The following is a 114307-nucleotide window of genomic DNA, read 5'->3' on the forward strand; positions in this document are numbered from 1 at the left end:
AATCTCGATTAGGATTACTGTTATAGGCTGTTATAGTTTTATCAGTTTCCCATAAGCAGTCCTTGAAGAACAGTGCAAACAGTACAAACAGATTTTTTCTTAAACCTCAATATCCATCAGCATCAATATACCGCAGCATGTAAAGTGGAATTTATAAATCCATATATTTAGAACAAATTAGCACTGTGTATAAAGCTGAGTGCTGTAGACCACATAAAAGGATCAGTCAAAAAAAAAACTTTTATTTTGTCTGAATACAACAGAAAAACTTAAAAATACAAATGCAACGATGCTTCAAAACATACTGGAAGTGAAATTAATATCTTAAGCAAGTAAGTAAGTAAAATGTACTTCAATAGTACCGTTCAAGATAAAAATTGCAGAGTATTTCCCAACAAAACATTAGAGCACAAAAAAACAAAAAAGCTCAAATGCATCTTTTTTCAAAGTTTAAAAAACTAATATTAAAAATATTATAATTTTAATTAATTATATTCAATGAGTGTATTTTATTGATTCACAGAATCTGCTCCTGCTGGTCCTGTTCTACTCCACAGCAATAAAAATATTTATGCACTGAGTGGCAAAGATTTGATATTTAAAAATCCATCTGGTAAAAATTTATCAAATCACACATCGGTCATGGAAATCTTCTATAATCACACTGATAAAACAAATGAATATGAAAATATACATTTTCTCTGATGCACTAAGTAATATCTGGAATAAATGTTTTTTATAGTTGGCTATATACAATGATTTTTATAGATATCATATCATCTCTGTAACACATCATAGTACTTCCTTGAGTTATTCAGAATATTTAAATTTCCCGAATTTCCCTAGTTAGTGTCTGTATCCTGCAAATGTTCTTTTATGTAGTTTTAATCATTTTATTCTATTTTATTGCTGAATAATCTCTTAGTTGAGTTGTGTTGGTATTTTCTTTTACATATTTTCACTGTGCTGCGGCTAATTAGTGCTCTCCACCTGTTGGTGTATTTATTCCCTGTTAATGTGTCTTTCTCTAAATTATTGTATTACTGTAAAGCACTTTGGTGTACCGCTGGTTTTAAATGTGCCATACAAATAAAGTAGTATTGTACTGTATTGTGTAAATCAGAATCAGAAATAAAAAGCCTCCAAATCTGTAGCCGAGCTTCTAGGACTTTCTGTCTGAACTGTTCAGGGAGGGGTACATGTCATATGTCTCATAGGAAGGTGGTAAGCCATCAACTCCAGGGGCAGCTGGATTTTGTAGAAAGCTTGCCCCTTCTGGAAAGTCAGAGTTTGAAGATGCTTCAAATCCACTGGCTGAATAGTCAGATGACTGCTGCTTATCAGACCCCTCTAAAGCAGGCAGGATGACTATGGGGAACTTGATCTCTGGGTTTGAAGCATACTTCACATCCAGATGGACCTAGAAAGAGTCAGTGCTTATTAGACTCGTAATGCACACTTGATTAAATAAAGATGTTAACAAGGCTTGGGAAATACTTTCAGGAAGATAAAATAGGCCTACTCACCCGGAGTCTGTACTCTACTTTGATGATGTTGCAGTTTAGGACTGAGGCAGTCTCGGTGGAAGGGACGGTGATGATCTTGGTGACTGTCTGACCTGCAGATTGTGGGATGGCTTCACCCTCCTCTTTCAGGATGTCTTTTGTTTCAAGTTTCCTTTTCTTACTTGCAAAGTAGCTGTACTTTCTGTACAGACAGTACTTGAGTTTAATGTCACGAGAGGATTTGTTCTGAACTGAAGCCACGACCTTTATGTCTTCTCCTGGAAAAACAACAACATCAGGTTAAAGTTCTGTCCTACAACACAATTACATTGATGTTATGCTGCATACAAAGCTGTGGATTTCAGTATTGCAAACGTTTAGGAGTTTAAGTTATGTCATCATCTGTTTGATCTTTGCAGGAATGAGTTCGCAAAAGTTTTAAGATTTTCTATATTTCTGCAAAAATATAACACATTTCACCAACATGTGCACTACATGCCTTATCTGTCATTATAGTTTATCTTCAGTCATAAAAAAATCCATTAGCAGGTTTTTTTGTTCTGTTTTGTTTGTTTTTCCAGGCAGTGAATGTATATTTCAGTAACGTAAGATTGCACACAATTCATAATTACCTTGGAGGAAGGCTGTTTTTGGAATGCTTACATCCATGGCCACTGATCCTGATGTGAAGAGGTTCATCTTCTTATCAGTCATATCTTGCTGTGGAGTCTGAGAAGAAAATCACAATTTAGGTACATGCAGTGTTAATTCTTGCGGGAGTGTAAAATATGGCAGTTTGTAAGGGTACCATAAGCTCTCGATCAAGGTTTTCTTTGTGGATGAGAGTGAACTCTGCCTTTGCTTTGCTGTCTTTTCTCATTGAGCGGCTCAGATTTGCCTCCAATCTGTACACAATCTTTCCACATGAGCCCCTGAAGGAGGACGGCAGCTCTCTGTAAGACAGGACAATACTATTAACAAATGGGTGAGTGCCAGGATATCATTTAAGGAAAAATTGAAAACACTCGAGTGCTTATCCTCATAATGATAGTTTTTTAAGAACTAACTTAGAGAAAACTCACTGTGCTGGGATCTGAAAGGTGAATGGGTAGACATGGCAGCCTGGGGGAATTACAGTATTACCTGTGAAGTAATAAAACAGTCACTTAATGTAGCTTTCATTTCCGATTTAGGACACTCTTGGACTAGCCTTTTCGGTTTTCTTATTTAAACACTTAGTTTGTTACTTTCAAGGATTAGGGGGAAGGTAGTGCAGGAGAAAATGATCTGGCATTATTTGTGTGCCTGAATAAGTTTAGAGACAGATGCCAATTGAAATTTTGACACTTCAGATTCACTTATTATTGTTCATTACTAACAGACAAAAATCCTCTCGTGTAATGGAAAGAAAAAAAAAGGAAGAAAAACAAAAGCCACAGTACTACATGGTTTAAAAAAATAATTGGGAGTTGACTTGCACAGTAATTAAAGTTGCAAGAAAAAAAATATGATTACAGGTGATTAATCCATTGAAAGACATAAGCGTACTTACCCTGAGATTCCTGAATGACAAACTGCTTGATGGTGAAGTATTTGTCTTTGCTGTGATAGGTTATGACGGTTTTTCCATCGTATTCTCTCCATAAGACTTCCGCCTTTCCCTTCAGCTTTACAAAGAGTGACTGTATTTTGCATTCCTGTGACAACTCCAGTGTAATTTGTCCTGTAATATAATCGCCACTAACAAAAGTATTGCTTTTGTTAATGGGATCATATCCCACTAAAAAGCTCTTAATAATATTTGGCATAATGCTGTCAAACGCTGCACAGTGCTACGAAAACAGCAAGTGCCAGCTAAGTGTGAGCAGCGAGGTTTTATATCTCATGACGAGAGTCATCTTACAAAGAGCTTTGGTAATAATTAAACCACAGGGACCTAAATAAGTGCTAGCACGTGGTTCTCCCGGACCACCTGTTGTGGGATTGTTGTAAAACTTTGAGCAATATATATGATCATGTGATTGAACTGGGGAAATATTAAATATTTACTTAAAGGAAAGTGCATCTAAATGTAAGGCTATTAAAAATAAATAAATATAAAATCCTCATTAATTAGTCTGTGGTCAAGCCCATTGGACAAATCTGGCCACACTCATGTTCTCATGTTCACCTGTTTGTTTCTATTCATCAGCCACTCCAGCTACACAGATGGTCTTCTTTGGGAAAGCCTGCCCAGCCCTCTACTCTTGAACTATGTCTGTTTGCTTGTTTGTTTATTTTTTACATGAACTGTAATCTGTCTAGTCTGAGCTGTATGAAGTATCTCACCTAACACATTCAAACTTGGCCTGGAGTTAATCTCAACTAAAAACCTGAAAAGTTGTGTGAGTGGATCTGGCAAAAACGCTCTTCTACCAGGCTGACAAAATCTGTCCGGAGACAGGCATATGAAGACCTTCCGAAGGCCGCTATAGAAATGTTTTTGGAAAGAAATATGGTGTAAATAATATATAGGAGCATGCTGCTTCTGTAAGTGAATGAATGATGAAATTGAAATAATGCAGTTTCCTAAATGAGCTCACTGTTACCATGTGTACACATAAACAGCATTACTCACACAGCACGTGGTAGCGCGTGATACTCCTAAATCACCTGTTGTGGGTGTGTCAAACCTTTGAGTATCAAGCAGGGATCATGTGACTAAACACAGTGGAAATATTCCAGGGAAATATATCCATATTCATGTAAAGCATTTAAATGTAGTGTTACAGAGTGTAGCCAAAATAAAATCATTATTCTTCGTATTTGAGATTTTTTTAAGGTCTTGTCTTTTTACAAAAGACATGATAAATACATTTGAACTGTGTTTTCTTCTAATGCTTCCTGGACTAAAATCAACCTATCGTAGCACATGACAGTTGAGTCTACTACTTATTATATTGCATGCAATTTCATTGCACATATCACACACCTAATTTGATGCAAACATCATTGAACTTTCACATCAATATAACTATATTATTTTAAATTATTGTGGTGTGCCTTGATGATGTGGTTTGTCCTCTGACAGTTTGAATGTAGTATGAGGATGTCAGCAGGTTGTGAATATTAATATTAATCCTGTATTAAACTTGTAAAGAGACTAATATTGATCCTGTATATTTGATTTCAGCAAGTAATTGCAGACTACAGGATGCTGAGAAACATGAGGGAATTTTAAAACCACACCAACATACCAATATATATTTTTCATTACATGTAATACAGGAGATGGCATTTCTGTCTACCCTAATGACCACTGCAGATTGTTGCACACTTTTCATCTTAATTATTTGTTATGTTAGTTGTTAGTTATGGATCATGAAAGGAAATTGGCACACAGAGATTGCTCATGTACAGGGCCCAGAGTTCTATGTCTCTGGGTAAGAGGTAAACTGCTAAATTGTACCTCTTCACCCTTTAAACCTGCACACTGCTGCCCTCTATGGGAAATAAGATGGGCTGCAGCATATTTACAACTAGGGCACAGTAGCACAACAGCAAGCTCAACTAGTCTGATAACACACACGGGCATCAAATTTTAGTTGAAGCTTGTGTGTGTTATTTAATTTATGCAAATACTACATTCGATCACCCTAATGCTAGCACTAATTCAAATGGTTCTAAAAGTCTGCATATGATGGACCCTAAGGGGGTGACATCATTGAGATAATAATAAAAGAATGTTTCTGTTAATTGGTTGAGACAAGCTCTCCATAAATAATGTTAATAGCAACTGAGCATTAACCATTTTTATCTGGAACAAAAAGAAGCAACCTACCTACCTAGGAGCAAATCCCAAATCCCCACCAGCCTCTAACGTTGGCTTGGAGAAAATGTTGACCAGAAATTTTTCTTTATGTTTCTTTAGGTTGACTCAGTATCAACATTTGACCTCATTTTTTCTTAAATTAGTTTTTTTTTTTAAATATGTATATATATATATATATATATATATATATATATATATATATATATATATATATATATATATATATATATATATATACATATATATTTATATATATATATATATATGATGCAAAATTCTTTATTTGTTCGAGTGAGAGCAGCACTCTGGCGCTGCTCGTGAGCTTAATTCACCATGGCAGCTAGTCCCAGATAACGTGGAAGTTGTTGAACTACAGACCACTTAGAGAAGTTTCCTTCCAGTGAAGTCATTTATTTGACATAAATTGTAATTAGTATACTGCACTGAAGGAAGTTCAAACCACTGACCTCCCATTAGCGAACAATTTGAGCTACAATCATTCCAGCTACATATCTCCAGGACCACATACACATAAACATAAACAGACACTCAAAGCCTGAAAATAATGCAGGTCATGCTGTTTCAAAACATAATTCTTTTGTTTACTATTTACAATGTAGTCTATTGGTATCACAATCTTTAGACAATCTCTGAAAGATTCTCTGAAAGAGTGTACTGAGATTAGGTATTTTCTATTTTAACATGAGTTTAAACAGAAAAAAAGGACAGCCTTGATCATTTTTTAAAAGTGAAATTTAACTATGGCCAATTTGATCTCTGGCCCTGAGGCATAATTCACATACAGATGGACCTGTGGTGGAAAAAGATTAGATGTGAGTCTTACTCTTCTTTAAATCAGAGAGAACAGGAAACTAAAACTATAATTTGCATGGGCTCAGTAAAATTGGACAATAGAAGATTCTCTGTCGTTGCTTCTTTTTCCTCTCAGGTTTGGAGTGAGCTGGCTCCTCGGCTTTTTCCTGGGATCATGCTTGCCATCAGCTCATTTAATCTGCAGTATTTAAAGAACCTGCACTCTCTGCCAGATCATTGCCTGCTCAGTGGTGGTGCTGCAACACAGGGCTACCAATTTTTTCTCTCTCCTCTTGCCTTTGTTGTGTTTTCCCTACTCGTCGTTTGGTGTTATAGTCGCCGGAAATACTCAAGCTGACTCCTACAAATCGAGTTATCAACGTTTAGTTAAGTCTGCCTTTGTTCAAGCAGAGAAACATGTCATTTACTATTTCTCTGGTTATTAACAGATTTTTTTAAAAGGCACATGTCCCACAGTAAGCAGGTAATGAGTGAATCGTTTACTAAGCTGAGACTTTTGGCTGTAATCTTTGTTGCTGCAGGATACTGCTGTTGTGTTTACTCGCATATGTGGGATCAGATTCAGGCTCAAACATGTAGGAAGGGATTTGTAAAGTTACCTGTTGTGATGCCATAGCTCTGCAATAGAAAAGCCTCACTTCTGGAACAAGCGATAAGCATTTTAAATGTTTTCTTTAATAATTCATACAATATAATAAGTACATTATCAAGTTACGTTTGCTGTTAGCAAAATTTAAGTTACTTGTGTTCCTAGTGGGTTTGCCAGTGATAATTTTCAAATGCACTAGCTAACTTCTCGGCTAATGCTAAATGAAAGGTCAGACAACATCATTGGCCATTTGCAATGTTGATGATGATGCAGGAACAACACCAACACGGAGATAACAGATTGTGCGTGGACAACATGCAACATCCATGGCCACTGATCCTGATGTGAAGAGCTTCATCTTCATATCTTCCTCAGTCATCTTTCTCACTCCCAGTGTGTCTATACACCTCTCTGCATTTAATCATTACTTATTATTAATCTCTGACTCTTTTCCACAGCATGTCTTTTGTGCAGTCTTCCTCCAATCACCTCAATCAGTCGCGCCCCCAATGGCTGTCCCTCCCTGAGCCTGGTTCTGCTCGAGGGTTCTTCCTGTTAAAAGGGAGTTTTTCCTTCCCACTGTCACCAAAGCGCTTGCTCAGGGGGTCATACAATTGTTGGGGTTTTCTGTGTTTTCCTTGTATGTTTTTATCTCTTTTGATTTTCTTAAATGTACAGCACCAGTTTTTGTTTTAAATGTGCTATATAAACAAATTCGACCTTGTATTATTGTAGGGTCTTCACATTACAATATAAAGCACCTTGAGGCAACTGTTATTGTGATTTAAATTCAGTTCAGTTTTATTTATAGAGTGCCAAATCTTCTTAACTTGGCTGTGGAGTCTTATAGGAAAATCACAAATTGGTTACATGCAGTATTAATATTCCTTACAGCAAACTCAGTGGGGGTGTATTGTCTGGCAGTTTGTAAGGGTACCAAGGATGAGAGTGAACTGCCTTTGCTTTGCTGTCTTTTCTCATCAAGCAGCTCAGATTTGCCTCCACTTCATACAAAGCCTTTCCCCCTGAAGGAGGATGTCAGCTCTTTGTGAGATGCGACCACACAACGTACAAATCAAACTGGGTGAGTGACAGGACATCTTTCAGAAAAGAGAGAACACACTTGAAAGTGTTAATCCTTAAAGTCTGTGGTAATAATAGTTTTTCCAGATACATTTCAGAGAAAACTCGCTGTGAAGGGACTTGAAAGGTGAATGGGCAGACATGGCAGCCTGACTGGGAACTAGTAACACAGTCATTTAAAGAGCTTTTCATTTCTCATTAAAGAAAGGCTTATAAATCAGACTCTTGGATTGCTCTTGTCACTGTGGTTTGCTAATTTTACTGAAGGACCGTTTCCACCATGAGGACGACAAACTAGGAAACAAATTCAGGAAGTCTTCCTTGTATTTGTGCTACTAGTTTGAATAGGACAGGATTACATGTACATCTTGGAAAAAAAAGATCATCTTACAACAGTCAGGGTCTGATTTTGTAAACTGTAAGAATATGTTTAGCGTGTAGACTAGTTTTGTCAAAATACCAGAAAGGCCAAAGAAAAAGAAAAATGATTTTGTAATACAAATTAAAAAAATGAAAGACATAGAAAAGACAAAGAAAGACCAAAAAAGGATCTATAACACCTTATAAAAGCATTACGTTATTTTCATTTCACCTACTTTATTATTATTATGCCATCACACTGCCTTGCAATCATTTAGCAAAAGACTTAACTGTTACAGTACAATAGTTTGAGAAGTTTGATAGCATATGAAGATGGATACACCACAATGCATAGAAAAAGCAAGGGTTCAAAAAGGTAGGTACAGTTACTTTTGAAAATGAAAAACAATGTACCACCCCTATTTTTTTTTATTTCTCAATATGAATAAGTACATCAGTTTTCTAGCTGCACAAAGCACAGATGTTGGTCCTATACCATGGCCCTGTACTAGTTAATGAACCATGCAAGAAAAACACAAATAAAATCCAAAGAAACCCCAACTTATTTACCCTGACCTTCCTCAGTGATAAACAGTTTGTCTTGAGTGTATTTCGCAGTCTTGTGACAGCACATTTGTAATATGTCCTGTAAGAAAATCACCACTGTTGAAAGAATTGCTTTTATTTCTGTGGGTTATATCCTGCTGAGGAGGTCTTAATATTATTTGGCATAATATCCTGCTCAGTACTACCGGTACAATGAAGTGATGCGTGAGACGGAGAGGATGGAGGTTTTATGAGCAGGTGATGAGGAAGGAATTTGCTGATAGATACTTGGGTTTAATTAATAATTAAACAAAATGACCGTGATAAATCATGCTTCCCTAAAAATGTACTGATTTATGCATAGTTTTTGTTGTTGTTGTTAATTTCACTGGTGCTGATATGCAAATTCACTAAGAGCTAAATACTACATTTAAAAGCAGTGTGGCCTGTCAGCTCTTTACCTAAAACCTAAGAAAGGCAAAATAAAAGCTACATGATACTAATAATAGTAGTAGTTGTGAACCATGCAGGCTAGTTCTTTTTAACTTGGACATTTTGTTTCATGTACATCTTTTTCCTGAGACAAACTTGTTTTTGTTTTGTTGGACTTGAATTCCCACGATTTAAATTGAGTGGCTTCATGATTGTTTTTGTTTACTGTTGTTGTTCTAGTCACGATAAATGAAAATGTTGCTCAAAGAAAAAGGAGTGAAATCAGACAGAATAAAATAAAAAGAAGTATATTATGTTGATTTGCAGGTACAATAAACCTTCTAAGCATATATTTGACATACAGTTGCTCGTTCAAATCAAATCCATCCAGACTTTATCCTGACTCTTAAGCCACTTTTTGTAGTTTCCCGTCCATCTTTGTTTAACATCAACCATGAGCTGGACCTATTATGCTCATTCCAAGCTTCTTTTTCTAACTTTGTACTGGAGTTCCTTTGCTTAATTCAGAGTTAAATAATAATCTTTATAAGCAGTAAAATCTATTTTTTCTACTGTGTAGGCAACCCTCCCTTTAAGCAGGCTTTCTTCTGATTGGCTGTCTCCTGAGATGACCACATTATGAGTATCCCTTCTTGCCAGCATCACAAAGACCCAAGAAGCAAAAACGTTCTAAAACAGTGTGTCTAAAGCAGTCTGAATTTTTCCTGAGTTAGAAATACAACGCACACACACACACACACACACACACACACACACACACACATATATATGTATTCTACTAATTGTTTTTATTTTTATAAACAGTCGAAATGCATATGATGACAATATAACATGCAGCATGCCAGAATATTTTGTGTATATGTACATTTATAAATTTGATAATTTGTCCAAAACTGGACTAAGACACTGTTACACAAGTCTCCTTTTTCTTCAGTCACTATGATGAAAAACTTCGCCACAGACTATTCACATCATGTAGATAGAAAGAAAGATTTCCAGTTCTAAGACTTTCCAGTTTTAACATCCTTTACCTGGCTATTCTCCTCCAGTCTTGCAGTTTATACTGGCTCTCTCCATGAAAATTTAGTGTTAGAAACTCCGTAGTATGATTTATTAAACTTCTGACAGCCATCACATATTTTCTCCGAGATGGAAAGGTCAAGGATTTTATTAAACTTACGCCAACACTTATTGACCTTCACCCGAATGCAGTGATATTCGCTGTAACTCATGACATCACGTCTAGCCAAGGCGCACCATGGCAGCTTTGCAGTACAGCACATCTTACACAAATACATTCACAATAACATGTGAAAATTGGTAACAGACGGCTGTAGGCATGATTAAAAAAAAGTGGAATTTGAGATAATAAAGCATAAACCTGATGTACATCAAACATAACACTCAAAACACATAACACACATGTAATAAACTGTACAAGAAGCATCAGTAAACACACATACACACACATAAAAGCATACAAATATACACAGTCTTCTGACACAGGTGTGGGAATATATTTGAAGTTCTGTAAGAGCGAGTAGGACCACAGTTACTGAAGCCACCTGCACCCGATTTGGATCTTATTCTGAGTGTTGTTACAAGACCTCTGCCTGATGACCTTAGAGGCCTTAGTGGGATTTAATAAATGAGTAAGTCATCGCCGGACTAAGAGGACAAGCATAAAGGCGCTCTATTGACTATTAAAAGGATTTTGAGTGTATTACTGCAATCTACTGGATGCCATTGTAGTCACCAGATATTCAAATGTCCAGATTTCTGTGTTTGTGCAAACTCGGGCTCTGATAATAATATAAAGTCACTGTACTGGTTTTTAATATCCAAACTGAGATGAATGCATCAACCACTTCCTGAGACTCTGTATAAGATATAAATTCCCCATTTTGGATGCATGTCAGGGGTCTTGAACCTACAGCTAAGCAGCCTATTATTATTTATGCCTACTAAAAATGGTGATAGGCTGTATCATCTTCATTAACCATTCATCAAACATCATCAGCACACGATAAGATCTAGGCAGAGCTGATTTTTCTGTCTGTGTTCAGACAGCAGTAGCTTGTGAATGCTTTGTGCTTCAACGATACACCAGATATCCCACTTTACAGGGATATCTGGTGTATCATTAACAATACACCAGATATCAGTAAACTGTGAAGCAGACTAAAAGAAACTGTAAACTGTTCACAATTTGTCTCTAGCACAAACAGTATCTAAGTTAGAGTCATTTAAAGTAAAAAGGTAAACAGGTAAAAAACAAAAGGGTTAAGATAAAATGAAAGATGCATTGAGGTCATCAGAGGAAATTAACATGTACAACTGCACGTCATCAACATATGAATGGCATATGAACAGTAACACATGTAGGAAGAGCAGTGGCTCCATATGGATCCCCAAAAACACCTTGTGTTGCTGCACAAAGGAAAAATGAAAGGCTGATGAAAATGTCATGCTCTCTGTAAGTCAATGCTGAGGTAAAAGTCATAGATTTTTCTCATGGTATATGTGCTATATGTTATGAAATAAAATACATTCACTAATTTCTTTAAAAAAAAATCTATTCAAAAAATTTTGTCTATAAAGAGTAGATTAAAATTTGGTTCGTAATTAATTCCAGAGGAGTTTATTTACAGTTAGGTTGAGAAAAAACAACTCACAGTTTGTAGGGATTGAATCAAACCATTATGTTACTATTCTAACTATTTAACTAGCTCCCTCTTGTGTCTTAATTTTTGCGCTTTGTTATTTTGTTTATTGAACTTTTTACCAATTCAAATAAATGGCTCACCTTTTTCTATGAAGCTCTACCATCTGTCTCTGAAACTATGGGTCCTTATCTCTCTCTAATCGACACACAGCATACCGTGACAACACTGAAGAGTAAATGTGTAAATGCTCCGCACAGCCTCAGTGAATTCTGTCAGATTAACCCCTGAGTACTGTGAACACGGATTTTCTTTTCATGACAATGCATAATTCTTCTTTCCCGAGTTATTGTTATTGCCTTATTCGTCAGGACTGTGGTGCACAGACGATGTTTTGCATTTTGACCAAAAGGGAGACATTTTAATACAATATTAAATCGACATTAAGCTGTGAACATTTAAAACTCACAAGTGGAAAAAAAGCCACCCACAATGCAATATCATGCCATTCTGCATCATGTAGTATTACCTTGTAATAGTAGAAACACATTTTACTTACAATCATACTGGGGGATAAGTTTGCACAGGGGTATCACACAGGATGATTGGAAACAGCACAACGACCTCATCCAATGCTCCAACGTGGAGTTTAACCTGCAGGAAACAAGAAACAGAAGCTCATTAGATTTTAATGAATAAAAAAGAAATGGATCCAAACAGGCTTTTGCACCTGTCTGAACAGCTGAGGGAAACTGGATTATCAATACATCCATGACTTCACAACCCATCACAGGTACTAACCTCAATAATGTAATCAACAACCAGGATGCTGCAATCTGAGATGGTTAAAGATGCAGACGAGGGAATAGCGAGCATGATCTCAGTGCGTACATAAGTAGCCTGAGCACCAACAGGTTCTCCTGTCACATACGCCAAATTTTTTGATAACCATCTTCCTGTTGTGCTTACTGTGGGTGTAGAAAGTCTGTTTCTGTTGCAGCTTCACCTTCGGAGTAGCTGTTTTAGATGAAGGGTTATTAAATTCACAAAATATTTTCACTGTTTCACCTAGTGGAAGAAAAGACAAAGTGGCAAGTTACTTCAATGAAATTGTTCAAACTTAACAATTATTATTGATTTTACATATAAAATGATTATCTGATGGATGGAAACCTTACCAGGGGTGAAAGCTTTCTTCGCTACACTGACTGTCATAGTGACGGGACTAGAGTTACATCACAAGCTACACGGTGTCACGCTGTTTGAACCTGAGAGTGGCGCCTGCAGAAAAACAACACACTGATAAAAAAAAAGAAAAGCATAATATACCAATACTACACTGTTTTGCTTTTGGGATTACAAGAAATCAACACCTATTTATTACTCTTATGCATAAAAAGTTGCACAAAATGAGCATCAGCAGACCAAATCAATCAAAAAATGGCTTTAGATTAATATGAAGAAATGGAGCTATCGCATCATTCTCTGTTTCACTGCATATTTGCAGTAGCAGCTCAGGTTCCTTTGGCATTGCATGGTGGAACAGTATAAAACTCCAAACAAATCCAACATTTGCTATAGTTACAGTAGCCCAAAAAATCTTAAATTCATTACTTTTGCCCCCACAGTTACTCAGAGCCTCTGTGGGATTCATTTATTAGAAGTGAGAGCTTGTGCGCAGTCTGGTTTGTGTTAATTTATTTGAAAAATACGTCTGAGAACATGAACAACTGAAGCACAAAACAAGGTTAAATATAATAGTAGTCATTCAGTCTGTGTTGGTTACGACTGGAACACAATCAGATTTTAAAGATGTAAATTGTCTCTAAATGCAGTTAGACAACTCTGAATCATTCTTGTACAATAATTGCCCCCATAGGGTTGAATGAAAATACAACAAAGCAAACCTGGGGTTGCAGAGCTTTTTCAAAGTCAGCATATTGAGTTGTGAATGCAGGAAAAACATAGGTGTGGTAAGTAATTTCAAATTTTGGTTCATTTAAAAGGATTCCTGGGACAATTAGTCGAACAAGGTGTACTTAAGGAGTCCTGTGAGAAATATCAGTTTGATTACAGCGAAACTGCAGACACTGCAACAAAAACAAGGACTCCTCAATGAAAATGCACCACTTACATTCAACCCTGGCTGGTTGGTGTCAATGTGGTTTACAAAGTTAAGCTCTGTCACAAAGTCCTTGGACATATGCCACGGTCTATTAATGCCCACTGTCAAGGTATATGCTATTTTTCCGTGAACCCCATGAAAGGACGATGGGAAGTTTCTGTGATGCAAAATAATAGAAAAGATAGAAAAAAAGTGATTCAGGCGCATACAGATTCAACAGTTTTACAATAAACAATAAAAGCAAGCATTATGTTAATGAATCAAAAGGTTGAAGTACAACACAAGTTGTAGGTTTTGGTTTTTAAAAACCAAGGGCCCATTCTTTACTTACATCTACCAAAATTCCTTCATTTTTAACAGTGGCTCTTTACTTAAGTCAAATCTGAAGTTCCTGATTTCTTAGCTTTTTGCATATTTGTCACACTTGCATTTTTCAAATCCGGAATCAAATGTAATAGCAGACAAATATAACTCAAGTAAATACAAAATGCAGTTTTAATGAAGATCTAAGGGGGGAAAAAAGCTATTCAAACCTACCTGGCCCTATGTGAAAAAGTCACTTAAACCTTAATAACCAGTTGTGCCACCCTTAGCAACAAGAACTGCAATCAAGCTTTTTGCAATAACTGGCAATGAGTTTTTCACACTGCGGTAGAGGAATTTTGTCCCAACTTTCTTTGCAGAATTATTTTTATTCAGCCACACTGGAGGGTTTTCAAGCATGAGCAGCCTGATTAAGGTCATGCCAAAGCATCTCAATCAAATTTGGGTCAGGACTCCTTCATTTTGTGTGGTTTTTTTTATTTGGTTTGGGGTTCTTTGAATCATTCAGAGATGAACTGGCTGGTGTGTTTTGGATCACTTTTCTTTAGGATTTCATGGTAGAGAGCAGCATTCAGCATTCATGCGTCCCCATGAGGGCATGGCTCTGATACAGGGGTGTCAAAATCCAGGCCTCGAGGGTCGGTGTCCTGCAGGTTTTTGATATCACTCTGGGTCAACACACCTGAATCAAATGATTAGTTCATTACCACGCCTCTGGAGAACTTCAAGACATGTTGAGGAGGTCATTTAGCCATTTAAATCAGCTGTGATGGATCAAGGACACATCTAAAACCTGCAGGACACCGGCTCTCGAGGCCTGGAGTTCGACACCTGTGCTTTTCATTTGCAGATGAAGGATGTGAATGACTTAGTTTTTAAATCTTTTAGCCTGCTTCACTTTGTCAGACAGGTTCTGTTTAAGTGATTTCTTGATTCAGCACATCTGGGAGTAATCAGGCCTGAGTGCTTATCGTGAATTTAAACTCAGCTTGCCAAAATAACATGGCTATTCACCGTTCATTCATGATTTAACAAATAGAAATGCATTTAGCATTTTTTTAAAGGTTATCATTGTCTATTAAAATTTGTTTGATGAAAAAACTAACTAAGAAATCAGGAAGGGGGTACAGACTTTTGTCAGCATGCCTCCCTGAGTAAAAAACGCTTCACACGCTAGTGGGTGTTTCACGGTTAAATGGTCATACATAGTGGGAGCTGACATGTGAACGGATACACATGTGTCCCGAGTTGAAGTTTTGTCCCACGAGTAGCTATAAGAAAAGGACAAAGACAGTGACTGTTTGTTTGCCATGTATCACTGCGTCCAAACAGCACCAGTAACAGCATACCCCCGTCTTCTTGCAAAATAACTCCTTTTAAGTCGAAGAAGTCCAGCCTTGCAGAGTAACGTTTCCTCGTTTCCCTCCACCTCCTCCGGCGGTCCGGTGCACATTCGCGTTTCCCTTCAGCCTCATTGTTATTGAAGTGATCTTTGTTTCCTTTGTCAGATCGAAAGACATGTGTCCTATGATTTGGTCGCCACTGGAAAAACTATTTCGTCCATCGTGCCTGATGAAATTGATTTTGAAATTTCGGATCGTCTGCTCGAACATCGCAGAGCAACAAAACTAAAGACAAGTCTTACAAGAAAGAAAAAGTTTAATACGTCCGATAAATGCAATCGGACAGAAAATGTGAATGGCCGAATGGAAAAAAAATTCTAATCAACAAAAACAAAACTGCGTAGGCACACACGTTACTCCGGGGGGATCGCCCTGACATTGGGCGGAGTCACATGTCGAATATTCCGTGACCTCCGTGGATCCGTGGAAATTAAAAGAAAGCATTTTAAAGTTGTGGCTTTTCATTCTCCATTCAAGCAGCTCCCGTTACTTTTACATTTGAGATATTCGCAACCACCTTTTTATGTTGTTGTTGTTTTGTTGTTGTTTTTTACATGAAAGTAACTAATCTACTTTTAGTAAATATGAGTTGATCCTGTTATTTTGATAAATATTCATATTTATGAAGCTGTAACACCCCTGATGTGTTGCTGCAATATATTAACTTATGTATCATTAACTTTTTTTAATGGAAATATCACTGATTGTAATTTACGATTATTTAATTTATTATTATTTAATTTATTTATTTACTTTTATTTGATGGATCTTTCCTTACATTAGATAGTTTATTTCTTATGTAGAAATTTAAAAAAAAAACATTTAATTAGATTGGTTTATATTGATAGCCTTCTTCTGACAAACTGGAGACTGTAAGAAACAGTTATAATATACAGTACAACCAGTTTATTAGAGCACCACCCAATGCTTATGCCCCACAGCTGTCCTAAATTAACAGTACTGGTAATATTCAAAATAACTGCACCAGTATTCTCCAGCGGTTTTATCAAAATTATATTTTTTAATCTATTTTTATTTTATTATTATTATATTACTATTATTGTTTTGTTTTGTTGTTTAAGTTAACATTTTCACAAAAGCCGATAAAAAAAAATAGTAAGTAAATAACAATATAAAGTTTTTAAAGTTTTTGTAAAATATTTATGTTTTCTCGTGTTTCTGACAGAAGACCTTATGAATTTGTTAAGCACTGTATATAATATAAAATGATCTGTCTGCACAGGTATTATTGGATTACACGACAAAATCCCTTTTTTCCCCCTTTGCTTTTCTTCCTCTTGCATGCTTCAAAATAATGTTTTGGCCTAGAGGTACTGCTTTTCTCATCTGTTTAATTAACTGTGTTTTTCTAATCTAAATGTGATCTCTTATTATAAGAGAAGACAGACTGTATCCACAATGAAACATTTAGAAAAACTATCATCATCAAGGTTGTTAAGAGACTTACACTTTCATATTTGAAAGCAAGTATATTTCTTAATGATAAACATTAATCGAAATTTGAAGTGCAAGTTTGACACTGAAGAATGTTATATATATACACACATATATATATGTGTGTATGTATTTTTCACTTATGAATAATTAACTTCAAATTGTTTGGAAATGTCTTTACTACACTTCACAGATTGCAGTGCAGTAACAATGTAATGTCTTTCCTGCTTGGCGTTGTGTTAACACAGACCCACAAACTGCTAAACCCCTGCTTTAGATGTGCTCACACTTGCTGATGATCAGTTGGCATTTGATTAGCAGCACCTGTCTGCTACTTACCCTTTTAATTCCTATGAAAGCAGTAAGGGTGTACTTAGCTTTTTGCACACTGCTTCTGAATTTTGGCTCAGCTTCTGTTAAATAAATAATAACATGGTGTGATATGTCATGTTTTGTACTTCACTTTTTTAATGTCTTGCTGCGAGAACTGAAAGAGAGTAGGCTTTCCTTCTCATGACTGTAGTTGAACTAGCCTGACCCTTTAACAATGTGTAATTGTTACACCACTAGATGGCACTCCATACTTTATTGAGGCGCTCTATCATATATTGTGAAGCCATGCATTATTATACAAAAACATACCGACAACATCACTCACCATTACAAAACCCAAATGTCATGTTTCCATAATGTGGAAATCAATTATTTCAGAACTACTCATTGAATAAGCTGCAGTGGCATTTTACTGTGTTATGCTTTAATAAGAAGTGTTTTAACTCCCCTTTGATGGGTTTATAGTACACAATACAGCCATAAAATGAAGATAATGACCCATTAAAACTGACAGCTCACGACATTTAAAAACTCCTGGCACAAGTTAACCTGGACACATATCTTTTCAGACCTGCTCGCTTGCCACTTTTGAGAAGGGAATAGACCAGTCAGCAGCCTCTTTAATTTCACTGGAGAGTATAGTGAACCACAACATGCAGTGCAAAGGACTTACGGGAGTTTGTGATTTCAGCAGCCAAAAAGTCACTACGTGTAAGAGACTTGCTGCTTTGTAGTGCATACATACAGGATGTTAAAACATATACAAGTGACTGACAGCGGTCACAGACTACCCCACACAGATAACCGTTCACATTATATGTTCAGCGCTGCCAGTAGAACCATCGAGTTTAGAGAAGTTACTAAGAACATCTTTCATTAAACTGACCTTCCAGTCTGGTGCCAATATTATAAAGGCCTGAACATTTGTTTTATGGTTTATGTTATATGTTTTAGGCGTGCATGTGTGTGTGGGCTTTTATAAATGTAAATGTTTGACAAGAGTGTTTGCAATATTTAGATCATAATCTCAAGACAGCGCTTCAGCTGCATTTTAAAACAGGACGAGCTGAAAAGCAGAGGTCGGTTTAATCAACAAACTTTAATGATGTCTGTTATTCAACCACTCAAAGACTCCAGGCTTATAAACAATGGAAAGAATTTATTGTTGCAATAGCGCTGGAGACGCCACTTGTGGAAAGCTCAAGATCCCAGCTGTTGCAGAAGAACTTTGGTTTTGTTAACAATTACAATCCCTTTAACAATAGCACCAAGTTTAGCTAGTGGATAAGATAACATATAAAGCACAAGAACCATTTCTCCTCTGCTTTGGTTCACCTTTGTTGGACAAAATAAAAGATAAAATCTCAGAGAGCCATTTTAAACTGTAAATTAGTTCATTAACTTTAGCTAGTAGTTATTTTACTGTTTACAGTTAATTATTAATTCAAAGTTGCAACTTGTTTACAACATTAGATTTGGCCTTTTTTCTATTTTTCACTCATTTTCAGTCCCGTCCTTGTACCTGATCATTTTTGGAAAGATGTTTTTTGTCTATTAAGATACTTAAACACTAAACAGTGAACCATTCAGACATAACTTGAGGGCTGAACCACACAAAACAGATAAATTAGCAGGACATGGGTTTTGAATCGTGTCATTACGCAGGTTGTTAACTAATCCTGATGGTCATTATACATTGCTGACAGACAAACTGAAATGTTTGGGAGAATATAATCACTTTACCTGTTTTATCTTCAAAGCAGATTTTTGAGTCAAAAAGACCTGAATGACAGAGTGAATGATCTGAAGTCCTGCAGTGTAGTAAAAGTTACCTGGTTGTTGTGAATCTGGAAATTTAAAGTGAATGAGTGTTTGGCACATTTTGCTATTAAGCTAGAGAGTTTTAGCAACATGATCTGCTGATTCAGATCTTCACATGCGTGCGTGCGTGCGTGCGTGTGTGTGTGTGTGTGTGTGTGTGTGTGTGTACTGCTTGAGTGCACTTGCACACACGACCATTCATAATAGGCTTTGACTTTAGCAGTTTCTGATAAGGGCACCTATCAGGTTTAGTTCAGCTCATGGTGACTTGACTTTTCCTGCCAACTCAGTAAATCAACCACACGTAGTATGATGGCTGCGCACACATCTATCTGCCTATCCATATCTTTATCTCTGAGATATCACATCACAGTGTTAGTTAGACCGCCAAGACAACAGCAGCTGGTATTTTGATCTCGTCAGCTGGTTCGTGCAACATGTTTCCATCATTATCAAAGTTTCTTTATTGCAGACTTCTTTTTTTTTACATGAGCTTTTTTTACAATTGTGGATTTGCTCGTGATTATTAATTTTTCTTTACATTTCACCACTTTAATGTCTTCATAATCTTGATTTCTGAAATGATTTCTGTTTTGGCTACGTGTAACCCCGTTGTTTGTTGTTCAAGAAGAGAGCAGACATTTCAGTAATTCAGACCTAAATCCAAAGTGAAGTAAAAGAACCCAGAGGATAAGCCGCATTATTGATCTGTAGTTTCTACACACCGCCTCTCTCCTCTAGTTAATCCACAGGGTCAGCTCTAATGACATTGAGGAGCTCCTCTGGCAGTCAGCACTGCTGCCATTTGCAATTTAGATAGAGGGAAAGGAGACGAGGAGGAGGAGGTGTATGAGGGTGAAAACGAGGAGAGAACCTGAAAGACGGGAGAGAAAAGGAAAAGATGTGACAGAGAACTGCGGTAAGCTGAAAGAGAAAGACATAGGAGGGATGCATGCACTGCAGGAAAAAAATTTTGGGAAGGCAAAGACAGAAAATACATCAGGTGGATTTGAATGACAGGAAGTCAGAATGTGGAAAGGGTTGAGGCAGCTTAGTTGTGCACATCATGTCTTACAAATGTATGACAAATGACACCAAATCCAAATACATACTATGAAAATAAACAGTTCAAAATTGGGGGAAATATGCTTATCCGCAGTCTTCCTGATGGTTATGTGAAAATTTTGTCTCCAGCTTAGGTAGATCAGGATAAAGACTAAACATTAATAGGAACTGAAAACACTTTCAGTACCAAACTGTAAAAATATGAACTGTTCATGTGAAAAGCAGGAGCCCTGTGCACACATAAGAATCTCCTCATCTAACTTTAGCATGTTTCTAAAATCTCATAACTATTCCTTAAACCAGGATATGCAGGAACCTTAGTGTCTGATGGAAACATTTAACATAGAGCTTCAAAAGAGAACTTTTAAATTTCTAATAAGGCCCATGCTGAGAGGAAAGGATTAACTATGTCAGACTTTTTTCTTCAGTTATGTCTTTTCTTTTCTTTTTTGCACTGGCTGATAGAATTTCTGCGGCAAAACAGGAAAGCGCAAAGGGAACAGTTGGCAAACCTAATCTTGTGCAGATCCTCTGATAGCTTTCTTCTCCACAAACAATGCTGGTCCAGACTAGAAAGGCTCAAGAAGGGTGCTGAAAGACCCAACAACCAGGCAGAGCCAAGCTCTCTATCAGCCTCTGACAGCTCAACACTCAGACACGTTCATTTAGTGGCAGGAAGATATAGCTAAATCACCTCAGAACAATCGTGCCACTTAATGCTTCATATCCTCTGTTGTTGTTTTTTTTCTTTCTGTGTGCTTTTATCATTTCATTTCCGTGCTCCATTTAAAATGTTTTTTTTTCTAAAGCACGGGCTACTATTTTTCTTCTTAAACAAACTAATTGTTCTCTTTCTGTTGTTTGTTTATGAGAGACTTTTTTTTAATAGCTAAATTCATGTCTGTCTTTACGTTAACTAATTCAGTCCCCGTTCCTGTAATGATGTTTCTGCACTATTTGCACAATGAGAGACGACCTGTTTCTTGCTCTCTGGGAAGTTTCCCACAAGATGAAGTAACTGTACGAAAAAATACTATTTTAAAAGAACATCACAGATTGCGGTCTGTTTCTTTGTGGTCGGAATTTAAAAGCTATTGCCACCATGATGTCATTGCCACAGAGCCAGTGCTACAGCTAGTGAGTCAGAAACTGCAGGGTTCTGTAATGTAGACTACAAATCAGTCAGTCAGAGTGTGTCTGTCTCACTGCCTGTGGTTAACACACAAACAACCCACACACAATTGTCAGCCCACATGCTATATTCATGTCTAAAGTTAATGTCTAAAGTACTGCTCCATCTCAGAGTATAAGAGTTACCTCAGTAAAACAAAAGAGGTGCTTTGTTCCATCGTCAGGCTAAATCCTCCCTCAGCAATTACCGTTCACCTTCCAAAGACCTCGGCGAGGAACAGAGCAACACTCTTTCTTTTAAAGCAGGCAGTGGAGCATGAAGACAGAGGCGCTCTACAGCCAAAGCCAGATTGCTGTTCTTCTTCATCATCTACTGTCTGGAGCTTTAAACAAAATGTTCTGATTCTGTTGGTTTCCACAGCAGGACCGTTCGTGATTGTTTCACACATAAGAAAAAGGCATTTTTAGTGAGAGAATGGCAGGGGATCACTAAAGTCACTGGTACTACTACTGTGGGAAGCAATATCTTGTACATTTTCATGGCAATCCCTATATATACATACTACGTACACACAAAAGATACACACTAACAAGCCTGCTTCTAAAATTCTGCACATGTCTGCTTGTATAAATCAAACATTTGCCTTGAAAAGTATGGAAAATCTTTTAGCCAACAGTGGTAATGCTTAAAAATCCACTCGGTCTCCCCTCAAAACTCTTATTTTATAAATCAGGGAAGAAAGAGATGTCATCACTCGAATCACTTTTGCCTTGACTCTTCATTAAGCTTTTCCCATTTCCCATTTAAGGGTAATGCAGCTTTGATCACATTATCAGGCACTAAAATGCCATAAAAGACAAGTTGGAATGAAAAAATGACCCTTTCCAGCAAACTGTAGTGCTCTCACTGCTGCTGCAGTTGTTTACATCGGGGCCAGTGGGAGGCTTCCAGACGCAAAGGTTCTGACAGTCTATCAGTGGAAGAGGGTTGTTAATATGGCCACACAACCTCTGTCCTGACCTTGATGCAGGACCATCCATCATCTAAGCTTAGAGGAGACATAAGGTTGAGAGGTGTATCCACCAAGGTTAGAGTTTTCAAGTCCTATGTAGTATAAAACCTCTGTTCTGATTTCATAGTAAAGCCCCTACGTGTGGGATTTGCAAGGGGTAGTTCAGAAAAATACTGTGGCAGTGATAAATACAGATGGATAAGTACTGCTCATAATAAAAGTTAATATTTTACTGTTAATCGGTATTATGGGATTGAGTTCAAAGTTGCCTGAACTCTTAGATGTGAGGGCCTAGATGAGGCAGACAGCTATCTTACATTTACTTTCTGCCACTCTGTTCATCTATTTTAGGTATTTAGCAGGCTAATCTTAAAGTTGCACTAGCAACTGGTTGCCTATTTAAAAATCCTTTAGCAGTGGAGCTACATTAGCATTCATTTCGCATTGTTTTAAAAGCACAATACTTTCTTTTCTTTTCTTTTTTTTGGTCCCTATCAACACTCGAGGAAATATCTGCGGCTGACTTTGTCTGTCTCCCGGTGCTGCTCTGTAGTGTACAGAAGGCTTTTAGAAGTTGTTTAATGAGAGCGTTTGCCTGCTGTGGCTGGAAGCAACACTCATGAGAGAAAAGAGAGTGAACCAGAGTCAGAAAACCAAAGAGCTTAAAGATGTGGAAAATCTCCACAGAGCTGAGGAGAAGTGCAGAGTTAGTTCTAATATCGCATTTCAGAAATTTGCCAAGTTTGGGATTAAAAAAAGAATAGCTTGTCTTATTTTAGCCCCAAAACAATCATTTTTTGTATTATTAATTGTTATTCTTCTCATTATAAAGGTTATCATTATTACACTACCCTCTTCCTTTTTTCTTTTTGCATGTTTGTCACACAAGTTTCAGATCATCAAACAAATTTTATATTAGACAAGGACAACTTGAGTAAATACAAAATACAGCTTTAAATGACAATGAAGGGAAAAAAGTTATCCAAACATACCTGACCCTATGTGAAAAACTAACTGGTTGTGTCACCCTATTAAGAGAAGAGACTTTAACATCTCTGGAGAAAGTTTGTGCCACGTTTCTTTAATTCAGTCATATTGGAGGGGTTTTGAGCATGAGTGCCCTGCCTAAGGTCATACCAAAGCATTGATTAGGTGACAGCTAAACCTTCATTTTGTTGTTGTTGTTTTTTTGAGACATTCAGAGGTGGACTGTCCTGCTGCATAGGCCAGATGTTCCTTGAGGTTTAGGCAACAAACTGATGGTCGGACATTCTCAGTCAGGATTTTCTGGTAGGGAGCAGAATTCCTGGTTCCATCAATTACAGCAAGACTTCCTGAACCAGCAAAGCAGCCTCAGACCATCACACTGCCACCATCATTTTGTTGGTATAATGTTCTTTTTATGAAATGCTGTGTTCATTTTCCACCAGATGAGTCAAACCTTCCAAAAAGTTCAACTTTTGTTGCATCAGTCTAAAGAATATTTTCCAACATATCCTCGGGATAATCAAGATGTTTTTGACAAATGTGAGACGAGGCTCTGGGTCCTTTTAGGTCCTGGTTTTCTTCTTTGAACTCTCCCATTGATGCCATGTTTGGAGTCATTTTGGCCAGCTGGTCACTCCTGGGCAGGTTCAGCATTGTTCCAAGTTTTCTCCTTTTGCAGATAATGACTCACACCATGGTTCACTGGCATTCCAGGCCTGTAACCCTCTCCAGACTGATAGATGTCAATGACTTTGTTTCTCATCTATTCTTGAGTTTCTTTAGCTCATGGCATGATGTCTCGCTTCTTGAGATCCTTTAGCCTACTTCTCTTTTGTTTGGCTTTGTTTTAGTAGCTTAGTTAGGATACCAGGAAAAGGAGCTCACTGCCATAAAATTGTGTGTGTACCACCTGAAGAATGCCTATAGTCCTGTCTGTTCTTTTATTTAAGCGCCTTGTGCTCTCAGTGTTGAAGATCTGAGAATGTGCTTTTGGCTGGCAGCATGCAAGCTGTGTCTTTGTTGCACATTCATACACATTTATGCTCACACACACACACACACACTCATCCAATCCCCACGCTCCCATTTTGTTTTTTGGGTCGCACTCATCTGCAGCCTTATTACCCAGAGTCCTCTGCGGCAGCCCGATCGGGGCTCTGCTGCTGGAGTGTTCTGTTAGTCACATCAGCACCCAGCACACGCTCAGCCCAGCTCAGATCATCAGGAATTTCACCGATGGAAAACCTGCTCAGAATTCAGAAGAAGCCTGTGCATACATCTAATTGTGATGGAGTTTTCCACCTTGGCTCAACTGCTCTTTTTTTCTCTGCTTAGTCGCAGGATGAAATGTGCTTTCATCTCAGCAGAGAAATTAACTGAAGAAATTAAACTGAAAAAAAAGTCAGTTTTGCATGTCTGAATCAGGATTGTTGCATTGCCTGCTCCCATAGTAAAACACCTATACTATCTTCCAATCACCGTGACTATTTGAGTCTTCAGTAGACTCATTTGCCAATGATTATAGTGGCTATTTCTAATTTAAGATACAGTACAGTGGCCATCACGGTGTGCAAGTCACTCATTATAATAAAGTGATATCATCTGCACAATGTTTGAACATCTGTTGAGTGGAAATGCCCAAGGCCCTTTTTTTTTTTTTAGTAATAAGCCATTTAACAGCTGCTTAATTGGTGTATGAATCAGCAACTCAGATCTGCATTTTCTCCTGCTCTACCATTATTTTTACATTTTAATGCCTCTGAGAAACTTAAATGCTGAATGAGAACAGCATGTCAACAGTTATGTTTCCATGTTGCAAAATTCTTGGGAACAAATTAGAAACGAATGTGACCGCTTGAACGCCACGTGATGCTACAGATGATGCTTTCGCTGAACTTTAAACACCACTGTATACACTGCATCTCTCTTTTGGGGGGTGGTGGGGTTGTTTGATGGTGCCATTAAATGTTTGCAGGGCTGTCCAAACTCCTTTAAAAACCAAAAAAAACCCAAAAAAACAGGCCAGCACTTGAGCTAGCGAGGAATCTTATTTCAAGTTAAATACATATTGGTTGGTTGATTCCCTGCAAAGAACTGACAGGCTATTTTACAACCAGGCATTAATTTGTTGAGTCAACCAGCATCAGAACAGAAGAGTTGGCACAGCGGGGCCTGTATTTTCACGACTGCTTGAAGTCGGTGAGACGTAGAATGATACTAGACATGCTTATTAGGATGTTTTCAACTCTTGCTTCCCTGTTGCATCAGCTGCAGGAAGCAAACACGTTTTTTTTCCTTGAATGCCAAGTTTATTTCACAGCCCAGTCTGGATGATCTTGGGGCTGCAGCGCTTCCTTGTTGATTCCTTTTAGATAAACTGTGTAACCAGTTTGTAAGTTGCCTCGCTTTACAGTGCTAATCAAATTACACCCACAGGCAAATTGTTTATATGGGCAATATCAGTAGTATCACTGTGCTTATGAATGCAACTTTTATGGGTTTTTTACACAGCAATAGAGAGAGTCCCCCCCCCCACACACACACACACACACACCCACACCCATCCCAGATGGGATAGCCTCTTCATCAGCAGAGAGAAAGGGGGGTGGAAACAGCAAATACTGTTTAAAGGAGGCAGTTTCAAGATGCCCATGGACCTGAGGAGTTTTCTTTCTTTTATGTCACCTTATTCATATGTGCATCTACATGCAAACATCTGTAAATGTGTGTGCTTTTAGTGCATTAGCATGTTACTCATTTGTATTATGTGTTTCCATGTTTCCCAGCGTCCTAGTTTCTCTTTTCTTTTTGCAAGAGAAAGCATTTTTAGCAGGTGAACAGGTGACCTTCTGACTGGATGCACCTGAAAGAACATCGGCGCTGTCTTGATTTAGCTCAGCCTATCCTCGGCTGTCCGCTTTAGTAAACAACTGTTGGAACAGCGTTACATCTCTAATTCTGACACCAGCATTTAGTTGAGAGCAAAAAAACAAAAAACAGTGTGACAAGGTATACTATTGTTCATGCTAAATTATTTACTGAGACACAAGCTTCTGTAAACTTCAGTACCAATTAATCTGAAGAACCTCTTTTGTGTGAGAGCTTAATCGTTTGCTAATTAGCGTCCTTGCTAACAGACACTCTCAGTGGAAATATACGATTACATAGCCCATCGACAGGCTCAGTAAACAAAGGCTGTTTGCCAAAATACCAAGGCAGTTGGTGTAAAGCCGGGGAGGGGAAAATATATCACTTGCGTGTGTGTAGCCTACTGTGTGTTAATACTATTTATGTGACAAACAAGAGGCAAACAAAGTGTGCCTCAGAGTATCGAGAGAGAAAAAGAAATGGGCCGATTTTGGATTTACCCCGTAGATTACGGTGGTTTTGACTGTATTTTCTATTTTTGTAAGTGAATATGCTGACTTGCTTATAAATGACTTGAAGATGCAAAGCTAATAAAGAGGGCCTATTAGGTGGACTAAGAAACATCATTTAAGGAGGAGTAGAGAGGAAGAAAACAGATGATAAAAACAGGAGAGAAGTTTTTTATAGTGAGTCACAATCTTTATGGCGTAGAGACCTTTTAGAAAAATGTGGGCGCCAAACTTCTCTGGTGGTTTTGTTTAAAATAACTGTTCAAGGCCAAAAGAAGCTCACAGTTTTCACATAAAGAGCAAACATCAGTGAGAAGTCTCAACAACTAAATACTAATTTGTCCAATAAAATTTTTTCTTCTCTCCCATCCCAGCAGTCCTCTCACAAGCAACTTTTCTTATGGCCTTTTGTAAGAAGGTGCAACCAATTTGGAAACTACTGGACCTCACTGCCTAACTGTATGTAAATACCCTAAATGGTTAAAAATAGGGGGTCACACCTTTTAATCTTTGAATTCACATGTTTTTAGTCCGGGTGCCACAGGTGTAGAAAATCCAGCACCTAGCCATGCAGCCTGCCTTTACAAACATCTTTGAAAATATATGGGTTGCTCTAAAAGGCTCATTAAATTCAAGCAGTACGGTATTGTAGTAGGATGTCACTGTAGCAGTAAGTTAGTTCATTGAATTTCTTCATATCCAGATATTCCACAATCAGCTGTAAGTAGTTCTGTTTCAAAGTAGAAGCATTTATGAACTAGAAACTACAAACACTCAGTTACAAAGTATCAGACCAAACAAAGTTGCAAAGCGGGCATCACTGAGTTGTGAGGCACATAGTGTGCTCGGCTCACTCAGTAACCATAGAGCTCCAAACCTCCTCTGGCATTAACATCAGCAAAAACACTGTGTGCTGGGAGCTTTGTGGTAACTTTGGTTTCCATGACCAGACAGCTCCTGTACGTGTAATGTGTAGGTGAACCAGGACTATTGTACATATAGTGTAATTTTAAAAGATCAAACTTTAACCGATTAGTAGTTTCTTTTTCAATATTGTAAAAAAAAAATTGTAAAAGTTCTGTTGTATTCTGGTTATATTCCAGTAGAACAGAAAGGTTGGCGAGCAAATGTAATAGTTAAATGTAAATTTCTGTTAAATGTGAGTTTATGTTGTCTCTATAGACAACAACAGATACGTGATTTTCATCCATTTTTCACAGTTAATTACTGTATGAATTTTATTAACTGTAAGTCAGTTTTGGAAGCTGGGAATCGAAATGCGAGAACTGCTGTCAGATTATCAAAGCACTGAACCTCTATCGCCCCAAACCCCTACGGCCCAACCAGGTCCCGTGGGCTAAGGTTTGGCCACTGACGCTCGACCTTGAGCCTCTACCCCAGGCCTTGCTCCAGGGTCGGACCCTGGTAACCCTGTGCCGGACAGGGTACACTGGACCTTTGGTTTCTTTCTCAACATAGGGGTTTTCTGAATCACTAATAGAGCAAATTGATCCAGACAACATAGTTCCTGGGATCACTAGAGCTTAGTCATTCGCGAGGGATGACCGAGCTCCTCACTCTGCTCCTCCTCATCAAAAGGAGCCAATTGAGGTGGTTCAGGTTTTTGACTAAGATCCCTCCTGGATGCCTCCAAGGGCAAATTCTAATAGGAGGAGGCCCTGGGGAAGACTGTCTATATATCTCTTGGCTAGCTTGGTGTTCTGGGTAGCTGGGGTGAGGAAAGTATGGGCTTCTCTGCTCAGACTGCTGCCTACTCAACCTTAACCCAGATGAGCATTAGAAAATGGATGGCTGGATGGATGGCTGGATGGATGGATGGATGGATGGATGGATGGATGGATGGATGGATGGATGGATGGCTGGCTGGCTGGATGGATGGATGGATGGATGGCTGGATGGATGGATGGATGGATGGATGGATGGATGGATGGATGGATGGTCAATTAGTGTATCTTACTGGATAAGACAGAAAAAGTTTAACTTTGAGGGCATAGTTTGCATTTGACAAAGGTGATAAATCTCACTGTACTCACTGTATCGCAAAATACAGTCGCAATAGTGTGATATTGTGATAACATCATATTGTGGGGTGATCCCTGCCTTTACTATTTATCCTACTACGTCTTTATAGCTGAATTTGAGCTGACTTGCTGATCAGTCTGCAGCCTCTTATACAATGAAGGATATCACACCGTAGCCCACCTTAGGCTTTCTGAAAGATTCAGGAATCTGGCATAGTTAGAAAAGAGACAATGTACCAGACAAACCTGATAAAGGAGAACTGGCACTTTGTGCTCAGTGCATACAGTCAGTCTCTACCTACATACCTACCTGCTTCTCACACAGAAACATGACAACAAATGGGTTAACCTTTGTTAACCTTTCCATTATCTGTTTTTCTCTCTCTCCCTCTTTCCTGCTTCCTCTATATTTTCCTTGTTCTTTCTCTACTCCTTCCTGCTCCTCCATCCTCTGGAACACATGGTTATCGCCTGTGAGTGGTTGTCATGGTGATCGACCCCGAGGGACTCATCCCAAAACCAAAAGTTCTGCTTGTCTGAAATAGAACCGCCTCTCTCCAGGGGGAACGGGGGTTTATTTGGCACATGGAGGGGGGAAGTGGGGAAACAGGGAGAGAGAGAGCGAGAGAGATTTCAGTTAAGAGATGAGAGCGTGAGGACAAGAGGGTGAGATAGAGAGAACCGGAGAGAGTGAGGCAGCATGCATCCATTCCAACTGGGTCACATCGCGGGAGCATTGCGTAAGCATAAACACTGCTGCCCCTGTGCTACGCCCCCAGTGCGCACACACATACACACACGCATGCACACACACGCATGCACAGTCTGTGTTTTTCCAGAGCTTACTACTGTCTGGGAATCAGCCTTCTATAGTGCCTTTTATACCAAGATGTAGCCTGTCTTTTTTTTCTCCAGAGTGCTTTGACTCAGTGGATTTGTGATAAGTATATTGTGACAGTGGACTGAACCTTCTTCTCTGTTAGCTTCCAAGCCGGTCATAGCAGCATGACATAGCACTTCTTCCCTGCTGCATTTTCCAGCCACACTCATACATACAGTGTTTCTATCACTGATTCTCACTCAGCTACTATCATGCCCTACACTGTATATACTACATGCTTCTTTGTGTTGTGTGTGAGCTTCAGCAGGAGAACGTTGTTGCAAAATCAACCCAGCAAGCTGCTAACTTACCTGAAGTGAGAGTTGCAGGCTTTGACCACAGAAAGGCGCTACTTTCTGTGAACATCCATCCATCCATCCATCGTTTTTTTCTTAACTGTTTAACCACCTTAAAGTTACAAGGGCGCTATAGCTTATCCAAGCTGTCACAGAGCAAGAGGACATACCTGCTGTGAAGTAAATGCAAAGGAATAATATGTAAGCATGAAAGTGTGCTATTTGAGACACTGGATAGTAAATGTATCCAAACTTGTGTTTCCTATTACCATCAAACAAACATTTTAGTGCATGTCGCCCACGTGAGGACTGGGGGGGGTTCCACTTTTGATCAAACTCACATACATTATGTAGCAGGAATTCCTACAGGTGGTCCTACAAAGTTTAATGCTCATCACCCTCGCTGTCTTTCAGCAGATGTGACATTAGCGTTTCAGCGGATTTCCCGAACATTTCCTCTTAGTGTTGCAGCTGCACTGTAGCAGCACTACATATGATGTATGTACAGGAAGGCTTATAAGGCAACCACATCTTCTCAAAGAATGTGTTGTTTTCTCTCTCTCTGTAGAGCTCGACTGTTCCCGACATGCTCCGCTTCCCACATGTTTGGATGTCTTCACACCTATGTAAATAAACACCAATGGAAAAGCAGTTATTTGCTGGAGCTGTTTGTGCAGTGAGCTGCGTGTGCGTCGGTAGAGGGTGTGATTGTCTATAAAAGGAGCATCCAAAACCAGTTGTTTAAAAATCCTAGTTGGACTGTTTCAAATCCCCCCTCCTCTTCTCAGTTTGCACTAAGCAAGAGGATATGTGTGTGTGTGAGTGTTTGTGTGTGTCGAGACTACATGTCAGGAGAACCTTTCCAATCAGGGGAATGGGAAGGGGATAGATGCTGACAGACAGACAAACAGACTTCAGACAGGCAGGGAGACAGAAGGATAGACGGTAGAGCACAGAAAGAAAAAGAGAGATATATGGAGAGAAAGAGGAGGTGGGTGGAGTTACTCTGAAAGGGGGCGTGGTTACACAGCTGTCACTCACTGGCGGTAGCCATGGAGAACGGGCGGTCCTGAACAGCAGGACATCCAATGGGAGACGACGCTGCTTGTGTCACCATGGTGACGGGGCTGTGCCCAGGGAGGTTGTGATGGGTTGACAGGTGCGTGACAATCGGAGCTCTCTGCAAGCATGTACGCCAAAGGCAAGAGTAGCAACGTGCCGTCCGACAGCCAAGCCAGAGAAAAGTAAGTTTTATTTATGGGGGAGGAAACCGCGGCTGTGAGGGAAGTTCATGAGCGGCCGGGGGCAGTCACACACAGAGCTGCGGGAGGGGAGGGCGCAAGGCGATACACTCAGCGGCGTGGGGCTCTCAGCTCAGCGCTGTGCACGGCTCAGAAAGTTGACTGCTTTGGGTTTTCTTTGAGAAAAGACAGACATTTTATCTGCCGGTTGTAAATGTTGTTAAACGGGAAAGGTTCAGTTTTACCAAGCTTGTTTCACCTTCCCAGAATTTTAATTCTAATGCGTTTTTTTTTTTAATTACGAATCCAGCAAACACCTTCCTTGTGTAAATGTTTTGGCGTCTTGTGCAGGTTGATTGTTTGATTTCATTCTCATTTTGTTCATTCTTTTTCTTCAGTCATTATTAGTTTTGGCTGGTTTATGCTTTTCACACACGCGGTAAGGATCGAACAGTTTAAAGATAAACTAGATGTTCAAGGTCTGGTGTCGGCGGCAGCGGCTGGAAAGTCCGCGCATTTGACCGCTCGAAAGCTGCTGTGTTTGGAGCGTGTTGCTTTGCACAGAGGCTGCCTTGCTTCAGATGCCGTGTTCCGCGGGTCCGGTCCTGCTACAAGCTGCCCCAGATGGGGCTTGTGAAAACGGACAGTCACGCTGTCGTCGCGCTTGGGGAGACGGAAACGGTCGATCCGGTTATTTTAAAGTAGTTGGCCACGTACTGTGGGTGTCCAGCAAATTTGTGTTGACATATCAGCTGTTTTTTTTGTTTTTGTTTTTTTTGTAATAGAAATGCTTGTCATGGCTGTACTGTCTGTGTGTCTTGTCCACTGACACGGGAGTGGAGGGCTTATTTTTCTACCCTCCTGATTAAACAACAGCTTCTTTTTTTTTCATTCTACAGTAAGGTCAGTTGTAGTGGCTCCATGTGTTTTACGCATTCATCTAATCAGCAAATGATCCCTGGTTCGATCCCAAGAGGTGACACAAATCTCTTGGGGCTTGCTTCAGGAAGGGCGTCCGGCATAAAAATCAAATATGCGGTGCTACCCGCTGTGGCGACCCCATGTGAATAAGAGAGCAGCCGAAATTAGCCTGCGTTCTTTCTTTCTTGTTAGGTCAGTTGTGAAGGTGGACATGTTAGTGACATAAAATAGAGGCTGTGTTAATATAAACTGTGGTTGATATCATCTCTTTCTTCTTTTTTTTTATGCATGGAAACTAACAGGATATTCCCACACCTGATGCACTGGGTCAGGAGCAAGTCTTTATTCAGCCTCACTGGCCAGGCTTCCTGCAGACAGGGTGATCACAGTTGTAGCCTGTGCTCTCCCTGTCTGCAGGGACAGCTTATTGCCACCTGTGAGAGTAGGGCAAAGTTAGTGCAGATATTGTCTCTATCGTCTCACTTTGACTGCCAGATACTGCAACTCGTTTATTGTGTCTTTTAAATCCAGTTCGCCCACATTGGTCAACAGCGTGATTGAGTGTTCATCCCTTGAGCCCCATTCTTTATTCCGAATCGATATGAAAGGACTGAAAAGTGAGACTCTTATCGCTGCCTTATAGCGTGCACTGACTCAGAGGCTCCGATGGAGAGCTTCCTCCAGGCCTGGGAGATACTGTGTGTGAAAACATGCATGCATCTGTGTGCGTGTGTGTGTGTGTGTGTGTGTGTGTGTGTCTAGGCATAAGATTTTGAAGTGGTTCTGCAGTCTCCTGTGATGAAGTTCATATTTTGCAAGCTGCTGCTAAAAGTACATCAGCGCAAACAACAAAGAAGCAAAGCCATAATGAGGAGACACACTAACTTTATGTGACTAAACGTTTACATCAAAGTCGATTTATTTAATGGAACCGAGCCGTCTACCTAGTGTATTGTTTAAATTGCGTACACGAGTTAGAGGTGAACTCAAAGGGAACTTCTTACTTTTCCTGGTTAATTCAGACGTCTTTGCTTTTGCAGATCATTTCGTTATCTGTGTTTACACTTCGACGCAAGATTGATGTTCCACTGGGCATTACTGCCAAGGCCATGTCGACAAAAGAAGGGAACGCGTGTCAAGAACATGCTAGATGAAAAGGCAGTGGAAGGCAACAAAATCGAGGAAGCCAAAAGTTTCATTTGTCTCTTAACAAGCAGCCTTGTTTATCAGTGGTGTGTATCAGAGGAGCAGAGCAGGCCCGGCGCTGCCGAGTCTTCAGTTGTTTCTCATTTCTGCAGCGCAGCAGGGGATCAGAGAGTGGGAGAGACAGAGGGCAACAACAGATTGAGGAGAAAAGGAAGGAGGAGGGGAGAGAGCAGGACTGAGGGAATTTGCTGGATCATTAGTTTACAGTGTTGTAGTATTGACCTCAGAATGGACCCCTGCAGACACGGGGCCCTGGCGTCTCGCCCATGTAGATACAGAGAAGCTCTAAATACAACTGACCTCTGAGGATTGATGTTTGTGTGTGTGTGTGTGATAAACATCTGAAACATGTAGTCTGTTCTTGCTAGAGATGCATTTGGGGAATATGCTTTTTTTTTCCTATCTCATGTGTCCACACTATAAAAATTCAGTTTATTTCAATTTTATTTATATAGCGCTAAATCACAACAAAAGTCACCTCAAGGTGCTTTATATTGCAAAGTAAAGACCCCAAAATAATAGAGAGAAAACCCCAACAGCCAGATCACCTGCCTATGAACAAAGACTTGGCGACAGTGGGACAGAAAAACTCCCCTTTAACAGGTAGAAACCCGTGGCAGAACCAGGCTCAGGGATGTGCAGGTATCTGATGAAGAGAGAGCGAAATGATCCATAAACTATTATATTTCAATATAAACACAGATGTCACGCTTGTATTTAAAATCTTATTCAACTTTCTCTATACAGTGTAACTAAGCTGCAAGATCATTTACAGTATTATAGTGGGAATAGTCTCTTGTATGGAGACACAGATATATATTTTTTTTTCATTTTTTTATTTCTTATTTGCATATATTACATGGCAAACATTAAGAAACACCCACTGCACAAAACATTTGAAGTACATTTTGCTGAAGGTAGGGGGAAAGCTGTTATCACTTATTAATTTCTTTTATATAATTTGTACCTTTCATGCTGGAGGATATGCAGATAAAGAGAAGCAGATGAGCGAGAAAAGGAAATGTTTTCAAGTATTGTTCTTTCCCAATCATAAGAAATAACAATAATAATCACAAACATATTGTCTTACTTGCCAATTATGGTGTCACCGCATGCTGATTATTCAAGTTGAATGTGCCGCACAGTGTCTGGATCATATCTGCCTCTGAGAATGGCGCAGAGACACATGGGCTCAGGAAGGATAGCTGAGATTTTGTCTGTGAGGCTCAAAGCCCCCAAAAGAAAGACATTTGAAATATTCAGGTGTGCAAAAACAGCAGCCCAAGATGCAGACCACTTGCAGCAAGGTATGTCTGGATGATGCTGAGTAAAACTTAAAAATATAATCCTGACGCATGCATTTTTAAAGAGAGTTTTCTCGTATTTATACCCTACGTCCGCGAATATCTGAGAATAGGCTGTCTTTATGCCTTTGCACCAGTAATGAACACTTTGTCTGGCTTTTAAGACAGCAACACTGCTCTGGTCTCTCTTCTCTCTCTCTGTGTGCTACCTGTGTTATGGTCTGCGCTTGATTTTGATTCAGAGTGACAGTACACGACCACTGACTGTGTACTGCAGTTGTTCAACGAGTGTAGGTTTCAGTCGCTGGCAGTTAGAGGACACATTCCACATAGTTCTGGGATTGTGGTCCTGACTGAGTTGCATTGCAGCACATAGTACAAATTCCTTTTCTCCTTTTTTCTGAGTGAGTATTGAGTCATGGAACAAACTCTGCCTCAAATGCTCACAGATGCTTGTTTTGTCCATTTTTCCAGTGTTCACAGCTCTATAAATTGCTTTTCAGGTGTTTCCTAAAGATCATGTAAAGTCAGGGTTTAAAAAACAAACAAATAACCTATAGCATAGGAATGTGTAACTAGTATAAGTACGTGCCATTTCATTCAGTCTGGTTCAGGTAGCAAGCATCATCTTGGTGCAGACTTAAGCATTTTCTGGTCTTGTAAGGATCATCATTCCACACACATAAGTGTACACACACACATACACACACAGCTACTTCTAAACCGAGACACCTCAAAATCCTGCCAGGAGGCTGCCAATGCAGCATTGCGCAGACTGAGGCAAAGCAGTGCATGCTGGGAGTGTTTATCCGACAGAAGCAATTCAGGCTGCCACTCTGGCTCTGACAGTGAGTCGCATTACAGTGGAACTACAATAAAAATAGCTGTATCTCTCTCCCAGATGCACTCACGCACCGCAAGCTCACAATGCATTGGATAAACTGTGCAGGGAATCACATTTTCCCCATGCCAGCTGCCACCTGATGAATGTAATTGATGAGGGGTTTTTTTGTTTTGTTTGTTTTGTTCACTACATTTCGTCGTCCTTGAGCAATGATATAGGTGCAATCATTAGAACAAAGAGGAAACCTATTTGTTATGGCAGGAGCAAAAGAATGTAGCCCGAGGGTAAACATATGTTGTTGGTCAGCTTGGATGGTAAAATGAGAGGTTAAGTATGGGAAATAAGCATGAAAACGTGAATGCTGGAAGAGTTTAAAATTTGAAATAAACTCCACAGCTAAGCGGTAAAAAAATGAAAAGGGACGGACGCATGAAAGAAAGATTAAAGAGGTTTTTCTTTCTTTCTTTCACTGAGGTCAGACGAGGTCAGGTGATGTCCTACAGGACCGCACGGTCTAATGCTCTGTAATGGCTCTGTGTCGAACCTCCCCACTCTATACACACATCCCACTCTCCATGGATCACTTACACTGGTAAGTGGCCACACCTGGTTCTGTTGGCTCAACTCCCATGCATAAGCCCCATACATAAGATCCACGTGGTAGGCCTCGGCATGAGCTTTTCCTCTTTGTTTAAGTGGACAAAGAACAATATAGATGTGCGTGATTACGTGTCTGCGTATCTGTGTTAATCTTTGCTGTTCTGGTCAATAGAGAGGATGCTACATGTGTTAGCCTGCAATCCCATCTGAGCTGTCTGCTCACAGCACTTTTCCCCATATGTTTCATCCCTCAAAATCAACCTTCATCTGTCTGTCACGCTGCCAGTGTGGATGTGAACTACAACATCCAGTGATCATTACACAGCTAATAGCCTTGCCAGCTCTCAAGGGATGCCTTGAGAACAACTGTTAGAACACGGAGAACTGTCACCGCTCTCTGTCATCTGCGTTCGCCAACACTGACTGTAAGTGAAAGATAGCAACTTAAAACTGCTTCCAGTGTAAACGCCACAGTGTTTTTAGATTAGCATCAGTCTGGGATTACAAGAAAACCAGAGGAGAAATGCAGCTCTGGTATATTTTCTTTCTGTGGTATACAGAGCTGTCTTCAAATGAAAGTGATAATGACAGTTTGACAAGGCTCTGATAGAAAACACTTTTTAACCTGCTGAACACATAGAAGGCTGTTAAAAGTCCTCTTTTATCTGCTGGCATCCCTCCTAGTTTCTCTCTTATCCCTTCTGCCAGAGATGTAACTTGCCACAGAACTGCTATCAAAGCGGCGGCCTCTTATTGAGCTGTATGAGGCAGAAGGGAAACGGCCTCTGATCGACGCAGGGAGGAAAAAAAGGTCTGATGTGTCAATCAACACACAGGACCCTGAAGAAGGCACCCTCACAGGACGCCTTGGGGTCCTTGGGAAGGATCGACGTGACAAAAGGCCTCCGTCGGCATCAGATAGCATGTGGGAAAGAAGGAGAAGAGAACAGAAGAGGGCATGGCATCCTGAATATCTTTTATCGCTTCCCAAAAAATAGGCTAAGGATGAGAGAGTTTATCACCTTGTGCTGGTCCCTTAGGACCCCATGGGTGTCCCTGAATGCTTTTGTTTTAATTAGAAACACATTATCACATCTCTTCTCTTCTCTTCTCTTCTCTTCTCTTCTCTTCTCTTCTCTCATTTGACTCTTTAAGTTAGCTTAAATAGCATTTCTGAGAAACAGAAGAGCTGCTGTGCTGCTCGTGGTTTTAAAGCTGTGCACAAATGCCCAGTTTTAAAGGTGTTTTGTCTCTCAGGCAGCATTTAAATCTTTTCTCATGGCATTTGATGTTGTTTTGTCATGAAATTACCCAGACTAACTTAAAAAACATGTTTTGGCCAGATCTTCCACCTCAAGGTATGATGAGACACAAAAGAGAAATGAGGGAGGCAGGGGATTTCATAGTCCGCCTTGATGACCTTGAATGGGATCCACTATCAGCACTGTCTGGCTTTGTTAGGTGATATCGGCCGTAGCTCTCGTGGTTTATGTCAGGAAGTTTCTTTGTGTTGCCCCTGGTGACACCAAACATGCACAGCTTTGCTCCAAACCACAGCACAGTCAGGGATGCTCTCCCTCAAAGCGTTTCTGTAACCGGAGAGCTCCAGGCAAAAGTAAACGCCGTTAATGGAAACACGCACAGACTCGGACGAAGAGTGCTTTTAGATGATCTGAAGCGTGTTTTTTTTGTTTGTCAGTTTTAAGCAATATTTTCATATTGCACTCATTAGTTTATTTTTAAATCAGCGTGTATTTAAAATATCACGCTTACATTTACAAAACTCTTCTGTTAGCCGGTATAACTTGCATTGCTGTAGTAAGCACCGTAGTGTAACTGCAGATGCTGCTCTGCCTACCCACCCCCCCCAACCCCAGCCTGCTGAGTATAGCGGAGGTTGGTTGGAGGCCTCTCTGCTGATATTCGTCCATCATTGATATGCAAGCTGCATCGCACAGGCACTAGCGCAAGGTTAAGCATGCGTGACGACCAGGCTTCGGAACTGCTTCAGACACTCTCTCTGTATCCCTCTCTCTCTCCTGCACCCACATTCAAAAACACATTATTTTCCTTTGCTTCCTCACTACCTTGCCCTCATTTCTCCTCTGTCTCTTTCTCACTCGTCCCTGCTAATTTCTGAGAAGTAAAGCCACGGAGTTGTCCACTTTTATTTTAGATGTATCTTCTTTAGATGACAGGCCGTCTGCCCACTGATCCCTGCAAAGTCCATGGTGACACCTCATTTCTCCCCAGTGAAATCCAAGATGGAATATCCTCGTGTTTAGGATTTAAATCTCTGACATAGACGTCTTGACTTTTTAAAGTCTACTTAATGCCACTTTCTACCATTGAAGAGCAGGAAGGACAAAAGAGTGAGACCAGGTGGGCAACAGGGAAGCAGCGGGACTCACCAACTCTGATCCAGTGCTAGCTACACGTGAACTAGCTGGAAATATTGTGTACAAAAAGTGTGTTTTAAAAAATATTTTCTTAGTGTGTGTGTGTGTGTGTGTTTTTAATTATCCTAATTTGCAGACACTTTGGTGCATACATTTTCTGCAAATTTTTACAACCTCATGTTACAGAAAAACATTCCTCTGAATGGTTAGTCATTTATTTCTACTTCCTCCAGAGCCTCCATACAGGCCTTAATAGCTTCACATTTCTCCCCAAATTGCTTCAGATTGCCTTCATCTGTATCAGCTTTTTTCAATCTCATCTCAAAGCTTTGTTGTTCAAAAGAACAGAGGCCGATTAGAGTCCCGTAGACAGGAATTCAAATCCTATACGATTAGAGTGGTGCAGTCCTCCCAGTCATCTCCTTCTCCCTCTGTTTTTAATTGTCGTTGATTGTGGAATGCTGTATTGTGCGAGTCGAACAAAGATTGTGTGCCACCGGACGATGTGTGGCGCTAGCAGGAGAGCAGCGTGTCCCACGCCGTCGCATTCCAGGTCCTGCGTGCTGCTGAATGACAGACCGAGCTCAGTACAGGGAATGGCAGTGGATACATGCCACAGTGTCAGTGTGTTTGGGCAAGAGTGTGTGCATGCAGAAGAAAGCAAGAGAGAAAAATGCTGTATATGGTCAACAACAAAGAAATTGTTCACAGCAGTGATTGCTTGTCTAAACAACTAAATGCTGTCTGAAGAATGGATAAATGAAGAAAAATCATATTTCTTGTGTCAGGGCTAACTACCTCTATGGTGGAAAACAAAACCCATCCCATTTCTTCTTTTTAATTCTTATTAGTGAAGAATTTTTACCAAGGATTTTTTACTCTTTTTTTCTTAAATATACTTTTATTATTAGGAATGAATTTCAAAGCAAAACTGAATTTCCTTCAACAGAAAAAGCAAATTCATATTGAATATGTACTGCTCCTTAAACACCATAATGTTTTGTTTAATTAAATACTACATTTATTTTTTTTTAAATCGCCTTTTGAACTTATTGGTACAGGTATTGGTTTATCGGTGGGTAAAATGAAGGCATAAAGTCGGGGTAGTAAAACCATAACTCCGATCCTCCTAATCCAATGACGGGGATGAATTTGCTCCACTTGTTGAATGGCTCAGTTGCCTCTGTGTGAACGCCACTCCTCTCCCATACCTCATATTTATAAGTTGCACTTCCAGTCATGGTGGAAAAGCGATTTCCTTTTTTATTCTTGCACAATGTTGCTTTAACTCTCGTCTTCCCAGTAAACTCTTGAGAACAGACTTTTAAAAAGAAAGCAGTGATTAAGCGAGTATGATCACTAAGTGTCGCCATCAAAGTTCTCTCTGTAAACAGCAGTTTAATATTCCGGGGTTTATGGCTGTATTGCATTCAAGATTTACTGTAATAGCTTGTAGAGAAAGTTGAACAAGGAAAACTCTCCTAAAAATCATTGGTGTTCTTTCAGCTGTGAAATTAAACAAACTCCCCACGAGAGGTGACTCAATCTGAACAAATCAAAGCCAATGAAATGGAACTCAAATTAAGAAAGTGATGGATTTGCCTACCCCATTATTTGATTTATCCACTTTACATGTTCTGCAAACAAATTACAGTTGCAGGAGGGGGAAAAAACCTCACTGGTTGAAACTTATGTGTAAATGACAGATTTTCACATGAAGGACACAACAGAAATTTTTGCTCACTTACACTGTTGGTAAACAGTGAGTTACTCATCACGCTCTCTCGCCATCTCCCTCTGTTTTCTCCCCTCTCTGATAAGCTGGCATTTCCTGTTATCTCAGCCCTGGGCATTGTTGTCTGCTCTGTGATACAGTAGAGTCTCTGCACTGCTGACAGAACAAGAGCTGTTTCACTTTGTCTGATTGTGCTTGTATACGGCAGGGAGCAATGCTTCCTTTTTACATTTCTGTTCAAGTCTTAATTGCAACCCCCCCCCCCCCCCCCCCCGCATGGCGTTTTCTTTCTCCTCGGTTAGACGGCGGTCTGTCTCTCGACTGTTTCTCATGTGATCATAACTGCCTTTGGGTGTAGCCTTTTGAGGACACAGTGTGTTCTGTCCTTAGAGCACAGGGTGGGGATTCACAACTGCAGCTGCATTATGGTTAGAGTATCTTGATTAGTTGGCTTATCATTGTCTGCCTGTAGCTTAGCTTATTTCGTGAGCTGGCGCTATCCTTGTGTTAGTCATATCCCGTTTCAGTGCATTTGCGGTGCACTGTAGTTCCCAAACTGTGGAACTTTTCAGCTTTTCTAAATGGAATATTTTGGACCTTTTAGAGATATTTTAATAAAACCGTTTTACACATAGATTGCGGAGCGATCTGTAATTAGAATTCAGCCGGGAAACTAAAACTTAGACTTGTCTTTCCTCAGTGTTTATGAAATAATTTATAACTCAAACATAATAAGCTGTGCTTTTTTAATATTTGTTGTTCAAGCAGCTATTTTACAGCATTTATTTTCACCTTGTATTGGAGTATCCCAAGGGTGCGGTGCGGGAGGAGAGGATTCTGGGATCTCTAGTTAATGAAAGGTAAACACAGAGTCTACACTGAGGTGAGCCAAAGAATGCAGGACTCTTCCTCTCTGTCAGGATATGAGCTTCATTCTTTTGACTTTAACACATGATATCTCACCTTTGGCAATTTCTCATCTTTGCTGGAGCAAGGTTTCAGTTTCAAAACTACTTTATGATTTACAGTCAACAAGAGTTTTCACCTTTAACTCTTTTCCCCCATAAAGATGATATTTGATGACCTTCCTTGTACCCCTAAGACATGGGTTGATGACCGTTAGAATAGTTTCTGGGTTTTACAAAGGGTAGCTGCTTAGACAGAGACCACCCTCACTAACTTCTGAGGCACAGCCAGTCATTTTGTTCTGTAAGCCGGCCTGAAATATGACACAAAATGCAAAAAAGTTTGGAAAAGAGTTTCCTCCTTAGTAGACTTTCAAGGGGTAAAGAGTTAATGTTCAAACTATGTAACCCTTCATCTTAGTGGTTTATCAGCTAATTGCGAAATTGCTGGTCAACCTGTAACAGCTAGCGTCATTCAGCTCAACCATTCTTAACCAGCGCTGGCTGCGGTGTGTTGTTTTTTGGGGTCTTTTTTTTGCCAAGCCGGTTATACAGCATTCAGGCTTGTCGCTGAGCCAAAACTTCACCAAGGGCTTTACTATGTGTTGTGGAACGAGAGGGATAAAGGCTACGACAAACATTTGCTCTGTAAAGCAGCATGTGAGACCATCTCGGTGCAGACGAAACGCTGAAGACGAGCAGATAAAACACAGTTTATTTTACTACAAGTGTCTTTCCTCAGGCTGTTTCCATGCTGGATTATAACACGTGTTTTGTTAATCTTCAAAGATGTAGTGAACTTTTCCCCCCTGCTCCTCCCAAACTCTCAGCTACACGCCAAACCTGCAGCTGAAGTAAGCCCGCGCGGAGACGAGTCGGCATCAGAGAGAATATACTTTATACAAATATCTCTATTCAAGTGCTCGGAGCCATTAGAGAGATCCCAGGGGACATGGTGGAAGGGTAATGGAGAATATAGATTTAACTTGTGACCATCAGCAAAAATGCCAATTAGAAATGCATCAGTGAGCGCCGGCGATAGAGCCACAGCACACTGCCAGTTGGGGATTAATTTAAGGCATGTATTTGACTAAGATGTTGCAAGAAGTTAAAGGATCTAATGAAAGTCTTTGAACAGTTTTGTCAAGTAATAAATCATCACCGGTGATGAAAGTTTTCTTCTCTACAGTGACGCAAACTTATCCACACGCAAGTGTTCATTGTATTTTTGCCAGTCTTTGGCTTAAATAACAGTACAAAGCCTCTCAAAGGCATTACGGCCAATTAGAATCTGTGTTTAAACATGAAAAGACGAAAAAACGCCTTATTTAGCAAATTTAGCAAATTCAGTAGATTCAGCGCGTGCTCTCAAGCTCTTTTGAGTCACATTTGGTTCCCCTTTTACAAATCCTGTGTTACGGTGAGCGACAGCAGCACGGCTGCTCATAATGTTGTCCTCTTCGGTTTTGCTCACTGGCTGCAGCATCACTCCTCTTCTGCTCAGTCCTGACCTCCCCCCACAGCTCCTTTCATTAATCATTTACTCTCTCCATCTCTCTTTCTCTTTCAGCCTCCCTCTTCTTCAGTCTCATTTGTCTCTCTCTTCCTCTCTGCCCCCTGGATCTCCTGTTGCTGCTAATCTTTATCTATTTATCTTTCTCTCCATCCCTCCATCTTTATCTCCCTTTTGACTGGTAAATTACCAATCTTTGTCCACTCTCAGTGCTGTCGGGGTGCATCATTGCCTCTCCCTTCTGTAATCTTCCCTTTCTGGAATTTTCTGCCTGACTTTTTGATCCTGTATGAATTTGTGCTCTGAGAATAGCTTATATTAACATATGCTGTAGGCGGTCGCACAACACTTTCAAGCGATTTATTTACTCGCACCTATAGCTGTCAAACTCCCCCTGCACAGATTCATTAAAACTATACCTTTACCTAATGAAAGCGCTTCACGGATAAGTCTACCGGAACCTGATTTTTCCATTTAAAGTGATTTGGCCGTGATCCCAGTGTGGTACCTTTCCCAGACAAGGTGTGTGCATAAGTAGTCCCGTGTTAATGATATTCTTTAGTGTATAAAGACTCCATAAGCCCCATGGTTGTTTGGACTCTTGTTTTTTTTTTCTTCCCTCTGTTGTTTTCCTGAAGCTCTGCGTATAAGATGAATAATTCAGCATTGTAATGGGTCTATATTTGTCGTTGTTTATCTTGCCTCTGTGCCCCCACCACCCTCATCGCTGCCCCACCACCATCTCTCTCCAAGCTTTCACTTGTCTGTCTGTCTGTCTGGCGAGCGGAGCTGCTCTACCCGCAGAGGATGCTCCACTTTAATGAATGAAGTGAAGTCATTTAGCAGGGCTCTTAATGGCACATAAAGCCCCGCTGCTAGGCTTGATTAATCAGGGAAAGTGTTTGGCTGTCACACACAGGGCTGTCCTCAGCAGGGGCAGCAGCTTGATCGCCGCGCTCCCTTTTATGGCGGGGTCCCTCTCTGTCCTCGCCAGATTCGTCAGGAGCCCGAGCTGCCAGAGCCTCACAGAGGCTTGATTTGGAGAGATGGATCGCGTAGCATTCAGTGTAGGCTGGGCGCGACGGAGACGATAACGCTGACGATCATACCTCTAACTCAAAGACAGGTGTCTGTGATTTGTGTTGCCATTGTGGCCCAGCGCTGTGCGTTGGGGTGTGATATCACTGAGGATGCCTTAAGGATGTAAAGAAAAAGGTGTAAAACGTTGCGTGTTTTAGGTGGCTGGGTGATAATTAATAAAAAAAGAAAAAAATCCAACTAGAAAACAGCAAATGTTGTGATGATTTGTTAAATTTTTATGTCTTTTTTTTAGCACTCCCAAATGCTGATCTCAGTACCTGCCTCAGAATTTCTGTGAGTCAGGTAATAAGAAAGCAGCCATGTGGTTGTTTTGTACCTATATTTAAAGCCTGCTTTGACATAACGATGGCCAGTCTCTAATCAAGCATTTGCATGATGCTAATTGGTAAAGTGGCTCAGTTTTATGCAGGCTGCCTGCCTCTATACTTGTGATTACTGCTGTCACTGTCTGTATTGCATCAGTCACATATGCTGCAAAATTATGTAACATGGCAAAAGTCTAAAAAAATAATAATAAATCTCAACATTCGGCTGTCAAGCTGCAGAGGATTGCTAAAGTAGATCCTCACTGAGACTAGCTGGAAGGCGCTGAGTGATGGGATTGCATTTTTTTTTTTTTAATTAACATCACACAAATGAAAGCAGAGCACTCAGAATGAGGCTGTCCACATTTATGCATTACGACTTTCACCAAGCTGGAGTTTACTGCAGGTCTAATTCACAGTGAGGTGTTACTGCTATTATATTGAATTCGGAGGAGTAACATTTTTTTTTTAATTGCTTTCATTGCTTTTTTATTTTGTGTACGTTCGCTTGAAAGCAAAGCGCTTCAAAGACACTACAGCTCTACTTCACTGTGTCACATTTGCTAAAATTATTCTTTGCTGTGAAAACACACAGCAGAGATTTAAGATGCTAATTTAGTGGGCGGGGGGGGGGGGGGGGGGGGTTGTGTGTGTGTGTGTAGGTAAGCATATCCAGGAGACAATTACAGTGTATAACTTCCTGTCTGTGACTTAGTTCAATAGGATTACTTTTCCATTGTTATTACCTCTTCACAGGACTCTTTAAAATGCGTTTATAAAAATATAATGAAATCCAGCGCATACAGCACGACATGCTACGCTTGTGTAGCTTCCAGTCCATCCTGTATGTTATGATTTCAGCACAGCATGTAGTCATTTGCTTTTTCTCTTCAAAAAATGGTAGGAATCACTTCTACTTTAGCTCCGTAGACTTTTTTTTTTCATTGCAAGGTTTTGTGTTAATTTGCAGAAGGAGGTCACAGCAGGGTGCTTGACTAACTGAGACACCGCTCGGTGAGAATCCTCAACATTAGAATATGAAAGTTTACAGATCTCATGAGGATTCATCTTTGGGGCTCATCCGCTAGCACCCATCACCTCCATCCTTTTTTTCCCTCTCCGTCTCTCTAATCCCTCTTCTTCTCTCTCTGCTTGTCACCAAAACCTTTCATCTCGCTCTGTTATACTCCTGTCCCACCATCGCTCTCTTCCTCTTTAATTTTTCTCTGTAATTTTCCTCCATCCTGGACAACGACAGAGGGATATGGTTCCTATATGAATGTAGATCTTTTTACATCTTTTTATTGTGTTTTAATACACGAGCAACTCTGTACTGAACACATGTGTCCAACCTGTGTTTGACCAATTCATAAGAGAAGTTGCAAGTTAATCCCTGGTTGACAGCATGGAGAGCCTCTAATCTCCAGCTGTTCCTCGAAAGACGGAACGGTTAAATCACTGCACTGAATTTTTATTTTCTCTCGTTTATACACACACACACACACACACACGCACACACACACACACACACACACACACACACACACACATGTCTGGTTTGCTATCCTCGTGGGGACATCCCATTGACATAATGCTTTCCCTAGCCCCTTACCCTAACCCTAACCATCAAAAATGAATGCCTAACCCTAACCCTTACCCTAAACCTAACCATAACCTAATTGTAACCCTGACACTAAAACCACATTTTGAGTGTGAAAATTGCTTTCAACCCCGAGGGGACCTGGATTTTGGTCCCCACTGTGCAGAAAGTCCCCACCAGTATAGTAAATGTCAGATTTTGGTCCCCACCAGGATAGTACGAACCCGTACACACACACACACACTTTTATTTTTAGACATGTCAGCCAGTTGCTACATTCAAAAATACTTATATAATTATAATAATGTTTAACAATATTTCCGTACGTTGTGCAAATGCCACATTCCTAGAGCAACGTAGTGTTTGACCCTTGTTCAGCCGAGGTTGAGAAGCCGAGGCCTCAATTAAAAGATTTACTTTCAGTGAATTTTGATCTTCTGTGTGGCTTGAGCAGAAAACCAGTAGTTACTTGTATGTCATTTTTCTTTTTTTCTAAAGGCTAGACTGAATGTAAGTAATTTTCCTGCTGAATGTGTAGGAGTATTGCAGATTAAGTCCTACAGTATATGTCCAAACCTGTGGTAACACTGAAATATTTGTTTTAACGATGTGACAGGAATTAATCGTTAAAGGTGTGCTTATTTAATTGTTAGATCCAAGGTAATAATCATGGTTGTGTTTGCCTTATTGGAAGATGATGATGACCGGGAAGGGGGGCGTGATTTCTCCTTTCAAAAAGTTTGCTTCTTTCTTTCTTTTAACATTGACTTGCTAAAGTATGCTTCCCTGGAAAAGACGACGTGTGCATGGGCGCATATGTTGCTTGAGAAGTTGCAGTTGCAGGATTTGATCCGACCACCAATAACAAGCAGGATGGTCCCTCTGTACTTTAGTTCAGAGGATGCAGGTTTTTCAAAAGACCATACAGTTTTTCCATTTTGCCTCAGTCGATTTTAAATAACTTCAGTCCACAAAGGACACGGGCGTTTCTGGATCATGCTCACATATGGCTTCTTCTTTGCATGATAGAGCTTTAACCTGTTTTGAATGCAGTTCTGCCCGAGGGCCCAGAGATCACGAGCATCCAGTATTGATTTTCAGCCTTGTCCTTTGTTCACAGATTTCTCCAGATTCTCTGAATCTTTTCCGTAGACAACGAGATACTCAAAGTCTTCACAATTGTACTTTTAGAAAAATTATTCCGAAATTGTTCCACAATTTTCAGAGATCATTTTTTCGAGGTTGCTGAACGTCTGCCCATCGTTATGTCTGAAATGCCCTTATTATACCTAATCATGCTGCTGAGCTGTTGCCAATTAACCTAATTAGTTGCAAATTGTTCCTCCGGCTGTTTCTTTTTAGTACTACTTGAAATGTAGTTGCTCCCCTCGTCCCATCTGCATTTTAGTTCATGCTATCAACTTGAAAATGAGCTAATATTTGTCATGAAAAAGTAAAATATCTCTGTATAATAATTGAATAATAATAATGTAATAATAATAATAATAATTGTGAATAAAATTGGGTTTGTGAGATTTGCATTCTGTGTTTATTTAGATTTCTTACAGCATCTGAACATTTTTAGAATTGGGGGTGTATAAGAAAATATAGAAATTTAATGCGGAGCAGCTAAGCTGACAAAAAAATGCTGGAAGTAAGTGAGAATGATGTGGTGGGAGAAAAGCTCAGATTAGTGATTGCAAATGTTGAAATAAATGCTTGTCTGCCGAACACAAACCAACAGCAGATGAAGTTAGTGGTTGGCTTTCAAACACTGTTGCACATTTGCAACTGAAGTGCTAAAGATTCAGGCATTTACCTCAGGAGCTTTTAGGGCCTTTATCTTTACAATATAAAGGGCTTTGGGGCAACTGTTGTTGTGATTTGTTGCTATAAAATAAATTTTAAAAAGTCAGGTGAATTTAAAACTTTAATTAAATAGATGTATATTTACCAGGTGACCAGAAGCATGACGGCATAGGAGTACACTATGATGAAGTTCAACAAAGCCAGCCTCTCTTTGTGTTTGCTGGCTTGACCAAACCTAAAACCACAGTTAGCAACTTTCTCCATGAAGCAGCCATTTCTGCTTCAGCCTCTTTGCACTCTTGCATTTTTTAAAAAAGGGGGTGTTTCACCCATCATGTGACTCTTCATCTGCACAAAATCTTTTTAATTCAGCGTCACTAAACTGAAACTAAAAGCAGAGGAACTTGGAATAGAAGTCTAAGGAAAAATTGTGTAATGCCAGAGAAGGCAGTCATGTAAGTGTGACACATATCCACCGCTACATCCAAAAAGCCAATCGTCTGTTTTATAACAGCTGAGCCGGTGAATACCAGGCCAATCATGTTTTGTTTCGGTACAAGTGTGTGGGTGTTGTAAAAACATTGTGCATGAGAATGAAAAAGCCCTGTGGGGTGGGTGGGGGTTTGGGGTGGAGGGGGATATTTGGGGTTATTTTTTGTGTTATTATCAGATTTGATTATTCTGTACATGCAGTTTTTATGTGGTGGCGGTGATTGAAATTGCAGTTATGCCTCTCTCTCCATCCATTTAAATCAGGGGTTCTCAAAGGTTTGATGACTAAGTGCCAATTTAGAGAGCCAACATATGATTGAGGGCGGCGCGGGGGGGTGGATGCATGCATCAAACACTTCGACGGTTTGCAGCGTGTGTGTTTAGAGGATGATGGTTTATCTTGGTAGTTGTAGTAGTTGAATCATAAGTGAGGTGGCTTTCGTATTTCTTGATTCTTTGTTGATTTTACAAGGATGTAGCTTAATATGATGATGAGGACATAAGCGAATAGGAATGCTCAGGTCCGGGTTCTGAAGCGAACACTGGCCTCATTTTGAGATTTCTTTATTTGAATACTGGCCGGGTTTCTGAGCCTGCAGTAACTGCCCGAGGGCGTCACCACGATGGTTGCTAAGGGGCAAGACTGCCTATTTGGATTTGGTATTCAAACTGCACAGACACTGACTATTTTGAGTTTTTGATCAAATATTTCCTGCTGCAAAACTCTCCAACTGCCATTTTGGACACAGTTTGCATTCAACACCTTCTGCAGGGAGAAACTGATTTCCTGCCACTGCCCACACCTGAATAAAATTTGTGCAGGAAGATACTTTTATAGCACTTTATTCAGAGGATGCTAAACGCTGCCATCTCTGCTGTGTGGCGTTTGTGCAAATTTCTCCCTTAAACAAAAACAGTAAAGGTAAGTAATGTGGAACTACAACTCGACCAGCACCAATAATGCAATTTTGGTAATACAGACTGCTAAAAATCATTAATGACGATTGCTTACTGGCAGTAAGGATTTGATTGCTTCCCTTTTCACTTATATAATGTTTAATTTGATTTTCCTGGTCAAATATGTAATTAGGCTATGTCAGCACAGTATTGAGTCCTGGATATCTGTCACTTAACGTGTCGATTCAGATCAGAAGTATAATCGCTTTTCCATTTCATCTTTAACAAGGGTGAAATATTCTGAAGCTAATCTATAATAGGCAAACCTAATCACTGAAACCATTGCCTGTTGTGATTTGAAGCTCTGCCAGACTTTGATCGCCATGGCAGTAAATTGATTAGCAGCGATCTGTTGGTCTCCTAAATGCTGATCCTGGGGAAAAAAAAGCTTCATGTCTTCGCTTTAAGCTGAGGTTGTGGTTAAGCTCCGAGATAGCTCTCCTCTCCCTGATCTCCTCTCTGTTCGACAGCCTGGTAACAGCAACGGCGGCTCTGTTACAAGACGGCGTAGAAACTGGTCAGTGTTTCTGCCTGCTGCCTTCATTAAGCTAAGCTTGGTCTCTGACTGCCTGAGCTTGCTGCAGCTGTCTGGTCTTGTAGATTTTTGCGAGAGCAGCCGGGATGGGGTTCGGCTTGAAATATGAATTTAATTAGATGTGACTCAGAGAAGACGGAACCACTTGAATTTGAAGGATAAATGGGTCACTTGGAGACCTTAAAGTTCACCCCTATCCTCTGCCTATACCTTCTCTGCTAGAACCACCACCGTGACACAAAACACGCCCAGAAGTGCATTTGTGCACACGCTTACGAGCAGTATGGAGTGGAAACAAAGCGGGAGGGGCCCAGCACTCTAATCATTCTAGCTGCAGCTTTGATTAATGTAAAGTGCTTCATATTTACAACAGAAATTGCCAGAGTAGTCAGGTAAGAAATGGAAAGAAACGTGCGTGTCCGTCAGCAAGGGCAAACGCCTCAAAACTTCAGTATGTATGGACTAATATGGAATCAGGAAGCATTTTGAAAATCATTGGCTGCCTCAATTTGAGCACTGCTGCCCACAGATATGACTTAAAGTGACAGTTTATTTAACTTGACAGCAGAGCCATTGTCATGTTTTCATTTTAATGTGTCAAATTTAGAGGATTCTTAACCTTGAACAGTCCCCCATCCTCTAATCCTCAAACGTTATCTCCGCTCAGTGTTTGGGCTCCATCGTCCTGCCGAGTTCCTCGTAGCTGGTTGTGGTAAGTGAGCAAGTTGAACACGTGGTAAGTGAACAATGAGGCAGCAGCATGAAGGGATTTAGTGTTTTCAAAGCCCATCACTCATCTTGGAGGAAATTAGTAGTTGTGAGTTAAAGTTAGGCAGATATCGAATGCTACCGATATCTGCTCTGTTGCTTTCCACTTATCAGTCACGTTTTAACTCCACCTGTTGGTGTGTGCTAAGAAGAGGAGGGTGTTATGGGTGTATTTTGCAAGCTTTTACACCTTTAAACCCCCATGTTTAAGGTCAGAAATGAAGCAAGTCTTCCTTCATTTTTCCCTTTCTTTCATCACCTCTCCAAAACTTGTAATAGGCCATGTACCTGTGGTTTCACTTCTTTTAAAAAAAAAAAACTGTATCACCTTTGCCACTGCTGCCCTCTTTTATCCACCTTCCCTGGGTTTCCTCACTTCCTTCGATTCCCACCTCTCTATTAGGAGCAAAGGTCACAGCTCGGAGCCTCTGTGAAATCAATCATAGGTTAAAACCTCTAAGTCTTTATCCGAGGCAGCTACCGTGCGAGGCTGTATTTAGCGTGGTAATAGATAGCTGACTGAAAACAGGCTGGTGCATGCTGAGGACAAGCTTTCATTTCTTTATTTATTCCCACTGACACAACAAATTCATTCATGCAGCCCATCAGGTTGTCATCATCGCTGCGAATGTATTCACTGCAGATACATGAGATCTGTCAGTATTAATAAATAGTTCTATACTGATGCTGCAGTGGCTGGCGGTGGGGTTCACAGGAGGGAGTGACAGATTTCGACAGGCTGACAGGAAAACGAAGCAGAACAGAACGACGGAGCAAGTTCGTTCCTAGAAATGTTCGGGGGTTGTGCAGCGCCTTGGAAAAAAAAAACACACACACACACACACATCGGGCACATCTTTTATTCATGTTCAGTTGTCGAGGTGTCAAGAGTTTTGTCAAGCCTCTCATTGTTCTGTTAACCTTGTCCCTGTGAAACGTTCTGTCTCTATCTCTTTGGTTACACATTACAGCCCGGCCACGGGGGGAGGAGAGGGGACATGGGGAAGAAGAGATGGATATAGGAGGGGAAGGATAGACGGAAAGAGGTTCCCTCCTCGTCCTTTCATCGTTAAACAAACATGGCCTCTGTAGAAAATAAAAAATAAAAAAGGGTGCAAGACGAAACCAAGACAGAAAAGGCACAGAGTGAGGGGGAGAGGAGGGGAGGGAGGGGGGGGGGGGGGGGGGAACAGGGTAGACGAAGGATGAAAGCGATGAAGAAAGATGGAAATAAAGGAGAGGGACGGAGGAGGTGGGGGCCGCAGACAGAGTACCTGTGTGCATAGCAGAAAGGTGTGCAGTCCATCATCTTCAGACAGGCAGACAGAGCTGTCTGGGGAGTTTATTTTTACTTCAATGTAAGAGTCTGGATCTGCTACAACAAGCTGGTAGCACCTTTCAGTGGGTGGGGGTGTTCTAGGACAGCTGCTGTCCCAGTGTGGCCATCGTTCATGGCTTCATGCCTTTAGAAAGTTGAACCCACTAACGTACATAGACACGTCAAGCTCCAGGTCAAAGCGCACGATGCATCATGTTTAAGGCTTCTCAGATGTGTGTTTGAATCGTCTTTCATCATATACAACAGTACAGTACTCTGCAAAAGTCTTGTACCACTCCATCATTTCTTTATAGTTTGGTAGGAAAATGGGAAACAATTCATCCAACAATTAATTGAAACTTGTAAACTCACATGGAAATACAGTACATATGGCAAAAACAGAGTGTGGTCAATTCTAATGAGCTTGAAAGAAAAATGTTGGTACAATCAGCTTTAGTCTCCAACACAGTCTGAACTCTCTGGTGTCATTTGTTTAAGTAGACTTCAGGAATAGTTCTCCAGGCTTTTTGAAGGACATTTAAAGCTCTTCTGTGGTTCCTCGTACCCTTTTGTTCCGTTCTCTGTCACGATGATCCCACACTGCTTCAATAAAGTTGAGGTTTGTGCTCTGGGGAGGCCAATCTATGGCTGATAGTGTTCCACTGTGTTTTTCTGTCCATGATGATTAGCAGCGATAATTTGATGATGATTTGAACCAAAGTTTTCCAGTTGGGATTCATCACTCCATCAGACCTGCCACAGATTTTCAGTCCACATCTTGTATAATTTGATATACCTTAGCCTTTTCTCCCTGTTGCTCTTAAGAATGGCTTCTTATGGGCCAGCCTCCCACTAAGACTGTTTCTGTAGAAACTTTTGTGGATGCTGCACATCGTCTCTGGATTTACCAGGTTTTCACCTAATAGCACGTCGGGAATCACTAATGATTCTGTGGTGGTAGCACTGCTGTAAATACATTTTTAGAGAAAATAGTATTTGCTGTCAAACTACTATTTCATGTCTGTCAAACTGTGTTATCTTCTGTCTTTTGGCATTTGTCATAGATTCAACTAAAGAAATGGGAGAGATTTTGTGTTTTCTTTCTTGTTTGTTTTTGGGGGGGTTTTGCAGCAGAATGCTAGCAACAAAGTGCCCAAAGATTTAAAACTGGCTTTTTGCTGTTATATGTAGACACCACACTGTTTAGGCGCCTTTCTATGCTTGGATGATTCATAGGTCAATATTAAGTGGCTTAACAAACGAACAAAAAAAACAAAAAACATGTCTCTGAAATTGGCCAGATATGCAGCCTGGACTTAAAATGAGGGGAAAAGCAACCAATGTCCAAAGAAAAACTTTGAAAGACCTTCATAAAGTCTGGAGAACTATTTCACTATGTCCCCATAATCTTTAAAAAATTATGATAGAAATGTTGGCAGTTTTCCAGCTGTATGCATTAGACAGCAACACACTGATTCACTGAGAAATAGTCAACAGATTAGTCATTTAATTGAAGCCATACATAACACAATTGTATTAATAAATTGGTGTTTCAGCACACATCAAGCCCACTGAGTATACAAACATCTGACAGAATAGTTTTTTGTACTAATACGGCTAAATACACTGATCATGTTCATATCCCTGTAGAGTTACTTTGTGTTCTTACGATGGCTAAATCTCTAAATCTACACAGTGCCATTAGGAGTCAGTGAGATCTGCTGTTGATCCCCTGTAGATCAATTTTTACCTTGTATTTATAGACCAGTAGATTACCCCGTCCTCCATTTCCTAAGTTGCTGTTAGTACCAGGAGAGGCTCACAGGGAGGAGAATTGATTAACAAATCAAGCCTGTAATTAATTCTTACTGTGATCAAAGCCATGGGAGGAAGTCTATGGAGAGCCCAAGGCATTGAGGTGAGGTATTTCTCGGTGTGGTCCCAGCAGGCCTACTGTTAACACTGTGTTGTTTTAGCTTATATGTTGGGTGGATTTCGAATGTTTTTAATGGTTGTCCTGTCTGTTTGGCAGTTTGGGGGCAGGAATATTGCTCCTAAGTTAGAGTGCGTCTTTGTGTTTCCCATGGGAATTCTAACAGACTCTGAAGTTTTCACTCATCTCCTCATATAGGATTCTAGTCCTGCCTGGCTGCCTGGCAAATTGTATCCACGCCTAGGTGTTTGTCTTTAGTGCAGTTTCCCACTATGTATGGATTTATCTTAAACACCCAGAGAAAAAGTTATTTATTTCAATATTTGGAGATTTGCAAGTGCTTAGTAGTTGCTCTAATTTTTGCCGGCTTGTAAAACTAAGACTGTTTTCACTGTCTCTTGCTTACTCGCCTCATATCTGTTTGCCTCTGCTAATTTTCATCTTTTGTCCTGCTGTTGTTCTTTGTTTGCGCAGGTTGGCTCTTTATGTGTACGAGTACCTGCTGCATGTAGGAGCACAGAAGTCAGCACAGACCTTTCTCTCGGAGGTAAGTCACAAAAATGCTTTATGTGTTTGTGCTGGACTGCAGGCCATGTACTTTATGTGTCCACTCTGAAGGGTGGTCTGACCCTCATATAACATGTCGAACAAGTGTAGCAGCTAATTGAATTAGCCTGGCCTCGCAGTGCTGAGACAACAAGCTTTTTAACATTAGTGTTGCATTTAGTGGGACTGGAGCCGGCGCGCAGGGAGACTTATGATGCTTAGGCTGGAGCTGACGTCTCCGACTGACATCATTGTCTGATCCGCTCGGCAGCTTTGTGTTTGTCCCTCTCTTCCCATCTTGTTCTCCTCTGTTTTTATTGTAATCTTCCTGCTCTCCTTCTCGTCTGTCTCTCCACTCCTCTCCCTGCGCTTGTCCTCACTTTAATTCCGCGGAGGTGAAAAGGTGATGAGGTGAAAAGGAGGTCAGCTGATGATTGTGCTTTGCAGTAAATGACGGTAAATTGCAATGTAGGAGACAGTAGCTAGAGGCTTGTTGTACATCGGCCAGAGGAAGAGGAGAACAAAGGGGGAAAGGGGGTGTGGGTGGTGGAAAAGGTTACATCATCAGCTGGCACCGATTCTCATCGCTCTTAGTGTGTGTTCGCACACGTGCGCACACGTACCTACACCTCAGTTTCTCTCAGGCACCCTTTCCTCTCTGCCATATCACTTGCTCTCTCTTCCGCAGATGAAGAAGATAGGCGGTGTCATGTTCAAGTGTGGGAATGCATTAGGCGGGAGCGCAACAAGTATAAACACAGCCGCTTTTGTGCCGTCCGCATGCACACATATGCACGCATACACGTGCACGTACACACAGAGCATAAACATTTTTGCAAAAAAAGTGTAACTGGTGCTGGAAGGGTGGGTTGTAGTACGGCTTTAAAGCCCTGTGTTATCATTCACATGGGTTTACAGCGCATCCTTATGCTCATGGAGCAAGAGCCCGGGGCGGCAATTCACAAATCGTAAAGGGATACCTTGATATAAATATCAAATCACAAACGGACAGCTTAGAAGAAGTGGCAAAAAGAAACCACGCAAACCTCTCTAACTAAATTGATGTCTCAAAGAAAAACAACTAAAAGATCTGAAACCTTAAAGAAAATACAGCACAAATTAAAAAGGTTGAAATTTTACGCGAGTAGGGATGAAAAGAAAACTGTGCCCATGTCACACATTGCCTACATCTGCCAGCAATCACGCTGAAGGGATCTTTCTGCAGCATGGGGAAGGTAAATGAAAGAACCTCCTGGGAATGCAGACCACAGGAAGACGGGATATGCGGGCACATTCGTTGTTTGTTTTTTTTTCTCCACACTTTCCAGATGAAGGGGAAATACAAGAGCACACTAGATAGTGTCCTGACCTGAACTGTCTGTAATCTTGTTTGGTCTAAGCTGCAGCCAATTAAATGTGAGAAATGATGAATGTCATGCTCGATTTTTTTCTGTATCGTTTCTGCCAGTTCGAGAAAGTAAAACCCTCTTTGTCGTGGTGTGTAAATGGAAATTGCTGGCTGCCAATAATGTTTACTGGAACTGCGAACTTAGACTAAAAGCATGCGGGCCAAACAAACAGGGGCAGTTCCTGACCCTCCCAAAACACTTCAAAGCGAGCCATTCCTTCTAAAAGTCGCTGTGTCTGATCTGCAGCTGAGGTCAGGACGGTCTGATTGAACATGCGGTGATTCAGTTTTTCCTGTTATTTTAGCACTTGTTCACACTGCTGCTGTAGCAGGTGGCACAATAGTCTTCTTCTTTTACTCGTAATAAACATAATATGAAGGGAAATTAAAAAAGATGAACATGAGGTCACTCTGAGAAGTCAGATGCAGACAAAACAATTGTGTCATTGTCTGATAGCAGAAGTCTCACTACTGCTCACACTTTACAGCTCTTTCTGTGTGTGTGTGTGTGTGTGTGTGTGTGTGTGTGTGTGTGTGTGTGTGTGTGTGTGTGTGTGTGTGTGTGTGTGTGTGTGTGTGTGTGTGTGTGTGTGTGTGGTGTGTGCATACGGGGCCAGAGCCAAGGTGTGGGCTCCTAACTCAAACCTAGTCACCACACACAATCAATAGAAAAGCCCATTAGTGGGGTAAACACATAGTCATAAGGCTGGAGTTACAACCACTAACTACTGTTTCTCTAGTGCTTTCCCTGAACCACTGTGATTGTCCTCACATGGATCCATTTATGCAGCACAGCCTTTGAGTTCTACTCGTCTAAACCTTATCAAAAATTAAGACGAGCATGGGGCTAATCACAGTTCATCCATGAACACTGTGCTCAAAGTCGTCCTACACGTGGGTGATGTCACTGATTCTGACGAATGCTGCGATTGTAAACGACATGTTGGTCTATGATGTCAAGACATCCCCGTAACCGTTTGTACTCACACTCGAGGCACGCTCGAAGTCGCTGCAAAACAAAGCAATCACTTTTCCTACTGTTGCAGCACTCTCCCTCTGTGCCGTCCGGGAAGCCCTGTGCTCCTGCGTCGGTATATCGCTGAAATGCGTGGAGGAGCCTCTCGACAATCGAGAGCCTAAAATGACAGCAAAATGCACAGCACGCCAGCAGCGGTGATGTCATTTTTAGCTGTTTGCAAGGCTGACGACAGCCTGCAAGGTGCTACGACTGTTTCAGATGAACAGCGTCTGAAACCCTCCCACTGACGCTGTGTTTTTCTTTCTTCGGCACCAGTGAAGTTCACAGCTCTAACTTCAGCAGATTATCACATAAAATCCACAGCAGTTTTTCCAGCAGTAGGTAGAAAAAATTGATTTTCTCGTTCTTAGATAGCTCATTTTCTGCTTTTTAAATAACTATCTATCCCTCCACCCACCCCCATCTGCACTTCTCCTGAACTGGGAAGTTGCTTTATTATAAACTGCTTTTTTAAGCATCACTTCCACTGGAAACTACTTCGTTTTGGTGTCTTATTTGAGTGGTATGCTGCCCCAGAAGAAAAGAACATTTCTTGTTTTTTGTCCACCTTGTTTTCACATTTCAGATATTTTATTTTTGATTCAAATCTTAATACCTTAAAATGCTCTTTTCTCTCTCTCTCTGTGTACCAATTTGTTTGAAATAATCACATCTTAAGATAACGGTAAGATCCGAAAGAGAAATTAATTTGCTCGTAAATGAGCCCGGACAATATCCGAAATTTGTCTCAGTGATCAGATTCAAATCGGTGTAATTTGTCTCGTGCTTTTCATTCGCATCTGCTGTCACTCTCAAACTGAATTTTATCATAGGCTGATTTACTCTTTTGCTCCATGTTTCCTCTGCGGCGATGGTGGTTCTTGATTTGAGAAAGAAAACGCTGCTGTTAGCAAGTTTCCTCAGGGATGCCTCGTTAAACTTATTAAGAGTCGATTGGCCAACACTTTTTTTTTGCTCTGTATTGAAAACCTGACTTTAAGGATTAGTCGGTCAAATTTATTGGCCTAATATGAGCCTAATATTACAGGATAAATGCCTGAAAGCAGAGACACATGTGGGGTGGCTGTAGCTCAGGAGGTAGAGCAGGTCATCTACTAGTTGGAAGGTTGGGCAGAGAGTAAATGCGTGTTATTATTATGATTATTAGATAGAAAGCATGTATATGAACGGGCATGAATGAGGTATGTTGTATAAAGTACTATGAGTACTTCAGATAGAGTAGAAAAGCGCTAAGAACCAGTCGAGTCCACATGCAGTAAAACTCTTATTGCACCGTGCTCAATGGCCATCTTCAAGAATGGCATTTTTTGCTGTCAGAATTATTTAGAAACTTGTCTGTGTTCAGTTTTTTTTTTTTTTTTTGTTAATAGGAAGGAAAGTAAGGAATTTAGAGAGAGCAGAATAAATGAAACTCAAAGTTGATGAACTCAGAATGATGGATAATGCTGTGAGGAGGAGACTGAAGGGTGTGTTGTAGGCCGCACAATAGTCTGGCTGGGCTCCTCAGGCCGGTACATGTCTATGACCTCATACCCTACACACCTCCTGACCGAGGAAGCAAACGCACATGCACACTTTCATGTACTCATGAATAGAAGAGCTTTCAGGCACACATAAACCCACTTATCCACTTATGATTCCACGAGAATCATAACATAATTACTTAATGGCGTGTGTTATAAGAATTCCCTCTCACCCTCTTTAACCTTATAAAGCAGGTAATTCAGATGTCAGGCATGTTGTTATACTTGCTATGTTTCTGAAGGATCTCATTCTCTCTCTCTTTGTGTGTGTGTGTGTGTGTGTCTCAAGATCCGATGGGAGAAGAACATCACATTAGGAGAACCTCCGGGGTTCCTCCACTCATGGTGGTGGTGAGTGGGTTTTGGGTTTTTTTGTGGGAAGTGATACGAGATCCATTCTTTTTATTGCCATTTCTGTTCATTCCATCACTGCCATGACTGAATAAAATTATCTCTCCTCCTGTGTTTGTCTTTATCTCATCAGCCCTTCCTCAGTTAACTGTTTGCATGCTGTGATAGTGCATTTGAAGTCATCTGCTGCAATGTTGATAACAAAAAAAAACCCCTTTATTTTCTTGATGCCAGATTACCACATTTCTGTTATGGCCTATCTTTTCTTTATTTCAAAGGGTTTGGCTTTATAATATTTTCTCTTTCTATGCTTTGTAGTGTTTTCTGGGACCTGTACTGTGCAGCTCCAGAGAGAAGAGACACATGTGAACACTCCAGTGAGGCAAAGGCCTTCCACGACTACGTGAGTCTGCATTGAAGCAGCTTTTCTTCCTCTTTCTGGCTCAGTGGCGCTCTCAGATTAATTCAGAAATCTATGCTGGATGGTGTCATGTTATAAGGAGACCGATGTCAGCGTGCAGTATTGAATAAACAGATGATCAAATCATATAATATCCATAACCAGGAAATTATGAAGTTACTAAAAAAATGACAATAGCGTTTTATCTGCGTTTTTTTTTGCACAGCAGTCGAGTCTGTTGCAGGTCGTGCTTGTGTTTTTATTGTCGCTTTGATGGAAAGGCAGAGTCTAACTCATGGTGTAAAAATCTTCACATCTCTGCTGGATGAAAGCTATTTGATGAGAAGTTGCATAGAAAAATATTCTTTTATGATATGAAACTGGAGAAAACTGAATTGTTTCCAGATTTTATTGTGTTGTGTTCACTTAGCTCTTAAAATTCTTAAAATTAGAGCTAATATATTTTATTCAGTAAGACCACCGCACCTTTTTGGTGGTCTCCTTGGGGAAAGCTGGACAGTTTTCTGCTTTTAGTTCCCTCACTGCAAGTTTTAACTACTTCCACTTGTGCATCTGTCTTATGTGCTGGGTTTCCACTGCTGTGTCAAAACGATGCCCCTTAAGCTAGATTTTATTTTAACAGGTAGAAGTCGCAGGGAGTCAAATCCGAGGCCACACATATCGCTTCATTTCAGTTGGTTTGCACTGAATGTCCACTCTCAGTTGCTGCAGCATGCTAAAGGTGCTAACATTTAACTCTGACCCCGGCTGGACAGTCAACTTTAAAATAAATAAATAAATAAAGAGACGACAACAAGCTTGCTCCTAGCTGCACTCCTGCCCACATGTGCCACCTTTGGACAGTAAAAGAACTGCTGTTTAGTCCCCCTAAGATCCAGCTCTCATCACTATGATCCTCGACATGAGAGTCGTGTCAGTCTGACACTATTCTGCTAATTTAAAACCTGTGATGTCAGAGATGCTCGAGCACAAAAAAAAAGAAAAAACAGCCACGAGTAGCCACGCTGCTAAGAGTACCCAGAGGTGCACAAGGAGATGCCCTTGAAGATCAGATTGTTTTTGTTTTTTTAATGGGTGGAATTTAACTTTGCGATTGTAACGTGTATTCTATTCATTATTAAATTCATATATGGATAGCATGTAATTTTTAAACTTCATGTTGAGTAGATTGAGACTAGATTGAGACATTATTAATACCGGAAGCTGTGGTGATCCAGTTTATTGCCACCCAAAAATATACTGAACTACAACACTGCAGCGGCATCTCCATGTCCTGCTTCCTACTCGCCATATTTAAGGATTGTAGCATTATAGCTCTCTTAATGTTGTGTTGTTGTTGGCAAAAATGACAGAGAGGGGTGTATTTAGATCATAAAGTTGAGACAGCTGACATTTATTTCTCACATCTATTGTGAGACTCGTGTACTGAGCACTCCGTTTCTCATATGGCGGCAACTTGTCTTCACAGCCTTGCAAAACGGTTTCATCCCATCATGAATCTTTGATCTTAAGTGGTGTTTAATGGAATGCTTGTTGTGATGTTTGTGATGGAGTGCAGAGACCTCAGTGCGTAACTTAAGGTTTCTATCTGCTTCCTCTTGTATCCTACCACAGCAGCCTTAAAATGCAGCACATACTGCGTTGTGCACATTTATGCTGTAGAGCAGCCTGGGCAGGGAGACAGAGGCTCGTGTAGTGGAAACACTGTTTATGGCTGTGTTTTCTCAATGTGGCTCCACTTCACTGCTGTTGTGCCAGCACATTAAGGCATGGGTAGCTCCAGCCTTCACCACTAAAGAGTGGAATACAGTGAGCAGTGCCAGAGCTCCTGAAGTTTTACATTAACTGGTGACTGTGTGAGAGGAAGTGTGGCTCTCCTCTTTTTGAGTTTGGAGGTGCTTGCGTGTGCGCTGGGGTCTTCTCCTGCTTTTTATGTTGTTGTTGTTTTTCCCTCAGGAGCCTGGAGTCTGACTCATCACATTTCTCTACAGTGGTTTATTGAGATGTATTGTTGGAAGTGCACAGGTCAGGGGTTTCTGCCTAGCCCAGCAGGATCTTCTCTCTCTCCCCCTACGTGTGTGGCTCTGTGGTTTACTCCCTTTTTTCCTTTAAGCTTGCAGTCCTGTGGAATGAGGGGTGGGGTGGGGGTGGGGGTTCACTTCCCCTTTTATCTGCGTACAGTCGGTGCGTGTTTGTGTGCCCGTGTGCGTACGCAGGTGATGCTGCTGATGCCGGTGATGATGATCGGGGTGATGAATAGGCACTCTGAGGACGAGGCAGCAATGTGATGATGTCATCCCGGCTCCCAGGGAGGGAGCTGGAGGGCACCGCGACCTCGGGCCTGAGAGACAAACAAAAAAGAGAGGAGACAGGCGGAGAGAAACATGGAAGCAAGGCGATGTATGAAGATAAATAAGAGGGAAAAAGACTGGACAAGGAATGTGAGACAAACACTTTGCGATTCATGTCAATAATTTAAAACACAAAAAGCAAAAAAAAAAAAACCCATAAAAACCGAGTAATTAAGTATTTGTAGTGGAAGCAGCCACAATAGTATGTTGTTGTTTTTCGATTTGTCTGATCAGAATCAATTCAATTCAGAAATCATTCAGAATGTATCTTAACGTGATTAGCTAAGGCCACCAGCAGCATCTCATTCTTACGTTTCCTGCAGGGATGTAATCAGAGAATTATAATTAGACCAATTGTAATTAGACCAAGGTCACTTTCAATCAACTGCTCCAATGCAACACTGCATCTCGCAGCCAATCAGAGGTACTACCCACATATCTGCCACTCGATTAAAACAAAACGAGAGGACAACTGTGGTGGACGTCGTTAGAAGGCAGAAGGAGCACGCCTTAATTTGACGCCTGTGTCTCTCTTTCAGTCTCCTGACTTTGAGACTGACGGAGATTTTAATCAGACATTTTCATGGTAATTATTTTCAGATAGCTAATTACTGAGTGAAGTCCTAATTAATGCTGGAGAGATATAGGAGCTCGCTGGTATCATCTTTGTGTCCCACTCCTTTGATAATTGATGGGATTGTGACAAGGCTTTTGACTTCATTTGCGAGCTTATCCCAGTTTGAACTACCTACTGTAGATACATTTGGCTTTGTGCGAATCTGATTGAAACTGTTTCATTTGTGCTCTCTCTTGTTTGCGTGTGCGTGGGATTCATGCATATGGTTTTGTTATGTAGATGCCAATCATATAACTAGATTTGAGCGCGTGGGGATGGTCTTCTAGGACATTAATACAGTAATCTAATGTTAAAAATGGAAGAAAGAAAAGGCTGATGAACAAAGTGAAGAGAGATGCAGCGTTATTGATTTCCATCCTCAGACAAAGCTTTTCAGGCATCAGAAAGGCCGTTTACAGTTCTGTTAAGTGCTTTGTAAATTGTGTTCTCAATACTAAATGAGCGGTTTCCATTTGCAAGGGCCCATGGAGTCACATAAACAAGTTATTTTTAAATTCTCATGCCTGGCCCGGAAATGATCCTATTAGAGACAAAAGTCAGACTCGTTTCTGTGTTTGAAGAATATACAGCACAGACCCGTGCGTGTCATTGTAGGGGTTTTTCCTGACAGCGTTGCGAGTTTGAAAACTGACACCTGTTTCACAGCTGTGCTATCAAACTGCATTTGCACCCTAATGAAATCACCATCTCACTGTGTCACGGTGAAAACTCACTGCAAGCCCAAGTCATTTCTGCGATTTATGATTTGGTAAATTAAAGTGGAGTCTTTAAAGATGTTTGTTTTACTGAAAAAAAGAAGAAAAAAGTATGCACTGTGTTAAGTGCATTAGTGTGTAATTGTGTGTAAATTGTAAATGTGTGTGTAGCACTTACATAATTCCCACGGCACTCTTACTACTATAACTTTCTCTCAGTAGATTATTCTTACAAGCTCTTGAATAGAGACTTTGTTAAAGAGGCGGACTGGTACAAGAAGTGCTGGTGACTTTGAAAAATTCGGGGGAGTTGGGAGGAACTCTTAACTGAACTCCACGGAGGAGATGCCTGACTTCTGATTTGAGGAGATTATCAGTGTTTGACAGAAGTACTGGTTGTGCTGTGCAGTCTTAAGATAAGTATGTGCTTTAACTGAAGAAAGCCACTGGGTGAAACGCTATCCTTGATCAATACAAGTTTTTTTGTGTGTGGGGGGGTTTTTTTTGTTGTTTAAAAAGTGCTTATTGTGAAGTAAAGTATGCTTTAAGCTAAAATGTTCTAGTCTATGTCAGTAGGTGGATCTCTGATATACTAGAGGTCATCTGAGTGAGCTCCAATAATGTTGCTGAATTGGCAAACACTACAATAACAAAAGATCTCTGCAAGGCTAAATTATCTAAAAGTCCCATATTATACATCTATTACAAAGTTAATGTAAGTTTCACAGTGTGAGCTCAGAATCAGATCAGGTCGTATACTCCTGGTATGAGCCCTGTGCCAAATAAGGTGCTACAGAGTTGCTGCAGCCCCCCCTTTCAGGAAAACTGCTGTGCATTTCCTGCCCCTGCCACAGAAACCCCGGCCAAAACAAGGCAGGAGAACTACTGCGGCTGCCATGTGGCTCACAGACCTGAATGAGTGTGAGTGACACAAAAGCCATTCTCTCTCTCTCTGCTCTACTATTGTCCTTCACTTCACTTTACAGTTATAAAATCAGGATTTCAAAAGTGCAGCGCAGCAACTCCGGTGTCTCTACGCCTGCTATTCAGTCATTATCTCATTCTCATTCACTTTTCTAACAACTTAGAAATATGTCATTGAAAAAGTCTATATTGTGAAATGGAGGCATTAACCCCTTAATGCCCAATGTATCGTATTTGATACATACAATTTGTGGGAGTTTTTTCTCCCAAAATAACCTAAATGAATTGCACATTTTTGAGCAATACATTGCAAAAAAAAAGGAGTAAATATCAAACCAATGAAATTCTAAATAAATGTTCCAAAAAGTGTTCAAAAAGTGTTCCATTTTCAAAAAATATAATTTTTCATGTCTCAAAGGGCTTTAAAGGGTTGAAATAATGTATATTTGAGCCCAGAAAATGGGAGAGAACAGACTATAAATAAAAGAGATCCCATTAGCCTCGATCTGAGTATTTATCCCGTCACCATCTGGGTGTTTTTTTTTTTAAACAGAAGTGACAAGTCAGGAGTGGCTCTGACTGAATCAGAGGGACACTCAATCACATGATAAAGCACACCCAGCTTTATCCTCCTTTTTGAGTATAAAGGGCATGATTTACAAAACCTAATATCATGTTGTACTTATTCAGACTTGAGACTAGCAACTGAGACCACAAACTCATCAAGAAGGTGTTTACTGATGTTACAGTACGAGGAAGCCGAAGGCTGTTTTGTTCCACAAACTTCAATTCAGCAGCCATCTTTTCTATACAGTCTGTGAGAGAAAATTAAATAGATGCTAACTTTATTCATTTGTGAATGTTTTGGAGAAGGTCTTCTGTCCTCTGACATGTAAAGACTCATTTGGCTTGCTTTGCTCATAGCTGAGACATTTTACAGCTAGAAAAGGCAAAAGGTATTTTCACAATATGGGATCTTCAAGATGAGCAAGGGTGACAGATGGATGAACTGGAGACTGAGTAGACATAAAATGTGCTAGTAGCCAGGCAGCAGTGTTACAGGCAAGTATTATAGCAGAGGGAGCCTGGTATCATTGTGTGGCATCACTGTGGGAGATAGCAGGCACACAGCAGTTAGGGGAAGAAGAGATCAAGAAGGAGTGCCAAGAGCAACCCCGTTTGATAAAAATGCCTTGTCTCATGCTGTCAGATCTTACATTCATACTCTCCCACTCATGCATAGAAGTGCATTCATAGCGTGCACTGTGACAGCAGCACGTATATTGTGTCATTATTGTTAAGCTACACAATAAACAGATTGGTAAATATGTAACAACACTCTGTGCTGCTTTATTCATTTACATACATATGGTTCTCAAACAGTAGTGTTTGATAAGCACGAGTGCACACATCCTGTACCGTACTGCCTGTGAGATGCTGAAGGACAAGCAGCCACTGTCTGCACTGGAGACATGTGAAGTAAATATGTATGTTGTTTCAGTATATTAAAGGACACTAAGTGCACAGCCGACCTTAGACTTTCCTTTATTCTCTCTCTCTAATATTACTGAGTCATAAAAACAGTTGTTACCCTAAATGTTCTACATCATAATGAAAACATCCTTGCAAATATGTTAACCTGCTGATCTTTCCTAACTTAAACTGTCTGGTTTAGCAGCACTCCTAGGAGTACCGAGACACATCTACATTAATAAACATCACACCTCAGCAAGCCAAAATTCTTACAGCCATGCTTTTGACTGTGAGACTTCCTTTCCCCTGAAGTCATCGTCTCAAGCTGAGCTGCCTCCCAATCTCCATCAGCAAAACTTTTCTAACTACTGTCTTAAGCTAAGCCCTGCAGCTTCATTTTTGATCTCTTTGTTTCTTATAGCTACAGTTACAATGTGCTGCATTAAATTAATTTGAAGATTACTACTAAATATGCAGGAAAGTATCCATGGAGATAGCTAGAGATGGCAAGTTGCTTCATATTTTCCTGACACCTATGACTCCTTACCCCCAATTCTCTTAGAGAGAATGCATTACTCTCTAAGTAATGTCCCAGGCTAAGAGACTGGTCAGCAACAATCTCCCAACCATCAGTTGAGACGGAAAACATTCCCCAACCGGTTCCCAAGTGGTTGCTGGAGGTTGATGGCAGTCAGTGTGAAATCAATTGCGAAAGCCTCAGTCATGGATGCTTAGAGACCAGTCAGTGACCCCGTTGACCCCACGTTGCTGTGTATTCCTTAACCAGTTGGCAATTGGTTGCAACAGGTTTGTAATGCTGCACCCAAAACCTCTTTGCAATTGCTTTGCAGATGTTGTGGTTCTATTGGGTTCATTGGGTGGTGGCCTCCAGCTCGCACTGGAGTGGTTTGCAACCAAGTGTGAAGTGGCGGGAATGAGAATCAGCACCTCTAAGTCTGAGGCCATGGTCCTTAGCAGGAAAAGTGTAGAGTGCCCACTACGTGTCAGGGTCGAGTTAGAGCCTGAAGTGGGGGAGTTTAAGTATCGGGGTCTTGTTCACAACGGTTTATTGGTCCATGTACGTCCCTGCCCTCGCCTATGGTCACGAGCTGTGGGTAGTAACAGAAAAAACTAGATTGCAGATACAAGCAGTGGAAATTAGCCACGAGGAGACCTCAGCCTTTCGGTGGGGCTCATGGGGCTCACTACTCCTCCACATCGAAAGGAGCCAGCTAAGGTGGTTCGGGCATCTAACAAGGATGCCTCCTGGGCGCCTCCGGGGTGAGGTTTTCCAGGCATGTCCTACCAAGGGGAGATCCCAGGAAGACTGAGGGCACACTGGAGACTTTATATTTCTCGGTGTCTTGGTCTGGGATTGTCTTGGTGTTCCCATGGATAAGCTAGAGGGGGTGGCTGGGGAGAGGGATATTTGGGCTTGTCTGCTTAAGCTGCTGCCCCAGTGACTTGGCCCTGGATAGGTGGAACAAAATGGATGGATAGATGGATAATGCAGCACAAGCAGTAAATGGAGAATAGTCACCTTCAAAGTAAAAGTGGTAGTGAAGCATAGCTTTTACTTTAAGGTTAACATTCTGTAGAGTTGGTTTTTTATCGCACTTTTTCAATTTTTACTATTGATTGCCAAGTAGATGACAAGCGTTTGCAGACAGTAGGCACTGTCCTCCATACAAACTACCAGCAATTGCTCGCCAACCCACCCGGGAATACATATTGTTTCTTCGCAACCAGTGGTTGCCAGGTAGTCACCGTCTGGTTTCTAGGCATCTGTGACAGGGACCTAAATAAATTACCACATTTAAAGAAAAAAAAGTTATTTCATTAACATATGTGCTCTCAGTCTCTACTGCATTTTTCTTCCAACTGTTCTCCTTTCCTTAGTGTGTATGCTGTGCTGGCACACAGGGAACAGAGGAAAGAAAGTCGACTCATTCCTTAAAGTAAAACATTCTTAATCAACTTGCAACCTTAAACATTATATTATACTGGTCCATAGAGATGAGGGATACCATATGATGAGGTGGCCATGGTGAACCCTGTTTAGAGCAAGGCTCAAGGGGACTGGAAGATTATGGTGGAGAAGTATGTGGATGCAAACACAATAATAAAAGAAAAGTCCTGAGTTTGTTATAATAACTGAAAAATGACTGTTTTTGAGTTCTGCAGTTTTAATATCTGATCATATCGTATCACTGAACAAACCTGAGCACGGTCAGCACGTTTCAGTGGTATGAATGCAAACCTGAATTTTGACCAGAACCTGAGCTTGTTTGTGTGCGTGCGTTTGAACAGACGGGAAGAAAAAAAAACAGACTGGACAGAGACAACCTAGAAACAGAGACTCCGTTGGCTCAAGTATTGTGGGTAACAAGCTGATTCCAACCAGCAGAGAACCAATGGGGGTTGGGGAGACCCCCGGTCTGTTTCCAGGGAAACAGAGCTCTATCTCCTCCTCCACCCCACAAAACCTCTCACTCCCTCTCTCTTTGTCTCTGTCCATGTCTCTCTCTCTCTCTCTCTCTCTTACACGCTCCCATGTTCTTTCTTGGCGGTGTTGAGGAGGAGGGAGATGATGAGGTGACTCACTGCAACATCATTGCCATGGCAATGAAGAGCGAACCAAGAGAAGAGGAGAGAAAGAGAATGGGAATTTCCATAGGTGGAGGAGAGATGGAAATGGCTGTCACGATCTCTGTTTTAAAACTCAAAATGGAAATTTCAATGTGGTGCTACTTATACTGAAATATTTCTTTACCAAAAACTCACATTTCTACCTTCCCCTGCCTATTCCCATCGCTTGCTGCACTACTTCATCTTCTTCTTCATTCCTTCTTTGCCTCAGTTTTCCGGCCTTTTAGATTCCTCTTTATGTGTGTTGCTTCCTCTATTGCTGCCCCGTTGTGCCCCCCCCCATGCTCTCCAAGGAGTATGTTTTCCACTGGTGTATTACGCTGAGTCATGTCGCACGCGTGTTTAGACATGCCGAGGTGAAGTGTTATGTGATGTTGACATATGCACGCCTCGCTTCAAGGCAGGGGCAAAGATGAAGCCACGGCACTGAGCGGAGGGGAGAGGTTAACTGAGGGCAGTGAAACACTAGTAGGCGTAAGAATAAGGAGAAGCTGTAACAGGGCCATGGGATACAGGAGATAAATTTCAAGTTCATGTGCAGTTATTGCTATTGATTATGATGATAAGGAGCTTTGTCAGGAGCATATTTTATGCGTCTGCAGCGGTCTAAGTAAAGACTAGCTGATCTTTAAGACAGGCAGCTTTGCTTCCAGCAGGAATCCATGTTGTTTTTATTTTGCAAAATCTTTAATTATCAGGCTTTGCATGCTTAAATACTAAACTTCCTTGACTCATCTTCAAGAAAAACTGGGGAAATTCTTGCAAAGATTATCACTACCAACCGCAGAGGTTGGGGACGTGGATGGGATTATGGTGAAAAGGATCCAGAGATTGAGCTGCAGAAGTGAAAGTAGGAGGGCAAAAGAGAGAACCCTGACACGATCAGACTGGCACGTTATCTCTTTGACCCTAACTAACTGCAGTGTTTTCCTTTCCTCTCGTAGACACCCATATCCTTATCTTGTGCTGTCTCTTGTGTCTGGCCTTCTATTACTTAAAGAACTGCAAGATGAGACAACTCCTCATTAGTTGTTCCTGTGGCAATAAGTCTGTGAATTAACATTTCTGCCAGTTTTCTTAATTACTTTTCTCGATCTCCGTAATTGCACTATGATGTGTTTTAAAATAATTGAAGTGATTCTATTAAAGATGACATAATCTGTCTGTGCAATGATCTCCTAAATACATTAGAAAAGACCACAATATAGCCTCATCTCTATCTTAAGCTGCAGCATTTAAATCTTCTGTCTTTTTTTTTTTTTTTTTTTTTTTTGCCCACCCTCCCCTCTGTGTTCAGTCCATCTCCCTTATCTTCCCCAGTGCCGTTGAACCAAGGAAGATAGTGGTGGAAGAAGAGTAACACCCCAGCACCAAAGTGACTATCATTTTCAGCTCTGTATGTGTATCTGACAGTGTATCAGCCTGCAGCTCCACCTCACATATTATACAGCTCCTTGCAAGACCCGGAGATGTTTACAAGGGTCGATAATGACATCAGTGATAAAGGAAACACAACCAGTATGCCCTCCCCCCCCCCCTCCATCATAGTCACCCCCTGTGCAGCTGATATCACCCTACCTGTAATCGCCCAGTGAGACCAAGCAGATTAGTGCAGTGGTGCCATTTTACCAGGTAATCACCTGTAATGTTACACTAGAGAGTGTCTGGGTGCTGGTGGGGATTGTGTTATACTGATAATGTGCTGCTAAAGTCGATAAACATGGCAAAGATTTTAAAAGATTGTGATGGTGAAAGAATGTTGTGCTAGAATAAAACAGAGAAAATGCTAAACTCAGCTGCGAGAAATTAGCCTTTCATAATAAGTTCTTTAGTCTTTACACATAAAGCTCATTTCGCCACTTTATATCCACTTTATATTTTCCATCTGCTTTCCTCCCCACAGTCATGAGAATATGTGACATTTCCAACTTTTATTTTTTGTCTATTTGTCAGGTCTGCGTTTCTGATTATTATCGTCTAGGTTTTGCTTTGGTTTTGCTATAACCTTAATCAGCATCCACACAAAAAACAACCACAGACAAAAGAAGGTCAGTGACATTTAGTGGCTTCCAAGCAAGGACAGGAAAACTACCATACATGAAACTCTATATTTGGTATTACCACCTTTATTTTTCAGTCAAGGCTGAACTCTCTTAGCCAGCTTTCTTCTAATATCTTTAAGTAGTCTTCAGAAATAGTTGTCTAGGTTTCTTTAAAGACATTCAAAGTTTTTTGGATGCTGGATGACTTATGTTCTGGTCTCTATCAAGATGATCCAACATTGCATCAACAGTGTTGAGGTTTGAGCTCTGGGGAGGCCGATCCATGACGAATTCTGTAACTGATTATGTTTTTGTGACAGACTGCTAGTAACAAAGTTCCTAAAGTTACAATTTTAAATGTATTCCTCTAATTATGTAGACACAACACTTGGTTCCTTGAGTTGGGTGCATTTTGTTTTATGCTTGAATGATTCATTCATCAGGGATAAGCCTTGATCATATTTTCCATGTCCGCTCAGGTCCAAGGTACAATGTTGTCATCAGACGGTGAACATGAGAGTTCGTGCAGGTGTTCACATGTGTTCCTGTTTTTCTGTGATTGCACAGATTCGTCCACAGAGAATTTACTTTACCAATTGCAAGTACCAACTATGCATGTGCCCCAGACAGATATCAAGCAGAGTTTAAAGATGTATAACGGAAATAACTATTCAGCCACGTAATTAACGCTTTAAAGGCCTTAACAAACAAAAACACACTCTCTGAAAATGGAAAATGGTCAGGTACATAGACTGAAAATTCGTGAAAAAGCAGCCAATATTTAAAGGAAAACCTGAATACTGTTAGGAAGGCTGGAGAACTATTGCTCATGAACACTTTAAAAAAGACGAAAGTCTGACTCCTTGGACACAAAATAGAAAGAAATGAGGTGCGGCTCAAGCCTTTTGCTTAAAAAAAAATATATGGTTACCTAGGCAACCAAAGTCTGGAATGATTGGAATGCCAATTAGTGAACAAACATTGGTGGCAAAACAATGTGCAACACACACATCACTTCCTGTGTGGATGTCCCCTTTAGTTTAATCTTTGTAGTGCCACTTAATATCCAGACCTTTACCACTGAACATTAAAGCCTTGCTTTTGGGTCATTATTGCATGAAGTTTGCTAGATGTCAACTTTAGTCATCTGTAAATACCACTGGTAACTATGTTTTCTGAATCTTTTCTTTGCTCATCTTCTACTAAAGGACAGCTGACCAGATGCTACAGTTTTAAATCTTTGCCTGGGGATATTAGTCGACAGTTGTGTTGCTGGATCTGAAACGGACTTCTCAACTTCTATTTTGTACTTTTCTGTTTTTCTTGTTTGTTGTTTTATTGTTTGCATGCCATTACAAGAACGCGCAACCTTGCCATTCTTAAAATGTGAAATTATATCATTTTACTTGTTCTCAGCTAATTAAAAAAGTAGACCTAGTATTCCACAGTATTTTCTCTCGTTATTATACATTTTTACTGAAGGTAACGGCAAATCAAGCACTGTGCATGATCATTAGAGCTTTTGCTAAAAAAGCTAACATGAAAATTATTAGGTAGTATAACCATTCAACGTCAGGACTGATGCTGATTTTAATATGAAAAAATCACAGGTCACTACAAGGATGGCTGAGGTGGTAGAGTGTGTCATCTACCATTTGTAATGTTGGTCGTTCAGTGCGTCACAGAGTCTGCGTGGCGAATTGTCCTTGCCCCCGGTGCATCCATCGGGCTGTGAGTGTGTGATTGTTAGAAAGCACCAAAGCCATAGAATAACATCTTGTTTGAATGGATGAACGTAGCTTGTAGTAAACTGTTCATGAGGTATGTATAGAAATATAGAAACCGCCCTTTTATTTTGATTGTTTTGTATTTAGCTGTTTCATTGAGATTCTTTGTAAACCGCACATAGCTTGAGGCTAATTGCAGATTATATTATATTATATTAGATTAGATTAGATTAGATTAGATTTATTGTCATTGAAAAATAATATAACTCAAACAGCATCAAATCTGAAGTGCAAATAATATATGTACATATGTAAATACACTATATACACATACATATAAACAAATCAATTACAGTACCAGATTACATACAGCAACACAATGCAGAGCATATACTGGATTTTTCCATTTAGGGTGTTTTGACACCTGCGGTGTTGAACTCTGGTTCGTTTTCCCCCGTGGTGCGTTTCATTTGTCAAGGTGTGAACTCAGTAATTGCAGAGCAAAACAATCACACCGAAACCCTGGAGAGGAGGTGGTCTTGGTGTAGTTCCACATGAACTCCAATCCAGTTTGTTTATGGTGTGAACGTGATCCAACCTCGATCTAAACCAACTACCAGGTGTACACTGCGAGTCTGAGCTAAAAAACTTCCTGTAGCCATGTATGCTTTGTATTCTTGGATGCTGCGAGGTACTGTAGATGTCCAAAGGTCTGGGCGGACTAACAAATAGCTGTGAAGTGTTCGTAAATTCTCTGTTCTCCTATAGTCCAGAACACAGCACCTTCTTTCTGTTTTTACTTTTGATGCTCCCGCCAATAAGCGAACTGAATATTTTCACGCAGTTTGTAGTGACGGATTTCGATTCACTCGGAGTTCACTTGAATTTTTCTCCGTGTGAAAATAAACCAAACCATGGGGAAAAGCTACAAGTTTACAAACTCATCAGCTTATTCAGACCACACTAAACAAACTAAAGGTGTGAACATTTCCTTAAAAATCTGATATTTGCTCTGATTTAGGCCATCGTGCTATCGTCACTTTTCATACCAGCACTGACTAGAAGCCATATTAGACTTTCACTTTGGCTTGCAAGTCAGTATTCTTGAGCCTCATCTTGGACTTTCCCTCGTAAGAGCTGAAATATGACATAACCTTGGTGTTGAAGAGCTGCAATCCTCAGAGTTTCAACTGAATTTGGTTCAGACACTTGCAAGTAGCTCTGGTACAGTGTGGGCAAACAAGAAAGGTCTGCTCCAAGCTTTGAATAGCAGAGGGTGATTTTTAAGCCTTGAAACTGAAAAGTGAGTTTGGGCTGGGATTCCACAGTGGGGTGTGTTGATCTGTCTTGCTATGGGAGATGTGAATAATAGATGATTAAAAGGAGAGCACACCCATTCTCATCTCTACACTGCTAGCACGCTTCGTTTTGCCTCTCTCCTAGAGTTTGTGTAGCTAAAAACCTTTAGCTACACAATCTGTAGTTATGACATTTACAGTTACAGATGCTCCAAAGTTTTATTCTGTGGATACACATATACACTGTGATAGTGTGCATACATGAATGTGTGTTTTTCTTGTTACTGTGTGCGCGCGCGTGTGTGTGCGTGTGTGTGCGTGTGTGTGTGTGCGTGCGTGTGTGTGTGTGTGTGTGTGTGCGTGCAAAGAGGGAATCATGCAGAATGGAAGCATCTCTTCTTTCCACACCCTCCCTCCTTGTTCAGGAAGTGGACTAATGGCATTTGATAGGATGGAGTGAGTAGAAACGAGGGGGAGGGAGGGGGAACACATTTCCTTCCTGTGTAGCGTGTCATTCGTAGATCCTGATGTGGCCTTGAGACTCAGTGGTAACTGTTATGCACAACCCGCTGCAGCCTTTCACCTAAAGGCTCTCCAGGACAGCCGCCGTGCTCAGTGAAGAATTCGTGAGCCTGCCCCTCGAGCTTTTACTTGGCCATTTTCTCGCAGCCTCAGAGCTTTTTCCTTCTGCCATTTTTTCCCCTGCTGCTACTGTAATTCATAAATGAAAATATGTCAGCCTCTGTCACTGGCCATCGTTCACAGATGAAGTGAAGCAAATAATTTCATTTATTAGTTCAAGTTATCAGCAACTTTAAAAATGAAGTGATTGTTTGTTAGTTTGTGGACAATTATCTGCTCTTCTTTGTGTTATGAAATGGTTAATTCAATGTCTGTAGGGAGTTGGACTAGGTGGGAAGTAGTATTAGTTAGTGGTAGTGATTGACTAGGAAGTAATTTATAGGATAACTTAGTAGTGGTCTGCTCTGAGTATTTCATAATAAATCCCGTTGTTCCATTAAACAGCCAAAGCCATCAGTGCTTTAGTGATTTCACCTTATTGCATCTGAGGCACTTTACCCAGGTATATAATATTATACAGATATAAATACTGTTATTTAAAACTGCATAGACACACATATGTTGCTGTGTTAATCTGAGGTATGCAAGAGGGTGCACCTGTGTGTGACTTAAATGTCAGATTAATAATCATTTTATTGTTTCTAAGGTCAGAAGTGGAGCATTTACTCTCTTAAGCAGACAAATGTCATACACACTCAAAATGCAATGTTGAAAACAGGCTAGAAGAAATCAATAAAGTTAAACACACCTGTGATTTTGGATTAGGCATAACTGCATGAATGTGGCTTTAAAATGACCTGTCAACAGGAAACTTTGTGAATTTGGAGTCTGTCTGTTTTAATGTTTCTGAAAATAAAAGAAAGGCTGACTGTGAGGCTTTGCAAAGTTGGAAAGTGATCCAGGAAATTCTAAGACCAGCTACAAATCAGTGGAAGTGCATTTGCAGCATTAATCAGGAGGTATAGAACAAGCCACAGCGCAACTAATCAGAGCCAGAGGAGTATGTTAAAAACGTTACCTCACCTTAGTCCTACAGAACAACTCTGGGCTATCTTAACCCTGTAACACCTGGTGTATCATATTTGATACGTGAGTTTTTGAGACCTCTACTTCATCAGTGTTATGGTGACAATATTTTGATTCCCAAAAAAAGAGGACACCCAGTTATGAAGAACTTTAATAATACTGTTTGCTTAAAGAAAACTTTAGCATGTTTAAATGATCCCTTCTCTGTGTGGTTAATGAATGGTGAAATAAAAAATGTCAATAGGCTTTTACAAGTCAACAAGTGCAAAAAAAAAAGAGGACGGTTGGTCACCCTAATCAGTTTAACATCCCCCCCCCCGCAGAAAATACAGTTGTAAGCAATAAACTGCAGAAAAATACGGGATGTAGCACATATGACACATATGAAATTAAAAGTCATATATGCAAATGGACATTTAATTTCTTTTTTCACTCCCTGCAATTATTTCATGGTTCAGCCTTTATAGGGTTAAAGAGGAAGGCAGGCAACATAACCCATCTGTCCAGGAGCAGGTTGTAAAATTGAAGCTTGGCACAAAATCTCTGTAGAAATTTGAATATCTGACGAAAGATTCTTTCATCAAATATGAAGGTGAACAAACCAAATAATAAAGGCTTGAAAAAAGGAGTGACTTCCTGCTGCTGGGCCTGAATACTGGACTACTGGAGTATTGCAGTTACTGTAAAGTAATATCATTTTCAGTTATTTGATATTTAGTGACGTTAAACACAGATGAACTCACCTATGCTGCATGATGTAAACAGATTGTCAGGTCAGTTTTACTACAGCAGGACATTTTATGTGGGATACATATATGTAAAACTTATTGTAATGGGGTGTTAAATTAATACATAAATAAATAAATAAAAATCAGACAGAGCTGATTTGTGAGGCTGTGTGAGACAGAGAGAGGTGGAGGGACCGGTTCAGGTTTACACAGTGATAGAGACAGAGAGGGAAGGTAGACACAGACAGCCTTTTGAGATTCCACTCACGCATCTCTGAGTGTCTCTCAGTCTCTGCAGTATTGAATGAAAATGACTCCTCACCTTCACACACACTCACACACACCCACAAGCTAAGTATACATGCATCACACACAAACACACACACACGCATTAATCTGTAAACATGGAGGGATGAAAGAGTTTGCAAGTTATCTTGTTAAGTATTTGTGAGCCCTTTAGTGTGATAGGATTAGTGTACTGTGAATGTAGTATGGAGGAAGTCTGATTAAGTTGTAAAGTGTTGAGCTGCAGCGTAATTGCCCTACATATAAATGACTACGGAGTTCTTTCGATGCATTTTTGTGCTTTTTATAGAAAAGTTTAGCAAATTACATGTTTGGGTCGTTTTCATGCATAAAGCAGAAGACGCTTCGGGAGGGAAAGCGCCATTTCTGATGGAGAAATTATACATATTTCCATAATATGGGAAGCTTTGTGATAACAGAGTGGACGCAGTAGATCTAATACATCTAAAGCTTTACTTCAGTGAGTAAACCTCGTGTTCGGGTGATTTTTTTTCCCCTACCCCCCTTGCTTGTTGCGACATATGATACATTTACTGCCTTTTTTTCTTTCTTTGTGTTTTTAAAAAACTCACACAGGAAAAGACGCTGTTATATTTACCAGTCTTCACAGTTTGAAATAGAAGCTGACCTTATTTTAGCCTCTTTTTTGGACCTTTTTTTTAACTAAATAAATGGCAATAGTAGTTTGTGTTATTGTAAGCCTTGTCGTGTATGTCTGGTATACTGTAATGTCCTCCTGGAGGGTGGTGTTTTGAATAATTTATGAAACAAATGAGTTTGCCAGGAGATGCAGGTGTTCATCTGAGGACATTCGGGGGCTGTTCCACTGCCTCGGGTTTCATCACAAACACTTCGTTTAGCGTGCAAATAACCACAATGTAGGGAGAACACAACACACACAGTGCTTCATTAAATGAAAAGCTGTAATGTAATGGGGTTCCCGAATGGACAGACGGAAGAGTTGATTGTCTTGTTACGCTTCAATCAGGTCTTTCTGGATCGCTCTAGAAAATGATGGAGCATCGGAAAAGATACGAGTGTAAGAACGAAGATAGTTTTAAGAAAAGAAGTGAGGGAAATTGCTTAAAGTGGCGTGGACAACAAAGGGACTGAACCTTACTCTTCTTGAAGATAAGTTCATTTGTTATACACTTTAATCAGCTCATCCGGCCGAAGATTGGACTATCTTATGGCGTGGCGAGGCATCCGTCTGCTAGCCTACTCCTCCAAGTGTAGTGAGTCCTCACACAAACTGCGCTCAAGGTCAAGGTAACATTTGTCGTTTTACAGACAATAACCTGTAAACTGTGATGGATAGTGAGCCGAATGAGCTCACTGACATTCGGGTTATCTATATATCTACAGATGGGTGTGACAAATTAAAGGAAAACTCAAACGCTGAGTGTTTTAGTCATTGTGGTATCATGGTTCAGGTCGATGTTACATACATGCATGCAATACCTTTTTCCCCCCATTGTGTTGCCTTCATCCTACGATATTCTCATGGGAGGATAGAAATGCTTACCTCATCTTAGCCCACGCGACAATCTGCAGGAGAATTTGGACTGCGGCGGTGGACAGCACTCATTAAAACAATGCTCTCTAACACAAGACTTTTGGAGTAACACGAAAAGAATAGCTCAGGTCAGAATGTTGTGGCCCAGCACTGTACAAAGACCCCTTAAAATTTTAAATTTTACTTTAATTTTTTTTATATTTTTGTACATTTACTGTATTTAAGTTCTACTAGCAGTATTTATACTGAAGAAAAAGGTAGAGTCCAACTCTGACATGTTTGGCTTATGTTCTGCTGTCTTATTGGCAGGTACAGGTGTTGTCTAATACTAGTTTTTGTTGCTTATTAAAAAAATATATATTATACAGAAAAATAATAATTTAGAAGTTTTGTCATTACACAGTTTGTGTTTTTTCACGCCATTCTTCATGGAGCATGTTTCAGCTGTGCAGGTGTCACAGCTGAACAAATGGTGGTGCATGGTCAAGCAGTGTTTTCCCTTTGTTTTTAACTGGAAATGTAGCAAACAATGAAACTATAAAATGCTGTATGGACATCGGCAGCAAAAGCAATGATTTACCTGCCAAGAAAAATTGTTGTCGTTCCCCCAAATCCAGTTTCAGACAGGTTAATTTTCATTTAAGGGCTGAGAATTTCTGAGATAATCTCGGCGTTATAATTGGCCTTACAGCTTGTTCGCAAATTGAATGGGCAATGAAGTCCATCAAATGAAGTGCAGTGGAAATTAGCATCAGTGTTCGGTTGCATTGAAGTTCAGTGAGAAGTGTATGCAGAAGCGTTACACTGCACCACTGCTGGCAGCTACATTCACACAATAATGTACACTACCGTACGGTGTTAATGTGTACAGGCACCACCTCATTATCTCAGTGTTCCTCTCACTTGGCCTTGTCAGAAAAGTGTAAACACTGATGTGTGAGAGGTGTTAATGATGGATTCATTAACAGTGTAACAATCTGTGGATCTTTTGTGGTTGCTAAGGTTAAGTGCTGGAATATGTTGAGCTCGGTTGTGAATCAGTATTTAAACAGAACTGACAAGCAGGAGTTTGCTGTGTGGATCACTGCATTGTTGTGGCTAATACGAGGTAATGGCACCACATTAATATTATACAGCGACACCAGGTGTTATGATTCTGCAGATCTTTAAGCTTTGCCATCAGTTTAACCGAACAGATTCTGTTTTCAGGGGAGGGAAGGACACACGTGATTCTGATTCAGCCTTCAGTTTTGTATTTAATAACTGGAAATAATGATCAGGGGAGTGACTTGGCCATTGAAGACTATCCCGTTTCTTTGCTCGAGAAACTCTTGGCTTGCTTTTGGATTTGGTTTGTGTGGGTCATTATCTGTCCATTGTGAAGCGCTGTCTGATCAGTTTTGCAGCATTTGCCTGAATCTGAGCAGCGAGTACAGGCCTGTACACTTCACAGGTTATCCTGCTGCTACTGTTATAGCAGTCCCACTGGCAGCCATATATCCTAATGCCATAACATCGGCTCTATCATAAGCTGTTTCTTCCCGGCTCTTTTAGACTCTGACCTTCTCGTTCTTGAGTGTAACCAACAGTTCTACTTTCTCAAATCTAGGAACTAAAAGTAAACCAGCAGTCTTATAGCTAAGATCGGGGCCTGATTATTCAAGATTTTGTATGTGAGGAGAAGGATTTTTAATTCAGTTCTGAGTTTAACAGCGAGCCAATGAAGAGAAATATGCTCTCTGTGTCTAGTCCCTGTCAGTACTCTGGCTGCAGCATTCTGGATCAGCAAACGGCTTTTTAGGGAGCTTAGGTATACGCCCACGTCCTTGAATGTGTTACTGTAGCAGAGGTTAAAATGTTTAAATGTTGTGAAGGGTTTTTATAACAAAGGAAAGAATTCTGCAATCATCCACTGCAGTTGTCCTCTGTGGTCTTGCAGGTCTTTTGGTGTTGCTGAGCTGAGCGGCGCATTCATTCTTTTTAAGAAGTTACCACACTGTTGGTTTGGCCGCTCAAAGTTTTTGCTGTCTCTCTGGTTGGTTTATTTTGGGCGGTTTTCAGCGTAATGATGAACTCCTTCACCTATAACAGCATTTCTGTGGATTTCATATTGAGAGTTCCAGTGAAAAATCTAAAAACTGCAATTTCAATACTTAGAATCAACTCAGTGTTTTTGTTTTTGTTCTCATTTGCTTCACTTGTCATTGTGAAAATGAGAGAATAGGCCATAAAGCTGCTTGCCACAACTGTCCAATTACTTTTGAGCCTCTGAAAACGGGGCTCTGTGTGTAAATATGGCTGCGGTTCCTAACTGCTTAATGCAATACTCTTCTTAAACCCCTCTTCTTAAAGCCTGCGTTTCAATCACGTCTTGATTGTTTGATTAAAAATCAACTCATAGTCCAAATACTTCTGGATCTAAGTGTAACTCTGTAAGGAAGCAAATACGCCTGTTTCCAAATCCCAGTTTTACACTGTTTAACCCACGTGACTCTTCTAGAGATCAACATATGGAGACAAACATGGGGAAAAAAATCATTTCTTTTAAAGATGCTTTGTTAAACCTATGATTCATTCTGATTTTAATGTCATTTGACTCAACCTGATTTGTCATAATCAAAAGACACTTAGCCGTCAGCAGCAGTACCAGAGCTTTTAGCGTTGCTGTAGTTTTCCATGTATGAGAGGTGGCCCTGCTTTTTGAGGCTTGTTGTTTTTGCTTTTATTTCTCCTCGTTGCCGTGTTTGGGTGTTTGGAAAAATGCTGCTTTGTCAGCAGGTCAGGTAGATCCCCTCCTCCTCCCTCCTCCCGTTCTTCTTTTTCCGCCACAAACATTAAGTGCGCTCACACACTCACTGCCACATGCACACACACACTCATAATCTCTGCTTTGTCCTCTTTTCTCCTCTTTCCCTCCCTCTCTCGGTGCACGAAGGCAAACTCAGCAGACCTCCAGGCTGCCAGGGAGCAAAGGCATTCTGGGTAATCCAGGGTGCGAGGAGGGAGAGGGAGTAAAAGGGGAGAAAAAAAAAAAACGGGGGAAAAAAATCCCAAAAAACAAAACACACTTGATGCTGTGCATGATTTTGTACACACAGAAACACACACCAAATCCAGCCTCTCGCCACTGAACCATGGAGCTGCAAATCTCCATCTGTGTCCATCTGTACGTTCATCTGTTGAGACAAATACAGCCTATGTTTACAGCAGAATATAGAATCTAAAAACTGCACGGCATCCTGTTCGACATTGCTCAACATTAACGATCGAGAGATATGAGGGCGAAGGAACAGAGAGGGTGGCGGGGTGGAGCAGAGGAGGATACAGGGGTGTCGTCAGTCTGCTTTTATCTCAGCTCTGATTAAACCTTGTTCCTGTCTGACCTAAAAAGTCAGCTGGCGGAAACTTCAGAGACTGTTGGGTGAATTTCGCTGGATCTCTTTACACCCCTCCAGTGCCTTCAGAGGGGGAGAGAAAGTGAAAAGGAAGATCAGAAAAATAGAACAGAGAGTGGGCAGATACTGACACAGATGCAGTCACTCCGGCTTCATGAGCCCACTGTTCACACGTTATTGTGTACAATATATGGATGTACGTACATTCTCCCACACTGCGCGTTGTCTGCTCTGTATTCCTAAAGAGGATGAGGAAGAAGAGGCCGGTGCTGGGTGGTAACTTGGTTGTACAATGCGACAGGAAGCAGACAGAGGCAGTGCTGAAATGATCCAGCGCCACCCGTCTGGGACAAGCACAACAAAAACGCATTGAATAAAAATAAACCTGGGCCGGCGTGGCAGGGCATCTGCAGAAACAGGAAATATCCCACTGAGGGAGAGAGATGGGGAAAGACCCTCGCAGTGCAGACTTTTCTTTTTCATTTAATTATTTAGTATGACTTTTATATAAGTGGTGGCAGGCTTATCTGGTATTTGGTGTTGGATCTGTTATCTTTGCAACATGGATAAGTAAATTCCTGCTTTAAGGAAGACGGAAATTAGACAAACTATTATATCTGCTTGTTTATTCTGCAGAAAAATGGAGAGTAGCTGACATTTTTCGCGATGAAAAATGTCACCACTGATGAAACAGGTGAAAGAGGTGTTGAGTTTGTTGTTTCTGACAAGTCTGAGATCTGAGTTGAAGTCTCCCTTTTTCGCCATTTGTCTCTTTCAGAGTGCCGCAGCAGCACCGAGTCCAGTCCTCGGTAACCTTCCCCCAGGAGAGGGCATGCCAGTAGGGCCAGTCCCACCAGGATTCTTTCAGGTATGCATGCAACGCAGGGCTGAACGGCCATGTTTCTGTCACTCCAGAGGATGTAATATCAGCTCAAATTTGAGCTTCCCCAAATTTGGCGGATTCAGTCTCACTTCATTTCAATTGCATTTTATTGAAACTGCTCCAAATCACAGCAACAAGCCATCTCCAGGCATTTTAAATGGAAAGAGCGCATTGCAAACATCATGACTAGAAACCCAATGATCCCCTAAGAGCAAGACCTCACTCTCAGATAACAACAACTGTATGTATATTCACGTACGTTACCTTTGAATATGTGACAATCTCTGTGCGGATGCATCTCAACGTGAAAAAAAACCCCTAATCTGACAGAAGAGATAAATTTCTGGCACACAAAAGCGCACACATGCAGCATTGCCCCAGATCATCTCTGAAGGCCTCTGCCAGTTGTACATCGATTAAACGTCATTATCAGTCAAATTCAGGCGCTCGGATTAGACGCAAAGATCAATAGTCTTCCCGGGCATTTCTTAGTTCTGCTTTCATAAACTCACATGTGAGTCCAAACGGCCTTTTCCATCTCCTTCTGAAGATCAGTCGCTCTTTGAAGGCAAGGTCTTGTCAAGACCTCTTAGTTAAAGAAATATAACAATTACCTGATTGCCAGCTCTTCTGTCGGGTTTTTTAATTAAATATAACAGAATATCTGCAGTACTTGTTTTGGTTTTTTTTCGATAAATTGCACATTATTTCCAAAGTCAGTCACAAATGATGCTTTGTGTTATTCATTCAGATTCTGTTAAGTCATTTGCTGATAATGATCAGTTGTTTACATTTTTTATTTAATAATAAAAAAATAGATTTTAAGTAACACCATCACTAAAGTAACCTAAAATGCTGTAGCTTCATCCATTTGATGTCTCTTTAGCACAGCTAAGACAGCAATTTAAGTGAAGGCTCTGATTAAATTAAGAGGACCATTGCTCTCTAGTGGCAGATTTCTGCATTGCTCCTCCACCACTGCAGAGTGGCTCTTCTGTCCGGGGTGGCATCAGTTCAGCAGACATAGCAACAGCATTGCTACTGTCTGTGGTGAGGACAAGTGAAAGCCCACTCACAGCTGCAAAAGAGCTCCTCATACAGGCTGCCAAATTCCACACAGTTAACACATGCACTGACATCATTATCATCCTTTTTTTTCTCCTGTCATTTTTTTTCTCCCCCTCATAAATTCGCTCCAGTGAAAATGCGGTCAGCTTCCTCAGTTTGCTGTATGGGTAAAGGAAAATGAGCCCTGAATTCGAGTGAAAACATAAAAGCAGCTCTGGTTGGTTTCCTGCTTTGAAGAGCGTATAAAGTTCCCACTGTGCCACTCTCTAAATCTTTGTTACACATGTGGTCAGTCCATTTATTTGTCTGCATGTAATACTTTATTTGCCTAAATTTTAGCCATTTATGTCACCTCGATACCCCGGAGGACCAAGACCGCCCCTCAGATTACCGAATCAGGTAAGAGCCACACTGACCCCTGCAGGCAGCAGCCTAGAGCTGGGCGATATAAGATTTTTTCATATCACGATATGTTTTTTTCATTTCAGGCGATAACGATATATATCACGATATAAGCCAAATAACTATATTTGAAATAATCAGCAGCTTGTTTTGATTTAAATATTTATTTCCCATAATAAGTTCAACAGGGTAGATGTACTTAAGAAACATGAGACTTCAGTTTCAGATAAATAAAGGCAAATATTGCAAACTACACAAAGGGCAGCCGCTAAAGCGTTTAAGTTTCAAAATAGAACAAACAAAACAGACCGCTAAATTGTCAATTCCATTTAGAAACAAAATATTAATTCTAAAAAAATAAATCTTAGTTTGTTTTACACTTTGTTTAAACAGTTTTAACAGTTGCTTTAGTCTGACAAAAGCCGAATGACGAATTAGCGCTTTCAGTCAGAGATTGAGCATGCACCGCTTTATTGTATTTCCAGACTTGCTTTCGGCACAATTTACAGTGTCAGACTTGAAATAGCTGAAATACCTTCACACTACGAAACTTCTATGGCCTTTCCGTTCGACAATCTCTCCGGAATTGGAACCATCATCTGTTTTCTCTTCGATAGCCTTCGCTCACGCTCTCGGTTGATTTTTCTCTAGTCGGCGCACTCATTTCCTCCATTACCCGGGCGGCACGGCGGCTGGCTGCTTCCCAAACAAATACACACGTGCGGCTTGGCACTTGTGCTGTACATAACAAGTCACGTGACGTGACGCTGCGGCTGTGATTGGTTCGGCTCTGCGCTACTTAATTTGGATTGGCTGTTCTTTTCTTTTTTTTAAGAGCACAAGAGAGATGAGGCCTATTGCAATAGTTTAATTTTTCTATCGAGAAAAAGTTATTTCGCAGTACATATCGTTATCGTTCTATCGCCCAGCTCTACAGCAGACGTAACTGAATTGTACAAATGAGCAACATAACAGTGATTATAACATTGGAGATGGATCCTCTTCTTTCTGTAGGGTCTTGGAGGAGTTCCAGGGAGCCAGCCTATGTTACCGAGTGGAATGGATCCCACAAGACAGCAAGGTGCATGCCCACACTGAAACACGCACACATATAGTCAACAATTACTTTATTTAACAATAATGCAGGCAGGCAGGATTTTGTCTTTTGAAATAATATTTACTGTGCGATCATAGCCTGATTGAGGTTTTGCCCTTAAAACATGCACCCTTATGTATTGACACGACTAAAAGAGGACTCTCCACCTATAGATCATGGATTCCTGAGCCAAATTTTACTGTAGTAGCTGTCAAGATATTTCATTACAAAATAAATAAAAACCATTATGACACTATAATTGGGATAAGGGAATCACCAAAGTCAGAATGGGTTCCCGAGGGGAACGTGAAACAAGTTTTATGATAACGGTATATAAAGAAACAGTCGCCTTATTCATTGCACTGGAAGAATGGCACGTTTATGAGTTTTTAATAGTGTTCAGATAACCGTGAAGCCCAGTTGATAGCTGCTCAGTGCTTGTTACCAAGATGAACTCATGGTAAGCCTCTCACTGATATACTATTATCATTAATATTAAAACCAACATGTTCAGTATTCTTATGAATCGAGCATACTCCCATTTACGCAAACTACTCACTGCTCCAGACAACACTTAAATTATGCATGGGTGAAGATGGTGTTTAGGTCGAACCAACATCAGACCAAGAAAACGGTGTCACTGAAGCAGCTGTAAATTTTAGCATTTGTGCCATCTAAGTCTCGTCGCCTTAAAAATGCATGCTCGTCTGTGGTTTGAGTCACCAAAGTGGCCACAAAAAGGTGTTAAACACAAAAATGCTTGTTTGAAGAGAACCTTTTCTCATTCTGGTAAATCCTACATTTCAGGACATCCAAATATGGGAGGACCAATGCAGAGGATGACTCCACCCAGAGGCATGGTCCCACTAGGACCCCAGGTTTGGGTCAAGATGATTTTTCTTTGAGGACTACTTGCTGTAAGTTTTGTTTCTGATAGATACTCTCATGTAGTCGTGTCCAAACGGAATTCTGGTTTCTGTTTTTTCCCAGAACTATGGAGGTGGGATGAGGCCACCACTGAATGCTCTGGTTGGTCCTGGGATGCCTGGTATGAGCATGTGAGTGGTATATGCATAACATAATGACAGCCATCATCACCATAACACACACACATACAGACAGAGTAGCATAAGCACATGAGGTTATAAAAGAGTAAAATACACTTTTCTGTGTGTCTATTTTAAAAATGTAAGCTTACTCAGCACATTTTTCTCCAAATGTCAGCTATCTTTAATCACTCAGTAGAGTTGTTATAGTCAGCCGTTTCCTTTACATAGCTTTAACTGTCTTTTGCCTACAGCTCTGGACATGAAACCATAACTGAAACCTTTTCCTCTATTTAGTCTTCTTTAGTTTTTTTCTTCTTCTTCTTCTTCCATTTACTTTTTTTCTGGCATCTGGGGAGCTTGTTATTGCCAACTCTACCCAAATGAATTGGAAACAAAGACCCTGCCAAATGCAAAAAACTAAAGTGTATGGGTTTTTTCTAGGGGACCTGGTGGTGGTAGACCCTGGCCAAATCCTCCCAACTCCAATTCTGTAAGTCCTGCAGCAAAAATAGCGAAGAAGAAGTTTCATTTTCATTTCATGACTTTAGTGGTTTACTTCTTTGTCTTTGTAGACCCCATACTCTTCTGCGTCACCAGGAAGCTATGCGGTATGTATGTTTGAAACCATTAAACTAGCTAAATAGGCTGTAATTCACAGGATCATGCATGAATGTCATGAAAACAAAACTCTCATTTCAGGGACCTCCAGGGGGAGGAGGGCCACCTGGAACACCAATAATGCCAAGTCCTGCAGGTAAACTCTGTGTGTATCAGTTGTATATGTGTATGTAGATATATAAACATGCTACTGACCTTTAATTTTCTTACTGTTTCCGTTTTCCTGTTTGTGTTCTGTCAGATTCAACTAACTCTGGAGACAACATGTACACTATGATAAACACAGTCCCTCCAGGTGGAAGCCGGCCAAATGTGAGTGGCTGTTGGGTCTGTGTTAGTGTTACAAGTCAAACAGGAGTACTGCTGTTAACTTGTCCTATGTGTGTTCTCCGAAGTTTCCTATGGGTGCAGGCAGTGACGGTCCATTAGGGGGAATGGCCGGGATGGAGCCACATCACATGAATGGCTCTTTAGGTACAAAAACAAGAAGCTTGTGTGTTCTGCAAGGGCAAAACAAACAAACCAACAAACCTCTGGTTATGTTTGTCCCTGATTTGTCATGAAAAATTAGTATTCATTTGATCCTGGTGATGTGCATTATTTTCATACTTGTGTTCCCTCCTTCAGGGTCAGGCGATATGGACAGTCTCCCCAAGGTATGAGAAGTTTTTCACCTACTCTGAACTACACTTCTGATTTGTGTAGCAGATACTGTGATATATGTTTTATTTGCCTTTGAGCAGAACTCTCCTGGTAACCTAAGTATGAGTAACCAGCCTGGGACGCCTCGGGAGGATGGAGAGATGGGAGGAAACTTCCTTAACCCTTTTCAGAGCGAAAGTGTGAGTGAAAATTAGTTTTTTTAATGTATGGGATTACTTGAGGTGTTTCCTGCTGAGAGTTCCCTGTAATACTTTGCATTAAACGTGCCCATTTGTTATGCTAAGCTAAGATACTACTTGCTGTACTTTTTACCATGCAGATAATATCAGTCTTACTAGTCTCTGCAAGATATATAGACTGTATATAAAAGATGACACCACCACTGTTTTGCTGACTAGTGTTCTGAAGCCTCGACTTCATGACGCTGGCCGTTGCCATCTTCTTTTTCTTTGTTTAAACTGGACATAGTCTATTTTCACCAGCATCATCTGCTAATGCTAGCTCTGGCTATTTAGCTTAGTTCCCATGATGCAGCTGTGATTTTAAATGTGATGCTAATTCTTGCTGGTGAAACAAAGAGGCTTCACAGCTGACTGCGAGTGCTCACAGACCTGGTCCCTGTCTTCAAAGCAATCATTTCAAAGCCAACGAGGTCCCACTTGGCGCATATGGTCCTAGTAATTTTGGTCTCTAACCGCTAATATGCTTAGTGTGACTGTTGCATAATTAAGACTAATGGCTAGAGATGTGCTTTCCTCTCTTAAACACATTAACAGTCGCGTTTTTATGTTTCTGCTTAATTTTTTTCTGCAGTATTCTCCAAACATGACGATGAGCGTGTGAGGGCTCTGGAAGCAGGTTTGGTCTGTCGCTCAATAACCTGGTGTGGCTCTGCAAAAAGCAGTGAGACATGATGTGATGCCATCTAGGCCAGTGACTCTTCCTCCACCACCACCTGCCCAATCGGACAGTAGCCCCAGGCGCCATCTTACTACTACTACCCCCCCGACCGAAGTCCCACCTTTCCATGGTTTCTGTCCATGTTTCTACGCTCCTGTTTTTCTCCAGTTCTAAGTGGTGACTCTGCTACCTTCATCTGCTCTTCCTCTGCTCCAATGAGACTGTACAAAGGAACTAAATTGACCCAGAGGAGAACTCTGTAAATTTGCATACGGTGTGTATGAGAGAGTGCACACAGTCCGGTCACAGACAGATTTTTCTGCCTTTGCATCAGATCACAAAGCTCGGTACCCAAAAACAAAATGCCAGTATCCTAAAGTTAAAATTCCAGTGAGTTTAAATATATAAAGTCACTGTTTGATTGATCTAAATGGCTGTCATCAAGTCTTCTTTTTTCTAATTAGTCTGTTTGCAGTACCAGAAGAGAAGTGGAGAGACATCGCAATCCTTGGGCCGATATTTGAGAAGTCTTTTCAGAGTTTGTAAATGTCTAAAGACCGCATACATTGCATTTAAAGTTTTATACTGTCAGTGGTTTTCTCATCCCACTTGACAATATTTGTTTTCAGATTTAGTTTGAAGGCGAATGTTCATTAAGAAAAAAACTCGCTCAAGGCTTAAAGTGAGACTATGAACCTGCTTTAACAGCAGCCAACATGCCACAGGTGGAAATGGGAAATGTCTAAACACAAAAGTCGGCAAAGTGGCATTGTAGATAGGTCATTGCATTAGCTAACATTTAGCAACTAAAAGCTAATGGTCATACCAGACCAAGCAAGACAGACAACGCAAAAGTCCTGAATGTATTGAACTAAGCAATCATGCATTCTAGTAGTTACGGATTCATCTTTCAGTTAATCCGAGGGACAACGAGCTAACTCGTCTTTAAAAACTTCCATAGTCTGACTTTAAGTCACATGAGATCAGTCACTATGCTTATTGTAATTAAACTGAAGTCAGCATAAGGCTGAGGAATGTTTGCACAAATGTTAGTACTCAGTAGTACTCAGTAGTACTCAGTAGTACTGTACAGACTGAAAGTTTTTATTTCACCTGAACTCTTACTACAACTCATCCTGTGGGTTTTTCCCCATTATGTGCTTTTGTGGGGCCGAAACAAATGTTTTTGACAGAAATGAAGGGAATCATTAGTTTGTTTGTTTTTCTTGGTGACAAAACATGCTCCCATATCCTAGACATAAAAACGTTCAAATGAGAAAGACAAGTAATAAGAGGTGAGCAGTATGGATGATGAACTGCAAGCTTTGGTCACTCATACTTAACTGTCGTCCGGAAAAACTGTGATTTTTAGTATGATGAACAATTGGTTGGTACAGAAAAATAAAACAAGCTCGTTTTTAAATAATCTTTGAAACCTTTTTCACTGCCCAAGATGAATTATTATCATGTACAAAGGGTGAATATTCCTGCAAACATTCTCCTTTCCCTTCCCTTACTGCAAAGTGTACAGCTCACAAATGTAGCTCCTCTGTCTTGTATGTGTATTTGATATTATTATTATTATTATTTAAAGATAATGCTAGAGAGAATTATTATTGCAAAGGGAACGATGGACTGATGGCGCACCATCACAGCTGACCTGAGATGTTTTATTTTGTTTTGTGTTAGATTGAAGCCATAAGTGGGAGTACATAAAGATCAATTTGTAAATTGGATCATTTGTTTTCTTTCTGTTTTTGTGACAGTATGTGGGACTCCATTTGTGACGTGTTCATTTTCTCTTTTTTATTCTTGTATTATGTTTTTGTAAATACACAGAGAAGTTTCATGGGTTTTGACTATGCTGATATAAAGCTTCTCTAACCTTAAAGTGTCATCTCTTTTCATTTTGAACAGACTTTGGAGTGCATTTGAAAGTATCTGCAGATGAAATTATATGATCACAATTGTGTTTGTTAAAGCTGTACTTAAATTTACCAAACCTGTTGTATAACTTCAATCATTCGGGGATGGATTTTGTACTTGAAATTTGATAGACAGGTAGATAGATAGGTGGATAGCTTTACATGTATAGCTATATATTTTAACAATAATAATAATAATAACAGCAACTCCCCCAGAAGAGCAAGGGCTATGCTAGAGGCTATACTAAAACTCGATGTTGTTACTCTAATTATAACAGTAATAACATCAAAGTTGTTATGGCTTATGTTGTTTTTATTACATCATACTGATATCAGCCTGTTATGGCGTCATTGTAAAGGGCATCGTATTGGGAAAAAAAAAAAAGAGTGTGTTGTACAGCTCTCTCTATGCCAGGGGCTCAAACTCCTGTACTCGAGGGCCGGTGTCCTGAAATCTTTCCATGTGGCCCTGTTGCACACCTGAATAAATTAGTAGGTCATTAGGAAGAGTATAGAACTTGACTGCATGCTGAGGTGGCAACCCCTAACCTAACCCGCCGTAAGTAAATGTAAGTGTTTGGAAAAATGTACTTCTAAAAGTACTTTTATTTCACCATATTCATTCACTCATGAGCTGCTGTAACATGAATCAGATGGCTGAACTGCCACCTCAGCATGAAGTCAAGTTCTGTAGAGTCTTGCTAATGACCTGCTAATTGCATTCAGGTGTCCTGCAACAGGGACACATGGAAAAGTTGCAGGACACCGGCCCTCGAGGACTGGAGTTTGAGACCCCCGGCTCTATGCCCTTTCATATGATGTATTATTCAATAGGTTTTGTTTTTTTTTCCAATCAAGGTCAACTTTGATCTTGGGCACTAACAATGATGGTTGAGGTCAAAAGCTTAGCCAATCTATTCGTGTCCCCCAAGGCCCAGTTTCTCACTGTAAAGTTTGCAGATAATACATAAAAACTGTAGTTAATATCAAATTTTTATCAATTTTCACATTCGGTGTGACGACCCGATTCTCAGCAAAGTTAAATCAGCTCGAGCTGTTGTTGGTATCTAATAGCAGAAGTTGTCAGTCTGCAAACTGACCGGCTACATCTTTACATTCAGACTTGGACTGGCACGGCTGCCTTGCCCTCCACCAGCAGCGGCAGCTTCATGTAATTTCTCAGTACTATGATTATTATTTACTTGTTATCTCTTGTGACTACATTTATATCAACACGGTATGTGCAAACTGTAAGACTGCATCTCAGACCATGTGACCTTTGACTACCATCAGCCACAGATAGAATTCACCACAGACAGCAGGAGGGCATGTGAGAAAATCTCTTGCAGCACCACAAAGAAGACCATCTTCATTCTTGTAGTACTCAGAGTTAGATTTACAAATGTACACACACATTTAACACATGACAAACTCTTCTTTAGACAGTTGTTTCAGTAAAATTCACCATACTTTCCCCCAGTCTAAGAGTATTTATCTCTATATTGATATTCAAAGACTTGACTGTAAGTCGTGTTTGTTCTGAGACTTATCAGTTTGATTTCCTTCCTCTGTTTCAGATCTGTGTCCCAATGAGAAGGAAACTGCCAGAGATGTAAAGGAAAAAGCAATAAAACACTGTTATCACCTGCTGTGTCGCTCAAGTCTAACCAGAGACATCAACTGGCTCCATGAGTCACATTTGTATTCAGATGTGCTTTCTTTGATATGAGGGAACTCTGTATCGCTGATGTGTTGATGCTTTTTTTTCATCTTGCAGGGAGTTCAATGTGAGACAGGTAGTTAGTTGACTGTCGCACTCTGTGTTACTACCTGGTCTAAAGTATGTCTCTGTAGGTCATCCAGGTGATGACTGGTAGCTTTGGTAAAAACACAGCTGATGAGACTCATAAAGTTATTCACTAATGAACCTGCGACATTCAGCAGTAGATCTGCTAAAGACAAGTCAACAAACTAATTTCATTAATGCTGCAGTTGGGTTAAATAATGTTGGTAAAGGGTTTTTCTTGTCTCCTATATTCGCTCAAATCTTTACAAAAGGACACGCTATGCTTGCTTTTGTTTTTCAGGAATCTGCTTTATTTGTACTTTGTGTTTTGGCAGACGCTACCCTGGAAATTCCAGTAAGTTTCCAGTGCTTCCAGTGATCTGCAATAGCTGGCAATTCCAGGCTGCAACAGATGGTGATTGTGAAGTAGTTTGTTTCTGTGCCACCATACCCAATTCTGTCAAATACTTGTGCTGATGCTCACTCCATACTTGACAGATAAAGAGAATATCTGTTTCACTTGTCTGTGAGAAGCCTTTGCAGGAATGCAGCACATTCATGTTGTTTGCTGTTTTCCATTTTGTTATTCTGCAAACACACACACACACCACAGAAAAAAAAAAAACTAAATAGAGCTTTATCTTTATCTGTACCAACATTGCACAATCCCAATGAAGACCACCTCCTCTCTTATGTAACTTCCCCGCTGCAGTCATTCCCCCTTCCTTATAAGAGTCCAGCTGTTGTGGTCTTGCTGTAGTATACAGCTGCCTGTCATTTGACTTGTCGTCATGTTCCTTCGTTGTTGTCTGGCTTTGCTGGCTCTCTCTTCGCTCTCTGGTGCGTCTGATCCAGGCTGTGAAGAACTCATTAAGCCTCTGGAGGATCGTAGCAAGGTACAGTGTCCTCAGCACAGACATTCACCATGAAGCTGAACAGAGTTTAAATTGTTTTAACTCCCTGAGGCCTGAATCGTCATCGCTGATGCCCCTAGCTCTAGCAAAAAAACAAACAAAAAAAAAAACAGACTTGACCTTGGATGGTTAAAAAGGTCCCACTGGTGATTTTGCATGTATAAACTTATTATTATGTATGATCACAGAAACAAGTTATGAGCATGTTTATGCATGTGGTAAAGATGGTAAACTCCGCCTCCTGGTTCTTTAGAACCTGCTGTGAATCTCTTTGAAAATTGAATTTGCTTTTCTTTTTTTTCATCTTTCTCTAGCTTTTGGGAAAATGGATATTTTACGCTGCAACATCAGACAGCGAAGAGCAATTGAAAGAGCTTAAAACTGTGCACAGCTTCTGGGTCGAACAGACATCCATACCTGACAGTGAAGACATGCCCAGTCGCTTTGGACGCAAAGCGTAATTGTCGATATTTTCAAAATGATTTGTACTACCTTCAAGGCAGCGGTGTTAAACATAAGGCCCGTGGGCCAGAATCGGCCTAGCAACAACTCCAATCTGGTCCAGTGGACAATTTATGAAGATGAGAAAGAGGGCATACATTTTGAGCTTTTAACTGTACTTTCACAAGGTTTACAGTTTTGTAATGAGATGAGTTTGACACCCCTGCTTTGAGGCATCAAATGAGTAACATACTTTAACCTCTTGACTTTTTTCTTTGTTTTTTCATGTGCTTCTATTTTTTTCCTGCTCCTTACCAGGGATGGCAAATGTTATCATGGAAATGTCACTGCCACCTTCTTAGGAAACTCTTCCACAGACACGTGTAAGAGATCACGTTGTTAAACTTGCATTATCAAATATTCATTGTGATGTAAAACAACATGGCAACCATCTAATTTGTATCTTACAGATTACTATAACTCTACCAGTTATGAGCATATTGGCAAGTATCTGGCCACTTGCCCCGACTGCATGCTTTGGACAGACCACTCGGTGTCAGAGATCGGCGGCAAAACCACAAAAAGCAGAGGCTTCAGGATCTTCAGTGAGTTGCATTCGCCTGTCTGTGTCCATATGTGTCCAACTTTTAGGACGCTGTAATGTTAATAATTAGTTTCAAACTGTTTTTTATTGTTTTTGCCACTCTGTTGAAAATAATGTTAACACTGCCATCCCCTCCCTCCAGCAAAGACTGGGACACTGGAGGCCTCTCATCTCGAAGTCATCAAGAAACAGGCTGAGTGCCTCAACTTCACACTAGATTTATACTTTGCAAACACTACAGGTGAGATGCGTTCACCATCCACGCAAACAGTAAGCAGTACATCTAATGTAAACAATGACTCATCAGTTTGATTTCTTTCCTTCGTTTCAGATCTGTGTCCGTATGAAAGTGAAGCTGTAACAGATGCAAGACGGGACGAACAATAGAGAAAAACACATTTAAGCTCCTTTCACCCGATCTCTCAGATCTATCCTGTAACCTGAAATTACTCAAGTGTTTGAAGTGTGTATTCAGATGTGTATCACAGATGTGCTGACAGATGTGGAGAAAGCGCTCTTTCATCTTGCAGTGGGTTCAGTGCAGGACAAGGAGTTTGTAACAGTGTTAACTATGGCTGGGGGATTTTTGTGTGAATAGGTGCAATAGACTGATTTTACATTTACTACAAGATGCAGTAAACTGTGATTTCTGATTTTTCTTGTATTCACATAAAGATTTACAGAAAGAAACTGTGTGTTTGTTTTCTTCTGTTCTGTGTAAATCCGGTCTATTGGTCAAACTTAAGCAAGTCTTTCCTGTGAATTCATAACTAAAACATTTAAAATGCAGAGGCTTTTTTCCTTTAAAGCCACGCCCGTCCTATATTTTTCCATCATTGGCCTTAATGTCCCATCCTGACAGTTTTGCAGTGTCTGTTTTAAATTGATGTGTGGATTTTACAGTATGTGATATTAACTGTAACAACCACCTAACAGCATGCAAAAAAAAGAAAAAGAAAAATTGATTCTTCTCTGGTTATCCTTACCAGGGTTGGAGTCTGTCCCAGCTGCCATAGGGCAAGAGGCGGGGTACACCCTGGACAGGTCACCAGTCTGTAGCAGAGCTAACACAGAGAGACAGACAGCTATTTGCACTCACATTCATATTAACCTAACCCCACTAACTACATGTCTCTAGACTGTGGGAGGAACTGAGAGTACCTGCAAAGAACCCACGCAAACACAAAGATAACAACTCCACACCTCCACACAGAAAGGCCTTGGCCAGATGGTGGAGTCAACCCCAGGATCTTCTTGCTGTGAGGCAACAGTGATAATCACCATCACACCATACTGCAGTGTGGTGGTTAGCAAAAAAAATAAATAAGTGATAAGTATGTGGTAAAGATAGTAAACGCCTTTCTGAAGGTAAATACTGTTTTATGTTCTTCTGCACCTGTTAAACGCACATCGTGCTGATGCAGCAGGGCTTGTCTGGATGCTTCTTGCACTCCACCTGAGAGATTCATCCAAGGAACAGCGACCCCAGCCGGCAGTTTCTAACTAAAAAGTTAGCCTTTTTAAAAAAAACAACAAAAGAAAATATTGATTCTCCTTCAAGTCCTGCTGCAGACTAGCGACCTGTCCTGGGTGTACCCTGCCTCTTGCGCTATGACAGCTGGGATAAGCTTGATTCTCCTTCCACTGCATCTCCTTGGTCTGAGTTGAAATGCTGTTTCCGAGAAAACCCCGTGCACAAAACGTGCACTTATTCTGTTATTTTGGTTGGTACAAAACTCACCGACTCAACAGCTGTACTAGTTTTTGAACTTCTCTTGGTAGATTGTGCTGGTTGTTACTGGGTGTATCTGTGTTTATGAATTAGTGCACTCATAGCAGTGGAAGGTTTTACAAATGATTTACTATCGGTACATATTTGTGATTGCAGCCTTATGCTAATTTGCCCCACTTAGCCCGCTTCTTAAATCTAACCTTTAATATTTACCATTTAGCACGCGCACACTCGCATCACCAACAAACACCAAATGAAGCATTATCTCTATTGAAACCAGCCTTACATAATCCTGTTACACAGTCCAATCAGCCCCTCTGCCCACCCCCTCTCTTATGTAACCTCCACTGAAGTCATCCCAGCCTCCCTACAGGAGCTCAGCAGTCCTGTTCTTGCTGTATGGAGCTGGTTGTCGTTTGACTTCTCATCATGCCTCTTCATTATTGTCTGACTTTGCTGCTCGCTCTGTTTTCTGATCTAGACTGAGGGGGTCAGGGGTCAGCCATTTATTTTCCCAGGGGGTCACATGAGAAGAGAAACCAGTACTGTTGTGGTGGGCCGCACCAATAAGCAGATAAAAAGATCAGATTAATACTGAGTGTGATTGATCACAGAAATGGTACACTGTCCTCAGCAGAGATATATATTAATCACATATTTTGAAAATGTGATTTAAACCTAACCCAAGTCACTTTCAGTAGAAATGTTTGTTTCTGCGATGACTGTCAGAATTGTGAAGCTGTATAAATTGTGAGATTATTCTGTTATCATATGTTACCTTATATATGTAATCAAAGTAGTTGAATTATGATACTGCTGTAGATCATATTATACCCCTTAATATAGAGTGTGTGATCAGTATGTAGTTTTAGTTTGCATTATACTTCTGACTTAAAAGAGTGTGAAAATCATTAGATCTATTGGATTGACCTGTATTACTCGACACTGTTGAATGTGTTACACTGTTTCTTGACATTTCATACTGCTGAATCATGAAGAGAATGTTGTGTGCAGAAGACCTTGTGCCGATAATAGAAGAGACGACCACATTCCATACCCCCACCTTTACAGAGAGCAGAAAGACAGGGAGCCGAGGTCATAACTTAGGCGCCGTAAGAGAGAAAACATGTGAATGTTTAGGCTTTTACGACTAGGTGGGGGCCACTAGGGGCTATAAAAGGCTGAGTAACCCGTCACCATTTTGAGACTTGCTGTGACCCTCTGCAGGCAGGTCTCCCCATCATGATGGTTCTTATGCTCTTAAGTGTTGAATTGTATGGAAATAAAATATTGTTGATTGAGCATTTATACACCGAGTATTGTCCTTCCTTCAGCCCAAAGATTAAAAGAATTGGGAGATTTTAACAACTTGGTGCCTGGTGACCCGGATCTTTGGTGTGCTGAGGAGGGGCAGATTTGGCCTGTGGTGAGATCGTGGGGCGAGGCGAACAGAAAGGACCGGTCCAAACAGAAAGGTAAGCACAGCCTGTTGTATTATAAATACCAAATGTGCATATTGGGCTTTCCAAATTAATCTGTTCGCTGAGTTACACGTATTTTCACATTAAATTTGTCGGTGTCTGGTTTTTGGCGCAAGATACTAACAACATAAGTTGAGGCTGAATTCCAGTGTGTCATAGGAACTGCCTCTAGCAAGAAACTAATAACATACTACGTTGAGTCTAGTTGCAGCTGAACTGCTTCTAGCAAGATACTAATTACATACTACGTTGAGTCTAGTTGCAGCCCACTTTACCTTCCACATTTAACTTTGTCTAAGACTGGCTTCTGTAGCAATAATACATTAGAATCTTTGGAGACGCGGCCATAAGTCCAGTACATTGAATAGAGGTTTTGAAGTGGGTTATGGTGTCGGTTGAGTCCTCATTGATGCGGCCATGAAATTAGTATAAAATTAAGGTTAAGCAGATACTGGCTTACGGTGCGGTTGAGCGCCAGCAACGCGTAATGCGAAACACGTCCGTAGGTTTTGGTTTATGATGCGGCCGTGTTCTGGTGATGCGGCCGTAAGTGCAGTAGTGAGGGGTTGCTGGTTTCAGCACATTGAAAAGAGGTTAGACGGTGGTTTATGGTGTCGGTTTTGAGCCTCGAGGGCTGCGGTCATAAAATTATAAGTAAAATATTTACTTCACCCCGATTAAAGGTAAAGTAGACGCTGGTTTATGGTGTCGGTTTTGAGCCTCGGGGACGTGCATCACTTCTGTTTTATGATGCGATTTTGCCCCGTGGTGGCGGCCATAAGCGCAGTGAAAGGGGTACATGGTGTATGGTGCGGTTGTGCTTCGGAAGAGTTCTAACAGTTGAGCTTAGAGGTTTCTGTGTAAATTTCCGCTGGTGAAAAGCGCTCTCTGTGGGTCTCACTGCTGGTGAGGCGCGCTCTGGGCGTTGTGTGTGTGAAGCGCGCTCTGGGTGCTGTTCTGTGTGTGGGGCGCGCTCTGTGTGTGAAGAGTGAACACAGTGACAGTGGCGGTTGATGTGTGAATAGGAGGACATTAGTGCGAAGAGAATGCTTTAAGATCAAAGGTTGACGCCTAGTGGACCTGTGGAAATTAATTTTGCCCTGGGGTTGGCTCCCCCACCGTACGTTGGACGCGGCGTACGGACCAGCGGCGTCTGGAGGTCCAGGCTTATCACCTGAGAGCTGAGGGCCCTCAAACGATAACAGAATAACACTGGTACGGCCGTGTAATCACGGGTTCACATTTATTCTGGAATAGAACAAGAGGATGCTTTGACATCTAAGGTTGAGTTCTATATTAGTCGAAAAACAGAGGTTAGAGTCCTCGTTTCAAAAAATAGAGGTTAGAGTCCTCGTTTCAGTGACGTTTCAGTGGTTAAAATTGTTGTGTGCCTGTCCCCTGATAGCGTGAAATTACGAACAAAGAGGGAATTTGGAGCCACATAGAGATAGACGGGCATAATTGGGTGTATTACTCTGTGGTGTAATAAAAAATAATAAAAAAAAGGAGAGAGAGAGAGTAAGAGGTGTGTAGTGGAGAATTATTGAGAAGCAGAGAGAGGAATATGTTGGGAGACTGACGTGCAGTTTGCGCTGTCAAGGTGGGCGTGTTGCCTGCTTATCTGTTTAACGGTGATGACAATGATATTAAATAAATCTCTTAGTGTGTTAATACAGGAAGCTACGGACCTGGACCAACTGCCCCCACAAGCACAGCGGCCGAAGCAAAATTATAGTAATGGGAACCACACCCAGCACGAATCAGCAGCTGTGGAAAAGGCAGCAGCGAGGAGAGAATTAGAGGAGAAATTAAGAGAAGTTTTAACACAAAATTGGGGCCAACAGACTTGTGGAGGTTGGGAAGGTGTCCGGAGCATCACAACAAAAGGTGAAAGAAAAAGACACACAAGTAGAGAAATGTGAGAGAAAGGCTCCTTTTAAGGTAACGCCTAGTGTGAGAAAAAGTTAAAATTAACCTGCCTACAAATGCACACACATGCAATGAAAAAACAGCTTACACTCATGAACATGTGAAGACTTTCCAGCAAGGTCAAAGCAGCAAAAATTAACATACACCTGTTTTTTGTTTTTAATGATGAAGTTTATCCATTACTAACAAATAAACCCTCTGGGTTGCAGGACAACAATTTACCTTCAAAGAAAAAAGAAAATAAAGAGACTGGTATGACCAACCAGTGATGAAATAACAAATTTAGTGGTTAACAGTCAAATTGTGAGATGTTTTCTGATGATTGAACAACACAAGTGATTAAAGAAAATTTCTCTTTTGTGAGTTTAAAAATTTGAACATGTGCATGTTGTCCTGTCAACTTGGTGGGTTATCAGTTGATTATAGTATGGGGAAAAAAAAAAAAAAAAAAAAAAAAAACCAAAAGGGGGAGAGAAGGCTGACACAGGGCCTGGCCTGGTGTTTCTCCCCTCTCTTTGTAACACAGCCAACACAACATCATTTTCCTGTTCGTACACTTCTGTTTGTTTTTGTTTTGTTTTGTTTTTTTGTTTTTTTTCTCTCTTTATGTTTAATTACAGGCTGCTTTGCCGGCCCTGAAAGCCGAGGCTGACCTGGACTCCTGCTCTCCCCTCTACGTGACCCTGACCAAATGCTGCAACAGCTGGACCCACAACAACAACCTGAAAATGTCAACAGTGCTGCAGGAAGGCGATCTCATGCAGCAGAGACGGAGAGCACTAAAACCTAAGGCCCGTTTCACTACACGGGGGAAAAATTCCCAGACTGCGTCAGCTGACAGAGCTGTGACGAGACGCCTGCCAAGCCCGAATGAAAAGTAAGGCCGAAAAAAAGAATGCTGATCTTGATAACTCTGCATTAACACTGTGCAGGACAGTGATGGACCAACACGTATGATCGGGCAGCAAAAGGGCGTGACCGAGACCGAAGGAGCAACTGAGGTCAAAAGGCACCTCAGAATGGACAAAAACACAGAAGAAGATGCAGGTTTCACCTACGGTGAGCATGGACATTGGAGAAAGGACTGCCCCAATTGGGGTCAGAACCAGGATGGACAGAACTTCGAGCAGCAGCAGCAGCAATGGTCGCAAACAGATTGAAAAGGAGGAGGGCAGGACCCCAGGACATGCTTCAGGCCGTGGTTTACCCAAGACACCAGAACAGGAAAGTGATGAGCACAAACACACACAAACACACACATCTACATACACTGATGAAAAGAAACACACACATGAACAGATGTGCACTCGTTGATTGAGTGAAAAAGGACACACACACACACACACACATTGAAATGCTGATTCACTGAGAAGTGATCCACACACATACACATACACATGCACACGCTTGTGCAACGAAGAGTGATGCGCACACACACACACGCTGATGCAATGAAGAATGCTTTGCTAACAAATGCTTATGCTGATATGCAAAATGCTGCACACAAATATCCCAATACATAATTTTTATGAGGAGCCATTGATTACCATTGATTACTCAAAATGTGTTTTATGTCACCCAGAGGACATTTATGTAGATTTTAGGGGTAAGTGTCATGGTCCCTGTGCCTCCCCGGCCAGCCCAGTGTGGCCACAAGTGTTTGTTGTTTCTCTCTCTCTCTCTCCCCTACCTGTCTGCCTGGGCGGAGCTCTGACTGGGCTCCCGCCCTTGGCCCACGCACCTGCAGCTGATCGCGAGTGATTTGCAGTGGATCTCTGGCTCTTCTTAAGGCTGGGGCTCTGAGCTATTCGTCGCTGGAATATTGAGTAACCTCGGTAGTAAGCTCCAGAGTGTTAGTTTCTTGTTGCCTTTTGGCGTTGTTACTTCGTGTGATTAATCGCTTGTTTCCTGTGGACAGGAATCCCTTTCCCTTGGTGCCCTGGGTGTGCTTAGTTGCTGGTGTGCGGTGTTTCTGGATTCCCTCGTGTGTGAAGAGCCCCTTTCCCGGATTCCCCTGTGCCCTGGATCCCCCTTGCCCTCTCACCTGTATATAGTCGCACCTGGTGTCGTGTATCAATAAAAGGAACTGTATTTTAGCTGCCTCGTCTGCGCTTGAGTCCGTCCACCATCGTGACAGTAAGGTCTGAAACAGTTTGGTTATGAAAACAATGTCTGTGCGTGATGTCTGTTTATGGCTCAAGGCCTTGACTGAATTCTTTGCTGTGCTTCACACAGCCCTGATGAGGAACAGTGGCACAGAGTGAAAATGATGAATTAATAGTGTAAGTTTTAGGTCGGAGTACGGCATTTTCTGTGATTGAAATTTAATTCAAGGAGGAACAAAAGGTGTCACGGCACCTGAGGTTCTCATTCCCACACAATATTGTCCCGGCAGGAAGCAAAACGTTCCTGTGAATTTCTGGTTGATTTTTTGGTTTTGCTTAGCGCTAGCTTGATTTTATCAGTGAGCTTTGGCTTGTGTTCTTTCTCGTAAGCGAGAGAGGGATAGTTTTATGCTTGGACGTGTCTGCAACGGGCCCTAGTATGTGTTATTTTTAGTATTATGTTGGTTACGTCTGTTTTCGTTTTTGTTACAGTGCACTGAGATAAGAAAATCTGAGAGGTGTGATCCACCGATGGTGATATGTTGTGAGTTCATGATTTAATAATCAGCTCTTTAAACCAGGCCTAAGAGATTGAAATTTAAAGCGCTATAAAATATTCTTACTGAAAACAGTTGCAAAGTGTGCTTCTCCATGATTATAATTGGCATGGGAGAAATTCCCTTATATGGGACACTGATCACGTGAGAAGTCCTGAGTCTAAAAGGATTGCAGCGAGTCAATCCAATCCAGTCCAAAAAACAAGGAATTATTTTCCTTTAAAATGATGATGTCATCTTGCTGGTGATGGATGCTCGAATAGGTCGCGCGTGAGACTCCATTATCAGCAACATCTGGTATGAATGGGTGTGAATGAATGCATGTGACTGGACTGTGATGGACGGACTAAAAGTTTTGACTGACTTGATACTGAGACAATGACTGCACCAACTTTAGGATTAGTAAATGCCAACAAATAATTCACCTAGCCGGCAAGAGAAGGGTGGATGCTTCGCTTTGTTTTGTTTTGTTCTTGCAGGAGCAGGAGGATAAGAGAGACTGAAGAGGAGACGGTAGCTTCACATGAGAGTGTGGAACTGCAGATTTAACCCTTTGGTTGCTAATGCTAATTTTGAGTTCTGAGATATGATGTCACTAACCTTCTCTTTTAATTTTCTAGCTCCGGTGAATTGACACATGGGAGTGTGTCAAAAAGGGGGGAGTGGAAGTTGAGTTTGAACATCAAACAATGGAAGTTGAGTTTGAACATCAAACAATGGTTATATAAAAATTTTTGACTTTATTTGTGTGTTCAATAATTTAGGTATGGTAAAACTTAAGCTTAGGGTATGTTAGACTTAGAAATGGTTCATTAATTTTTGATTTCTTTTACACACACATAGATTATGATTAGAATAAGTCCCTGGGTCAGAGAGTCCTGAACATAATATATAATAGATTATCAAGGCTAGGGAGAGAGGTGTTTTGGTTTTCTGTCTCCCACAGAGAGAGGAACAGACACCAGACGAGGACACGGAGATATGAGGACCCTTCACAGCAGAGACAGACGTAGGGACTCCCGAGACAACAACTGGGGTCAAGTGTCATGGCGTTTGGGCTCCTTGAGAAGATGGATCCCATAAACACAGCAATAACCCTGAAGGGGTTGGCGAAAATCTAGGAACACCAGACCAACGAGGTTCGAGAGGATCTTGGTAAAAAGGGGGACACGGCGGTGACCCCAAAATACACAGATCTTTGTTTGAAATCGGGGCAGAATAATCCCCTGATCTGTGCAACGACTAAAGGGTGGTCTAACCCCGGAGGTCGAAGAAGAGCAGAGAATCACCCGACTGGAAGACACTGGTAGCTGCAGCAATAAAATAAAGGTTAAAAGCTCCTTAGACAGAGGTTCTAGTCTGAGTACATTTGAGAGGTATAAGGTGGTACCAAAATGGGAGTGGGAAACTGTAGCACCAAAATAAAGCTGTGGGAGAACTGGGAGTGATGGGAGTGTTATCTGTACTTTGTTGTTGTAATCACAGTTTTTCTTGCATCTGAACTGCGTAAACACAGAGGTCATTCTACATGTGGTCCACCCATAAAGGGGGACAGAGGGCCTCAGGACCAAGAAGAACTGGAACTTGTAACGCTGGAGTGTATGTTATAAGTGATCTCTTTTTTAAGAGATCAAAAGGGGGAATTGTGAGATTATTCTGTTATCATATGTTACCTTATATATGTAATCAAAGTAGTTGAATTATGATACTGCTGTAGATCATATTATACCCCTTAATATAGAGTGTGTGATCAGTATGTAGTTTTAGTTTGCATTATACTTCTGACTTAAAAGAGTGTGAAAATCATTAGCTCTATTTGATTGACCTGTATTACTCGACACTGTTGAATGTGTTACACTGTTTCTTGACATTTCATACTGCTGAATCATGAAGAGAATGTTGTGTGCAGAAGACCTTGTGCCGATAATAGAAGAGACAGACCACATTCCATACCCCCACCTTTACAGAGAGCAGAAAGACAGGGAGCCGAGGTCATAACTTAGGCGCCGTAAGAGAGAAAACATGTGAATGTTTAGGCTTTTACGACTAGGTGGGGGCCACTAGGGGCTATAAAAGGCTGAGTAACCCGTCACCATTTTTATGCTCTTAAGTGTTGAATTGTATGGAAATAAAATATTGTTGATTGAGCATTTATACACCGAGTATTGTCCTTCCTTCAGCCCAAAGATTAAAAGAATTGGGAGATTTTAACAAAATCTTCTCAAAGTCTGTCATTCTGTGGCTGCTTGTCAGTAAACTCATACATAAAAACCTGAATATTCTGTTGATGTGTTAATGGTTTATTTTATATAGGTCATTTTATTTTTTCAGCCCTGTTGTTCTTTTTAAAAGTGCCTCAAAAAGTGGTATGGTATCTGGTAACCTTGATGTATTTGGGAAACAGGTAGAGTGCCTCAACTTCACAGTAGATTTTTCTGTGTTTGTCTGATTCTTAAGTTTACATTTTACATGTATTATCTAGAACTTATATCACATCTCTTGTAGGTTGAGTTTGTTATTTATAGTAACCTTTATTTTTGAGTCCTACTAGTTTTTATTCTCTAGTTCTGTCCTTGGTTATTGTCGTTAGTATTGTGTATGTAGTATTGGAGTTTATCCTGCCTTCCCTGTGTAACCTGTGTTAAGTTTCTGTCATTCTCTGCGCCCCCTTGCTGCTGTGTCTAGTTATTTTCCATGGTTTATTTCAGGAGGTTGTCTTAAGTTTAGCTTCCTTGTCTCATTAGTTAGAGTCAGTTCAGCAGTGTATTTTAACCCCCCAGAGCGTATAAAGTTCCCACTGTGCCACCCTCTAAATCTTTGTTACACATGTGGTCAGTCCATTTATTTGTCTGCATGTAATACTTTATTTGCCTAATTTTTAGCCATTTATGTCACCTCGATACCCCGGAGGACCAAGACCGCCCCTCAGATTACCGAATCAGGTAAGAGCCACACTGACCCCTGCAGGCAGCAGACTAGAGCTGGGCGATATAAGATTTTTTCATATCACGATATGTTTTTTTCATTTCAGGTGATAACGATATATATCACGATATAAGCCAAATAACTATATTTGAAATAATCAGCAGCTTGTTTTGATTTAAATATTTATTTCCCATAATAAGTTCAACAGGGTAGATGTACTTAAGGAACATGAGACTTCAGTTTCAGATAAATAAAGGCAAATATTGCAAACTACACAAAGGGCAGCCGCTAAAGCGTTTAAGTTTCAAAATAAAACAAACAAAACAGACCACTAAATTGTCAATTCCACTTAGAAACAAAATATTAATTCTAAAAAAATAAATCTTAGTTTGTTTTACAGTTTGTTTAAACAGTTTCAACAGTTACTTTAGTCTGACAAAAGCCGAATGACGAATTAGCGCTTTCAGTCAGAGATTGAGCATGCACCGCTTTATTGTATTTCCAGACTTGCTTTCGGCACAATTTACAGTGTCAGACTTGAAATAGCTGAAATACCTTCACACTACGAAACTTCTATGGCCTTTCCGTTCGACAATCTCTCCGGAATTGGAACCATCATCTGTTTTCTCTTCGATAACCTTCGGTCACGCTCTCGGTTGATTTTTCTCTAGTCGGCGCACTCATTTCCTCCATTACCCGGGCGGCACGGCGGCTGGCTGCTTCCCAAACAAATACACACGTGCGGCTTGGCACTTGTGCTGTACATAACAAGTCACGTGACGTGACGCTGCGGCTGTGATTGGTTCGGCTCTGCGCTACTTAATTTGGATTGGCTGTTCTTTTCTTCTTTTTTTTTTAAGAGCGCAAGAGGGATGAGGCCTATCGCAATAGTTTAATTTTTCTATCGAGAAAAAGTTATTTCGCAGTACATATCGTTATCGTTCTATCGCCCAGCTCTACAGCAGACGTAACTGAATTGTACAAATGAGCAACATAACAGTGATTATAACATTGGAGATGGATCCTCTTCTATCTGTAGGGTCTTGGAGGAGTTCCAGGGAGCCAGCCTATGTTACCGAGTGGAATGGATCCCACAAGACAGCAAGGTGCATGCCCACACTGAAACACGCACACATATAGTCAACAATTACTTTATTTAACAATAATGCAGGCAGGCAGGATTTTGTCTTTTGAAATAATATTTACTGTGCGATCATAGCCTGATTGAGGTTTTGCCCTTAAAACATGCACCCTTATGTATTGACACGACTAAAAGAGGACTCTCCACCTATAGATCATGGATTCCTGAGCCAAATTTTACCGTAGTAGCTGTCAAGATATTTCATTACAAAATAAATAAAAACCCTTATGACACTATAATTGGGATAAGGGAATCACCAAACTCAGAATGGGTTCCCGAGGGGAACGTGAAACAAGTTTTATGACAACGGTATATAAAGAAACAGTCGCCTTATTCATTGCACTGGAAGAATGGCACGTTTATGAGTTTTTAATAGTGTTCAGATAACCGTGAAGCCTAGTTGATAGCTACTCAGTGCTTGTTACCAAGATGAACTCATGGTAAGCCTCTCACTGATATACTATTATCATTAATATTAAAACCAGCATGTTCAGTATTCTTATGAATCGAGCATACTCCCATTTACGCAAACTACTCACTGCTCCAGACAACACTTAAATTATGCATGGGTGAAGATGGTGTTTAGGTCGAACCAACATCAGACCAAGAAAACGGTGTCACTGAAGCAGCTGTAAATTTTAGCATTTGTGCCATCTAAGTCTCGTTGCCTTAAAAATGCATGCTCGTCTGTGGTTTGAGTCACCAAAGTGGCCACAAAAATATGATTCATTAAGTAAATTGTACAATAAAGTGTATTTAAAGCAGAATTTAACATTAGTTAACCACTTGGGTACAAAGTTATGACAACATAAAAGGATTTTTATGTCAAGAGGTACCTCATCTGAAATGTTTGTCTGGTCAAACAGGGATTTCAAACTTGAAATACCAATAGAGTTTGGTCCAGCTACTCCCACAAGGTACTCTGTGAGAAAGCATATGCTGTAGTCAATAGATATCGTTTTCTTTTTGCATGCTGCAACCATGATCCATTTCAGTCTTCTAGGAGCTTTGTCTGGTTGTAGTTCTTTTTTCTCCTCCTCTCCCCTCATCTATTAATTAAATTGTTTTCTGACCTTCCTAACTGTTTCCGACCTGTCTTCCCAATGTGATGTTTAAGCAATATATGTATGGTCAGAAGGGGGTGAAATTTTCATTGCAGTTGTACGTGTAACATTGCATGTGATAATAAAAGGCTTGATTGGTTGATTATTCAACATGAGTTGACATTTACCTGACATTGTGAAGGAGTCGCAGTTTCTGTAAGGATGTAAGAACATAACATGTGGATGTGTTACACTTCTTTTTCACAAGTTAATAACAATCAATAATTTTCATTCCATTATTAACAAGCTATCACACGATGTCCCTGGGACAACATCTACACGATGTCCCAGGGACAACTTTAACACAATGGCCCTGGGACAACATCTACACGATGTCCCAGGGACAACATTAAGATGGATTACTGTTAATCTCCATAGAATCAAAAACTCATGTCCAGTTTCACAGCTATGGACCAGTTAATTATGTTTCCAGGTGATATTTTGATTCATAGATTCAGCACACAACCATTAGTCTAGGCAATTTTTCCTGACAACATTTCTAAGACAACTAAATTTACCTGTCCCTTCATAATGCTTCATAATACATTGACAATCAATTCTCTGTCTTGAGCAGCGGTACCCAACCCCCGGGCCACGAAACTCCAAAAAAGTTGGGGAACGCTGGTCTAGAGAACACTGGTTAGCTAATGCTGTCGTCAAGTAGCCTATCACTAGCAAACAAACAGCAAGCCAAGTGAGGAACATATGTATAATGTTTACCGTTTATTAAAGAAAAGTATCCTAAAAGGACTTCAAATTCGGCGGACAGGCGGCGGTTTCTCGCAAGTGAAGCGGAGTGCTGGATTGACAGACAGAGGCGGGCACAAGTGAAGAAAATTTGTTTTAAGGCGGGTATTTCGAAGTCGCAGAAGTATAACGTCACAAGAAGGTGATTGGTCACTTGCAATGTTGAACCTGGAACAACATTTATTATGATGATGTGGGAACAACGCCAACACGAGGATATCAGATCGTCCTGTGTAGCGGAGAGGAATGTGAGGCTCCTAATGTAGACATGCAGAGGCAGATGGTGGTGAACTAAAAGTGAGCCATTTATTCAGGCTGAAGATTGGAATACAAAATAACACGACATCAAAGAAACACAAATAAAATACAAAAGGGAACTGAAAAGATAAACTTCCTGGAACCTAAACTGGGAATCAACACCAGGGCCAGGGGGCACAGGAGCTGGGAGACACAAAATTAAGATGACTTGACATGCTGGCAAAGGATGAAGGGAGACTGAGACAATATATACATAGGAGGGTTGTTGGGGGAAGTGGAGACATGTGGGTTAAAATACACTGCTGAACTGACTCTAACTAATGAGACAAGGAAACTAAACTCAAGACAACCTCCTGAAATAAACCATGGAAAATAACTAGACACAGCAGCAAGGGGGCGCAGAGAATGACAGAAACTTAACACAGGTTACACAGGGAAGGCAGGATAAACTCCAATACTACATACACAATACTAACGACAATAACCAAGGACAGAACTAGAGAATAAAAACTAGTAGGACTCAAAAATAAAGGTTACTATAAATAACAAACTCAACCTACAAGAGATGTGATATAAGTTCTAGATAATACATGTAAAATGTAAACTTAAGAATCAGACAAACACAGAAAAATCTACTGTGAAGTTGAGGCACTCTACCTGTTTCCCAAATACATCAAGGTTACCAGATACCATACCACTTTTTGAGGCACTTTTAAAAAGAACAACAGGGCTGAAAAAATAAAATGACCTATATAAAATAAACCATTAACACATCAACAGAATATTCAGGTTTTTATGTATGAGTTTACAGACAAGCAGCCACAGAATGACAGACTTTGAGAAGATTTATACAGCTTCACAATTCTGACAGTCATCGCAGAAACAAACATTTCTACTGAAAGTGACTTGGGTTAGGTTCAAATCACATTTTCAAAATATGTGATTAATATATATCTCTGCTGAGGACAGTGTACCATTTCTGTGATCAATCACACTCAGTATTAATCTGATCTTTTTATCTGCTTATTGGTGCGGCCCACCACAACAGTACTGGTTTCTCTTCTCATGTGACCCCTTGAGAAAATAAATGGCTGACCCCTGACCCCCTCAGTCTAGATCAGAAAACAGAGCGAGCAGCAAAGTCAGACAATAATGAAGAGGCATGATGAGAAGTCAAACGACAACCAGCTCCATACAGCAAGAACAGGACTGCTGAGCTCCTGTAGGGAGGCTGGGATGACTTCAGTGGAGGTTGCATAAGCGAGGGGGTGGGCAGAGGGGCTGATTGGACTGTGTAATAGGATTATGTAAGGCTGGTTTCAATAGAGATAATGCTTCATTTGGTGTTTGTTGGTGATGCGAGTGTGCGCGTGCTAAATGGTAAATATTAAAGGTTAGATTTACTAAGCGGGCTAAGTGGGGCAAATTAGCATAAGGCTGCAATCACAAATATGTACCGATAGTAAATCATTTGTAAAACCTTCCACTGCTATGAGTGCACTAATTCATAAACACAGATACACCCAGTAACAACCAGCACAATCTACCAAGAGAAGTTCAAAAACTAGTACAGCTGTTGAGTCGGTGAGTTTTGTACCAACCAAAATAACAGAATAAGTGCACGGTTTTTTGTTGTTGTTGTTTTTGTGTTTTTTTGCCTGTCCCGTTTGGCTCTTTTGCCATCAGAATTATTGTCTAGAGACGAAGACAGATGCCCAACGGATTTACCATTTCCAAATTGACCATCCCAGCCTTGCCGTAATGGTCCATTTGATTCACCTTTTATTGTTTATTTTATTTTCACTTGCTGAATACGGGACAGACTTGACTGGAGGAAAGAAAGGGGAGAAAGAAAGAGGGAAAGAAAAACAGCTGAGAAGAGGGACGGGGAAAAAGGGCAAAAAACAAAAACCAACAGAATAAGCAGACAAAAAATACATATATCGATCACCTGGATCACCTGTTGAGAAAGAAAAAAGAAAACAAGCAGAAGAAAACGAGAGCAATAGAATAAACAACATCACAATGATATATGGGAATATGACAGTAAATACTAAATATTAAACATTATTGTGCAGCACGTAAGATCGACAGCGCACAGTGTGCTTTGAGATAGGAGCCAAAACGGGTGTAGTTTGTGTGTGTGATCACCCATGTGTACACCTGTGAGCATGAACGCGCTTGTTTTTTTAAAAGGTTCCTTCATGTAATGATCTGCTAGAGGGTGTGGGGGGCCACTGCCCTGTCCTCCAGGGCATGAAGCAGGTATGGAGGAGATCAAAACTCCATACCTGAACACAAGAGACCAAGGAAGACCAACAGAGGGGCAGCCGCGTCACTATCCCAGAAAGAGCTGAGGAGAGTCCCAGATGAGGGGTCACTCAGCAGCCGCGGAGCAGAAGCCAGGGGGGGTTGCAGTGACGTGCCCGTGAGCTCCGCCGGCAGCCAGCTGTGCCTGAGTGACCGAGCCCCGGGCCGAGAGGCCGAGGGCACCCCACCCCCGAAGTGGCCCGAGCGAGCCCCAGGCTCCAGGCCCCGATAAGCAGCCACCAAGGAGTGAGCCGGTGTGTGCCTGGGCGCCCATCCCCGGACACAAAGAAACACCAACGCACCGATGTCTGAGGGCGTCCGCCACCAGCAGGGGAAGTGGTGGGGGGAGATAGGCCTCCAAACCTTGGAGGGCCTGAGATGTCCCCAGAGAGGTGGTGTCTGATACCCAACCTGACATATAGACACAGACATACAGGCATACACAGATACAAACATCCCCACCCTCATGCTCTCATAAGCAATTACTCCACACTCAACCAACGTGGAGACAGACATAAAGACACGCTGTACACACAATCACACTCCCCAAGCATACTCTAAGAACCGGGTCTAGGTACCCTTGCCCCTGGAGGGGGAAGCTGCACCCAGACCCAGGTGGTGTAACCCTTTTCCCTGCGGTGGGGAGAAGCAGACCGCCCCGACTCCGCAGCAGCAGGGAGGCCCCACATTCCAGACCCCAGTCGGACGGCCAACTCCTCCTCCTAGCCTCCCCGCTCCAGCAGGCCGCAGAGAACGGGGGTGTGAGAAGACTCCAAACCTCCCTCCGCCCGCTCATATGTAGTGTTGATGTATGTGTGTTCTAAGGTGCATTTAAAACCCAGGAGGGCATGGAGCTACCTGCCAGAGAGCAGCAGGTAAGCGCATAGCCCCTCCTGCTAGCCCTCAATGTCTACGTGTATTTAAAATTGAGAGGTGGGCAACGACGCCAGGGGTGAGGTGTACACCCTGATGGTAATTTGGATTCCGTGTAGATCCTATATGTATGTGTAATGAGAGTGTGAGTAATGTGAATGTCTAAGTTGTGGGATAAAATTGAGGCAGAGGCAGCCAGAAGGGGACAGGGGGGGGGGGGATGCCTCCTCTGCACCCTGGTGACACACCCCTACCCCAAGGCCCTGCATGTGTGGGTGATTGTGGTGGAGCGGGAAGAGGGAGGCAGCTGGAGATGGGGAGGGAAGGAAGGGAGGGGCAAGTGACCCCTCCCTGGGGCCAGCTCCCCCGCTGACCCCAGTAGGCACCCCCATACTCTGCAACCCGCCAGGGAAAGGGGGCCCAGGCCCATCCGGACCGGGGCCCAGTTTACCGATAGTAAATCATTTGTAAAACCTTCCACTGCTATGAGTGCACTAATTCACAAACACAGATACACCCAGTAACAACCAGCACAATCTACCAAGAGAAGTTCAAAAACTAGTACAGCTGTTGAGTCGGTGAGTTTTGTACCAACCAAAATAACAGAATAAGTGCACGTTTTGTGCACGGGGTTTTCTCGGAAACAGCATTTCAACTCAGACCAAGGAGATGCAGTTGAAGGAGAATTCATCCATTAATCAAGCTTATCCCAGCTGTCATAGGGCAAGAGGCAGGGTACACCCAGGACAGGTCGCCAGTCTGTAGCAGGGCTTGAAGGAGAATCAATATTTTCTTTTGTTGTTTTTTTTAAAAAGGCTAACTTTTCAGTTAGAAACTGCCGGCTGGGGTCGCTGTTCCTTGGATGAATCTCTCAGGTGGAGTGCAAGAAGCATCCAGACAAGCCCTGCTGCATCAGCACGATGTGCGTTTAACAGGTATAGTGTGCAGAAGAACATAAAACAGTATTTACCTTCAGAAAGGCGTTTACTATTTTTACCACATACTCATCACTTATTTATTTTTTTTGCTAACCACCACACTGCAGTATGGTGTGATGGTGATTATCACTGTTGCCTCACAGCAAGAAGATCCTGGGGTTGACTCCACCATCTGGCCAAGGCCTTTCTGTGTGGAGCTGTTATCTTTGTGTTTGCGTGGGTTCTTTGCAGGTACTCTCTGTTCCTCTCACAGTCCAGAGAAATGTAGTTAGTGGGGTTAGGTTAATGTGAATGTGAGTGCAAATAGCTGTCTGTCTCTCTGTGTTAGCTCTGCTACAGACTGGTGACCTGTCCAGGGTGTACCCCGCCTCTTGCCCTATGGCAGCTGGGACAGACTCCAACCCTGGTAAGGATAACCAGAGAAGAATCAATTTTTCTTTTTCTTTTTTTTGCATGCTGTTAGGTGGTTGTTACAGTTAATATCACATACTGTAAAATCCACACATCAATTTAAAACAGACACTGCAAAACTGTCAGGATGGGACATTAAGGCCAATGATGGAAAAATATAGGACGGGCGTGGCTTTAAAGGAAAAAAGCCTCTGCATTTTAAATGTTTTAGTTATGAATTCACAGGAAAGACTTGCTTAAGTTTGACCAATAGACCGGATTTACACAAAACAGAAGAAAACAAACACACAGTTTCTTTCTGTAAATCTTTATGTGAATACAAGAAAAATCAGAAATCACAGTTTACTGCATCTTGTAGTAAATGTAAAATCAGTCTATTGCACCTATTCACACAAAAATCCCCCAGCCATAGTTAACACTGTTACAAACTCCTTGTCCTGCACTGAACCCACTGCAAGATGAAAGAGCGCTTTCTCCACATCTGTCAGCACATCTGTGATACACATCTGAATACACACTTCAAACACTTGAGTAATTTCAGGTTACAGGATAGATCTGAGAGATCGGGTGAGAGGAGCTTAAATGTGTTTTTCTCTATTGTTCGTCCCGTCTTGCATCTGTTACAGCTTCACTTTCATACGGACACAGATCTGAAACGAAGGAAAGAAATCAAACTGATGAGTCATTGTTTACATTAGATGTACTGCTTACTGTTTACGTGGATGGTGAACGCATCTCACCTGTAGTGTTTGCAAAGTATAAATCTAGTGTGAAGTTGAGGCACTCAGCCTGTTTCTTGAAGACTTCGAGATGAGAGGCCTCCAGTGTCCCAGTCTTTGCTGGAGGGAGGGGATGGCAGTGTTAACATTATTTTCAGCAGAGTGGCAAAAACAATAAAAAACAGTTTGAAACTAATTATTAACATTACAGAGTCCTAAAAGTTGGACACATATGGACACAGACAGGCGAATGCAACTCACTGAAGATCCTGAAGCTTTTTGTGGTTTTGCCGCCGACCTCTGACACCAAGTGGTCTGTCCAAAGCATGCAGTCGGGGCAAGTGGCCAGATGCTTGCCAATATGCTCATAACTGGAGGAGTTATAGTAATCTGTAAGATACAAATTAGATGGTTGCCATGTTGTTTTACATCACAATGAATATTTGATAATGCAAGTTTAACAACGTGATCTCTTACACGTGTCTGTGGAAGAGTTTCCTAAGAAGGTGGCAGTGACATTTCCATGATAACATTTGCCATCCCTGGTAAGGAGCAGGAAAAAAATAGAAGCACATGAAAAAACAAAGAAAAAAGTCAAGAGGTTAAAGTATGTTACTCATTTGATGCCTCAAAGCAGGGGTGTCAAACTCATCTCATTACAAAACTGTAAACCTTGTGAAAGTACAGTTAAAAGCTCAAAATGTATGCCCTCTTTCTCATCTTCATAAATTGTCCACTGGACCAGATTGGAGTCGTTGCTAGGCCGATTCTGGCCCACGGGCCTTATGTTTAACACCGCGGCCTTGAAGGTAGTACAAATCATTTTGAAAATATCGACAATTACGCTTTGTGTCCGAAGCGACTGAGCATGTCTTCACTGTCAGGTATGGGTGTCTGTTCGACCCAGAAGCTGTGCACAGTTTTAAGCTCTTTCAATTGCTCTTCGCTGTCTGATGTTGCAGCGTAAAATATCCATTTTCCCAAAAGCTAGAGAAAGATGAAAAAAAAGAAAAGTAAATTCAATTTTCAAAGAGATTCACAGCAGGTTCTAAAGAACCAGGAGGCGGAGTTTACCATCTTTACCACATGCATAAACATGCTCATAAATTGTTTCTGTGATCATACATAATAATAAGTTTATACATGCAAAATCACCAGTGGGACCTTTTTAACCATCCAAGGTCAAGTCTGTTTTTTGTTTTTTTTTGTTTTTTTGCTAGAGCTAGGGGCATCAGCGATGACGATTCAGGCCTCAGGGAGTTAAAACAATTTAAACTCCGTTCAGCTTCATGGTGAATGTCTGTGCTGAGGACACTGTACCTTGCTACGACCCTCCAGAGGCTTAATGAGTTCTTCACAGCCTGGATCAGACGCACCAGAGAGCGAGGAGAGAGCCAGCAAAGCCAGACAACAACGAAGGAACATGACGACAAGTCAAATGACAGGCAGCTGTATACTACAGCAAGACCACAACAGCTGGACTCTTATAAGGAAGGGGGAATGACTGCAGCGGGGAAGTTACATAAGAGAGGAGGTGGTCTTTAATGGGATTGTGCAATGTTGGTACAGATAAAGATAAAGCTCTATTTAGTTTTTTTTTTTTTTTTCTGTGGTGTGTGTGCGTTTGCAGAATAACAAAATGGAAAACAGCAAACAACATGAATGTGCTGCATTCCTGCAAAGGCTTCTCACAGACAAGTGAAACAGATATTCTCTTTATCTGTCAAGTATGGAGTGAGCATCAGCACAAGTATTTGACAGATTTGGGTATGGTGGCACAGAAACAAACTACTTCACAATAGCAATATAAAAATAGTAACATATGAAAATATTACAATGGGCACAGATGAATTTGTATCAAAAACAGCAACCAAGCCAAAGTAATGAATAACACACATAAATAACAACTGCTTGAGAGAGACCAAACAATTTATTTTCATCTGTTCCTTGGCAGAAAGTTAAGACAACTATTCTGCTTTAGGTTCCAATAAACAGAAGTAATGGATGCAGTCCCTTTGAAATGTCTACACAAAAGTCTACTTGTGCATATAGTTAGCTTTAACTCTTTTTTGTTTTGTATTCCAAAAGGTTTTCATTTTCTCCAGAGGATGTCTCCCTTTCAGTGGTTATCGATTGTTCACATTCATTTTCACAGACTGTTGGAATGTCGATGCTGGCCAAACGTTTCTTGCTAGAATGCAATGGCCTAATTTTGCGTGCATTATCTGTCGTCTTTATTTCGTACTGACATATACCTTTGCCTACTTCTTGTTTTGTTTTTAAGACATTTGTATGCAGTTCATCTATCATTGCAGTAATGCCCTCTGGAATGAATGCCCACTGTTTAAATGTGTCTAAAACAGCATTTAGTTTTCCAACCGCATCTTCTGTGCATTTTTTGTCTGTGCTTTCAACTACAGGAGTGTCATTCAAAGTTGATAAAGGACTTTTCAGAGAGTTTTTCATTTGTTTAAAATGGCTACAAGCCACCTTCAGGTAAGCACATGTGT

At 40.9% G+C, this 114307-nt stretch overlaps 4 protein-coding genes and 2 long non-coding RNA genes across 6 annotated transcripts; 3 read left to right on the forward strand and 3 right to left on the reverse strand.

The window, feature by feature from the left end:
* Nucleotides 1-854: 854 nt before the first annotated feature.
* On the reverse strand, nt 855-3414 carry LOC100704729 (arrestin domain-containing protein 3). Its single transcript, XM_013264605.3, has 6 exons — nt 3058-3414; nt 2588-2648; nt 2314-2458; nt 2138-2234; nt 1527-1783; nt 855-1420 (listed from the first exon to the last, which is right to left on the reverse strand). Exons 1-6 carry the CDS (start codon nt 3311-3313, stop codon nt 1163-1165), a joined length of 1074 nt encoding a protein of 357 aa, XP_013120059.1. The 5' UTR covers nt 3314-3414; the 3' UTR covers nt 855-1162.
* A 6536-nt stretch (nt 3415-9950) lies between these two features.
* On the reverse strand, nt 9951-14123 carry LOC102080560 (uncharacterized). Its single transcript, XR_003213157.1, has 5 exons — nt 13979-14123; nt 13023-13125; nt 12646-12912; nt 12404-12498; nt 9951-11611 (listed from the first exon to the last, which is right to left on the reverse strand). It is a non-coding gene; the product is annotated as an uncharacterized LOC102080560 (long non-coding RNA).
* A 16895-nt stretch (nt 14124-31018) lies between these two features.
* ssbp2a (single stranded DNA binding protein 2a) lies at nt 31019-88789 on the forward strand. The gene is made up of 17 exons (XM_003456067.5): nt 31019-31340; nt 54057-54129; nt 58388-58449; nt 58768-58852; nt 80998-81087; nt 82510-82569; nt 83587-83653; nt 84476-84546; nt 84659-84726; nt 85159-85207; nt 85290-85325; nt 85417-85471; nt 85577-85647; nt 85731-85809; nt 85963-85991; nt 86079-86177; nt 86812-88789. The coding sequence occupies exons 1-17, from the start codon at nt 31285-31287 to the stop codon at nt 86839-86841; spliced, it is 1080 nt and encodes a 359-aa protein (XP_003456115.1). The 5' UTR covers nt 31019-31284; the 3' UTR covers nt 86842-88789.
* Nucleotides 88790-91343: 2554 nt separating this feature from the next.
* LOC109194303 (uncharacterized) lies at nt 91344-93258 on the forward strand. The gene is made up of 6 exons (XM_019365207.1): nt 91344-91505; nt 91838-91980; nt 92283-92347; nt 92435-92569; nt 92711-92809; nt 92900-93258. Exons 1-6 carry the CDS (start codon nt 91401-91403, stop codon nt 92953-92955), a joined length of 603 nt encoding a protein of 200 aa, XP_019220752.1. The 5' UTR covers nt 91344-91400; the 3' UTR covers nt 92956-93258.
* Nucleotides 93259-99117: 5859 nt separating this feature from the next.
* LOC109204502 (uncharacterized) lies at nt 99118-100564 on the forward strand. Its single transcript, XR_002063997.2, has 2 exons — nt 99118-99545; nt 99629-100564. It is a non-coding gene; the product is annotated as an uncharacterized LOC109204502 (long non-coding RNA).
* A 10805-nt stretch (nt 100565-111369) lies between these two features.
* On the reverse strand, nt 111370-113303 carry LOC106096596 (uncharacterized). Its single transcript, XM_019366230.2, has 6 exons — nt 113118-113303; nt 112642-112784; nt 112275-112339; nt 112059-112187; nt 111819-111917; nt 111370-111728 (listed from the first exon to the last, which is right to left on the reverse strand). Exons 1-6 carry the CDS (start codon nt 113220-113222, stop codon nt 111673-111675), a joined length of 597 nt encoding a protein of 198 aa, XP_019221775.1. The 5' UTR covers nt 113223-113303; the 3' UTR covers nt 111370-111672.
* Between the last annotated feature and the right edge of the window lie 1004 nt (nt 113304-114307).

Source organism: Oreochromis niloticus, linkage group LG12, assembly GCF_001858045.2.
Source record: "Oreochromis niloticus isolate F11D_XX linkage group LG12, O_niloticus_UMD_NMBU, whole genome shotgun sequence".
Lineage (NCBI taxonomy): Eukaryota > Metazoa > Chordata > Actinopteri > Cichliformes > Cichlidae > Oreochromis > Oreochromis niloticus.

Bases quoted from the DNA above. Each gene is read 5' to 3' on its own strand.
- LOC100704729 (XM_013264605.3), bottom strand. From the start codon at position 3,313: ATGCCAAATATTATTAAGAGCTTTTTAGTGGGATATGATCCCATTAAC. The intron at 2,459-2,587 runs GTGAGTTTTCTC...CCTGTCTTACAG, and splicing joins ACCTTTCAGATCCCAGCACA to AGAGCTGCCGTCCTCCTTCA. The intron at 2,235-2,313 runs GTACCCTTACAA...TTTTCTTCTCAG, and splicing joins ACCTTGATCGAGAGCTTATG to ACTCCACAGCAAGATATGAC.
- ssbp2a (XM_003456067.5), top strand. From the start codon at position 31,285: ATGTACGCCAAAGGCAAGAGTAGCAACGTGCCGTCCGACAGCCAAGCC. The intron at 58,450-58,767 runs GTGAGTGGGTTT...TATGCTTTGTAG, and splicing joins TTCCTCCACTCATGGTGGTG to TGTTTTCTGGGACCTGTACT. The intron at 84,727-85,158 runs GTGAGTGGTATA...GGTTTTTTCTAG, and splicing joins GGGATGCCTGGTATGAGCAT to GGGACCTGGTGGTGGTAGAC.
- LOC109194303 (XM_019365207.1), top strand. From the start codon at position 91,401: ATGTTCCTTCGTTGTTGTCTGGCTTTGCTGGCTCTCTCTTCGCTCTCT. The intron at 91,506-91,837 runs GTACAGTGTCCT...ATCTTTCTCTAG, and splicing joins CTCTGGAGGATCGTAGCAAG to CTTTTGGGAAAATGGATATT. The intron at 92,810-92,899 runs GTGAGATGCGTT...CCTTCGTTTCAG, and splicing joins ATACTTTGCAAACACTACAG to ATCTGTGTCCGTATGAAAGT.
- LOC106096596 (XM_019366230.2), bottom strand. From the start codon at position 113,222: ATGTTCCTTCGTTGTTGTCTGGCTTTGCTGGCTCTCTCCTCGCTCTCT. The intron at 112,340-112,641 runs GTAATTGTCGAT...GCTCCTTACCAG, and splicing joins AGTCGCTTCGGACACAAAGC to GGATGGCAAATGTTATCATG. The intron at 111,918-112,058 runs GTGAGTTGCATT...CCCTCCCTCCAG, and splicing joins AAAAAGCTTCAGGATCTTCA to CAAAGACTGGGACACTGGAG.